This window comes from Malania oleifera, chromosome 11, assembly GCF_029873635.1.
Source record: "Malania oleifera isolate guangnan ecotype guangnan chromosome 11, ASM2987363v1, whole genome shotgun sequence".
Lineage (NCBI taxonomy): Eukaryota > Viridiplantae > Streptophyta > Magnoliopsida > Santalales > Ximeniaceae > Malania > Malania oleifera.
This window is the reverse complement of record NC_080427.1, coordinates 85,021,174-85,165,352: the sequence shown is the minus strand read 5'-3', so window position 1 is coordinate 85,165,352 and position 144,179 is coordinate 85,021,174. Positions and strand designations below refer to the sequence as shown.

General features: G+C 37.9%; 1 protein-coding gene across 1 annotated transcript; it reads left to right on the top strand.

Annotated features, from left to right (window-relative positions):
• Window positions 1–68,532: 68,532 nt before the first annotated feature.
• LOC131168033 (BAG family molecular chaperone regulator 4-like) lies at window positions 68,533–107,586 on the top strand. The gene is made up of 4 exons (XM_058127196.1): window positions 68,533–68,937; window positions 87,746–88,002; window positions 88,075–88,221; window positions 107,020–107,586. The coding sequence occupies exons 1-4, from the start codon at window positions 68,739–68,741 to the stop codon at window positions 107,215–107,217; spliced, it is 801 nt and encodes a 266-aa protein (XP_057983179.1). The 5' UTR covers window positions 68,533–68,738; the 3' UTR covers window positions 107,218–107,586.
• Window positions 107,587–144,179: the final 36,593 nt, after the last annotated feature.

Genomic DNA, 144,179 nt, shown 5'->3' with positions numbered 1-144,179 from the left:
GATGCGGAACACGCTGGGAACGTGGTGATAGGTACCATGTTATTTCTTTCAAATAGAGCTGTTGTTTTATTTGATTCCGGGGCAACCCATTCGTTCATATCTGCTAGATTTGTAAAATTGTGTGGGGTTGAAACCCAACTTTTGGATGAATGTTTGGCTTTGGCTACGCCGACTGGGAGTATAACGATTTGTAGTAAGGTGTCAGGAAACTGCCCAGTTGTGATTTAGGAGTGACTACTACCAGCAAATCTTATAGTATACGACATGTCGGGTTTCGACGTCATACTAGGAATGGATTGGTTATTCTCTAGTTATGCGGTGATAGATTGTCGGAAGAAGGTAGTAGTGTTCAAACCTCCTGGGAAGCAGGAGTATGAGTTTGTGGGATCGTGTGTGCATTCAACGCCACAGATTTTATCGTCATTACAGGAGAAGGGGTTACTCTTGGATGGTTTTCAAGGGTACCTAGCTTGTGTGAAGGAACCACCACGGGATGAGTTGAGACTCAAGGATATTCGGGTAGCCAGTGAGTTCCTGGATGTGTTTCCAGATGATTTGCCCGGTTTACCTCCAGATTATGAGGTGGAGTTTGGGATAGAGTTGCTGCCCGGTAAGGCACCAATCTCTTAAGCTCCGTACCGGATGGCTCTAGCAGAACTTCAGGAGTTGAAGGAGCAGTTGCAAGAATTACTGGACAAGGGATTCATTCGACCTAGAGTTTCGCCTTGGGGAGCTCCAGTACTATTTGTAAAGAAAAAAGACGAGTCGATACGGATGTGCATTGATTACCGTGAGATCAACAAAGTGACGGTGAAGAACTGTTACCCTTTGCCTCGTATATATGATCTCTTTGACCAGTTGCAGGAGACGCAGGTCTTTTCGAAGATCGATTTGTGGTCTGGATATCATCAAGTGAGGGTTAGAGCGGATGATGTAGCGAAAACTGCTTTCCAAACCAGATACGGCCACTATGAGTTCTTAGTCATGCCGTTTGGATTAACCAATGCGCCGGCAGTGTTCATGGATCTGATGAATAAGGTATTTCATGAGTACCTAGATCAGTTCGTAGTGGTGTTCATCGACGATATTCTGGTATATTCGAAGAGTTCGGAAGAGCATGAGTACCATCTAAGGTTGGTACTACAGATCCTGCTAGAGAAGAAATTGTATGCTACGCTGAAAAAGTGTGAGTTTTGGCTGAATGAGGTCGCGTTCTTAGGCCATGTGGTGTCTAAGGGCGGTATCTGTGTTGATCCTAGCAAGATCGAAGCTGTGGTTGACTGGGTTAAATCGAAGAGTGTGTAGGAGGTTCAGAGTTTTCTGGGACTGGCGGGTTACTATCATCGGTTCGTGAAGGGATTCTCTAAATTGTCTGAACCTTTGACACGATTGACTAAGAAGGGAGTGAAGTTTGACTGGACTAGTGATTGCAAGCAATGTTTTATTGAGTTGAAACACTGGCTGGTTATTGCTCCAGTGTTGACCATTCCTTCGGGGGATGGGAGTTTTGTGATCTATAGTGACGCGTCCCTAAAAGGTTTGGGATGTGTGCTTATGCAACAGGGTAAGGTGGTAGCTTATGCTTCTCGGAAACTTAAGGAGTATGAGAAGAATTACCCTATGCATGATGTGGAATTGGCTGCTGTAGTTTATGCCCTAAAGATCTAGCGACACTACCTGTACGGTGTTCAGTGTGAGATTTTCACTGACCAAAAAAGTCTCAGGTGCTGAATATGAGGTAGAGGAGGTGGCTAGAGTTGATCAAGGACTACAATTGCACGATTAGTTACCATCTAAGGAAGGCTAATGTGGTAGTTGATGCATTGAGTCAGAAGTTAGAACATACAATAGTATCTATAGTTGTAGCTCAGCATCATGTCAGGCGGGATCTGGAAAGTCTTGGCGTGGAAATGGTGTCCGGTGATCATCACGCTCTCATTGCTAGTTTGGTGATTCAGCCGACCTTGTATGATCGTATTAAAGCCAACCAAATTAATGATGCAGAGTTAGTTGAAATCGTAGAGAAGGTGCAGCAAGGTTTAGCTGCATATTTTAACATCTTTGATAGAGGTGTGTTGAAGTTTGGGACCAGGCTGTGTGTTCCCAATTACGATGAGATCAAAAGGATGATTCTGGAAGAAGCGCATCGTTCTCTGTATACGGTACATTCGGGTAGTATGAAGATGTATCGAGATTTGCGCGAGTCCTTCTGGTGAAGCGGTATGAAAAGGGATATTGCCCGATTTTTGGAGCAGTGTCTGACGTGTCAGTAGGTGAAAGCTGAAGATCAGAGGTCGGCAGGGCCGTTGTAGCCTTTGCTTATTCCGGTGTGGAAGTGGGAGCATATTTCCATGGACTTTGTTACCGGATTACCGACAGCTCTTCACGGGCAGAATGCTATTTGGGTAATTGTGGACAGGTTGACGAAATCTGCTCACTTTGTACCAATAAAGGTTAGCTACCCTTTGAGTAGGCTAGTTGATATGTACGTGCATGAGATTGTGAGAATGCACGGGGTACTGGTGTCCATTGTTTCAGATCGGGATACGAGGTTTACTTCTTGATTTTGGAAGAGCTTGTAGGAAGCATTGGGGACTAAGCTTACTTTCACTACAACGTTCTACCCCCAGACTGATGGACAGTCAGACAGGATGATACAGATCTTGGAGGATATGTTACGGGCTTGTGTATTAGACTTTGATCGTAGTTGGATTCAGTTTCTGCCACTGGTGGAGTTTGCCTATAACAATAGCTTCCAGGCTAGTATAGGGATGGCATCGTTCGAGGCCTTGTATGGTTGGAGGTGTCGATCTCCTTTATATTGGGATAAGGTCAGTGAACGTCAGGTTTTAGGACCTGAACTCGTGCAACAGGTGTCTAAGAAGGTAGGTTTGATTCGAGAGAGGATTAGATCGGCTCAGAGTCGGCAGAAGAGTTACAACGGATGTTCGCCGCCGTGAGTTGGAGGGGGGTAAGGTATTCCTTAGAATCGCTCCAATGAAGGGAGTGATGAAATTTGGAAGAAAGGGCAAGCTGAGCCCGAGGTATATCGGACCATTCAACGTACTTGAGCGAGTGGGTCCAGTAGCTTACAGAGTTGCGTTACCTCCAGCACTTTCGAGGGTCCATGATGTGTTTCACGTATCCATGTTGAGGAGGTACGTGTTGGATCCTTCACATGTTCTTAATTATAATGAGTTGGAAATTGGGGATACTTTAGTGTATGAGGAGATACCTATTCAGGTTTTGGACCGTAAAGTTCAGAAGCTTCATACTAAAGAAATACCGTTGGTGAAGGTATTGTGGCATAACCACGAGGTTGAGGAAGCTTCTTGGGAACTAGAAACGAAAATACATCGGAAGTATCCGCAGTTGTTCTGAGTAGTAATTGGAGAGCAGAGTCGGTATGAGTATGTATGTATGTATGTATGTAATACTCTGTTATCGTATTGTATTAGTGGTTAGCCTCTGGGAGAGTCCTATTGTATTGTAAGCTCCCAAGGCCACGTATGTATGTAACCACGGTATTCCTCCGCCATAAGTGAGGGTATGCATGTATTGTAACGGGGCTACGTATAAATGGCCTCTGTATTCTCTAGAGTATGTATGTATGTATGTATCATGACGGGGTTACGTATAAATGGTCACCGTATTCTCTAGAGTGAGTATGTAGGTATCATAGAAGGATTGCATATAGATAGTCACCGTTTCACTTCAGAGTAAGTATGAAGTAGTATGAATGTGATTGTAAAGAGAGATTGCAAATTTCGAGGACGAAATTTTGTAAGGAGGGGAGGTTGTAAGAATCCGAACCGTGACATGTGGGTTAATTTTGTAAAAGAGAGGTAAAAATGGAATTGTACAGATTTCATCGACGAGGCCATAATTCATCGACGAAGCTAGTGAAGAATTCGTCAACGAAATTCAGAAGCTCGTCAATGAGTGAATGCCGAGAGGTTCAGGAAAAATGGAAATATCTGATTCATCGATGAGGCCACCAATTCGTCGACGAATCTTGTCAAGAATTCGTCGACGAGGATCCCAATTCGTCGACGAATCCTCTCGGGTCAAAGGCTTATAAAAGATATTTTTGGGTTTCTTCTTTGCTAAGTCTTGGAAATCCTCTCTCTCTCTCTAGAATCCGAAGCTCTCTCTCTCTCTCTCCTCGATTGCTTCACTGTTTGTCGCCTGAATAGAAAATCCAAGTTTACTATGAAGATCAGTGAAGGATTCTTTACGTTTCTAGCGGATCAGAATCTCGTTTCGGAGGATTCTGGGTTTCGGGCTAAAATCAAGGTAAGGCTTGGTTTTCATTTCTGATTCGATATATGTGTAGTAGCATGGATTGTAAGTATGTATTGTACTGTAGTTTGTAGATTTCGGAGTCTCGGTTTGTAGTTTTGAGGACCAGAGAGTTCGTAGTTGGATTTCGGGTTAAGGTAAAGGGATTATATTTATATCAGTTCATTTTCGAAATCAGGATCAGTAAGCTTGTAGGCTACGATCATATGTATGTTCTAGCTACTTATTTGGGGAAATCTATCAGGTAAAAATGCGGGATTTTCGGGTTACAGTTTTCGGGAAAATTGGGGATTTCGGGTAACATCTCTACTTTGTTTGGAAAACCGCTTGTCTTGTTTAAACTGTATTACTGAGTTGACCGTAATCCATATTTGCATAAACTGTATACTTGAATTTATAAATGATATGATTTGCCATAAACCAAATAAGTGTGGTATGTTTGTATGTATGTATTTTGTTCTAGATATTTGTGAAACAACTATGTGGCGGCTAATTACCGTACGCTGAAATGTATAGGAACGTGAGTTCCAAAATGATTCCAGGGATTTGTAAAACAGCCAGGTATCGGGTAGTTACCGTGGCGAGAGTGACCGACTCTATATCCGGGGTGTGAAATATCACCAGTATGTTTCGACTAGTCATCGAAGGGTATGTTCTACACCGTTTGTAGCAATGGATTCACTATGGGCCTGAGATCATCGCAATGTAGTTTTACATGTTGTAATGTAATCGGGGTGAGACTGGGTGACCTTGTGTAGTTGCATATGTAGCAATGGATTCACTATTGGGCTTGAGTCATAGATCTTCGTAGTTGCATATGTAGTAATGTAATTGCTGTGAGACTAGGTGACCTTGTGTAGTTGCGTATGTAGCAATGGATTCACTATTGGGCCTTGATCGTCGCAGCGTAGTTGCGTATGTAGCAATGTAATCGCTGTGAGACGAGGTGACCTTGTGTAGTTGCGAAACTGGTGTGACGACATTGACCATATGTATGTATGTTTGTATGTATGTTTTGGGTATCGTATGAACTGGAATGGTTTTTGTAAAAATACTGGAATTGTATGGAAATGTATGAAACTGTATGAATTGTTATAAACTGTATCGTATGTATAGTGTTATGAAGTACGTAAAATGACACTGGTATGCCACACACTGATATAACCTGTTTTCTCCCTTACTGAGAGGTGTCTCACCCCGAATATACACAAATGTTTTTTCAGGTCCTTCTGGTAGCCGTACTTAGCTTCCTAGCATCTGGGAGCGGGGGTGTCTTTAGCTACTACTAGTGCCTGATAGGTACGAGTTTTTGTAACCGGATTGTCGTGATGGATTTTGTAGACGTCCGTAGTATGTATGGTTGTTATAGGGATGTATATCCTTATATGGTATAGACTCTGGTATGTTACTGTTTATGTATAAAAGATCATATTCCGCTGCATATTCTGGATGAGTATGGATGTTTGTATAATTGTATATAGGGTATCCATTTACCCCACGAGGTCGGACCCTCTTTTGTATTGTATCATGTATGTTTTAAATTGATACAGAGACATGTTAGATTACTTAAATTCACCCCTTCTCATTTTTGGGTCGGGGCGTGACATTGGATCATAATGTGAGCCATCTTATTTCAACTTTGTCATTGGTTTTAATTGTGACTTTTTTTTTGTGTTTATTATTATTGTAATTGATCTCTATGGGCCTAAATTTTTTAGTGGACTTTGTGATATTCAACAAAGATCTACACTCTCTTTTTTATGCTAAAATTTTCTTTTGAATAGTTGTTGGTTATATTTGTTGGAAATATAATAGAAGGAAAAATATTTATTAATAAAATTAAGATTAAATAAAACATAAATACTTATTAAAAGTTGAGGCGTGGAAAGACTCGTCCTTAAAGTCTATTTTGTATCTACAAAGGACATTTCTCAACACATGTAATCATTGGACACAACCTCCACGATTACTTAGTGAGTTCGATTTGTGTGCACTCATAAACACCAGAGTTAAAAGAGATGTAGTATCATTTAGTTACCCAATAAAATATAAATCTAAAAACAGTGTAGAACATAAAGTATAACTTCTTGAAATGATGTTGGATCAGAATTTATATAGGTAAAATTAAGTATAACTTTCAGCATCATAAATACGAAATGGTTAAAGTAGTAGTTAATATTCTAAAATATTAAAACTAATATATTAAATTTAATGTATATTTAATTAAAATATAACCGACAACCATTAAACATATATTTTTAAAATTTGAAACACCCAGCATTATTATGGTAATACCAACAATATTTTCTTGTATTATGTTTGGACTTTTTGCTTCATCATTGAATTTTGGTATACCTATGTTTTAATCTAATGGGTTATGGTGAAATCAAGGTTACAACAGTTTAAGATTAGGTAGAGAAAATTTTTGGTGATAATAAATTAATAAATAGATAGCTAATAATGTAATAGCAAATGTTGAGTGGGCAATTTGATTGAGAGCCATGGAAAGCCATAGATTTACTTTGTTTTTATTATTATTATTATTATTATTATTATTATTATTATTATTATTATTATTATTATTATTATTAATGAGATCTTTTGTTTTTATTTTGTTATAATATATGTTATGGAAAAATTTTGGAATATGTTCGGGCTTTATTTTTCTTTTTCATTTGTGTGTGGAAATGTGCATGGGTACATGTTATCATTTTATTATAATTAAAAGCTTATTATTAAATTTTCTAGGCATTGCCATTATAATGTAGGAAGTTTTTACCATGAATATTCAACCAAATATACAAATTATTCCTCCAAATAATTATAAAAAAAAAAAAAAGTTGTATTCCTATCTTACATATAGGAAAGGCAACTCCCCCCCGAAAGCAATCATCGAGACAATTCAATCCCATACTTATAGAATGATGTACAACAAATTTCCAATGCTCTCGGTGTGGAAGGATCCAAATTGGGAAAACCAGTGAGCCGTTTTTTAAGTGTTTGTCAGTGATTATGGCTGCTTTTGCACTTGAAGGCTTGGTTGGCTTAGATATTGTGCTGGCTAATCGTACCATTTTTTCCTGTTGATAGGTTTTATAGAGTTAATGCTTTGTAAAGCCTTTATGGCACTAGGTATGCCCAAGTTCTGATGCATTTCTTGATTTTTCTTGTGGAGACTTGGTCTCCCTCCTCTCGGGTAAAGTCCGGAGTATCTGTACATATCATTTTTGAACAATACATTTATATTTATGATTTAAAAAAAATAAGATTATTTAATTTTTTTTAATCTTTATTTCCCATTCTAAGATATGTTTTGTTTGTTATAACATATTTTAACTTTTTTACTTTTGAAAACAATAAACTTGATTGTTCCTTAATTTTAAATTTGCTTTATGGAAATTGAATTTTTGTATGTTAGGTGTTTTATTTTGTGCTCATTGTTGAAGTGGTCTTACATGTTTGAAGAAATACTTGTGAGAAGATTAGATAAATATCTTTTAGATATTTGTACATATGATGTGTCATTCATTTCTATCATGCTTTTTATTCATATTTTATTTTATACAAATATCTTTTAGAAATAGAATTGCTAACTAATGTCACTTTTTGTTTCAACAAAATGTGTATGTGAAAGTTGTTCATTTAACACATGAAGATTGTTGTATAATAAAATCATAAAAAATAAAAAGTAGAGAAATATTTTATATTTGTTGTTTTTTATATTGGTGTTTTCTTAGGTTAGGTGGTACATTGATTTTATTTTATGATATTGAACCTATTAGTCATTGTTGTATTATATGGGTTGTTAGAGAAGTTCATGTTTTTATTCCTTTTTCTCTTCCTAATTTTTTCTTCTTCTAGTTAAAAAAATTATGCTAGCTTAACTATATGTGCTTGATTTAGCATAGATTGTATTTTGGAAGTGGATTAACCTAGAAATATTGGGCATAGTTACATAGACCTCTATATATCATTGGTCAAATGAAGACTACAAACTATTCTTTTCACATTAGTTGCATAAAGCTATATATGCTAAGATTCTAACTACATCTCCCTTCTAGGTGGCTATAAACCTATATGGATGTTTCAAATATCAACTAATATCATTAACAATCAAATTATTAGTTATTAGAGCAATAATTCTAAAATGGTTGGTTTGATTGGAATTGCTAATGATTCACCTTACATATATAGTTAAATCTAGCATGTTTTTGTTAGCACCGGAGGAGCCCATGGGTGGACTTGATACACATGGGTGAATACCAACTTGACCCAAAATCTTAAGCCTATTGGGTCTTGGGTCCAACCATATATATAAGCACCCATCATCCACTCAAATTTTCCAATGTGGGACAAACTCACAAGTGAAATTCTCAACAATCTCCCCTTCACTTATAAATTCTAATTGCTCCCCCTTGAATGGAAACAGTCTCCTTTATGGGAATAAGCCCAATTCCCCAACAGTTGCTCAAGTAGGCCTTACCACTAGCGCCTTACATGCCTTGGATCGCATTCCACGTGCCTCCTAACTAATCCTACCTCTCACGTCTTGACCCTATTCGGATTCATCCCTAACCTAAATGATCCTTATTGGTTTCGGTCACACACTTAGTCCTCCAACTGTTAGCACGTCAAGAGAATTAGTTTCACGTCTCGACTTTTACGATGTAACTCACCTAGAGTTACGAACCAAACCGTTGGCTCTAATACCACTTGTTAGTACCGGAGGAGCCCATAGGTAGACTTGATACACATGGGTGAACACCAACTTGACCCAAAAGCTTAAGCCTATTGGGTCTTGGGTCCAACCATGTATATAAACACCCATCATCCACTCAAATTTTCCAATATGGGACAAACTCACAAGTGGAATTCTCAACATTTTCATGTTATGCTATCATATACTACTATATTAGTCAAGGCAATTTTGTTTATGTTTCGAATACATGATGTAGGCCAGGACTCACGCAATGCGTTTGCCATTCAAGTGGTAGCATAATGAATACATGACCACATTTTCTATCCTAAAAAGTGAAAGACCGCATTGCACTATGGATATTTATGATTGTTAGTCGTCGTAGCCTAAGAGTATATACGATATGCCCCATAGTGGATATATAATAGAGTCAGAGGGGGGGTGAATGACTCTTTTTTTGGAATGCATATTTCTCTACAAAATAAAATACTTGGCAAGATTGCAAGAAATTATATTACAATATACACAAGATAAAATAAAGAGTGAAGGGTAGAGAAAATCAACACTAGAGATTTAACGTGGTTCGACACCAAACCTACGTCCATGCCTTAGCACCAAGTCAAGGATTCCACAATCCACTATAGACACTTTTTCCCCAGCGGAGCAAGCCTTACAACTCAGATACAAAACCCTACACTTAGGAACAAATCCCTACGTGCTCACAAAGAGCCTTCACTGCAATTCACAAAGAACCTTCACCAAACTAGTCCACAAAGAACCTTAAAAAGAGATGGAAGATTACAAATCGATCAATGCTCCTCAAATGAGCAAATATGAAATACAATTCAAAACTCACACTACTCTCTTAAGGAATGATTCAAACAAGATGAATGAGCAAGAGAGATTAAGCACTTTATGAATGAATGACTAGAATGCAAGTGCAAAGTGCTTGGTTTTGGATTCAAAGATATTTTTCACTAAATGCTTGTAATAAATAATCAAAACCATACTAAACAAATCTATGGAATTGTATTTAAAGCCAAATATCGAAGCTAACCGTTGTTGTATCGTTGGGAATGAATCCCAAGTGAAACTAGCCGTTTTCTAGTTGTTGGTGCTCTATCACCATCCCAAACCATCAACAATTTTTTTTTCGGGCTCTCTAAAACCATCAATGGTTTCCTTCATACGTCGACAATTACCCAAAATTAGAAAAAAATTTATCAACATGAAAGTTGTGGGATTTTTTCTTAACTTTTCATGGACATCAAGATCATCATTTTTGGATTTTTTAGCAAAAGTTATGCCCCAAATACTGAAAGGCATTCACAACTTGAGGCTGCACTACGTTACACGATGATTGATCTTTTTTCCTTGCTAATGAGCCTTTTAAAGACTTAAGATATGCTTGGAAAAAAGTCTATAAAATATATTAAGTTTATTAAAGATTAAAACTTGTCCAAGTGAGTTTCCTTTTGATTATAAGATATCTTGAATTATGAAAACATATTTAAAAGATTGTTTAGATATTTTATATGCTTAATATGTCCTTTATAAAATATTTTTTGACTTTTTTGACACTTTAGGATATAAAACTCATTTAGACACAAATGGGACCAAGTATGAAGATGTTTATAAAACCATGATGTTTGAAAACTTGTCCCTTTGAAAACATGCTTGAGTTTAGGATTGTTTTGACAAACTCTTTAATTTAACTTTGAAAACCATGAATGTTGAGTTTATGATTTTAATGCAATCCTATAAACTCATGTGTCCTTGTATGTCTGTGTACTGCTCAACTCTTACTCAGAAATCATGTAAAAACAAAATGGAAGAGTTACAAAAAGTTCTTACCACACACACAACCCTTATTACAAATAATTCTACAATAAAGCTTCCAGTTGTGCTTGGGTCCTTTCAAGTATGTGTCCATTTGATCTTTCCTTGTTGACATCTACTTGATCCGATCTTTGCCTTCGATTTAGTACTCCATGTACGAGTACATGTACTAAACATGATCTGTAAAGATAGGAAAAATACTAGGAACAAAATATAGGTTAATATTATCAAAACACATTAAACAATGATGGTTAGCCACCAAGGTTAACATTCTCCCCCCTTTTTGATGATGTCTAACCTATTACTATTTTACTTAATCTTTGCATTTGTATTTATATTTATCAAAGCTTATTATGTAAAGATAAGCTAACCTAGAACCACTAATGGGTTGTTATCATCAAAACAATGCAATTAAGCTCATATAGCCTCTAAGGCTAACATTCTCCCCCTTTTTGATGATGACAAACCATTGGTGTTCTCCTATAGGGTAAAATTTAACGCCCCCCCCCCCCCCCCCTTTAATTTATGCATATTCTAGAATGGGACTAAAATATGCTCCCCCTTAGTGTATGCATATCTATAATTTGCTCCCCCTTACTTTCTGCATATAAGGTTTAACTATATTTTTTCATATATATTAGAGCTTTAAACATGCATACCATAAAATAGAAAGTTCATGTAAGATAAAAAAAATAAGCAATTAGAACTTTCAGATTATCTTTAAATTACCACATGCATTCTACCCCACATGCATTTTTCATGCATTTCACTTCTCCCCCTCACATAATACTGTTGGTGTAAGAACCCAAACTGTGATAAATGAGTTTAAATAAATAAGAGAGGGGTAAAATTAGTATTTGAACAGGCTTCATTGATGAAGCCAGAGTTCGTCGACGAAGGCCATGCATCACTCGTTGATGAAGTTCAGAGGCTCGTCAATGAGGAGAAGCCAAGGAGTTTCGGGAAACCGGTGATATCATGATTCGTCAATGAATCCACCGTCTCATCGACGAGAAGACTATAGAGCCTCATTGACGAGGACACCATATCATCGACGAGTTTGCTCGAATCAAAGGGCTATAAAAATCATTTCTCATTGCTTAAGCATTAAGAAAACTAAATCCTATCTCTCCATCTCTCTAGAACTCTCCCTACTCTCTATCTCTCTAGATTTCTTCAATTTTTGTCCCTAGAATCATGAATTTGAAGTTACCACGAGGATCGTAGAAGGATTCTCTACAAGTTCCACTGATTGGAATCCCGTTTCGGAGATTTTTGGGTTTTTGCAAAAAATTGAGGTAAGGCTCGGTTTTCATTTCTAATCCGGTAGTTTAGTAAAGAACAGTGTTGTGAGTATCTTCTGTATTGTGATTTGTAGGTTTTGGAACTCGGTTCACTATTTAGGAGCCTTAGAGTTCGGGAATTGTTATTCGGGGAAAAAGTAAGGGGAATTGTGTTTATATCGATTATTTTTAAAATCGAACTCAGTGGAACTGTGGTCCATGGTCCTGTGTGTTTTGGCTACTCATTTTGGGGGGATCTAAATGGGAAAACTATGGGTTTTTCATGATTACAGTTTTGGGAAAAAGGGGGCGACGGGCTGCATCCCTGGTTTTGTTGAAAACCTATGTATATGTTGATTTATACTGTGTTATAGGGATGGCCGTGCCTTGACTTTTTTAAACTGTATGTGTTTGGAAAACCATGGTATTAGATTATCAAATGGGTGTGGCTTGTTTGGTTATATGAGCATGCATGTATGTGTGATTGGTTAAATGGCTAGTAGGAACGAGGTTCTGAATTTGTTCCAGTTACTAAGAGTGTTCAGCTCTATATCTGAGAGTGTGTGTTTATCGCCTTCCACATAGGCAAGAGTGTCCAGCTCTATATCCGAGGGTGTGAGCCTATACCGGCTAATCACCGAAGGGTGTGGATCCACCAGCTAGTGCTGGTACGATGCCATAGGAGTCTAGGACTAGCTATATGCCGGTGACGCCGTGCTTCGAGGGTTGGCTATGGGCCAACACCGGATTGTCGTGACCGGCTTCGGGTCAAGGGGTGTGATGACACCGGGTAGATTATGGGCATGCGTATGTGTGTGTGTGCGTGTATGCACTGTGTAAAATTAGTACTGGACTACGTTTAACTGCGTGTATGTTGCATCATGATAACACTCGAATGCCACATACCGATATAACCTATGTTCTTCCTTACTGAGAGATGTCTCACCCCTACTCTATGTACATTTTTACAGGTCCTTTGAGTAATTGGAACTAGCATCCTGGTGTAGGGAGCGTAGTGGCCGGTGTACTGCGTTTAGCGCTTAGGTAAGTGCTAGGACTGTATTTTGATGGGTTGCCATTTTGGGATGTGTTGGGCACCCAGTTGTACGTTGTTTGATAGAGCCTGTTTTTGCTCGTGTATAGATTCTGGTATGGTACTACATAAGTATATAGTAAGACCTTATTCCGCTGCGTATGGTCTGTTATGTTTGGATGTGTATAGGGTGCCTAGGAACCCCACGGGGTCGGACCCTCATCCTTTGTACTGTATCTTTGGATGTTTGTATGATACAGGGACAGGTTAGATTATATTTTCACCCTTGGGTCTCATTTTCGGGTTCGGGGCATGACAGTTGGAATTGGTATATTCCCAATCGGAGGGGGTGAATTGGGTACTTAAAAATTCTTCCTAGGTTAAACCAAATTCCACAAGCAGTATCACACAAACTTAGGGTTTTTCTATGTAATCACAAACCCAATCAAATATTCAAACACTAAACATAAATATACAGGTGCAGAAAGTAAATTACGAAAAATAAAACTAACACCAAATATGTTATCGACATTTGGCCTGTAACGCCCCGAACCCATAAACCCAGTCTGGTGTGTTATACCTTAATAATCCGTGTTTCGTGGCACCTCAAACCCACCTGGTGGGACCCGGGTGCCACATAATCCATTCATTTACCTGATACCTGACATTCTATTATCATTTATGTAGGTTGTTAGGTCTTGTAGACTTGGTTAGGCTTAGTTGTGAGTACATACCAGAGTATAGGATGTTGGATATGGGTAGAGTTGGTTGAGGGTTGTTTAGTTGTTGGATTGGGATTTGTCAATGGTATTTCGTGTTTTTCCTAGGATGACAATTCCAGTAAAAGTAGGGCAGATCATTGATGACTTTCATGTCGGTGTGATAGAACAAACTGAGACCTGGCAGGGAGTAGTTGACACGATTAGTGTAGATCATTGTGTTAACTGTACGTATTGTAGAGGTACTGATAGGTTCCTATTGTGATGCAGAATAGAGTCCAAGGATAATGATATGGGAAGTGGCTCTGAGGAGACTGTGAGTGATGAGTCTCTTTCTGTGCCTCGCGGTTTGATGAGGTAAGTGTCACGACCTACTCATTTTCCTATATTTATTTATTTATTTATTTTTATAATATTATAACCAATACCAAACATCTCATATCCCAACTCAGCAAGTCACAATCCACCTGGACTCGTGGGTACCAGGGATACATCAGAACATACAGCAGAAGCCTAAGCAGCAGAAAACGTACAATCATGTGCATTTAAATACCATATATCACAATATTATAATTACAAAACATCCATCATAGGACTACAAATACCAGAGTCACTATCCCACCGTAATTCCATATATACATCCCAAAAATGGAATCTAGGGACAATTCCCACCAAATCTAATTATCCCTACAAAAAGAAACTTACCCTTCGAAAAGGGCAAATATCCAGCACTAGGTCAGCGGGGCTTTTCCCGCTCTCCTATCAGGGGCTCCTGAAAAATTTATAAGATGAAGGGCGAGACACCTCTCAGTAAAGGAAATAAACTAATACCAGTGTGTGGTGACATGAGTAATCTGTGTTCTACATATACTATACATAACATATTCAATACTGTTTTATCAAATCTAGGAAAACATACGTATATCAAAACATGGTAGAACATACTGCATTTCATAAGCATATCTCATCTCATATCATAATAATAATAACATAAAAACATCCCTAGTAGGTTAGCTGAATGTTTTCATGTATTACCCCCAAATGACTGGGTTGTGTGGCCCAAAGGCTGGACCCGACAATGGTTGGCTAACCACTACCAAGTCAATAGTCTAGTCTATAGGTCCAATGGGTCTGCCAGACCTGGTCTATACACCAGGGGCGATAACAGCACACTTCTTAAAAAATAACCACATCGACCATCCATCTCACACCACTCCATACAACGGCGTTAACACAAATATCATGATCACGAAGACCATGGACACATAGCAAAGGTACCGCGCAAGTGCTAGCCTAAACCAAGCCAACCAGGTTCTGATATCATATAACATATATTGAAATTGTGATACATGGATAACTCATATCATTAATTATCAAATCATTTATATCATTTTTCACATATACATATATCATGAAAACCATCAGCCTGTACGCCAGTATTTCACATCTTATCATAGCTCGGCCCGTACGCCGGTAAAACATAGCAAAGCCCGTATGCTGGCAAATCACATCCACATAGCACGGCCCGTACACCAGCAAAACATATCCACATAGCATGGCCCGTATGCCGGCAAAACATATCTACATAGCACGGCCCGTACACAAGCAAAACATATAAAAATCTCGGCCCATATGCCGGTTTTCCATCGTAAAAATCTATATCATAATCACATTTCTAGAAACAGTATCTCATACATTTTATACTCATGCCACACAATAAATATTCCACATATTCAACATACGATCATTTTCACAGTATTTTGCAAATATAGAACATATATATAAATATATATACATTTTCCGTAAATCAAATGCTATATATATATATATATATATATATCTATGCATTTTCCCAAAACAAAACTAACTTAGTTTATCTTTTTACCTGATTTTTGTAAAGCCCCTAAGAAAATCTTTCCTGCACCCGCAAGGTTCCCAACTTAACACCCTGAACATGGAAATTCCCAGTATTAAAGTTTAGTATTTCTAAGCATATAATACTTTCCTCAACTGTCAAAAACTCAAATATTGAGTAGAAAGTTTTTACCCAAAAGCATACAAGTCTAACACCTGAGGGATTCCCTGACCAATACCCTGAAACGGAAAACCCCCAGTATTAAACTTCAGTATTTTCATGCGCACAACATTTATTATAACTAGCGCAAGACCAAATATGGCTTAAAAATCCGTACCTCAACTCTGGGATGATTTCCAACTAGCTTTCACCAACGATTCGCTCCGGCAGATTTGGAGAGAACTTCCCCAGGAGCGTCATGGTGACTTTGGATTGTCGATCTGGCAAAGATCTAACCCGAAATCGATGAAAGAAAGAGAAGGGACCGAAGAGGAGAGAGAGAGAGAGAGAGAAGAAGAAGAATAGCTTAATTAGGAAGTTAAAACCAGATTTTTCATATTTATAGGACAGCGGAATTTGTCGACGAGCCTGTCCTTCGTCGACGAGTCCTTCACAAATTTTGTCAACGAAATCCACTCCTCGTCGATGAAATTTAGTCAGCTCAAAAACCCCTCTTGGTATCTTCTCGTTGACGAGCCCATCCTTTGTAGACGAATTCTCTTAAGCCTTCGTCGACGAATACAGGGGATTCATCGACGAAGCCCTATTGATCCCCTTTTCCATTATTCTTTCCAAAATTCAATGTCGTCAACTGCTTTCTTCTGTTTTCGGTTTCCATTTCCCTTTCTTTATTATTTAAAATTTATTTTAAATTCAGGTCGTTACAGTAGGCGTTACGAGAGATCGGGCGGAGTGTGAGGAGACGCGAGTGCTCTCTTACTGCTGCGGGGTGCACCATTCAGAGGTTCACATGCATGCATCCTCCGACGTTCTCTTGATGACCTGACCCAACGATAGCAAAGGATTGGGTGGAGAAGACTAAGAGGATCTTGGAGGTCCTGCACTGCACGAATAGGCAGCGAGTCTTCTATGCTACCTTGTAGCTATCTAGGGAGGCGGGTCGATGGTGGTCTGCGGTGAGTCTACTGGAGAAGCAAAGAGTCATTCCTGAGGAGATGACATGGAGCCATTTCAAGGAGGTTTTCTTCAATAGATGCTTCCCAGCTTCTGTACATGATGCAAAGGCAGATGAGTTTTCTGCTCTAACTTATGGGAGTATGACGGTGCAGGGATATGCGGCTTGGTACATAGAATTGTCCCGTTTTGCATCGTGTTTTATCTTAAGTGAGTATGAGAAGACTTGGAGGTTCGAGAAGGGTCTGAGGAAGGATATTCACAGATTGGTGGGTATGCTTCAGATCCGCGAGTTCTTGGTGTTGGTAGATAAAGTCACGGTGATTGAGACCGGTATCTGAGAGGATGAGGTGGATTAGGAATCGAGGAAAAGGACAGTACCTTCTGGTTCTCAGTTAGGATCTCATCAAGGATCGTGGAAGAAGAGGAGCAAGGGCTTGGGTTATCGTTAGAATACCGAGCACCAGGGTTCTCAGGGGAGCCACACTAGGGATCATTGTATCAGATGCCACTGATGACACGAGGGTGAGTGCCGGTCTTTCGAAGGTAACTGCTACAACTGTGGCCAGCCAGGTCACATGGTTCGCGACTGTCATGCATCGAGGCGATACGTGCCTGCATCTAGTGCGAACAGAGAAAGCAATCAGATACCTCGGGGAACTGTTTAGATGAATACAACTCCAACTAGAGTATATTCTTTTACTCCAACAGATGCTAAGCATGCAGGGAATGTGGTGACAGGTACCCTATTATTGCTTTCAAGTAAAGCTTCTGTTTTGTTTGATTCGGGTGCAACCCATTCTTTTATATCTGCGAATTTTGTTGAATGGTGTAGGGTTGAGACCCGAGACATGAATGAAGTGTTATTTGTTACTACGCCATCTGTAAAGGTATTTCTCTATAGGAAGATTTTGGTAGATTGGCTAGTGGTAATTTAGAAGAAGTTGCTACTGGCGAATCTTATGGTATACGACATGTCGAGGTTCGATATCATTTTGGGGATGGATTGGTTGTTCTTTAGTTATGTCGTGATCGACTGTCGTAAGAAGGTAGTAGTTTTCAGACCTCCTTAGGAGCAGGAGTATGAATTCGTGGGATCAGGTGTGCGTTTAGCGCCACAGATTCTATCGGCATTGCAGGTGAGGAGGGTACTCTTGGATGAATGTTAGGGGTACCTAACTTGTGTGGAGGAATCGCCGGGGGATGAGTTGAGACTCGAGGATATTCAGGTAGTCAGCGAGTTCCTGGATGTGTTTCCAAATGATTTACCCAGTTTACCTCCAGAGCGAGAGGTGGAGTTTTCTATAGAGTTGCTGCTTGGCAAGGCATCGATCTCTAAAGCTCCATACCGAATGGCTCCAACTAAACTTCGAAAGTTAAAGGAACAGTTGTAGGAATTGCTGGACAGGGGTTTCATTCGACCTAATGTTTCACCTTGGGGAGCTCCAGTACTGTTTGTGAAGAAGAAGGATGGGTCGATGCGGATGTGCATTAATTATCGTGAGATTAACAAGGTAACAGTGAAGAATCGCTATCCTTTACCTTGTATGGATGATCTCTTTGACCAGTTGCAGGGGACGTGGGTCTTTTTGAAGATCGACTTGCGATCAGGGTATCATCAGGTGAAGATTAGAGCAGAGGATGTAGCGAAGATAGCTTTTCGAACCAAATATGGCCACTACGAGTTCTTGGTCATGCCATTTGGGTTGACAAATGCTCCAATAGTGTTCATGAATTTGATGAACAGGGTTTTCCATAAGTACTTGGATCGATTCATGGTGGTATTCATCGACGATATTCTGGTATACTCGAGGTGTTCGGAAGAGCATGAGGACCATATGAGGTTAGTATTACAGACTTTGCGGGAGAAGAAGTTGTATGCTAAATTGAAGAAGTGTGAATTCTGGTTGAGTCAGATTGCATTCTTAGGCCATGTGGTTACTGGTGATGGTATATCTGTTAATCCTAGCAAGATTGAAGCTGTGGTTGAATGGGTAAGGTCGAAGAATCTGCAGGAGGTTCGGAGTTTTCTAGGACTAGCAAGTTATTATCGTCGGTTCATGGAGGGGTTCTCTAAACTGTCTGGGCCTCTAAATCGATTGACTAAGAAGGGGGTGCAGTTTGAGTGGACCAATGATTGCGAGCAGTGCTTTCAGGAGTTGAAGCACCGGCTGGTTACTGCTCCGATTTTGACCATTCCTTCGGGAAATAGTGGATTTGTGACTTATAGCGATGCGTCTTTGAAAGGTCTGGGACGTGTGCTTATGCAGCAAGGTAAGGTAGTAGTGTATGCTTCTTGGCAATTGAAAGAGTATGAGAAGAATTACCCTATGCATGATATAGAGTTAGCTGCTGTTGTATATGCACTGAAGATTTGGCGAAATTGCCACTAGCACTGTTGCCATTGCACTGTTGTATATGCATGTGTTGTATATGCATATTTCTATGAATTTTGTGACCAAATTGCCACTAGCACTGTTGACCTTATAGGTTACGCCCGATTTTGATAATGACAAATACTTTTGTATTTAATAAATATCCAGTTCATGTGCAGGTCTATATTAGTAGATGCATTGATGGCACGTGAAAGCTCAAAGCTTGAAGACAAATTTATGTTCTCAATTGTAATCCTCAGTAGTGAAATTTGTTTGTAATAGTAAATAGGTCTTTGATTTGTAATAAGCTCACACACAACACATACATGGTTTATTTTGTAAGCTCAAACCAAAAGTGACCTTAGAATGACCTTAGGGTCGGTCGACCGACACCAGACTTTTTCAGTGTCTTAATTTTGGACATAAATGACCCTAGGACACACACATTCGCACATATGTTTGTTAGGCACTTGAATAGGGTTTGTATGTTTCAAGATAGGACCGAAATGCACACTTGGTGCACTTTCGGTCGACCGGCCAACTCAATTCATTTTGGCCTGGTCGACCGAACCAGGACTGGGTGAACAGTTGACCAAGGCTCTGGTCGATCGAACTAGGTAGTTCAAAAAGCTTCGGTTGACCGAAACCTCCCTGGGTCAACATTTTGACCATCTGGTTGACCAAACCTTTTTTGTACTCCAACTACCTGGTCGACTGAGGGTCCTCGGGAGAAATCCCAACGGTTTGATCGACCGAACCAGCCAGTTCAAAATGGCCCGGTTGACCGAACCTCTGAAAATTAAAAAATTGCTTTCTCTTGGTCGACCGAGCCATTAGTTCAAAATCCCCCTACTCGACCGAACCAAATGAGACCTGGTCGACCGAAACATTTTTGGTCAACCGGATCTCTCGGGTTGCACCTAAATTTTTACCGCAATTAATATTTTTAAACAGGGTTAAAATGTTTCAAACGTCATTAAACTTTTCTAACAATCCCTAATAGGTCCCCAACGGTCAAAAGTTCTAGTATGTCTATATAGACTCTTTCATTTGGGAGAATTAAGGATCGATTAGCAAAAACAAAAGTCCAAATTTCTTTCTCAAGTAAAAGACTCCCTACTGCTCATACTATTTCCAAATCCACTCAAACTTACCTTCTTACTTTTTGTATTATTTGTAAGTGTATTGAGTGTATTCGTTTAGAGGTTTGCTCTCCTATTTCGTGAGTGCTTGAATCGATTTTTACGAGAGCATAACCTAAGCATTCTTAGGAGGCTTCTGTAATAAGTCTACCCTAAGAAGGCTTGTGGTGAACTTTCGAGTATTGCATTTTCATTGCAATATCTTCGGAAGTTTGTATTTGTTTTTGGTTTGCAAAATATTTTCAAACTCTCTCAAATATCTTGTGGTATTCATATTAACATTGTTGTGAAAAAATATTTGTGTTTGATATACAAATCTTTGTGGCAATATCTATTCAAGTTTATATTATATGTTGAATACAAAGATTGCTTAGCTTTGCAAACGAAGCATATAGACTAGTTGAAATATTTGATACTTGCATAATATCTTTGTTTTAGAATTTTGATTGAGATCACATTGAAATACAAAGATTGCTTGTTGACACTCTCACGTACGGATTACACTGATAGAAAATACCCTTTGAGAGTTGAACTATCTAGACCACATAGAGCTTACATTTTAAATCATTTGTGGTGTTTGTGATTGTGCGCATTTGGGGTACAAATATGCTTTACGAGAAAGCACCCTTTTATTGTACCTTTTGATTATATATCTGAGTGATTCTAGGCGTGGCCTGAGGGGGTGGTAATCCAACTCGATAAGGATTGGAGTAAAGGTTGAGGTCAGCCCTGTGTTAATTTGACCTGGTTTGTATAGGTGCTGCTCCACTCATTTAAGTGAGCAAGTTATTGTGATAATCATTGTGCTGGTTAGCCAAGGCGAGGACGTAGATAGTTGGCCAAACCTCGATAACATATTTGTGTGTCACCCTTCTCTTTACTGCTTTCTGGTGCTTGTGTAATTGACTAAACTACTTTATTTAATTTCTCATATTACTTGCACTAGATTGACCATAGGATTGTGAACATACTGCTGTTAGAAGGAATACCTAGGGGATAGATTTTAAAAATACCAATTCACCTCCCCTCTTGGGATCACGGTAAAGTTAACAAGCACTTCACGGACAGAATGCTATCTGGGTGATCGTGGATAGGTTGACGAAATCTGCTCATTTTATACCGATGAGGGTTGGCTATCCTTTGAGTAGGTTAGCAGATATGTATGTGCATGAGATTGTGAGGATGCACGGGGTACCAATGTCCATTGTCTCAGATCGAGATCTGAGGTTTACTTCTCGATTCTGGACGAGCTTGCAGGAGGCATTAGGTACAAAGCTTACTTTCAGTACAACGTTCCACCCCCAGACTGATGGACAGTTAGAGAGGACGATACAGATCTTGGAGGGTATGTTGCGAGCTTGTGTGTTAGACTTTGGTGGTAGCTGGATACAGTTTATGCCACTAGTAGAGTTCGCGTATAACAACAGCTTCCAAGCTAGTATCGGGATGACACCGTTCGAGGCTTTGTATGGTTGAAGGTGTCAATCTCCTTTGTGTTGGGATGAGGTTGGTGAACGTCAAGTGTTAGGACCTGAACTTGTGCAGTAGGCATCTGAGAAGGTGGGTTTGATCCGGGAGAGGAATAGATCGGCTCAGAGTCGGCAGAAGAGTTAGGCAGATGTTCGCCACCGTGATTTAGAGTTCGAGGTGGGGGGTAAGGTATTTCTACGAATCGCTCCGATGAAAGGGGTGATGAGATTTGGGAGGAAAGGCAAACTAAGCCCGACATATATTAGATCATTCGACATTCTTGAGCGAGTGGGTCCGGTAGCCTTTAGGATAGCACTACCCCCAGAACCCTCGAGGGTCCATGATGTGTTTCATGTGTCTATGTTGAGGAGATACATGCTGGATTCATCACGTGTTATTAGTTATGATGAGTTAGAAATTGGGGATACTTTAGCGTATGAGAAGATACCTATTCAGGTTCTGGACCATAAAGTTTAGAAGCTTTATACCAAAGAGATATCGTTAGTGATGGTATTGTGGTGAAACCACGAGGTTGAGGAAGCTTCTTGGGAACTGGAAACGAAAATACGCCGAAAGTATCTACAGTTATTTTGAGCACTTATATGTTATCCTACTTTGGGTTGGGATAGGTGATTAGTCGTTGGGAGTGTGCATTGTAAACTCTTAAGACAGTTGTATTTGTAACCACGGTATTCCTCTGCCATAAGTGAGTGTATTTATATATCTGTATGATGGGGCTACGCTGTAGTAGTCACCAGTTTTTCTCTGCAGTTACGTGTATACATTTTGTTGTATAAATTTGTGAATGAGAGATGACAAATTTCGAGGATGAAATTTTTGTAAGGAGGGGAGATTATAAGAACCCAAACCGTGATAAATGGGTTTAAATAAATAATAGAGGGGTAAAATTGGTATTTGAACAGGCTTTGTTGATGAAGCCAGAGTTCATCGACGAAGGCCATAGATCTCTCATCGATGAAGTTCAGAGGCTCGTCAACGAGGAGAAGCCGAGGAGTTTTGGGAAACCAGTGATATTAGGATTCGTCAACGAATCCACTGTCTTGTCGATGAGAAGACTATAGAGCCTCGTCGAAGATGACACCATCTCGTCGATGAGTTTGGCCTAGTCAAAGGGCTATAAATATCATTTCTCATTGCTTAACCATTAAGAAAACTAAATCCTATCTCTCCCTCTCTTTAAAACTCTCCCTACTCTCTATCTCTCTAGATTTCTTCGTTGTTTGTCACTGGAATCGTGAATCTGAAGTTACCATAAGGATCGTGAAAGGATTCTCTACAAGTTCTACGGATCAAAATCTCGTTTTGAAGATTTTTGGGTTTCGGAGAAAACTCGAGGTAAGGCTCGATTTTCATTTCTGATCTAGTAGTTTAGTAGAGAACAGTGTTGTGAGTATCTTCTATACTGTGATTTGTAGGTTTTGGAACTCGATTTGCTGTTTAAGAGCCTTAGAGTTCAGGAATTGTTATTTGGGGAAAAGGTATGGGGAATTGTGTTTATATCGGTTATTTTTAAAATCGGACTCGGTGGAACTATAGTCCATGGTCCTGTGTGTTTTAGCTACTCATTTGGGGGGATCTAACGGGGAAAACTATGAGTTTTTCATTATTACAGTTTTGGGAAAAAGGGGGTGAAGGGCTGCATCCCTAGTTTTTTTGAAACCCTATGTGTATGTTGATTTATACTGTGTTATAGGGATGGCCGTACCTTGACTTGTTTAAACTATATGTGTTTGGAAAACCATGATATTAGATTACCAAATGGGTGTGGTTTGTTTGGTTATATGAGCATGCATGTATGTGTGATTGGTTAAATGGCTAGTAGGAACAAGGTTCCGAATTTGTTCCAAGTACTGAGAGTGTTCGACTCTATATCCGAGGGCATGTGTTTATCGCCTGCCACGTAGGCAAGAGTGTCCGACTCTATATCTAAGGGCGTGAGCCTATACCATCTGATCACCGAAGGGTGTGGATCAACCAGTTAGTGCTGGAACGATGCCATGGGAGTCTGGGACTAGCTATGTGCCGGTGGCGCCGTGCTTCGCGGGTTGGGTACGGGCCAACACCGGATTGTCGCGGATCGGCTTCGGGCCGATGGGTGTGACAACACCGGTAGATCGTGGTCGTGCGTATGCGTGTGCGTGCGTGTATGCACTGTGTAAAATTAGTACTGGAGTGCATTTAACTACGTGTATGTTGCATCATGATAACACTTGAATGCCACACACCGATATAACATGTGTTCTTCCTTACTGGGAGGTGTCTCATCCCTACTGTACGTACATTTTTACAGGTCCTTCGAGTAACTGGAACTAGCGTCCTGGTGTAAGGAGCGTAGTGGCCGGTGTACTGCATTTAGCGCTTGGGTAAGTGTTAGGACTGTATTTTGATGAGTTGCCATTTTGGGATGTGTTGGGCACCCAGTTGTACGTTGTATGATAAAGCCTATTTCTGCTCTTATTTAGACTCTGGTATGGTACTGCATATGTATATAGTAAGACCTTATTCCGCTGCAAATGGTCTGTTATGTTTGGATATGTATAGGGTGCCTAGGAACCCCATGGGGTCGGACCTTCATCCTTTGTACTGTATCTTTGGATGTTTGTATGATACAGGGACATGTTAGATTACATTTTCACCCCTAGGTCTCATTTTTGGGTTCGGGGTGTGACAGTTGGAATTGGTACATTCCCAATAGGAGGGGGTGAATTGGGTACTTAAAAATTCTTCCTAGGTTAAACCAAATTTCACAAGTAGTATCACACAAACTTAGGGTCTTTCTATGTAATCACAAACCTAAGCAAATATTCAAACACTAAACATAAACATACAAGTGGAGAAAGTAAATTGCGAAAAATAAAACTAACACCAGATATGTTATCAGTGTTCGGCCTGTAACACCCCAAACCCATAAACCTAGTCCGGTGCGTTACACCTTAATAAACCGTGTTTCGTGGTGCCTCGAACCCGTCTGGTGGGACCCGAGTGCCACGTCATCCATTCATTTACCTGATACCTGACATTCTATTATCATTTACGCGGCAAAAAACATAAATATTATCCTCCAACAATTTAGTACTAGAGCTCTAACTATAACATCCCAAATAATCCATCCATCAACCTACATCTACATATATATATATATATATATATATATATATATATATATATATATATATATATATATATACACATATCTCCAACATCCAGTATTCATAACCATCCATAACTCAGAAAACTTAAAACACAAAACATAAAAACTTAATACAGCTAAAAAATATCATCAAGTTTATACCCTCTCTTTCTAACTCAAAAATACTATAACAACTCCGAGCTCTCCAAGTTCAACCACATGGAGGTCCTGAAAAAGATAAATTTGTATTCGGGTGAGACACATCTCAATAAGGGAAGAAACAATATATTAAATTAGCGTGTGGCCAACATGAGGTTTGTAAATAACATATGTATATGTATTCATCATTTGCAAACATTATCATAATTTCTAAATTCCTTTCCCGAGCCTGATCAAATACATGCAATGTATTTTACCCACAAGAATACCTAAGGATTGGGGTGATTACCCGCCCATACAAGTAGCACCCATCTGCTTTGATACTTTAGGCAACCAATGGTCACAACTGAAGCATATCAGGGCACTTACCTTACTCAGTAAGCCCTCAAGTGAAGAAGTAATCTCATACTCACACAGTTCATACAAAGGTTTACCAGCAAAGGCTCCTAAGAATAAGGAAATTTACCCGCCTATACAAGTAATTTCCCTTTGCCCCAATACGTTATGCAGCCTATTGCTACATCTGATACCTACTAGGGCACTCGCCTTTCTCAACAAGCCCTTGGACGAAGAGTTTGCCCCGCACATATACATACATATCATACTAGCATGAATACTGATACTACAATAATACATTACTCTATTTGTCATTTATTCCGTATTTCTCATATGTTCATGTTCTCAGCTTTGACATTTCGTAGCATTTCACTTTACATGGCTCTTTCCCATTTTACATTGTTCACATTTCATATTTCATTTCCATTTCATTTCTCTTTCATTTCATTCATTTCATTTCATTTCATACATTCGTACTAAAGTTCCTTTTAGTTGTACATCAATTAGTCGTACTACAACTCCTTTTAGTTGTACATCAGTTAGTCGTACTATAGCTCCTTTTAGCTATACATCAATTAGTCCACATAGATATACACTAAATCTGCTACTATAGCTCCCTTTAGCTGTCTTCAGTTAGTCTACAACTCCTTTCAATTGCTCATCATTTACATGGTTACATTAACAATCACATGCAGCATAGTTCATATAACATTTTCATTCTCATTGCATTCCTTGTATAACCTGTATCTCATACATATAACATAATTCAACATAGAATTTCCATTTTACTCATGCCACACAATTTAGCAACAAAATTCATACATTTCCTATAAAATAAGCTAACCTACATTGACATTCATATACTAAAAATATACCTTTAATTTCTTACATAATTATCCTGAAAAATCTTTCACTTTCATCAGTCCATTTTTCACAAATACATATCTAATAAAATATTCCTAGGCTCAGAAATCATAATTTAAATGGTTGGCATTTTTAACCCATAAGAAAACATATACATATATACCTAACATAATCCATTTATCCGTTTAATTCATAAAACATGGTTTAATATATATTCCCCCTTACCTGCTTTTTTGAACTATGCCAACAAGAACCCCAAAATGATGCTTGTGGCACTTACCCGAATCCTAATTCAATAATCCTAGTTTAATTAAATCAACCCTAAATAAAATACTATTTCAACATTTTTCAGACCCATAAATTCCAAATAAATACTAAAACTCTCAAATATAAACAATTTACTTATTTCCCCAAATCACACTCTCGCTTTGGAGTGGTACCTAGGAAACCCAAATTGAAAATTTACTCCGGTCAAAACGACGACGATCGAAACTAGGACCCCATGGTGGTGCCCAATCGTTAATTTAGTTGAAGATCTAAGGAAAAATTGAGTAAAAAGTGAGGGTTTACCTTTCCCCAGGAGTGGTGCCTATGCCGCTCCCACGACAAATCCGCTCCGGTAGAAATGTCAGTGACAGATATAAGAACCCAGCGGTATCTTCGGTTTTACTATCGGTCGAATATTCGTCGAAAACTTTTAGAGAGAGAGAGAGAGAGAGGTGGTCATGGAGGAGTGAGAGTTGTAGGGAGAGAAATGAGAGGCAGTACTAGCGTGAAGCTTATGTAAACAATTGGAAATTGATTTCCAATTCAATTCTTTCATTTGGATTGCTTCCAAAGGAAGCATTCAACCCACTAACCTATATAACAATATTATATCTACTTTAACCTATATTTATTTCATTAATTTAATTTAATAACAATAATTAATTAGTTAATAATATTATTATTTATTTATTTATTTATTTTTTCGGGTCTTTACATTCTCTCATCCTTTAGAAAATTTCGTCTTCGAAATTTTTATTATCCATTAATTTCTTCATTTTAGGAATTCATAACTCAATACATCTCACATATCCCAATATCTATCAAATGAATTCCTACATTTTCCACAATTAAATAACATCATCATAAACATTAAGATCATCATATAAACTGCTCAATCATCTCTAATTAAATTAAATAATTATTATCTTAAATATATAATCTCGTACCTATGCCTCTAGCAGTATCTACAGCAGCCGAAAGCAACGAGTACACTCGTGCTGGACCACCCCTTCCTAGTGGTACTTGTTGTTTTCTCTGATACCATAACTTATGAAATCAACTAACCAACCTCATACTAGACATATTCATATACTCCAATTTAAATATCAAACACCCAACTTGACTACAAACCATTAAATCACATCACCTAAATTATTCTCCTTCAAAGATTTTTTTTTCCTACACAAATCAACCAACCTAACCTTCGAGTTCAAATCCCAAGTTCTAATTTCTCTACTCGGAAACATCACCATCAATGAATTTACCATGATTTTCGGAAGCTAGCTACTTCTTCAGAAAAACACAGAAGACCATCAAGAGATTTCTGCCCCTAAGCTTACGAAACACAATTTAGAAGTCCTAACGGTATCTTAATTTACCCATCCCTATCCTTATCGTAACTCAATATTATACTCTGGTATTAATCCATTCTAAAGTCTGCAGAACCCAAAACCTAATTCTTTGATACCAAAATATAACGCCCCGAACCCATAAACCCGGTCTAGTGCGTTATACCTGAATAAACCGTGCTTCATGGCACCCCAAACCCGCCTGGTGGGACCCGAGTGCCACGTTATCCATTCATTTACCTAATTCCTAACATTCTATTATCATTTCCACAGTGAAAAGCATAAATATAATCCTCCAACAATATAATACCAGAGTTTCTAACTATAACATCCCAAATAATCCATCCATCAACCTGCATCTACATATATATACATATCTCCAACATCTAGTATTCATAGCCATCAATAACTCAAAAAACTTAAAACATAAAACATAAAAACTTAATACAACTCAAAAATATTATCAAGCTTATACCTTCTCTTTCTAACTAAAAAAAAAAAGTACTATAACAGCTCCGAGCACTCTAAGCTCGACCAAATGAAGGTCCTAAAAAAGATTAATTTGTATTCGGGTGAGACACATTTTAATTAGGGAAGAAACAATATATTAAATCAGCGTGTGGCCAACATGAGGTTTGTAAATAACATATGTATATGTATTCATCATTTGCAAATCATTATCATAATTTCTAAATTCCTTTGCTGAGCCTGATCAAACACATGCAAGGTATTTTACCCATGAGAATACCTAAGGATTGGGGTGATTACCTGCCCATACAAGTAGCACCCCTCTGCTCTCATACTTTAGGCAACCAATGGTCACAACTAAAGCATATTAGTAAGCCCTCAGGTGAAGAAATAATCTCGTACTTATACAGTTCATACAAAGGCTTACCAGCAAAGGCTCCCGAGAATAAGGAAATTTACCCACCTATACAAGTAATTTTCCTTTACCCTAATATGTTATGCAGCCACTACTACATCTAATACCTACTAGGGCACTCGCCTTTCTCAACAAGCCCTCGGGCGAAGAGTTTGCCCCGCTCATATGCATACATATCATACTAGCATGAATACTGATACTACAATAATACATTACTCTGTCTATCATTTATTCCGTATTTCTTATCTATTCACGTTCTTAGTTTTGAAATTTCGTAGCATTTCACTTTACATAGCTCTTTCCCATTTTACATTGTTCACACTTCATATTTCATTTCCATTTCATTTCATTATTTTCATTTCATTTCCCTTTCATTTCATTCTTTTCATTTCATTTCATACTTTCGTACTATAACTCCTTTTTTTTTTTTTTTTTAGATAACGCTTCGGGTGTCCACGTCTGTTTTAACGGTCCGCGACTAATCCCGCGCCCCGTGCCAGCCTGCCCCACAGCCCACGGAGACGGTACATCAGTTAGTTGTACTACAATTCCTTTCAGCTATACATTAGTTAATCGTACTACAGCTCCTTTTAGTTGTGCATCAGTTAGTCCACATAGATATGTGCTAAATCTGCTACTACAGCTCCTTTAACTGTCATCAATTAGTCTACAGTTTCTTTCAATTGTTCATCATTTACATGGTTACATTAACAATCACATGCAGAATAGTTTATATAACATTTTCATTCTCATTGCATTCCTTGTATAACTCGTATCTCATACATATAACATAATTCAACATAGAATTTCCATTTTACTCATGCCATACAATTTAACAATAAAATTCATACATTTCCTATAAAATAAGCCAACCTACATTTAACATTCATATACTAAAAATATGCCTTTAATTTCTTACATAATTATCTTGAAAAATATTTCGCTCTTATCAATCCATTTTCACAAATACATATTTGATAAAACAACCCTAGGCTCAGAAATTATAATTTAAACGGTTGGCATTTTTAACCCATAAGAAGACATATACATATATACCTAACATAATCCATTTATCCGTTTAATTCATAAAACCTGATTACATATATATATATTCCCCCTTACCTGCTTTCTTGAATTACGCCAACAGGGACTCCAAAATGATGCCTACGACCCTCACCCAAATCCTGATTCAATAATCATAGTTCAATTAAATCAACCATAAATAAAATACTAGTTCAATATTTCTCAAGCCCATAAATTCCAAATAAATACTTAAACTCTCAAATATAACCAATTTACTTATTTCCCCAAATCACACTCTTACTTTGGAGTGGTGTCTAGGAAACCCAAATTGAAAATTTATTTTGCCCAAAACAATGACGTTTGAGACTAGGATCCTGTGGTGGTGCCCGATCGTCGATTTAGCTGAAAATCTAAGGAGAAATTAAGTAAAAAGTGAGAATTTACCTTTCTCCGGGAGTGGTACCTACGCCGCTCCCACGACAAATCTGTTCCAATAGAAATGTCAGTGACAGAGATAGGAACCCAACAGTATCTTCGATTTTACGATTGGCCGAATATTCATCAGGAAATTTTAGAGAGAGAGAGGTGGTCGTGGAGGAGTGAGAGTTGGAGAGAGAGAAATGAGAGGCAGTACTGGCGTGGAGCTTCTGTAAACAATTGGAAATTGATTTCCAATTCAAGTCTTTCATTTGGATTGCTTGCAAAGGAAGCATCCAACCCACTAACCTATATAACAATATTATATATACTTTAACCTATATATATTATAATAACCTTAATTTCAAATGTCATGGAATGCATTTAATGCATTCCACTTATATTTAATTATGTTATATTATTGCATTATTATCTTACTTTAACCATTATAACATTATATTAATATTATATATATATATATATATATATATATACCCAAATTACTTTATCCTATATATATATGTGTGTGTGTGTGTGTGTATGTACTTGTATATTCATCCTATTATTTATTTCATTAATTCAATTTAATAACAATAATTAATTAGTTAATAATAATATTATTTATTTATTTAGTTTTTTGGGTCTTTACATGACCAATACTGCCTACGTCCCCGCCTCAAGCTTACAAACAAGTGGATTCTACTATGGCTCACTTAACGGGTGGAGCGGCACCTAATACAACACCTTACTAGGATGGTGCACCTAGTTTTCTTAACCGGATTTAAACCAGTCTAGGATTTTTCATAGGTCAAGTATCCCTCTTTCAACCACACATCGGGAATACAACATATATAACAATTTGAGCACAATCAACATGTACAGTTACAGTACTTCTATAATAAGCAGATATGTACTAATGCGCTCAAACAATAACCAATGGACTCACAGATAATAGTATTTATGCTCAGGGGAGATTGGTCAAGTGAAAATATCAACTCACAACAATTTGTGTATATCAATGTGTGTGTGAGTAAGACCTTTGATTTAAGATAATATAATTGACAAATAATCAAAGGAACTTGGGAAACCTAATCATATATTCTCAACAAATATTTTTCAATAAAATACCCAATAAATATTAGGATAAAAGCTTGCAAAAATGTATGTGTGTATATATATATATATATATATATATATATATATGTATATATATATATATATATATATGTATATATATGTATATATATATATCAATAAAAAATATGCAAGCTTTAGATACTTGCAATGAAGATGCAAAATCTTAAGCAAATCTAGAGTTTTTCCAATCAATATTTATCAATATAAAATACTATAGGAAAAACTCTCTAAGCTAACTCTCAAAAATAATTTTCAAAAGATTATGCAAGATGAGAGTTGTATGCTTGAAAATGGATAGAAATATGCACAATACTCAAAAGTTCAAACTCCCTTTCAAGTTGAAATGTATTTACAAAACAAGGAGTATGAATAAATGATTCTCCTCAAGAATAGTTTTTCAAATCAAAGAGTGAGGAGAGTAAGCAAATATATTTTGAAAGATTGAAAGAATTTGTTCAAAATGAGTAGTATGAGCCAACAAGAATTTCAGAGAATTTTATGACTAATGATTTTCGTAATCAATTGATAATTAAACCAAATGAGGGAGTACATATAGACACTCCAAAAAATATAACTGTTCGGGAGTCATTTGGTATTTTTGAGAGTTTTTAAGTGAGGTTAATAAAAATTAACCCTATTTTACCTCGGTAAAAATTAGGCAACTCGAGAGTTTTCAGTTGACCAGATTTGAGGTTCGATCGACTATATCACTAAGTTCAGTCGACCATGGGCAGTTTGAACTAAGGTTTTGGACGACCGTAATAGAGCGATTTTGATCCCTCTGAGGTTCGGTCGACCAGGGCAGGTTCAGTTGACCAAATTCAGAGATACGGTCGACCATGTCATTTTTCAACTAGAAGTTCAATCGATCAGGAATTTGGGAATCAGCCACATGCCAATTCAGTCAACCGTGTAGTTTAAGTTCATTTTAAAAATGGTCAACTGAATAGTCAACCTGTTGACCCTGGTATGTTCGGTCGACCGAGGCTTCTAAGTAGGTTTGGGTTCGGTCGACCGAACACACTTTAAGTGTTCATTTTAGTCTTGATTTTTATCAGAAGTCACCCATGTTCATATGGGTATAACTTTTAAGTTATGGAGGACTTTTCATATGATGTTTAGAGACCTACAGTCAATTTATGGTCATTGAGCTAACCCTAAAAATCCGGTATCAGTTGATCTGCCCTACAGTCATTTGGTTCCCTATTGTTAATCTAGGGTCATGTTGAGCATAAATACCTATTATGCATGTGATGCAATTATTATAGACCAAAAATTATTACAGACCAAATAATGAAACAAAAATATATATACAATTAAAACAAATATCTTCTTGTTTTGCTTTTGACTTTTCATGGTATCAGCTAGGATAATGTGCTTTAAGTCCTTTCTGACTTCCACTTCACTTTCATGTGTGTGATCTGAATGATTAACCTATTCAAGTACTTAGGCACACACATTAGTAACAAAGAGGACACCAAAATATCTTCTCCCCCTTTGATCATCATAAAAAAGAGAGGTACTAATCGTTTTTCTAAAAAAAATTTCTCCCCTTAATATATGTTTCCATGGTGGCGAGGCGAGTGTGTGCTAGAAACATATGCCAAAATATTGTGCTCAACCATAACATTTGAAAAGCCAAGAATGACTTTCTTACAACTCATGAATGATGATTTTAAAGAAAATACCATATGTTTGATCAATCATTCAATGCAAATTTTCCAATTTTTTGTTATGTTTAGCTTTCACTAAAGCTCAATTTAATGAATGGGATATATTATGCTATGCTTAGACATTCTACAACTTAAACTAAGCATATATCATCAACACAAATCATAGCATGCTTTTTGAAAAAAAAAATTCAAAACCTTAGTAATTCACATGAGAAAAATAGGGTTTTTTTTTTTTTTTTTTAAGCTTGAAGCACATGCTATTTCATCCCATTAAGCAATAGCCAATATTTCAAAATGAGGATAATCAATTTTCAAGATAAAAACAATTAAAGCATTGTATTGGTTTTATAATCTGAACATATCAATATTGGCATGATTTTCAAAAAATTCCCAGCAAAATAATTTAAACAAATTAAAATGCAAAAAAATTGGAATTCACTCATTTTGAGCTCAATTCAAAAAAATAAGTATTTCTAATTTATCTCAACATAAATTTACTTCGACAACACTTATTTCATTTCTCCTAGGTTAAATCTATCTAAGTCCTATTTTCTAATCCTAGGTTCTAAGGAAACAAAAATTCCAAAAATCTTGTGTTTCCTTTAGGTACCCATTCTTCCTTGGGTGCAAATGGGTTTTTCTTCACTACTCATTCCATCTTCCTTTCTTTGCCTCTATTTCCTCTATAAGGGCAAAAATATCTTATGTGACCCTTTCTTTCACAATATAAACAAATTTTGTTTTTGTGTGAGGGTCTTGACTTGTTTACACTATTTTTGCTAGATGTGGCATGACCATGTGGTTTGCAAGAGGATTTCAAATTTTTCTTGTAAACGCTATTTCTTTTAACTCCTAAAAACCTTTTGGAGTTCTCTTTTCCTCTTGGGACTTTACCATGATTTTCATTTTTCTTTTTCAAAAGAGTATTTTCTTTCAAGACATTTGCAATTTGATTTTTCAAAATTCCTACTTCTCCTTGAAGAATTTCATGGTCTTTTTGAGCTTTTTTCATAAGCTCCTCATTTTCCCTTTTTAAGGAGTAATTTTCTTATTTCAAGATAAAACAAAGATAAGGTTCTTTTCCTTTGTATTTTGACAATTTTTCCTCCAAGTTTTCTATCTTTACTTGCACCTTTTGAGAATTTGAAACAAATTTCTCATTCTTATTTTTAAAAGAATTATTTTCTTCTATCAATGAGGATTCCCTATGATTTGACAAAGCAAACTTTTTCTCAATATTTTTGTTCCTTCTTTTTACTAAAACTAATTCATCATATAATTTAGCACAATTTTATATTACTTCATCATAAGAAGGTTCATAATCCTCCTCATCCGAACTTACTTCTTATTCGTTAGCCATTAAGCATGGATGTGCTTCTTTCTCATTTTCGCTTATTTCTTCTTTCCTAAGGTGTTGTTTTTCTTCAAGAAATTTTCTAAAGTCTTTTATGAGTGATTCCATATTATCCTTACTATCCTCATCATTTTCTAGCATTTCTTTGAATTTTGGACTAGATGATTTAAAAGCAATACATTTATCCTTCCTAGGCTTTTTAGGATCCAAAGTCATATTTTTATTAAGTTCATAAGTCATAAGTGACCCAATAAGCTTATCAAGTGTGACTTTGGTTAGATCCTTTGCCTCTTCAATGGCGGTGGATTTTGCATGCCATGACTCGGGTAAAGATCGAAGAACTTTTTGAACATTATCCTCCATAGAAAATGTTCTACTGAGTGCTTTCAAGCCATTTGTTATGTGTGTGAATCGTGTAAACATGGAAGCAATTGATTCACCCTCTTCCATTTTGAATAGTTCATATTTTTTAACTAACATATAAATTTTAGATTGTTTGACTTGTGATGTACCTTCATACGTTACTTGGACTTTGTCCCAAATTTCCTTTGTGGTGTCACATCCACAAATGCGGTTGACTCCTCTTCGCAAACAACACAATAAAGGAAATTTTTTATTTTGAAATTGAGTTGTGCTAACCTTGATTCGGCATTAGTCAAATCCTCCATTTGTTTCAGTTCACCTTCTTCATTTTTGAATTCGAAGTTTCCCTTGGTGATCACTCTCCACATTTTGAAATCATAAGATTGTATGAAAATCGTCATACGATTTTTCCATGCCGGGTAGTTGCCCCCATTGAACTGTGGTGGACATTCTACGGATTGTCCTTGGGTGATGGGTGCTTCATTCACATACTCCATGATCTTTACGCTCTGGATTTTACTCCATTAAAAGCAAACGTCCGACTCTGATACTGTAACTACCTGAAAAAAAAATTATAATTATTAAATAATTAGAAAGATAATAAATGGAATAGATAAATAAAGAATAAGGGGAAAAGGGAAAATTTTGGAAAAAGAAAAAAGCAGACCTCGTTGACGAATATCTTGTCTTCGTCGACGAGTGTTCTTTTAGAGATCGTCGATGAAGTTTAGTCCCTTGCCAATGAAGAGATCTTGAGTGAGCAAATTTCGGACTTTAAGTTTTGTCGACAAACACAATATCTCATCGATGAAGTTCCTTCTGTGACTCATCGACAAATTCTATCTTCTCTTTGTTGAATCCAAGTGGCAACAGCGGGTATAAAATGAAGTGAGGTTGCTTCCCTACGAAGAATTCCTTTTCCTTCCTTTCTTTCTCTCTCTAAAACTTTTCCACTCCCTTCTCTCTTCAAATCCGGCTTGGATTTAGTCCGAATCGACAAACGGAGACTGCTATAGTGTTCTAGGGAAGATTCTCTACACATCTAGTAAGGCAAATTTCTAAACTGGACTTTTCGGGAAAACGCTCCAAAGTTGAGGTAAGGGTTAGGCTTCTTAGTTTTGGGGTTTTAAATGTTTATTTGAGGTCTATAGGTTGAAGAAATGCAGAAATAGTAGATTATTTGGGGCTTATCTAATTATACTAGGGTTTTTAATTCAGAGTTTGGGTAACCGCCACAGGCATCTTCTGGGGTTCTTGTTGGCGTAGTTTAAGAAAGACGGCAAGGGGGAATATATATTGAACCAGGTTTTATAAATTTAATGAATAAATGGATTATGTTAGGTGTATATGTATATGTTTTCTTATAGGTTAAAAATACCAACCGTTTAAATTATGATTTATGAGCTTAGGGCTGTTTTATTAGATATGTATATGTAAAAAATGGACTGATGAAAGTGAAAGATTCTTCAGGGTAATTGTGTAAGAAATGAAAGGTATATTTTCAATATATAAATGATAAATGAGGGTAGACTTATTTTACAGAACATGTTTGAAACATATTGCTAAATTGTGTGGCATGAGTAAAATTGAAACTCTATGTTGAATTATATTATATGTATGAGATACAGGTTATACAAGGAATGCAATGTGAATGAAAATGTTATATGGATTATGCTGCATGTGATTGTTAATGTAACCATGTAAATGATAAACAACTGAAAGGAGTTGTAGACTAACTGATGACATCTCAAAGGAGCTATAGTAGCAAATTTAGCGCATATGTATGTGGACTGACTGATGTCCAACTAAAAGGAGTTGTAGTACAAATGCATGAAATGAAATGAAAAGAATGAAATGAAAGGGAAATGAAATGGAAATGAAATATGAAATGTGAAAAATGAAAAATGGGAAAGAGCCACGTAAAGTCAAATGCTACGAAACATCAAAGTTAAGAACATGAACAGATGAGAAATGTATGATAAATGATAGATAGAATAATGTATTATAGTAGTATCAGTATGTATGCTAGTATAACATGGTGCGTGTATGGGTGGGGCAAACTCTTCGCACAAGAGCTTGTTGAGAAAGGCGAGTGTCCTAGTAGGTATCAGATGTAGCAGTAGGCTGCATAATGTATTGGGGCAGAGGGAAATTACTTGTATGGGTGGGTAAACTTCCTTATTCTTGGGAGCCTTTGCTGGTAAACCATTGCACGAACTATGTGAGTACGAGATTACTTCTTCACCTGAGGGCTTACTGAGTAAGGTAAGTGCCCTTATATGCTTCAATTGTGACCATTGGTTGCCTAAAGTATCAGAGCATAGGGGTGCTACTTGTATAGGCAAGTAATCACCCCAATCATTAGGTATTCTTGTGGGTAAAATACTTTACATGTGTTTTGATTAGGCTCAGGAAATGATTTTAGAAATTATGTTAATAATTTGCAAATGATGAATAATATGTTATTTACAAACCTCATGTTCGCCACACGCTAATTTAATATATTGTTTCTTACATTACTAAGATGTGTCTCACTCGAATACAAATTTATCTTTTTCAGGACCTCTACGAGATCGAGCTTAGAGAGCTCGGGATTATTATAGCATTTTTAGGTTATAGAAAGGAAAAGGGTATAAACTTGATGATACTTTTGAAATGTATAAATTTATGTTTTATGTTTTAAGTCTTCTGAGTTGTGAATACTGGAAGTTGTGGATATTATTTTTGGAGATATGTATATATGTGGATCATGTGGAGAAATGGTTTATTTTGGAATGTAGACACACATAGAAAACTCTGGTATTATATTGATTATAGGATTATATTTATGTTTTCTGCTTCGTAAATGATAATAGAATGTCACGTATCAGGTAAATGAATGGATTACGTGGCACCTAGGTCCCACTAGGCGAGTTTGGGGAGCCACGAAGCACAGTTTATTCAGGTATAATGCACCGGACCGGGTTTTCGAGTTTGGAGTGTTAAATTTTGGTATCAGAGCATTAGGTTTTGGGTTCTGCAGACTCTAGAATGGATTAATACTAGAGTATAGGATTGAGTTGCAATAAGGATAGGGATGGGTAGATTAAGATACCATTAGGAATTCTAAGTTTTTTTTCGTAAGCTTAGAGGCAAAAATCCCTTGATGGTCTTCTGTGTTTTTCTGAAGAAGTAGCTAACTACAGAAAATCATGGTAAATCCATTGATGATAATGTTTCCGAGTAGAGAAATTAGAACTTGGGATTTGAACATGAAGGTTAGGTTGTTTGATTTGTGTAGGAAAAAAAAATCTTTGAAGGAGAATAATTTAGGTGATGTGATTTAATGGTTTGTGGTTAAGTTGGGTATTTGATATTTAAATTGGAGTATATGAAAATGTGTGGTATGAGGTTGGTTAGTTGATTTCAGAAATTATAGTATCAGGGAAAACCAGCAAGTAGCTCTAGGTAGAGGTGGACCAACACGAGTATACTCTTTGATCCCGGCTAAAGTAGATATTGCCAAGGTGGCAAGTATGGATTTATGATTAAGATAATAATGATTTAATTTGACTATGGATGATTGAGAAGTTTATATGATGATTTTACTTAATTATAGATGATGTAAAAGTTTACCTAATGATAATATTGAATTGTATGTGATATAGTGGAATGTGGAAATGATTGTTTAGTAAAGAAATTTCGAGGACAAGATTTTCTAAAGGAGGGGAGAATGTAACTGATGGGGATCAACATGCCTTATGTATCCCTTTTACTGATATGATGACACATGGCCGACCTCTCGATGTCCTCTCCTTTGCTAACATGGTGACACGTGGATGACCTCCAGATGTCCACTACTGTTATATCTATTTTGCAGGAACACATGAGATTAATTGAAGATCTTCTACTTCTTTGATGGAAGACTTTTTTATGCGAAGACTTTACTATTGTGTTAATTTATATTTTTCATGAATATGTTATTTCAAGATTATTAGGTGCTTGAAGACCATGCTTGAAGAACCAAGTAAAGTATTGAAGCAAAGTCTAACTCAAAACCTATGTGGGTCCCACATGACTCCAATGGGCCCCACACGATTTTGGCCTCCCTTTTGGAATGTGTTTAAATTTTAAATTTGAATTGTAATAATGCAAGACAACTAAACTTGACTTATGTGCTTATAAGTTGGAGTTCCTTACTTTTTAGTAAGTATTAATTGTGTTAGGTTAATAGTTGTTGAAAGTTGTTGAGAGTTGTTGAAAGTTGTTGAGAGTTGTTGAGTGTTTAGTGTTTTGTCTCCTAGGCTATGCTTATAAATAGCCTTCTTATTACAAGAACAAGAGACATGAAGTTGAAGTTGAATATTGAAGAAGCATCTCTTTGCTTGAGCTTGTAAAGCTTGTTCCTCTCCTTGTGACTGAATAGTGTGAGGCTACGGCGTTCTCTCCGGATATCAAGTGGTGAGAGACCACTAAACTATCCAACGACTCCATCAACCCTTCCTCCATCTAATACTCTCATGGCCCCCATCAACACCTCACGACCAGCATCTTATACACCCACATGACGATCATCATCTACACTTCATTGTTGCGTTCATCTTGTGATTCAAAGCTTGTACGAAGGAACTACGGTGTGATCTAGCTACGTGTAGAACAACGTCATGTCATCCAAACCAATCTCTTGGTAACTTCAGGACTTGTGTTGGAATCCTTTGCTATATTTTTTGAACCCTTGCTAGTAGATTAAAATCGCATCTTTGAATAGCCCATTTGATCCATAGATTGCAATATTGGTACTTGCTAGTTAAAATCAATTGTGTGAATATTAGTTTGCTAACATAGAACTTTTATTCTTGAATCTTTGAAATAACAACTTTTCAGCATATAACTTGATTCCTTTGTGAAAGAACCAATTGGGACTTAATTGCTGGACAAGTCATACACCTTTTTAAAATCCTTGAACATGTGAAATAAAGTATGATTTATTGTGTTTATGTTCAGATAATTAAATTCTTAAATTAAAGTGTTTAAGTGTATGTGCTTATGTGAGGGTTGAATCGTAGGACATAGGTCGACCATTCCCGTCCTACATCAGTTTCGACCCGGAAAAAAATTATAATGATTAAATAATTAGGAAGATAATAAATGGAATAGATAAATAAAGAATAAGGGAAAAGGGGAAAATTTTGGAAAGAAAAAAAAAAAAACCAACCTCGTCGATGAATATCTTGTCTTCGTCGATGAGTGTTCTTCTAGAGATCATCGACAAAGTTCAGTCACTCGTCGATGAAGAGATCTCGAGTGAGCAGATTTCAAATTTTAAGTTTCGTCGACAAACACAATATCTATTTGACAAAGTTCCTTCTGTGACTCGTCGATAATCCTGTCTTCTCATCGATGAATCCATATGGCAACAGCGGGTATAAAATGAAGTGAGGTTGCTTCCCCCTGAAGAATTCATTTTCCTTCGTTTCTTTCTCTCTTTAAAACGTTTCCTCTTCCTTCTCTCTTCAAATCCGACTCAGATTCAGCTTGAAACGACAAACGGAGACAACTACAGTGTTCTAGAGAAGATTTTCTACACATCTAGTAGAGTAGATTTCTAAACTGGGCTTTTCGATAAACGCTCCAAAGTTGAGGTAAGGGTTAGGATTCTTAGTTTTGGGTTTTTAAATGTTTATATGAGGTTTATAGGTTGAGGAAATGCAGAAATAGTAAATTATTTGGGGCTTATCTAATTAAACTAGGGTTTTTTATTAAGGGTTCGGGTGAACGCCACAGGCATCTTCCGGGGTTCCTGTTGGCGTAGTTTAAGAAAACAAGTAAGGGGGAATATATATTAAATCAAGTTTTATGAATTAAAAGGATAAATGGATTATGTTAGGTATATATATATGTTTTCTTATGGGTTAAAAATGCCAACCGTTTAAATTTTGATTTATGAGCTTAGGCCGCTTTATTAGATATGTATATGTAAAAAATGGACTGATGAAAGTGAAAGATTCTTCAGGGTAATTGCGTAAGAAATGAAAGGTATATTTTCAGTATATAAATGATAAATGAGGGTTGACTTATTTTACAGAACATGTTTGAAATATATTGCTAAATTGTGTGGCATAAATAAAATGAAAACTCTATGTTGAATTATGTTATATGTGTGAGATACATGTTATACAAGGAATGCAATGTGAATGAAAATGTTATATGGGTTATGCTACATGTGATTGTTAATGTAACCATGTAAATGATGAATAGTTGAAAGGAGTTGTAGACTAACTAAAGACAGCTAAAAGGAGCGGTAGTAGTAGATTTAGCACATATCTATGTGGACTAATTGATGTACAACTAAAAGGAGTTGTAGTATGAATGCATGAAATGAAATGAAAAGAATGAAATGAAAGGGAAATTAAATGGAAATGAAAATCTGAAATGTGAACAAGGTAAAATGGGAAAGAGCCACGTAAAGTGAAATACTACGAAATGTCAAAGTTAAGAACATGAACAAATGAGAAATGCAGGATAAATAACAGACAGAATAATGTATTACAGTAGTATCAGTATGTATGCTAGTATAACATGGTACGTGTATGGGTGAGGCAAACTCTTTGCCTGAGGACTTGCTGAGAAAGGCGAGTGCCCTAGTAGGTATCAGATGTAGTAGTAGGCTGCATAATGTATTAGGGCAGAGGGAAATTACTTGTATAAGTGGGTAAACTTCCTTATTCTTGGGAGCCCTTGCTGGTAAACCTGAAACGACCTGTTAATAAACTAAAATCCTTTTTTTTTTTCCTAGTTTTAAATCCAATCATTAACCTAAACAACGAAAGGTCAATCATATAAAATAAATCTACACATAATACAATACCAAAGTGTCAATTCATCCCACAATATACAAACATCACTATTCTCTCGAAACTACCCTTACTGATACCAAGGGTTTACAAAACATGCCACCCAAAAATACTCACTCTCAAAAAGGGCAGTACAACTGCCCCTCTACCTGTGAGCCTGCTCCGTTCTCCTAGCTAGTTTACCTGAAAACAATTCAACACTGGGATGAGCCAACGCACAGTAAGACGAAATATGCTATTACTAGTGTGTGGCTATTGAGTTATATTTCTATATAAATAATATGATTTAAAAATAATATCATAGATAACTGAAATTATAAATGCTGGTATAAATAACATATATTAGACTATATAAATTTACTTTTCATAATACTACTACTATTTCTGAAAAATCTACTTATACTTATAATATCTGAGAACATTTCCCTATATGGTTGTATGTCATAATTTAACCCCTCATGACAAGGTTGTGTGGCCCGAAGGCGGGACCTATCCTGGTTGGCCTACCAGGGTAAGTCAACTGAACTCCGATAGTCTGATCGGGCCCCTCAATCCATATCTGATGGAGAGCCTGTCCCGTCGTGGGCACGATTGACCTCATACCACTTACTATCTGAGTAAAGTGCTAGCACTCTGAACTGAATATCTGTAGCTACGGTACCGTGTTCTACTGTCTGATCCATCAGGGTCTGATACTATATAGGTAACTGATATCTGTAATATACTGTTTTTACTGTGCTTTCCAAAACAACCATAACCCCATAGAATTTATCTGAAATTCTAAATAAACTAACTGAAATTTTGATTTCTATATAATTGAACTGCTATCTGAATATCTGTTTATTGGGACATTATGGTACTAATAAACATGCTATTCTGAAATTACTAAAAAAGCATATTTCTGAGTATACTGTACACTGAAAAATTCATCATTCTATAAACATGTAAATATCATGGTATTTATGTTAATAACTATAAACATGCTATTCACAAATTCTATAAATATAGTATTGTTCTGTTATCAACTCAAGCCACACAAATAAATATTACTATTATCAGGTTCTAGAAACTGTAAATATATACATAATCTGAATAATAATTTGATAAAAACATATAGTTAGTACTGAAATCGTAAAAGGGTTTCCTAACATAGCATATTTCCCTTACCTGACTACTGGAAAGCCCCTATGATATATTGGTCCAACACCCGCAGGGCTTCCTACTCAACCCCCTGAAAGCAACATTCACCATAATAGAATATCATTATTTCTTTGTCTCCATCATTTCCTACAACAGTCAGAAGGCCAAAAACTGAATAAAAGGTCGTACCCTGATTCTGGGAAGAAATTCAACTCCATCCCACCGACGATCCGCCCCAGTAAACTTGGAGAGAACTTCGCCAGGAGCATCGTGGTGGCCTCAGATCGTCGATCCAGTGACTGACGGGGCTGAAATCGAAGAGAGATGGAGGAGAGACCGTAGGAGAGAGAGAGATAGAGGAAGAATTTCTTCGAATTTCTCCGATTAAACCATGTTTAGGGCTATTTATACTGCGGCCTTCGTCAATGAGCCACATCATCTCGCCAACGAATCTAATAGTCAATTCGTCAACGAACTCTCCCCTTCGTCGACGAAATTCAGAATCACCCAAAACATTCTCTCGGTATTTTTTCATCGACGAAACATGCCCTTGTCGATGAGACCCTTTTATAATCATCGACGAGGCCATTAGAAAATTCCTTTCCATTTCCATTCCTCCTTATTATTTAAATACCATTATTCTTCGGGTCGTTACATTCTCCCCTCCTTATAAAATTTGGTCCTCAAAATTTATTATTCATATAATTCCTCCTTCTTATAAGGAAAAAAGGTCTACTTATTTTATTACCTGCCCTCACTTATGACGGAGGAATACCATGGTTACATGGGTAGTTTTGGGAGACTACAACTATAAAAGAAAATTCCCCCAAAACTAAAATACTACCTATCCTATACACTACATTACAATTCCACTGTGTTCAACAAAATAAAATTACTACTATTCTAATCTATACATCACCAATGTGTTCACTAAATAAGTGGGGATATTTATGTCTGATCTCATCTTCAAGCTCCCAAGAGACTTCCTCTATCGCGTGATTCATCCACAAGATTTTCACTAATGGAATTCTTTTGTTGCGCAATACCTGCTTTTTTCTATCTAGGATCCATACCGGAGCTTCTTCGTATGCTAGATCACCACTAAGTTCCAATTCTACATAGCTAATGATATGGGAAGGATCTGGGACATATTTCCCTAACATAGAAACATGAAACACATCGTAAATCCTGAATAGAGATGGCGGTAAAGCTAGCCAATAGGCCACTGACCCAATTTTCTCGAGTATCTCAAATGGGCCAATGAACATAAGGCTCAATTTACCCTTCTTCCCAAACCTCATGATCCCCTTCAATGGTGCAATTTTCATAAATGCATGATCACCCACTTTAAATTCCAGTTCCCAGCGACGAGTATCCGCGTAGCTCTTCTGTCGACTCTGTGCTGCACTGATTCTATCTCGAATGAGTCAAACTTTATCGCATGCCTGCTAAACCATCTCTGGACCCAAAATTCACCTTTCACTAACTTCATCCCAAAAAAGAGGAGATCGGCATCTTCTACCATATAAAGTCTCATATGGTGCTATGCCGATGCTAGCCTGATAACTGTTATTATAGGCAAATTCAACTAGCGGCAAAAATTGAGTCCAGCTACCCCCAAAATTCAGTACACATGCTCGCAACATATCTTCAAGTATCTGAATCGTTCTCTCTGTCTGGACGTCTATTTGATGATCAAAAGCAATGTTGAATGCTAGCTGAGTCCCCAATGCCTCCTGCAAGCTCCTCTAGAACTACGATGTAAAATGTGGATCATGGTCCGAGACTATGGATACTGGCACTTCATGGGGTCGAACAATCTCTTGTATGTAAATATCCACTAACCTATTCATAGGGTAGCTAACTTTAGTGTGCAGAAAATGAGCTGTCTTTGTCAGCCTATCAACAATTACTTAGATGACATTCTGACCATGTGGCTCTAGCGGTAACCCAGTAACAAAATCCATGGACACGTGGTCCCACTTCCACTCAGGAATGAAAAGTGGTAGCAACTAACTAGCCGACCTCTCGTGCTCAGCTTTAACCTACTGGCACGTCAAACACTGCTGCACAAATTCTGCTATTTCCCTCTTCATGCCACTCAACTAGAAATACTCCCGCATATCCTTATACATTTTCGAACTACTAGAATAAACAGTGTATAGAGATCCGTGTGCCTCTTCTATAATTTTTCTCTTAATGCTATCATCCACAGGCATGCACAATCTGGTGCGAAATCTGAGAGCCCCATCATCGGAAATGCTGAATTCCTCTCCCTGACCATCTGGAACTCTGGCTATCACCTACACTAATTCAGGATCATTTCTTTAAGCAGCTTTAATTCTTTCATACAATGCAGGTTGTACAACCAGACTAGCAATAAACGCTTGAGGATCATCTTCAACTATTTCCACACTAAGCCTTTCCAAGTCCATCTGAATTGGATGCTGAACTACTGCTACTAGCTGTGTTGTATCCTCTAATTTATGGCTCAAAGCATTAGCCACCACATTCGCTTTACCTGGGTGGTAGCTGATGGTACAGTGGTAATCCTTGATGAGTTCTAACCACCTTCTCTAGCACATATTCAACTATTTTTGTGTGAAGAAATAATTTAGACTCTTGTGATCAGAAAATATCTCACACCTCTCACCATATAAGTAATGTCTCTAGATCTTCAGTGTATGTACAACTGCAGCCAATTCCAAATCGTGAGTAGGGTAATTCTTTTCATATTCTTTTAACTGCCTGGACGCATACGCTACCACCCTACCATGCTGCATCAGTACACAACCGAGCCCTTTCAAAGACGCATTACTGTAAATCACATACCTATCACCTCCTGATGGAATTTTTAGAACTGGTGCAGTGACAAGCCGCTATTTTAATTCTTGAAAATTCTGCTCACATTTTTCATCCCATACAAATCTAAAATTTTTCCTAGTTAAACGTGTGAGAGGTCCTAATAAAACTGAAAACCCTTCAACAAATTAACGGTAATAACCTGCCAACCCTAAGAAACTCCTAACTTCTTGCACATTCCTCAGCCTGACCCAATTCACCACCGCATCAATCTTGCTGAGATCTACTAAAATACCATATTCTGAGATCACGTGGCCCAAAAATGCAACCTTCTCAAGCCAGAACTCACACTTACTAAACTTGGCATAAAGCTTCTCCTCCCTGAGTGTCTATAGTACCTGCCTCAAATGCACCTCATGATCCTCGAAATTCTTCGAGTACACTAGTATATCATCAACAAAAACCATTACAAACTAATCTAGATATTGGTGAAATACCCTATTCATCAAGTTCGTGAAAACAGTTGGGGCATTCGTCAGGCCAAAAGGCATAACGAGAAATTCATAGTGCCCATACCTAGTCCTGAAGGTTGTCTTTGCAACGTCCTCTGCCTTTACTCTCACTTGATGATACCCTGATTTGAGGTCAATCTTGGAATATATCTATGTACCCTGGAGCTGATCAAACAAATCGTCTATATGGGGTAGAGGATATTTATTCTTGTTAGTAACCTTGTAGATTTCTCTGTAATCAATAGACATCCTCAAAGACCCGTCTTTCTTCTTTACAAACAACATTGGAGCTCCCCATGACGATACACTGGGTCGTATAAACCTCTTGTTCAGCAAGTCCTACAACTGCTCCTTTAATTCTCCCAATTTAGATGGAGCTATACGGTAGGGAACCTTAGAGATCAGTGCTGTCCCTGGAGGCAAATCTATAGGAAAATCCACCTCGCGTTTAGGAGGCAATCCTAGTAGTTCCTCGGGAAAAACATCTGGAAATTCTCGCACGATTGGGGTACTATCGAGCTTCGATTCATTTTCTAACACTTCCTTTACAAATGCCACGAATCCCTGACTTCCGTCCCGGAGTAATCTGCTTGCCTACACGGCTGACACCAGCTGCAGTGGAGCACATACCCGTGAACCAATGAATTTGAATTCCTGCTCACCAAAGGGTCTGAAAATTACTTCTTTCTGACAACAATCAATGCTAGCATAATTAGCAATCAACCAGTCCATACCCAGTATTACATCAAACCCACATATATCAAATACAATCAAATATGTTGGTAGTACTCTCCCCTGAATTTCTATTGGAGGGCTTCTAAGTACCCTTTGACATCTCATCACTGATCCTAATGGTGTAGCTACTAACAATGCTATATCTAACAATTGGGTCTCACTTCCAGATAATTTAACGCAAGATGCAGAGACAAAGGAATGAGTGGCACCTGATTCAAATAGAACAATAACTGGATATGATAAAATAGTAAATGTACATGTCACTACATCCGTGGTAGCCTCAGCATCACCCGGCATCAGAGCGTAAACACACACTGGGGCTACATTCCTCTGCTGTCCTCCATGAGGTGCCTAATATCCTTCCCTAGCTACCTGATGTCCTCTCCGATAGGGCCTGAGAGCTAGAACCTGGTCTTATGACCCTGGGTATGCACGTGTCATATGGCTGGGTCTCCCACAACGGTAACGTACACCTCTCCCTACCAGGCACTCCCCAGAATGACATCTCTCGCATGTCTGACACACTGGAAAGGTCTGTATACCCTGGTATTCCTGAGGTCCTACCATCTGCCTCTTATATCCTTTATCATGGCCTCCTCTCCATGGACCCCTATTGGAGCCCGCCTGGTAACTCTGAGGCGCCAGCCTTTTCCTCTGACTCTGAGCTGCTAAACCCTTCTAAATACCACTCTCAATGATTGCAACTCTGTCTACAACCTTCATAAATTTCTGAGCTCTGAAGCCAATCACCTGCTCAAACAAGTTCTACCTTAATCCCTCTTCAAACTTCATTTCTCTTCATCAGGTGCTAGATGCAGAGCAAAACGTGACAACTCTATAAATCAAGTTGCATACTGGGTTACGGTCATTTGCCCCTATACCAGATGCATAAACTTTATTGCCTTCGCCATCCGAACGACAAAAGGAAAATATCGCTCGAAGAACGGCTCATTGAATCGATCCCAAGTCACTGGCACTAAAACGGGCCTCTGCTCTTCTATCAGTCGCGCTGATCTCCACCAACGCTTCGCCTCCTCTATTAGTTTAAACGCTACAAATACCACCTTTTGTTCATCCGTATATGGAAGCATAGCCAGCATCTCTTCGATATCCTGTACCTGATTCTCAGCTACAATTGAGTCATCTCCTCGAGCAAAAGATGGGGGCTTCATCCGCATAAACTACTTGATCGAATAGCCACGCTCCCTAGAGCTCCTGGCCATCTCAGCCATCACCTGCTGGGTGACGCTACGTTGTACTACATCGGTATCACCACCTATGCTAGAAGGTCCTGGTCTGTCTCCTCTAGTATTTGTGCCACTGCTTCCCGGGTCCATCCTGAAAAACAAGAACACACTTAAGAACCTTATCTCTTGCACATACCTAATCCATTTTATTCTACTCAATTCCTATATTTATAATTAACTACCCTCCCTAATCTTGACTCAAAATCCAGTTCTACCACCTAAACACATGACCCGACGATATTTTACTATGGTTTTCCTGAAATCGTCACCCCGGGAAAAACATAGAAACAACCACGGAAAATTCTGTACCCATACCACAAAACAAACCTCAAATTCTTCCCTATACTCTGATATTGCTTCTGCTACATTCTAAAGTCCACAGAACCTAGCAACCTAGGCTCTGATACCAAATTGAAATGACCTGCTAATAAAATAAAATATTTTTTTCCTAGTTTTAAATCCAATCATTAACCTAAAAAGCGAAAGACCAATCATATAAAATAAATCCACACATAATACAATACTAGAGCGTCAATTCATCCCACAATATACAAACATCACTGTTCTCTCGAAACTACCCTTAATGATACTAAGGGTTTACAAAACATAACACCCAAAAATACTCACTCTCAAAAAGGGCAGTACAACCACCCCTCTACCTACGAGCCTGCTCCACTCGCCTAGCTGGTTCACCTGAAAACAATTCAACACTGGGATGAGCCAACGCTCAGTAAAACGAAATATGCTATTACTAGTGTGTGACTATTAAGTTATATTTCTATATAAACAATCTGATTTAAAAATAATATCATGGATAACTGGAATTGTAAATGTTGGTATATATAACATATATTAGACTATATAAATTTACTTTTCATAATACTACTACTATTTCTAAAAAATCTACTTATACTTATAATATCTGAGAAACTTTCCCTGGATGGATGTATGTCATGATTTAACCCCTCATGACAAGGTTGTGCGGCCCAAAGGCGAGACCTATCCTGGTTGGCCTACCAGCGTAAGTCAATTGAACTTCGACAGTCTAATCGACCCCCTCAATCCATATCTGATGGAGAGCCTATCCCAACGTGGGCACGATCAACCTCATACCACTTACTATCTGAGTAAAGTGGTTGCACTTTGAACTTAATATCTGTAACTACGGTACCATGCTCTGTTGTCTTATCCGTCGAGGTCTAATACTATATAGGTAACTGATATCTGCAATATACTGTTTTTACTGTGGTTTTTAAAACAACCATAAACCCATAGAATTTATCTGAAATTCTAAATAAACGGATTGAAATTTTGATTTCTGTATAACTGAACTGCTATCTGAATATCTGTTTATTGGGGCGTTATGGTACAGATAAACGTGTTATTCTGAAATTACTGAAAATGCGTATTTCTGAGTATACTGTACACTGAAAAATTCATCATTCTATAAACATGCAAATATCATGGTATTTATGTTAATTACTATAAACATGATATTCACAAATTCTATAAATATAGTGTTGTTCTGTTATCAACTCAAGCCACACAAATAAATATTAATATTATCAAGTTCTAGAAACTATAAATAAATAAATAAATATATATAATATATATATATATATATATAATCTGAATAATAATTTGATAAAAACATATAGTTAGTATTGAGATCATAAAAAGGTTTCCTAGTATAGCATATTTCCCTTACCTGACTACTGGAAAGCCCCTATGGTATACTGGTCCAACACCCGCAGGGCTTCCTACTCAACCCCCTAAAAACAACATTCACTAGAACATAATATCATTATTTCTTTGTCTCCATCATTTCCTACAACTGCTAGAAGACCAAAAACTGAATAAAAGGCCTTACCCTGATTCTGGGAAGAAATTCAACTCAATCCCACCGATGATCCGCTCTAGTAAACTTGGAAAGAATTTTTCCAGGAGCGTCGTGGTGGCCTCAGATCGTCGATCCGGTGACTGACGGGGCCAAAATCAAAGAGAGATGGAGGAGAGACCATAGGAGAGAGAGAGAGAGAGGAAGAATTTCATCGAATTTCTGCGACTAAACCAAGTTTAGGGCTATTTATACTACGGCCTTCATCGATGATCCACATCATCTCGTCGATGAGTCTAATAGGCAATTCGTTGACGAACTCTCCCCTTCATCGACGAAATTCAGAATCGCCCAAAATATTCTCTCAGTATTTTCTCATCGACGAAACATGCCCTCGTCAACAAGACCCTCTTATACCATCGTTGGCGAATCCCCTGTGTTCGTCGACGAGGCCATTAGAAAATTCCTTGGGTTATTATATCCAAAATGCAATTCGCATTTATCGACGAAGTTTGCTGCCTCCTTCTGTTTCTACTTCCATTTCCCTTCTTCCTTATTATTTAAATAGCATTATTCTTCAGGTCATTACAAAACCATTGTAAGAACTGTGTGAGTACGAGATTACTTCTTCACCTGAGGGCTTACTGAGTAAGGTAAGTGCCCTGATATGCTTCAGTTGTGACCATTGGTTGCCTAAAGTATCAGAGGAAAGGGGTGCTACTTGTATAAGTGGGTAATCACCCCAATCCTTAAGTAATCTCATGGGTAAAATGCCTTGCATGTGTTTTGATTAGGCTCGGGAAATGATTTCAAAAATTATTTTTATGATTTGCAAATGATGAATAATATATTATTTAAAAACCTCATGATGACCACACGCTGATTTAATATATTGTTTCTTCCCTTACTGAGATGTATCTCACCCGAATGCAAATTTATCTTTTTCAAGACCTCCACGGGATCGAGTTTAGAGAGCTTGGAATTATTATAGCATTTTTGGGTTATAGAAAGGAAAAGGGTATAAACTTGATAATACTTTTAGGATGTATAAATTTATGTTTTATGTTTTATGTCTTTTGAGTTGTGAATACTAGAAGTTGTGGATATTGCTTTTGGAGATATGTATATATGCGGATAAAGTGGAGAAATGGTTTATTTTGAAATATAGACAGATGTAGAAAATTCTAGTATTATATTGGTTGGAGGATTATTTTTATGTTTTCCGCTGCGTAAATGATAAAAGAATGTCGCATTTCAAGTAAATGAATGGATTACGTGGCACCTGAGTCCCACTAGGCGGGTTCGAGGCACCACGAAGCACGGTTTATTCAGGTATAACACACTGGACCAAGTTTTCGGGTTCAGGGCATTACAGATACCACTTGTTAGTTGTCATAGTCCGAGAGTATATACGATATGCCCCATAACAAATATACAATAGAGTCAGAGAGGGGGGGGGTGAATCACTCTTTTCGCGGAATGTGTATTTCTCTATAAAATAAAATACTTGGTAAGATTGCAAGCAATTATATCACAATATACACAAAATAAATCATGCACAAGATAAAATAAAGAGTGATGGGTAGAGAAAATCAACACAGGAGATTTAACGTGGTTTGGCACCAAGCCTACGTCCACGCCCTAGCACCAAGCCAAGGATTCCACAATCCACTGTAGACGCTCCTTCCCTAGTGGGGCAAGCCTTACAACTCGGGTACAAAATCCTACACTTGGGAACAAATCCCTATGCGCTCACAAAGAGCCTTCACTTCGATTCACAAAGAACCTTCCCCAAACCGATTCACAAAGAACCTTACAAAGAGATGGAAGATTACAAATCGATCAATGTTCCTCAAATGAGCAAATATGAAATACAATTCAAACCTCACACTACTCTTTTAAGGATAATTCAAACAAGATGAATGAGCAAGACAGATTGAGCACATTGTGAATGAATGACTAGAATGCAAGTGCAAAGTGCTTGGTTTTGGATTCAAAGGTATTTTTCACTAAATGCTTGTAATAAATAATAAAAACCATAATAAACAAGTCTATGGGCTTTTATTTATAGCCAAAAACTGATGCTAACCGTTATTGGACCATTGGGAGTGAATCCCAAGTGAAACTAGCTGTTTTCTAGCCGTTGGTATTCTGTCACCGTCCCAAACCGTCAACAAATTTTTTTGGGCCCTTTGAAACTGTCAATGGTTTCCTTCATACGTCGATAATTACCCAAAATCAGAAAAAGTCATCAACATGAAAGTGTTGGGATTTTTTCTTAGCTTTTTCATAGACACCAAGATAATCATTTTTGACCTTTTCTAGAAAAAGTTATGCCCCAAATACTGAAAGGTGTTTAGGACTCGAGACTACACTACATTAGACGATGATTGATCGTTTTTCCTTGCTAATGAGCCTTTTAAAGACTTAAGACATACTTGGACAAAAGTCTATAAAAGATATTAAATTTATTAAAGATTAAACCTTGTCCAAGTGAGTTTCCCCTTGATTATAAGATATCTTGAATTATGAAAATATATTTGAAAGATCGTTTAGATATCTTATATGCTTAATATGTCATTTATAAAATATTTTTTTTACTTTCTTAACACTTTACAATATAAAGCTCATTAGGACACAAATGGGACCAAGTATGAAGATGTTTATAAAACCATGATGTTTGAAAATTTGCCCCTTTGAAAACATGCTTGAGTTTAGGATTGTTTTGACAAACTCTTTAATTTAACTTTGAAAACCATGAATGTTAAGTTTGTGATTTTAGTGCAATCCTATAAACTCATGTGTCTTAGTATGCATGTACATTGCTCAACTCTTGCTTAGAAATCATGTAAAAACAAAATGCAAGGGTTACAAAAAGTTTCTACCACACACACCGCCCTTATTACAAATAATTCTACAATTAAGCTTCTGATTGTGCTAGGGTCCTTCCAAGTAGGTGTCCATTTGATCTTTCCTTCTTGACACCTACTCAATCTGATCTTTGCCTTCGATCCACTACTTCATGTATGATTACATGTACTAAATATGATTTATAATGATAGAAAAACACTAGGAACAACATATAAGTTAATATCATCAAAAGACATTAAACAATGATGGTGCAGCCACCAAGGCTAATAATGATCATATTGGTTGCTAAAATTCAAAAACTACGTTCATTATTACCTTATTGCAAAAACAATTCACATCAATTCAAAAATTGAACCAAAATTGGAACTACATCCAAGCATTCCTTCAAGGTTGATTTATGACCTACTTTAGTAGTTACATGAATATCCATTAAGCAGGGAGTCCAACCTCACAACATATGTAATGTTTTTGTTGTGTATAGGATAAAAATGCCCACCCTCAATGAAAGTATAAATAACATTTTTCTATTTATACATATGAAATGTAGTTTCCTTTGCTAGGAAGCCCATTTCATTGCAAACATTGATCTATAAGTATAACCTACAATAAATCCTGGAATGTGGGGTTCAATTTCTTGATTATTGCATTTAAGATTTTTCATCTTCAAATATGAGCTTTCTTGGCTCCCTTCCCTTCAACTTTCATGTCTCTTTAATGGAATTCAATTACTACACGGTTTTTTGTTTTTTATAAACAAGAAAATAAATAAATGATACTTGATATTATGACTTACTTAAGCTTTTAAGAATTATGCTTATCTTTTTTTTTTTTTTGGATTAGTAAACTTTTAAGCCAATAAACTTGTTATCTAATATTACATTAGTTTGAACCATAAAAGTTGTAGAAATTAGAGCTTTCCATAAGTTCCTAGGGGATAATTTAACTTGGTTAAAGTTTTTAAATGTAGAAAATGGTAAGATACTTTGTTCTGCAATATCACAATTTTGTGTGGTGTACAAAACAGCAACTGATATTCGAAGTTTACCATTTTTGTTCATAGAAACTATTTAACTTTGTTTCAAGTTCATTTTTTTCAAAATTACTGTATTTGGAATTTCGGATCTTGGATTTGGATTTGGGTGCATTTGGACAAATTTCAATACAACTTTATATTACATCTTATCCAAATCCAATACAACTCCAAACCCAAAACCTATCCAAACATATAGTAAATGTAAAAAATAGCTATCTTATTTGATTAATGATATTGGATTGATATAAACAATTAAAGGGCAACAATTCCAATTTTAGTGAGAGATTTTTGTAATTTTTTAAATTGTGGTTAGCTTATACAAATTATTTGCATGTTTTCTTTCTCTTATCATTTTGTTCAATATCCCATTTGTCTTTTTTGTGGCATTTTGGCTTATCAGTGTCCTAAAAACTCCTATAAGCAAGTTTTGTATGCTATATTTTTCTAATTGCCTTGTTTTCTAGATTAAGAATTACCCCTTTAAATAACTAATGATGTTTGAACTATTTTTTAATGTCAGACTTTGCCTTCATTTCCCAACTTCACTAAAAATTTCAACTCTTCTTGCCATGTTTGCCTCATGATTATAAGTAGATAGTGCAAAGCTTGTGGTGGTTGTCAAGATACAATATTGTCTTTGTTAATCATTGCTTTGTTTTTTTTTTTTTATTACATAGGAACTCCAGCCACCGACAAACCCTTCAGACCCCCTGGTGCGGCACCAAACCTACGGATCAACGTCCTCCCCCTAGGTCTCGCTGATCAGGTAAAGTCCGAAATGCGGACACAGCTTCCGTGCATCAGTTAGATGTTTGGCCAACCCGACCCCAGGGACACATCTCCATTACCATCCACGATCCCCGCTGGCTCATAGAAAACTCTCATCATCCACGATCCTCGCTTACTCACAGAGCGAACTCTCACCATCCATGGTCCCTGCTAGCTCACAGAATAAATTCTCACCATCCACAGGTACCGCTAGTTTCGTGAGTGTATATACCTAGAATTGAACCCCTGATGCTCCTTCTTACGTGCTGATGTCTTTCCACCGTGCCATTGCTTTGTTGATCATAGATTATTACAACTACCTCAACTTAGACTTGTTGGATAGCAGTAACATTCTGAACTCTACAATGTTGTATGTTATTACATTTAGTTTGTGTTCATTGATTACAATTTGGTCTTAAACTTATTAGTCAAGAAATTTTTAGAAGTTTCCATATAGTTACCTTAGCTTATTAGGGCCATGGGCATGTTGTTGTGGAAAGCAATTTTTATTTTTTTCATTTTTAAATTTAGTAAATCATTAAAGTACCAATACATTTTTTTAATATAAAACATTTTTAAAAACATATTTTATTGCTAAGTTTTTCATAAAAATGTCAAAAAAATATTTAAAAAATAAAGTGACAATTTTGTAACATTATTCAAAATCATAACTAGAAAAATCTCATTAAGTTGTTTTCTTTTTTTCTTTTCCTATGTTATTGTAAGATGGCAACAGAAAGTCTTGGGCAGTCATGTTTTGTTCTGAGTTTACCATCCATTTCCTTCATTTCAGTTTGGTATATATATAGTCGTTTGAAGGGATTTGTTATAGAAATTAATGCATATTTGTGTTTGAGGTTTGGTACAATAGTTTGGTTTGAAATTCAATTAGTTTAATACATTATAATTGAACATTTGGAAATAAGTTGCTAAAATTGATGCTATCTGCAACTTTGGAATTTGGATTTTAGAGAATAAGTTGATTAATGTTATTTTAATTTTCTTTCATGCCACTTTGGATTTGTATTCATGATAGTTTCGATAAAATTCTAGACAATTGTACCTTACTCTTTGTTTAAACCTCCAAAGTTTCAAACATGATATGCAAATTAATAAATATTGAAGCAGTTTTAATTTAATTCATGATTTGGAAAAATATGCAAGAAAACACCAAAAATATGTAGGCATAGTGTATAATTCCCACTTCGACCAAAATTAGAAAGCAAATTCCTCCTAAAGCAAATACTACTGTAGACACCCTAATTTTTACCAGGTTGTTGTAATTCTGAAAAAAAAGGCCATGAATCAAAATTTGGAAGTTCAAGATTGTTCATTCTTAAATGATCGTTCCTAAATGGATAGGAGTACAATTGATTTACTTAGTCATGTTCCTAAGTGTCCCTAACCTGATTTTTCAAAATCATGTTATTTAAGTGAGGCTAGGAATTTTCAAACTCACTGCCTTGGCAAAATTGGTTGAATGATTGAAAGGTTCTTGAATTCTTAATTCTTATTTTGGGCCCTAAGTTAAATAAGGTTGCAATTGATTTACCCACCTTTGTTAGTTCTTTAATACCGGTTAACCAGGTCCTGGGGTTTAAGTGGTGGGCAAAATGTGGTCCAAGCATGCATAAAGAAATTGAAATATTTTATTAAATGGGCACGGACCCAAGTCACAAGATGCTGAAATACAAAGAGATACTGAAATACAGGGTACCGAGAATGCTAAAATACAGTATAGGGAATGCTAAAATGCAGTACATGAAATACTAAAATACAAAGCAAATACAGGGAAATAAAATCATATCAAAATCTCCAAACGAGCTTGCCAAGCATATTCTGAAAGCATCTCAGGGGTCCTATTCACCAAAATTGGAAAGAAAAATTAAAGAAGTTAGAGTTGTTAAATAAAATTCAAAAGAAATTAAGCATGTGCACAATAGGATTACCTTGGTTAAGGAAACAAATTCCCAAGAGATATTACAGAAAATATTTGAAATATTCCCTCCTCAGACTTGCTGCTGAATCTCCATTAATTGGAGACTCAGCCCAATCGCAAGAATTGAGGAACAAATTTCTGTGGGAAGGAAAGCAAGTGTAGAGACCCGAAAAATTGAAATAATAAGGAAATAAAGAAAAGAAAGAATTTGGTTTGGTGTAGACCAAACCGTCGACGGTTTGGTGGGGGCGTAGAAAACCGTCAATGGTTTTGTGTTACTACGGCCGGTTAAGGGTAAAACAATGAAAAAAGTTAGGTTAAAAAGCCAAACTATCAACGGTTTTCGGAGAAACCATCGACAATATTGTTCGGGGACAACTTGTATATAAAGGGGACTTAAAGTTCATTTTGAGAGAAATTAAATTGTTTCTCTCTCTCTCTCTCTCTTTCTCTTTAGCTGCGGGATTCCTCTCTCTCTCTCTCTCTCTCTCTCTCTCTCTTCATTTTCTTCCCCAAATCTCGCCTAAATCGACAATCGGACACCACTACAGGGTTCTAGGGTCAATCCTCGTCAATTTAATCAGAGCATAATTGTGTTTTGAGGATCCTGTGCACCACTCCAAAGCTGAGGTAAAGGATTTGATTATGTTATTGTCATAAGGTTTAATTGGTTAACGGAGTGTGTGGGCCTAGGCATGTTAGATAATTATAATTTTGGGGTTGAGCTGATTAAACTTAGGCATGTGAATATAGGGATTTGTGTGAATGCTACGGGCGTCAATTCAGGGTATTTACAAGCATGTTCTCAGTAAAAAGGTAAGGGGAATAAGTTATGCTAGTTATTTTTAGAAATTTTTACCGGCTAAAGTATAATATATGATTATGGGATTTAAATATATGATTTTTCTTGATGTTACAGGATATGAAATTATAGGTATGGAAATTTAAGATTTTTCATATGTTATACATATTCGGGAAAATTCAGATGTTGGGGCTTTAGGAAAAACCCTATAGATGATATATTATTTTCATATAGCAGAAAATATAGTTTTCCCATATAGTAGTAAAATATAGTTTTTCCCATGCAGATTATAGTATTATGAGCATCACTCAAATTGTAATGGCATAAGAAATATTAGTTTTAGTACAGAGTTTTAATATAGAATTTTATACAGCTTTTACGGAACCATGATATTACAGTTATTACAAGACCATGATATTACAGTTATTACAAAATCATGGTATTTTAGTTTATACAGATTCATGGTAAAACAGTAATATATAGGAATAGTATTATACAGTATTAGAACCCTAATGGACCAGAACAGAACACAGAGCACGGTACCGTAGCTAATTCAGTAAAGATAATGCAACCACACATCTCAAATAGAGTGCGGTATTGGCAGTCGATTACGCCTCAGAGGAGAGTAAAGGAGCTCCTTGGCAGTTCGGATCAGGTTGAGTAGGTCAATCGTACTACAGACAGATCATAGTTTGACTTAACTTGGTAGGCCAACCATGGTTAAGTCCAGTCCATAGGCCACACAACCCGATCATACGGGGTTAATTCATGATTACAATTATCCATCTAGGGAAGTTTTCACAGTTATATATACGTAGATTTATAGAAACAGAAACTATATATTATAGCTAAAAGTAAGATCAAAAAGAAAACATGTATTTTAAATGGCATAGGTGTGAGTTATGATATGTATTTACATTCAATTGCTAACTCAGTTACACTTTAATTAATAGTTATGTTATTTGTGTAAAAGCTCATCTACAACACATTGGTGATAACTTATCCCGTCTTACTGAGAGGTGTCTCACCTTAATAAATATCTCAACATTTCAGGACCATGAGGGGATCGAGCTTAACACTCCAAGACAGGACTTAGATAGTGTTAGTAAGTGCTAGTGAGACCTTTTATATATATAGTGATGTTTTTGATACATTTGGGGTTGTAATGTAAGTAAGATATTTGAAGAGTAACCTATGTAATTATGATGGCATTAGTACTCTGGTATTGTATCTGGGATGTTATATGTATTTTCCTTTCGCTACATGGTTGGATTTATAGGATGGACAGGTTAGCCCGGTACCCATTTCGGGTTTAGGATATTATGGTATGGTATCGAAGACTAGAAAAAAAATTGTAGTAATTTGGGGTCATTACAATTTCGTATCAAAGCCTAGGTTGCTAGGTTTTGTAGACTTTAGCAAACAGCGGATAATAATACAAGAGTATAGGAATAAGTCTTGATAAGGGTAAATTAGGAATTTAGTAAGCCATCATTGCAGGTTAAAGAGGAATTTGAGGTTTCGTCTCACAGCCTGGAGACAAGAACTCCGTGGTTGTTTTTGTGATTTTTCTGAAATGAAGATTTCAGGAAAGCTGTAGTAAACTATCGGCGAGTTTGTTTGTAAATCGTATGATTGAATCTTAAATTGGGATCATGGATGTCATATAGTTGGATGTATGAGGATATTTGTGGTTCTTAGCTAGACATATGCACTAATTGTGATACGATAAAGGAATCTAAGATTTTTTTTGTTCTATTTTTATGATCGACCTGAGGAATAGCAATACAAATGCTGGTGGTGGTAACGATGCGGGACCTTCTAGTATGGGTGGTAGTGATTCTGACTAGGTGCTACATAGTGGGGCACAACAAGTTATGGCAGAAATAGCACGAAATTCCAAGGAACATGGCTGCCCACTAGCTGATCAGAGCTACACGATCAAGTAGTTTACTCGTATGAACCCTCCGATTTTCTTAGGGAGAGCTGACCCCGTAGTTACTGAAAACTAGATACTGGAAATTGAGAAAATACTGACGATACTGCACTACACTGATGAATAAAGAGTTCTCTATGCCACGGTCAAGTTGACGGGTGAGGCCGAGAGGTGGTGGACAGCTATGAAATTACTGGAGGAGCAGAGGCTGATACAAGTAGCCATGACCTAGAGCCGATTTAAGGAAATTTTCTTTGATCGATACTTCCCCTCCACCATCAAAGAAGCTAAGGTGGAGGAGTTCCTGAATATGTCTCAGGGGCACCTAACGGTTCAACAGTACGCAACAAAGTTTGTTGAGCTGTCTCACTCTACCCTATACATCATACTAGACAAGGCTAAGAAAGCAAGAAAGTTTAAGCAAGACCTAAGACAAGAGATTTATGAACAGGTGGCAATGTTGTAGGTGCAGGACTTCTTAGAATTGGTGGATAAACCCACCGTAGCAGAGGCAAGCCAACAAAGAGGCATAGAGGGGTAGAGTTAAAGAAATAGGCCCACGCCTACTGGGTTTCAGGTTGGTTCTAGCCAAGGTCCGAGTAGGAGAAACAGTGGGGGATAGAGATAGGAGATAGGAAGGCGGGTGTATCAAGGGAATCAGACCTACCCTATTTATCCTAGATGTGATAGGAGGCACATGGGGGAATGCCATGTGGGAGAGAATGTCTGCTATCGGTGTGGGAGACCCAGACTATAGAGACCTAGAAAATTTAATTAATGAAATTAATAAAAGAAGAGAAATGAAAGAGAAGGGAAAAAGGAAAAGGGGGATCAACAGGGATTCGTTGACGAACCCAGAGTCTTCGTCAAAGAATGTCCCTATAGGTCTCGTAGACGAAGTACACGTGTCTCGTCGATGAGAAGATACCGAGAGTCAGGGAATTTTATGGAATTTCAAGTTCGTCGGCGAACTAGCCTCCTCATCGACGCAGTGCCTTCATGGGTTCGTCGACGAATCACTTGAACTCATCGATGAACACCAGCTTATAAATATGTAAACCCTCATTTTTAGCATGATTTTCTCTCTTCTCTTGCTCTCTCTCTCTCTCTCTCTCTCTCTCTAAACCTACAATTTCCCCCCCCCCCTCTCTCTCTCTCTCTCTTCGATTTCGGCTTCGTTATAGCCCGGATTGACGATCGGGAACTGCCACGAGGTTCGTGGGGAGATTCTCTACAACTTAGTCGGAACATATTTTCAATTTGGAGTTCTAGGGCACCATACCAAAATCAGGGTAAGTAAGTTATTTTAGGGTTTAATGGGCTATTTGAAGTATTCAAAACCTATGAAGTATTAAATAAGAATTATTTGGGGGGATGAGTTGATTAATTTGGGGAAAAATGAGATTTTTAGGATTTTGAGTTTTGGATGCCGCAGGAGTAGGATTTGGGCTTTTAACGGACCTCTCAGTAAGTTAGGTAAGGGGAATAAATTATAACAATATTTCAGAAATTATGGGTTGAATGAATATGTGAAAATGGTGATATAATATTTTTAACTGTATATATTATGATATGAATAACATACGAAACTACATGGCATATGAGTTATACTGAGAATATGTTTGAAACTGGGTTGTGTGAACTGTGTGATGAGTTATGGGAATATGAAGTAAACTTATATTGAAATGTTTTGTGTAGAAAAGAATTTAAAAGAAACCCAGCGATGTTTTGGGATTTGAAAGTTATGAAATGGTGAATTATGTTTTATTGAAAAATGTTGAAATATGCGAAATGTGAAATATACTATTATGAGAATGGAATCTGTATTGAAAAGATGAGAAAGAAACATAAAATGTTGAGAACATTGAAATGTGATATATACCATTATGAGATGAGATATGAATATTGAAATGTGAATATGAAAATATGAATATTGCAATGTGATTACTGCAATATGAAATGTGAATATGAAAATATGAATATTCTAATGTGAATACTGCAATATGAAATGTGAATATCGAAATATGAATATTGCAATGTGAATACTGTAATGTGAATACTGGAATATGAATATTGCTATGTGAATACTGTAATGGAATACTGGAAATGTGAATATTGCAATGAGAATACTGCAATGTGAATACTGAAATGTGAATATGAAATATGAATAATGTAAATGTGAAAATGAGAACCCTGATGGAGGAATTGTGATAGAAAGCATGGAACCGATGCTAGCGGATGATAAGTGCAACCACACGGTCTCGTGGAGAGTGTGGCGTGGCAGTCGAATGAGCCAGTGAGAAGGGTAGTTTTGCCCCCTGGAGTCCGGACCAGGGTTAGGCAGGTTATTTGTACTACAGATGATTATATATGGATTGTTTATTTTGATCTAACCAGGTGGGCCAACCGCGGTTTAAATCCAACCTTTGGGCTGCACAACCTCGACCATGGGGGGAAGCATGGTGTGGAGAATATCCTTAGGGCAGCCATGAGTTACAGACGTGGATGTATTGGTTACCGAGGACACTCATATGCAAGATGATGAAATGGAAATGAAAGAGAAAAGAAAGAGTGTGAGTTTAATAACATAAATAAATGAGGCGAAGTAAAACTCTCCACCTGAGGGCTTACTGAGTAAGGTGAGTGCCCTGATAAGTATTAGTTGTAGCCATACCTGAGTTAATCAAGCAAGGTTACAAACGATATCAGAGCTACATGTATGGGCATGTAATCTTCGCTATCCTCGGGAACTTTCACTGTTAAATATGGGTTGCATGTGAAACAATTGAAAATGGAAGTAAAGCTTATAAAAGCTTGTGTTTTATATCTATATGATTATGAATTTAAATGGTATATTTTTCCTCAAATGGTATTATCACTGAATGAGAATATTATGATATAATGACACTCTTATTTCCATACACTATAAATAATTTATTCCGTCTTACTAAGATGTGTCTCACCCAAATATCTAAATATTTCAGGGAACCGTGATAGGCCAGGAGATAGAACTCCGAGGTAGAGGGGAGCTGATACCTTGATAGACAGGGTGAGTGGTTTGAGCTAGGGATGTGTAAATCTCCTAGAGTTTTAATTGATTTTTGGGAATGTGTTAGATATGTATAAATATGTGGATGTTTAGTACTCTAGGTATTTGTATTCTGTATGGTTTATAAATAATGACTTCCGCTCTTAGGGATGTTTATATGACTGTTTACCCGGCACCCACTCGAGTCGGGTTATGTTTGAATGGTATCATATATTTTGATGTGGCCAATGTGTGATTAATATTTAATATTTATTATTTATTGGAGTTTTAAAAAAATGCTATGAAAATCGGGGCGTCCAACGAACACATTGCGTGGGTATGTCATAGGCCATTGAATAATGCACCAGCTTCTAGACAATTTCGGGGGAACAATCAAGCACCTCAAGGAAATCAGCAGAGGAACACTGCCTCGGTGCGGGTCTATGCTTTGACATCGAGAGACGCTGAGGTGACAGGGGATGTCGTGATAGGTATTTTATTATTTTATCGTATAAAACCATTGTTTTATTTGATTCAAGGGCAACTCACTCCTTTATAACCCGGGATTTTAACAAGTTATGTGGAATAGAAACTCAATCATTAGATGTCAGTTTATGAGTGGTTACATCAACCAAGACCATAGTGTTGTGTAGAAAGGTACTCAAAGATTTTCCAGTCAGTATTTAGGGGAGGTCTTTGCTAGCTAACTTGGTAGTTCTAGACATGCATGGTTTTGAGGTAATTATGGGAATGGACTAGCTAACTGCCCACTATGCCAGTATTGACTACTATTAGAAAGAGGTAGTATTCCGACCTCTAGGAGAGCAGGAGTACAGATTTATGGGGACATGTGTGCGCACCCCACCACAAATATTATTAGCTATTTAGGCGAGGAGGTTGCTTATGGAGGGATGCCAAGGGTACCTGGCCTATGTAAAGGAAGCGTCGGAAAGGGAATTAAAGTTGAAAGATATCCTGATAGCGAGGGATTTTCCTGACGTGTTTCCAGAAGATTTGCCAAGACTGCCTCCTAATCATGAGGTAGAGTTTGTTATTAACCTATCACCAGGAACAACGCCAATTTCTAAAGCACTGTACAGAATGGCGCCTACAAAATTAAAAAAGTTGAAAGAACAGCTGCAAGAATTGTTAGACAATGGGTTTATCATGCCCAGCATGTCACCCTGGGGAGCGCTGGTATTGTTTTTGAAAAAGAAGGATGGGTCGATGAGAGTGTGTATCGACTACAGAGAGATATATAAAGTGACAATTAAGAAAAAATCTTGTTTCCCTGCATTAATAATTTGTTTGACCAGCTTTAGGGGACATAGACTTTCTCGAAGATTGATCTATGATCTAGGTACCATCAAGTAAAGGTCAGAATGGAGGATGTTGACCATATAGGTCATGCCTGGTTTTGATTATGACAAATACTCATTGTGTCTAATGGGTGTTTGAGGCTTTGTACAGGAACTAAAATTGTCAAGATCAAGATGGACACAAAGCAAGTGAAGCTTGAAGACCCCATTTCTTATGTTATAATATATTTCATTCATGTAAAGGGTCTGTAATAGTAAATTAGGGTCTTTGGTTTGTAATAAGCACACTCATCACATGCATGTTCTATTACGTAAGCTCAAACTAAAAATAACTAAAAATGACCTTAGAAAGACCTTAGGGTTTAACCTTTGGTCGACCGACATCGAATTCTTTCAGTGTCTTCAAATTGGACCTTAAGAGACCTTAAAACACTCACCCTTGCACTCATATATGTTAGGCACATTGAATAGGGTGTTTGTGAATCAAAACAATACCAAAATGCACACTTTGTGCACTTTCGGTCGACCGACCTATGCAGTTCATTCTGCCCTGGTTGACCGAATCCGGTCTGGGTCAACATTTTGACCTCAACCCGGTCGACCGAACCATTATAATTTAATTACCCCTGATCGACCGAAACCTCCCGAGGTCAACATTTTGACCACCTAGTTGACCGAGCCCAAATTGCATTGCAACTGTCTGGTCGACCGAGGGTCCTCAGGAGAAATACCAATTGTCTGGTTAACCGAATCACTCAGTTCAAATCAGCCTGGTCGACCGAACCTCAGTAAAACTAAAAAATCACCTCAGACATGCACTTCCGATCGACCGAGCCATATAAACTTCGGTCGACCGAAATGGTTCTGGTCGACCGGGTCTCTCCGGTTGCCCTAAATTTTTTACCGTGGTTAACTTTTTATAACAGGGTTAAATTAATTAAAATGCCATTAATCTTTTCTAATAATACCAGCCTTGTCCCCAACGGTCATAATTAATGGGGTGTCTATATATACCCCTTCATTTGGGAAAATTAGTAACAAGATTAGCATACAAAATCCAAAAATTTTCTCTCAAGCAAAACTCACACTACTATTTCTACTCTCTCTAAAACCACTCAAACTTACCTTCTTCAATTCTCTATATCATCTGTAAGTGTATTAAGTGTTGGTATTAAGAGGTTTGCTCTCTCATTTGTTGAGTGTTTGAATCGATTTTTACGAGAGCATAACCTAAGTATTATTAGGAGGCTTTGCTTATAAGCCTATCCTAAGAAGACTTGTGTTGAACTTATAAGTGTTGCATTCTCGTTGCAATAACTTAGGAAGTTTGTATTTGTTTTGAGTTGCAAAATGTTTTCAAAACCTACTCAAATATCTTGTGGGATTTACATTGATATACTTGTGAAAAGATATTTGTCTTAGTGATATTGGTCTTTGTTGCAATATTTATTCAAATATATATCATTTTGCTGAATACAAAGATTACATATATCTTACAAACCAAGCATATACACTATTTATGTGATTAATATATTCTGCACTTTGGAATATTTGAAACTTGAGTGATATCTTTGTTTGAGTACCTTGATTGAGAACATCTTGAAATACAAAGATTGTTTGTTGACACTCTCACGTACTCATTACACTCATAGAAAATACATTTGAGAGTTGAACTATTTAGACCACACTAAGCTTGTGTATTAAATCATTTGTGGTGTATGTGATTGAATGCATTTGGGTACATATATGCTTTACGTGAAAGCATTTTTCTGTTGTACCATTTGATTGTAAATCTGAGTGATTCTAGGCATGGCCTGAGGGGGCGGTAATCCAGCCCGGTAAGGATTGGTGTAAAGGTTGAGGTCAGCCCTGTGCTAATTGACTTAGTTTGTATAGGTGTCACTCCACCCGTTTAAGTGAGCAAGTTATAATGGTAATCCTTGTGCTTGTTAGTCAAGGCGGGGACGTAGGCAATTGGCCAAACCTTGATAACATTCCTGTTTGTCACTCTTACTTTACTGCTTTCTAGTGCATGTGTGATTGATTAAATTGATTTATTTACTTTCTGGTATACGTTTACATTGCTTGCACTAGATTGTCCATAGGGTTGTGAATATATTGGTGTTAGGAGATTAACCTAGGGCTTAAAGTTTAAAAAATACCAATTCACCCCCCCTCTTAGGATCACGGTAAAGCTAACAATTGGTATTAGAGCCACGTAGCATAGACTAGCTATTATTTTGCAAAAAAGATCACTTATGGCTCATAGCTCTGTGACCCCTTTCCCTAAGGAACCATCTTCTACACGACCTCCTGTTTTCAGTGGTGTTAATTACACCTTTTGGAAACAGAAGATGCACATCAACCTTCAGAATACTGATTGGAAGGTGCGGAGGATTGTCTCTAAGGGAAACTACGTCCCTATGAAAATTGAGGGTGCAACTAGGGTTCCTAAGACTGAGGATGAGTATGATGATGATGACATAAAATTTGTTAGTCTTAATGCCACTGCCATGAATATTTTATACTGTAGTCTTGATGTGAATGAATTTAATAGAATTATGGCATGTTCCACTACAAAAGAAATAATGGATAAGTTAGAGGTCATATATGAGGGTACTAGGGATGTAAAGGACAGTGGGATAGATATGTTGACCAGTGAGTATGAGACATTTAGAATGAATGTAGGTGAGTCCATTCAGAGCATGTACAGAAGATTCACACACATCATAAACTCACTGCATGCATTAGGAAAGACCTATCTCACATATGAGATGATTAGGAAGATCCTTAGAGGCTTACCTCCTGTTTGGCCATTGCTGAGGGTAAAGACCTTAAGGCCATGACCTTAGATGAATTGATAAGTTTCTTGATTACTTATGAATTTTCCATAAATGAAAGACTTAATGAGCATAATAGGGTTAAGAAAGTGACTACACTGAAAGCATCTAATAACACATCTAGTGAGTGCAGTGAGTCTGACACTGATGATGAAATGGCCATGCTAACCAGAAAGTTTAGCAGATTTTTTAGTAAGAACAAGAAGCCATTTAAAAAATATAGAGATTCTATTAATGAGAAGGGAGAGTCCAGAAAAAGAAAAGAAAAATCAAATGCTCCTACGAGCTATAATTGCAACAAGGTGGGGCACATCAAACCCAACTGCCTACTACTGAAAAAAGAGGCTAAGAAAAAGAAGAAAATCATAAAGGGTAGGATTTCATGGGACAAATTCAGCAGCAGCAACTCATATTCAGATTATAGTGACACAGAGGTCGCTAATCTGTGCTTGGTGGCACACGAGGATGAGGTATTGTCTTCTAGTTCATTATCTTTCTATTATTCATTTGATGATTGTGATTCTGACTGCATGCCTACATTTAGAGAATTACAGTTTGAATATATTTGCGTTTCAAAATTGTTAGGTAAAATGACCAAAGAAAATAATGATTTGAAAAAGAAATGTGAAAATTGGTCAAAATTATTTAATATGGCAAAAACCTCTCATGCCTCTATTTTAAAAGAAAAAAGATGCTACTATTATTGAGCTTGAGAGGAAATTGGAGGATAGCTCCAAAATCATTTTTAAATTCACCAAGAGCAAACGCAACTTTGAAAAACTACTTGGTGCTCAAAGAAACTCCTTAAGTAAAGAGGGTCTTGGTTTTAATGGTGTTGAAAATGTTAGACAACTAGATCTTTACTTAGGACATTTTACACGTGAGTCAAAGTCTCATATTCCTCCTAAAGAACCTAAGTGTAGATTAAAATGCTTTAAATGTAAACAAATTGGTTATATTCAGTTTGATTGTCCACTTAGGAATAAACATGCTAGAATTAGGAAAGTATGAGTAATTAAGGGAGATCCTGCCACTAACCCTCGTGGACCCAACAAAATTTGGGGACCAACATCAGTTACTTAACTTATTCTACAGGTATGCCTAAGATCATCCTCCCCCAAGGATCGATGGTACTTAGATAGTGGATGCTCATGGCACATGATCAGCAACAAGGGAAAATTCACTTCAATTGTTCCCAAGAATGGAGGCTATGTGACATTAGGCGACAATGCCAAATGACGCATCATCGGGGTAGGTAAGGTTGGTAAGGATTCCTCTTTTACTATTGATAATGTTTTGTTGGTTGATGGACTGAAGCATAATCTACTTAGCTTAAGTCAATTGTGTGACTATCTCTCCAAAATTCTTCTATACACATGAACTTCAGAAGAATGGTGATATATATGTTCAGCAGATCATATCAATTGATAATCTAGCAGATTTGTTCACCAAAACTTTGCCTACTATAATATTCAAAAAACTGGTTCATCTCATCGAAATGAAGCATCTTAAAGATCTTAACAGAATGAGTTAATGTATGGGTGACATCCAAGGGGGAATGTTATGAAATAAAGTGGATGTCCCCCATGTCAACCACGAACCTGTCCCATATATCTGCACTAATTTATGACCCTATGAACTTATTCCATATGTCTGTACTAGTTCATGTCCCTATGAACCTATCCCATATGTCTGCACTAATTATGTCCCTATGTGAACCTGCCCCACATGTTTGCATTAATAAAGTTAGTATTAGCTTATTTGTGAAGATTATAAATACCTCCTCCCACATAGCCAATGTAAGAAGAAAAGAAGAGAAAATAAAGGAAAAGAGTAAGAAAGAAGTAGGAAGAAAGATGAGAGATATAAAAGAAATAGGAATAGATATTTTGTATAAAATGAAATCCATATCATATTATAATTCCTCCAAAAATAGTGAAGTTTTGATTCAATCCACTCATAAAGTAGATATATCCGAACTACGAAAATTTTTATCTCGTCTTATTTAATTTTCCTATTTATTTTCTACAACTTTTATAACATATTGAAATCAATTCTAATTTTAATTTTTTTTTTTTACGAAAAAAACTCCCGTTTATACTTTCTTGCGATATTTTCAAATTCCAAGGATCAGTAACCCATCATCAGCCCACCAAGGGCCCTTTCCTCTTTATCTTCCCCCTTTTCTCATGAATTCATCACCAATTTCGATCAGCTTTGAACTTTCTCGTTCGGGTGCTTTTGATTTTTTTTGTTTTTGGGTTGAGTGAGGATGCGAAGCCTGAATCCTGACAGCGGCAACAGTGAAGAGATCGTGTGGGAGGTGAGACCTGGTGGGATGCTCGTGCAGAAGAGAGATGATAATGGTGATAATGGCTGCAGCTGTTGGGTTGGTGGTCAGATGATCACGATCAATATCTCTCATGACTCTTCTCAGATTGAGGTTCATGTCCCTTCGCAATCGACTTTTGGTATTATCTTCCTTTTGCTTTCCTTTTCTGAGTTTTTTTCTTTCTTAATTTTTTTTATTTCACTCCTGCTTATTGTGGAAATATGGAGAGGAAAGAGGGAGAAAATGCTGATGAATTGAAGTTATTTTTGTCGATTTTCTCGCTGAAAGACCTGCTACAAGAAGAAGTACAACAACTGCTGCAATCACAGCCCCGCAAAGCAGACAAAATAGAGGAATATTTGGAGGCCTGATCCAACTTCATGGCCGAATTTTTACTTAAAGTTCTATTAGACAATCTTTGAAATATCATTCAATTGCGTCCTGGTACGAAATGGGGAAAGCATTTGCTTAAGTATGAGGGAAACCACCCTTTCCAATTCTTTTATTTCATAATGTGATAAATTAACTAGACCAAGCTAGTCTCATTTCCAAGCAGAGAGATGTTTTTAGGCACCACTTCCCTGAGGCCCAATCCCCCTTCAGACTTAAGCGTCCTGTTCGTATCCCAGCTGAGAAGATGGTCTCCTTTACCCTCCCTAACTCCTGACCATAAAAAATCCCGCATAATCCTTTTTAGAGCCTCCACCAGCCTCTGGAATTTTGAAAAGAGAGAACATAACTGGGAATGTTAGACAGAGCCACATTGAAAGATTAATGTGATCTCCTAAGGATAAATAAGAACTTGTCCAATCTTGCAACCTGCTACCTGCTCTCTACACCACTGGTTCCCAAAATGAGGTGTAATTAGGGTTGCCTCTATGGGGAGACCTAGTTATGTCAGGCCACTCCAAGCTAATTAGCCAAGCCTTCTAACTTAGACCTTCTTAAATTGATAACTACTACTGTGCTCGTGGACATGTTTATCTTAATGCTCCAAATATTCTCGAAAATTTTTAGTAAAGTAAGAGTCTTACAAAATTTTACAGCATTATCTTTGAGAAACAGAATAGTGTCATAAGCAAATTGGAGGTGGGACACTACAATCTCCTCGCTACCTACCTTGAGGCTCTGGATAACATTAAGGCCCTGAGCATGGTTAATCATCTTATTCAACACATCCACATTAAGAATTAAGAGAAATGGGGAGAGAGGGTCTCCTTGCCTCAAACCCTGTGAGGCCTGAAAGCACTCCCTAGGTTAGCCATTCACAATAAGTGATAGTCACTGTGGACAGGAAACCTTTAATCCGCCTCCTTTTAATCCCACCAAAACCCATTTTTCTTCTAGAAAAATAAAAAATTTAATTAATAGATTAAGAATATAAAAAAAGGCGAATAAGACATCTCCCTACAGAAAATCTAGGACAAACAATAAAGAAAATACAAAAAAACAGCATTAGAAAGAAGAAGAAACAAACAAAAAATTAAAGTGAAAGAAAAGAAATAGCTATTAAATTCGGATGAAAATGAATATTAACATTGAAGAGGAGAAAAATGATAACCTAGCAGTGGTTCAAACTAAGAAAACAACTAACAACTATGGGATGACTAAAATGGAAATATAATTTTTAAATCTAGAATGATAAGGAAGAGAATATGATGAAATATTAATAATGAATTGCGATGAAAAGGATGGCCTAGTTAGGGCTAAGAAAATTAATTGTTCAAAATTAAATTAAAAATTAGATTGAAAGAAGAAATAGTGAATGATAATTCCCTTGTAGGTCATTTCATATTCTAAATCCATGAACTCGTGGTCCATATGGGAGCTTTCACCCTAGAAAACACACTATTTTTGTTTCATGAAATCTCATGAGAATTTCACTACTTTAGGACCGTTCAATCATTGATCTTTTGGGTTTTGATGTAATCACAAAGCAAATGATCTCTAAAGTAAGCCATAAAATGGGTAGCTCTTGGTGTCCTAGTGTTAGACCCTTGAATACCTTGACATCGCCAAGGGATGCGATGTTGTTAACTCATGTGGCAAGGCAACGATACGAGATGGCCTATCATGGGTTATCTTGACATTCAGTGAAGCAGTAAGTAGTAAATGGTTCAAAAGGCAAGGTATGGATTATCTAAGGCAGTCCTAAATAATGAAAAAATATGCAGATAGTGAAAGGACGATGTTCAGTTTTAGGAAGGGGACATGGTACTTTTGAAATTAACTCCTCAGACATGGAAGAACATTAATAGCAAGACAATGCATAGTGGTTTGATTCCTAAATATGATGATCAATTTGAAATTCGAAAGAAAGTGGAGAAATGTGAAGTCTGGGGTTCAAACCTTGCCGCCTGCAGCGTACATCCGCGATTTACCTTCTACGTGTTGGCTGAGGGCACGACTGGTGTAGGCGTGGGATTAGTCTGACGTGTATGCCCAGGAAACCCGGTGTATCCAAAGGTGGAGAATGTTTCTTACCGATTGAAACTATTAGATAGATATTGAGGGGTAGAGTAAGAGGAATTCTGTTGGCAAAGTGGAGGTATTTGTTAGAAGCAAAAGTTACATGGGAAAGGGTCGTGACTCTATGGAAGTTTGAGAAGCAGATAAGGGGACTATGTTGATAGCCTTCCAACAAGGACGTTGGTGTCTTCTGGTGGGGTGGTTTGTCAGACACGTGATGACCTTGACATTGCCCATTCATGTGGTATTATTAGTTCATATGCGAAGATAATAGTACGAGATGGCTTGTCATAGGTTATCTTGACGTTCAGTTGACATTTGATGAATTGACAATTTATGTTGCTAAGGAGGGAGCACACAGATGCTAAGTTGCCTATTCGGCATGGTTAGAGATGGATATTATTGGGGCCATGGTCTTTAACAAGGTTACTACAATGGTTAGATGGTTAACTTATGTATATGTCAAGTGCCTCATTGACATATGGTGCTTGCTTGTGTATGGATAAGTCATGGTTAAGGGGAAACCTTGCATGGCACATGGTATTGACTCGTAGGTTATGTGCAGTGTCCAACAAAGGATGCAGTTGTGACATGTTGATTAGGCAAGGTGATTATTTGATAGTTTCTTTGTAGGGGTTATTAGTGCAGAGTTTTGGTTTATCTTGAAGTTCTAAAGGCTTCTAGACCATCGCCATTGTCATCAACATAGGCTAGCGAGACCCCCAATTCTCATCCATTACAAGTTTCCATTGGAAAGAGTTCGATACAAGTAAGGGGTTTTTCATCATACCTATGTGAGGAGGGTGTTTGATAGTGGTCGCACTACTTTGCCCCTCTCCTAAACCTGAAAGGTTCGAGTTCAGTTATATAACTTATTAACTATAGTGCTTAGTGTGTGCAAGAGAAATCATTGTCTAATATACATGCTATTAACACAATGGAACATATTATATAACTCATATAAACATGTACAAGGTTATTCAAATTACACAAAGAAAAGCACACAAAAATAAGGTGCCAACACAAAAGAAGCAACTCGACTCTCAAGTTTCCCTAGTAGAGTTGCCAATGTGTTGACGAACTTGAAGCCATATTGTGTTCGAGGTGTTTATGAGGATGTCGACGCTTCCAAATAAGAGAAATAGAAGAAATGTGGAAAATAAGGTGTTCTTCTTTATATTGGAGGTTCAAGAAAGGCGTAAGGTTGGGAGATAGTGCTGCTTCTTCTTGCTACTAAAAAAATCTGAATGGAATGAAAGCTATAGATATTGTTAGTGGAAATTGGCTGTCAATGACGTTGTAGTGTTTGCTTGCTTTTTGCAACTCCATCAAAAATTCTTAATCTCCACAACTGCTGATCTCTCCCACTACTCAATCCTTGACATTGGATCTTTGACGATGCTGGATCTCATCTGATTGTTAGCTGGGATTGTCTTCCCACTATTCGGTGACGAATTTTGAGTTGCTGCTGTGCCAAGATCCTATTCTTCTTCGCTGACACTACCTAGCTCCAAGAACAACCGCCTTTCTGTAAATCTTCACCAACACCACCCGTTCCATTTAGGAAAATCCAAGTTGTTGTACAGATTCCTCGCATGAATTTTTTGGAGGTCAAAATTATGTGTGGTGTGCGAGGATGTTGACTATCAAATTGTGGATTTTTCAACTGATGAGGTACTGTGTGTTTACCAAGATTCATGATCTTTGACTCTTGGCTGCTCTTGGGGATTTTGGCTTAGTTGTGTTGTTCTAATGTTCTTGGTTATTGGGCTTCTTGTGTCCTGTTGATCTTTTGGTGGTTTCGGCTTTGTGGGTGCTGTTGTTTAGGAGTTCTAGGGAATCTTGTTCAATATTATTTGGTAATATGTTGATCACTTTGTGTGATTTGTTCATTTGAAATACTTTGTTTCTTATGAATGTACTTCTTGGTGTGCGGACGTAGCACGTTAAAGGCTTGATAAAATGCCAAATAGAGATGCATTTCATGGAATGCCATGTTAAGTGGCATATGCAATGAGGTTTCTTTGAGGTGGTTCGTTGCCTGTTGGATATTATGCTTGAAAGAAATGTGGAGTCTTGAATTTTACTATCTTGTTATATGTGGGTGTAGGTTTGCATGAAGAAGCAATAAATTTTATGGGATGAGAAATGTTGTTTATTCGATATTCTTGAATTTGAATCTTGAATTTAGATTGAAGAATTCTTGCAATCCCTTGCTGCTTCAATATTCTTTGATTGATTTTCGTTAGCAGCATCAAATTTTCAGAACCAAAGGGTACTTACTATAGTATTTTTAGTTGGTAATTACCTTTTTAGTTTCAGCCACCGGTGAGATCTTCTCCCTAGTTGTTATTTCTTTTCTTATTATCGTTGTTATAGATTGTGTTTATGATTTGTAGGCTTAATATATACATGTTTGTGTTTTTTGTGTTTTCCATTTGCAAATCTTGGAGTATACAAAATTTATCTAAAAGTACCATTTTACAGTTTTTATGTCTAGCTTGGGTTTACACCCAAAATCGTATGCTTTAGATTTTTTATTTTTTTTAAATGCATTCTGTTGTTTGTGTGGTTTCTACAAGTTGTAGGGTGTGATTTAGAAAATTATCTATATGATATAAGTTTGCAAAAAAAAAAAAAAGGGAACAACTCAAACGTGTACTTTGCTTATGTTACATAAATTATCTTTGTACACATAGCTGGTCCTAAGCCCGGATAAAGGAGTAGGGTTGTATTAGGTAGCTGATAGCTAGCGTAAAACTTTGTCAAATCTTATAATCATGAATTCTTACCAAATTCACCTAATTCAAGGGAATAGATCAGGTTAGTATAGAAGGGAGAGGGCTAATAAGTTAGCACAAGAAACTAAGATTAGATTAGCAACTTGGAATGATGTAGGGTGGTTCTAAGTAGTCCTAGTCATACGATTGATCCTCTTTGTAGCACGCACACAATATCACAATCTATGGGAAGAATTGAATCTACCAATCATGAACATCACAAACATATTCTAATGATTACAAGTTGTTGAGATTTTGAAAACGTATATGATTTGGTTAGAAACCCTTAGTTGATCATTTCATTAAAGTAATCAAGTTCACTTAAAAGATGTTATATTAAAAGTTTGAGATCACAAGTCCTAGTATACAAATCAAATATCCCTAAGCATGGTACTAGCAAACATGTTCATGCTGAAAATCTAGGACGATTCAAAGCGAATGAACAAGGTATTTCAATCAAGTATTTGGGTAGAGTTTCAAGGCTTACAAGGTACCTTTAAGGGCTATCTTAGATGGTCACCAACAAGGAATTGAAACGAGCTTACCAAAGATTCGGAATGACAAACACCTAGACACATGAGTACTCGATTCACACCATGAACAAGCTGTTGATCCTTCAGAATCTTGAGACAATAATGAGGCTTGAGGAAGGTTGTGACTGTGGGCTATGAAAGAAGAGTGGGCGTGTAGTGTTGATGATGACGTTGAGGTTGTTGTGGTCTCTCACCACCCAATTTCCGGGGAGACGGAATGTAGTTTCACACTACTCAGTCACAAGGAGAGGAACAAGATTTACAAGTCTAAGTAAAGGCTTCTTTTTAATTGATAATGCAATTGATCTTTACAATACAAGTGATGACATATTTATAGCCTTACATGAGCATGCACATGACTTTTTAAGAGATTTAAATAAAAAGTAAAATAAAGAAGGCATGACACTTTGACTTGCAGGTTGTCATCCTCTTAACTTCTAAGAGTAGCTTCAATTGCTGCAACTAAGTCTTCAATTGCATAAAGTCTTTGATTGTTGCAACTAAAGTCTTCAATTGCATAAAGTCTGTAATTGCTGCAACTAAAAATTCAATTGCATAAAGTATGTAATTGCTGCAACTAAAGTTCAATTGCATAAAATATGCATTTGCTACAGCTAAAATCTTCAATTGCATAAAGTCTGTAATTGCTGCAACTAAGGTTTCAGTTGCATAAAGTCTGTAATTGCTACAACTAAAGTCTTCAATTGCATAAACTTTGCAACTGCAGCAACTAAGTTCAAATCTAATGGTGGACTTCGGGTGGTCGTCCACGTGTCACAATATCCGTGAAAGATACTCGAGGTGCATGTTGATCCGCATTAGCTCTCCTTGACCGAAACAAATTCTCCTCTGGAGAATAAAGTTGAAAGTACTCGGTATATAGCTCCGAGTTGAGACGAAGGATATCATCTTTGAGAATCCAATTGCTTTCTGATAGTGGCTTCCTTTTCCATTTGACCAGAAACTTTTGGTATGTTCCAGTTTGTGTGTTTGTTGTCTTAACATCCAGAATGCCTTCAATTTGTTCAAGTTTCTTTGGCATGACTAATGGTGGTGCTAAAGGTAAATTTGGCTTTTCTGGTGCAACTGGAGTTATGAATGGAGTAGGTTCATCTGCAGGATTAGTAGGGCTAGGTTCTGCAAAAGAATTAGCTTCGAGAAAAGGTGTTAGATCTTCAACATTAATTACATTGCTTATCCGAAATCATAAGCATAGTAGTTAAAAGCGCGCCTCCTAGGCACAAGGCGCAGTGAAGCGAAGAGGCTTGCGCCTCAAACCAGGTGAGGCGAGGCGACCTGTAAGAGGCGACGCTAGGCGAGACGAGGCGCACTGGGGCGACAGGCGCAGTGAGTCGCGCCTTGTGAATATTTAGTCATTTAAAGTAGAGAAATAGCCACAGCTAGACCCCGTAGTCCTCATTCGACTCAAACGAACATAGCCCCTAGCCCCTCTCAGCCCTTCGAAGCCCTTCGTGAGTTAGTTTTGCAGATTCGAACCAGCAGGAGCCTTCGCGACCCTTCGAACCAGCAACGTGAGCTCGTCTGCGAGCCTTCGAACCAGCCGGAAGCCTTCGCTACTTCATCTTCGAGCTTCGAACCAGGATCGTGAGTTTGTCTTCGACATTTTGAAGAAGCACGACCCTTCGCGACTTTGTTTCCAACCAACAGGAGCCCTCGCGAGTTCTTCTTCTTCTTCTTCTTCCTGCTGCCTGCTTGCTGCGTGCTGCGTGCTGCTGACTGTTGCGTGCTGCCTGCTGCTTCTCTTTTTCTTCTTCTTTATATGTAAGCTTATAAATTAAATATTTTCTTTAATTAATCTAAGCTTATAAATTATAACTAATACATAATATTTATTTTATTTACTGAAATTTACCTACTGTTTTTAAATTTGTAATATTTAGTTTAATTAATGAAAGTTTATAAATTATAACTAATACATAATATTTTTTCTTTTTATTGAAATTTGGCTACTTTTTTTCCTCTTCTTCTTTATCTGTAATTACTAATTAAATATTTAGTTTAATTAATGCAAGTTTATAAATTATAACTAATACATAATATTTATTCTTTTTACTGAAATTTAGCTACTTTTTTTTAATTTGTAATATTTAGTTTAATTAATGTGAGTTTATAAATTATAATTAATACATAATATTTATTTTTTTTATTGAAATTTAGCTACTATTTTTTGATTTGTACTCTTTTCTTTTGATGATGAACTATGTTGAATTGTTGATGCTTTTGGGCTAAATTTTCAATTTTGTAATTGAATTTTTTGGCATTTTAAATTCTAATATTACTAGATATTCATATGTTCATATATCAATTACCCTAAATCGACATTTTACACCATTTTAATAATTGTGCGCCTCACCTTCATGAGGCGCGCGCCTTCGCCTCGCGCCTTGGCTTCAAAGACCCTTTGCGCCTCGGCTCGCCTCGCGCCTCTAACTACTATGATCATAAGGAATATCTAACATATAAGCATTAGAACTCATTTTATTAAGAACTTTGAATGGCCCCATCTTTTTGGCACAAAGCTTTCTTACTTTTCCTGAAGGAATCCGTTCAGGGCGAATTTGAACCATAACCATATCACCTTCTGAAAATTCTTGCAACCTGCAATGTACATTAGTAATAAATTTATAATGCTCATTGCTTAAATTAATTTTCATTCTTATCTGAGAGTGTAAATCATGTATGTGCTTTGCAAATCTATCAGCTTGCTCACTCACTCTAGACTTGGGTGGTAATGGAATGAGATCTATAGGCTTTCTAGGACTATATCTTGTAACAACTTGAAATGGGTTAAGTCCTATGGTCCTATTCACTGAACTATTGAATGCAAACTTGGCTAGAGGAAGGCATAAGTCCCAAGCTGTGATGTTCTCACCTACCAAACATTTCAATAGGTTCCCAAGGCTCTGATTTACCACTTCAGTCTGGCCATCATTTTGTGGGTTATATGCACTAGAAAATTTGAGCTTGGTACCGAGTAATGCCCATAAGGTTTTCCAGAAGTAGCTCACAAATTTCACATCCCTATCAGAAACAATGGTTTTGGGAAGACCATGAAGTCTCACTATTTCCTTGAAAAATATAGTGGTAATCCTGTAGGCATCATGTGTTTTATTGCAGGGAATAACATGTGACTTTTTTGAAAATTTGTCCACAACAACAAACACTAAATCATTTCCCTTGGCAGTCCTGGGGAGACCTAACACAAAGTCCATACTGATATCCTGCCATGGGATGTGTGGCACGGGCAAAGGGGTATACAATCTTGAGTTCTGTTTCCTACCCTTTGTTGTTTGACAAGTACGACATTTTGAAACAATCCTAGCAACATCTCTCTTCAGACTAGGCCAGTAGAACCTATCCTCAGTCATAACTATGGTCTTATCTCTACCGAAATGACCTGCAGCACCTCTAGCATGTAATATTCCCAAATCAGCTAGTGACGTAGAGATGTGGATGGGATACACAATCTACCTCCTCTAAAAAGAAATCCATCATGAATCACCAAGTCTGGGTGAGGTCTAGGAATTTCCTGCTGCAAATCAGAAAAGGTATCATAGAAGTCTTTATATTGGGAGTACTGTTGCTTGATGCTATCGAAGCCAACAACTTTCACCTGAAGAGTTCGTATGGTGGCTACTACTCGGCTTAAAGCATCAGCAGCCTTGTTCTCAACACCAGCTTGGTGTTTGAGTACAAAGGTGTATTGCTGTATGTATTCTACCCATTTCGTGTGTCTGTGCCCAAGCTTCTTTTGAGTATGTGAATACCTAAGGGCTTGGTGGTCTAAATACAAGACAAACTCCTGAGGAAGGAGGTAGTCTCTCCAGTGTCGCAGTGACTGTACTACAGCATAAAATTCCTTGTCATAGGTAGAATATTGCTGTTTTGCCTCATTTAACTTCTCACTAAAGAAGGCTATGGGGTGTCCCTCCTGACTAAGTACTCCTCCAATGCCTACACCTGAGGCATCACATGCAACCTCAAATAATATCTGGAAATCAGGGAGGTGTAGCAATGGTGCCTTAGTCATAAAATCTTTTATATCAAGAAAGGCTTTTTGTTGCAGATTTTGACCATGTAAATACTCCTTTCTTGAGGCAGTTTGCAATGGGGGCCATGATCGTGCTAAAGTTCCTGATGAACCTCCTATAGACTGTGGCTAACCCATGAAAACTCCTTGCATCATGTATGTTTCGGGGAGTAGGCCAATCTCTAATGGCTTTGACCTTATCAGGGTCAACATAAACGCTATGCTCAGACACAACAAAACCAAGGAAGATGACGTGTGTAGTCATGAAAGTACACTTCTTTAAATTGGCATACAACTTTTGCTCCCTCAAAACCTCAAACACTCTCCTCAAATGGACAAGGTGCTCCTTCCTAGTTTAGCTGTAGATCAATATATCATCAAAGTAAACTACAAGGAAGTGTCCAATGAAGGGCCTTAATATCTGAGTCATAACTCTCATGAAAGTGCTCGGTGCATTAGTTAGCCTAAATGACATGACTAACCATTCATATAACCCATCCTTTGTCTTGAAGGCAGTTTTCTACTCATCTCTTGGTCTGATCCTAATCTGATGGTATCCACTTTTAAAGTCTATCTTTGAAAAAATCTTGGATCCTACCATCTGATCAAGCATATCATCTAGTCTAGGTATGGGAAACCTATACTTGACGGTGATCTTGTTGATTGCTTTACTATTGATGCACATCCTCCAAGTGCCATCTTTCTTGGGAGTGAGGAGAGCAGGGCAGGCACATGGACTCATGCTTTCTTGAATAAAACCCTTTTCCCTAAGTTCATTCACTTGTTTCATCAACTGCTCATGTTCTCTTGAGTTCATTCTATAATGTGGTAAATTAGGCAGAGATGAACTAGGAACAAGATCAATGACATGTTGAATGTCTCTTATGGGAGGTAACTCACTCGGTGGCTCAGAGATGACATCCTCAAACTCGGAAAGTATGGGTGATACTTCCAGTGTTGTTTCATGCTCAGGAAGAGGCGCCTCAGTCTCCCTTGTAACAACCACATACACTACCTGTGTATCTCGACTCTCCTGCTCAAACTAATTTTTATTCATGATATTCAATGATTTTCCACTAGTTTTTGTATTTTCCTTCTTCTTTTTCTCACCTTTAAGCTCTAGTGGACTCAAAACAATTCTCTTGCCTTTACACCTAAAGGAAAAAGTGTTGGCATGACCATTATGTGAGACATCCAAATCATACAACCAAGGTCGTCCTAACAGAATATGGGCAACATCCATGGGAAAGTCATCACACCAAATCTCGTCCTCATAATCACCAATCTTAATGGGGACTAGGCATCTATGGCTGACGGGCATGGTAGTAGTATCAACCCAAGCTACCTTATATGGTTGTTGGTGTGGCTCAACTTTCAATCTCGACTTCTCAGCTGCGGATTTAGGCACAACATTCATACAACTACCACCATCTATGATCATCTTGCAACTTTTACTCCCACACTTGATGTAAGTATGAAAAATAGGAGTGTGACACCATTCCTCTTGATCCTTGGGAATGATCATAAAGCGTCTTATCACACTCAAATGGGCACTCTCATCCGGCTTACTTGACAACTCATCCTCAGTAGGTACAACTTTAGGAACATATACTTGATCCTCGTCAGGCTCGTCCTCACCATCTTCCTTATCAAGTGCCAAGTTCCTAGTGTGACATTGTTTGGCAAAGTGTCCTTGTTTATGGCACTTGAAACACACTGAATTGCTAGAACTCTAGCGAGAGGTTCCAGTCATGGGTGCTTTTCTCTTGTCCATAGGTTGTTGGACTGTGGGATTGCTCCCTCGAGAGGTGACTTGACCTGCTTGCACTGGTCGGGACTTGTCATAACTTTGTACCTTTCGAGAGTATGGTTCATTTGAAGAGGCACCAAACCGTTTTCCCGTGGGCCCTTTGTTCATTTGCTAAAAGTCATGACCTAAATTATAGGTCTGTTCAAGGGAATTAATGTGATGGGGAAACAATTCTCTCCTTAATTCAGGCTTTAATCCTATGCGAAATTGGGAGATTTGCCGACTAACAGTCTCATAGACACCACATCGTATAGACAACTCATCTAATTGACTCATGTATTCTGACATGGTCATGCTACCCTGACGCAAACTGTAGAGCTGATCCATAAGGTGCTCCCTATAGTTAAGGGGTACATACTTCTCCCTCAACCTATCCTTCATTAGGTCCCAATGCTTAATGGGCCTATGATCTAACCTCGCCTTTTGTCTCTCGACATTCAACCAATGGTGATATGAACCAACAAGCTCTGATTGCACAGGATGATCTGCACATGCCAGGCGGACCCATCATAAGAGCTAGAGCCAAGAAAGTCAAGAAGGCTACGCAAGGACTAATTAAGAAGTTGCTTGAGCAAGAGTCAATGAGGGCCATGAACACTAAAGAAAAAGACTTTCTTGAAGAGCCTAAGATGGTAAATTGTCTAAAGACTTGTGAAGCTGGAACCTTAAGCCAATAATGGCTGTTTGGGGAATTTTTATGGGCTAAATAGTGGGCCAATTGTGTCAATTAAGCATGGCATGTGACTTGCACATGTTTCAAGGTAGCACCTTTGATAAGTTCGGTAAAAGTTCAATGAAGAACTTGAAGAGAAATAAACCTCACTTGAAATTGTATTCAGCCAAAAAAATATTCCTTTTTAATACAACAGAGAGTTGGCTACTTATAGAAGATAAAAGAAACCCATGACATCAGTTCGGCCAATAAAGATAGGCTATGACATCAATCTGGCCAATAAAATAGCTTGACATAACCTTAAGCATGCTATGTCATTTAATGAAACATGTGCAAGTCACATGCCATGTGCCATGTCATTTAATGAATCATGAGTAAGTCACATGCCAAGCTTAATTGACACAATTGGTCCACTATTTAGCCCATAAAATTCCCCCAAACAACGCTTATTGGCTTAAGGTTCCAACTTCACACGTCTTTAGACAATTTACCATCTTAGGCTCTTCAAGAAAGTCATTTTCTTTAGTGTCCATGGCCCTCATTGACTCTTGCTCAGGCAACTTCTCAATTAGTTCTTGCGTAGCCTCCTTAACCTTCTTGACTCTAGCTCTTGTGATGGGTCCGCTTGGCATGTGCAGATCATCTTGTGCAATCGGAGCTTGTTGGTTCATATCAAATGGAGCTTGGCTTGCCCTGTCAACCAGGGCCAGCTCTTCATTAAGGCCATTGAGGTGCTTGCCTTGGGGCTCCCAAATTTTTTTTTAATATAATAATGTTAACATTATTTATAGCTACTAGCTACCGTGTCAATACTCAGTACCTTTGCACACAATAAAGCCTATGCGCCTATATGTATATATAGATTATAGACCCGCACATGGCCTCTCTCCCTCTCTCTCTCTCTCTCTCTCCAGCCCCTGGGATTTAATTTAACTGTTCATTTCTCAATTCGTTATCCCATCCCCATGCATGCATTCACCATTTTCCATCTCTGTTAGTTTCATGGAATTCACGTGTTTGGTGGGTGGAGTGCACATGCAATGCAGCTAAAATTACTTGATGTACTTAGAAAAATTAAATTTAAATAAAAATAAAAATTAAACAAAATATTAAGGGTCCCTAATTAAATCATTCGCCTAGGGTCCCATATTGGGAAGAGCCGCTCCTACTGTCAACCTCATCTTTGCAAACTTGACCTGATGAGGGTCAGTCATCCTATGCTAGTCAAAATAGGAATCCATCTTAGTCAACCAATCTTGGAAGACTTTAGGGTCCATCTGTCCATCATAGGTGGGGGCCTCTATCTTTGCTTGCCTCATCACATCCTCGTAAGGATCACGATGGTCCCTACGATAAAGTCTCCTACCTAAGTCATCAATGTCATAGTTCTCATCACCACAATGTTGGGCATAGGGCTCATTATGTGGGGGTCTCCTAACAAAGTCATCTCGACTTTGTGGAGGAAGAGGAGGTCTTTCTCTAGGAGGCATAGGTGGCTCTCTAGGTTGTTCTTCATCATTGCCTCGCTCAAGGGGCGGCTCTAAATTGTCTTGGGGTGGTTTACGAACCAGTTGGACTTCCAACCTATATAGTCTTTCGCAGGTCTCAACTAGCTCTTGATTCAAGTCACGAACTTGATCTTGAAGCTCATCTATTGAGGCATCTCTCTCAACATCAGTCCTGCAACCTCGGTAAGGATTCTCGGCTCGGATAGACATCCTAGGGGTTGGGGAAGGACTCGGCCAACACTAGGGCAGCCCTTTGGAATGGTGTTTGGTCACACAAAGTAGGGTCAAATGTGAATCTAACCTAGGCTCTGATACCAATATGATGTAGGATGGTTCTAAGTAGCCCTAGTCCTACGATTGACCCTCTTTGTAGCATACACACAATATCACAATCGATCGGAAGAATTGAATCAACCAAGCATGAACATCACAAACATATTCTAATGATCACAACTTGTTGAGATTTTGATAACGTATATGATTTGTTTAGAAACCCTTAGTTGATCATTTCATTCAAGTAATCAAGTTCACTTAAAAAATGTTATATTAAAAGTCTGAGATCACAAGTCCTAGCATACAAATCAAATATCCCTATGCATGGTACTAGCAAGCATGTTCATGTCGAAAATCTAGGAAGATTCAAAAAGAATGAACAAGGTATTTCAATCAAATATTTGGGTAGAGTTTCAAGGCTTACAAGGTACCTTTAAGGGCTGTCTTAGATGGTCACAAGGAATTGAAACGAGCTTACCAAAGATTCGAAATGACAAACACCTAGACACACGAGTACTCGATTCACACCACGAACAAGCTGTTTATCCTTCGGAATCTTTAGGCAAAAATGAGGCTTGAGGAAGATTGTGACTATGGGCTATGAAAGAAGAGTGGGCGTGTAGTGTTGATGATGACGTTGAGGTTGTTGTGGTCTCTCACCACCCAATCTCCGGAGAGACGGAATGTAGTCTCACACTACTCATTCACAAGGAGAAGAACAAGATTCACAAGTCTAAGCAAGGGCTTCTTTTTAATTGATAATGCAATTGATCTTTACAATACAAGTGATGACATATTTGTAGCCTTACATGAGCGCATGACTTGCACATGACTTCTTAAGAGATTTAAATAAAAAGTAAAATAAAGAAGGCAAGACACTTTTGACTTGCAAGTTGTCATCCTCTTAACTTCCAAGAGTAGCTTCAATGGTTGCAACTAAGTCTTCAATTGCATAAAATCTTTAATTGCTACAACTAGAGTCTTCAATTGCATAAAGTCTGTAATTGCTGCAACTAAATCTTCAGTTGTATAAAGTCTGTAACTGTAGCAACTAAAGTCTTCAATTGCATAAAGTCCGCAATAGCTGCAGCTAAAATCTTCAATTGCATAAAGTGTATAATTGTTGCAACTAAATTTTCAGTTGCATAAAGTCTGTAATTGCTGCAACTAAAAGTCTTCAATTGTATAAACGCTGCAATTGCAGCAACTAAAGTTCACATCTAATGGTGGACTTCAGGTGGTCGTCCACATGTCACAATATCCATGAAAGATACTCGAGGTGCATGTTGATCCCCATCATGGAATATAGGGACTCTCACAGGCTAAGAGTATGGAAATAGTGGAAATAATGTTTAGAAAGAAAATTAACCTAATTTTCCCTCGAGAGATGAAATGGCTAGGGGAGGAAGTTAGAGAAATTAAAAAAAAATAGGATTTAAATTTAAACTTTGGTATACTGGTAAAGAGAAACAAAAAAAATAGGGTGGGAATTATCATAGACAAAGATCTAAAGGATAATGTAGTAGATGTTAAAAGAATAGGAAATAAGGTCATTAAAATTAGGATAGCTTTAGGTCTGGAGATAGTGAACGTCATTAATGCTTATGCTCCCCAAATAGGTCTAGTAGAAAATCTTAAAAGACAATTTTAAAAATATATGGATAGTATTTTACAAGGGATATCAATATTTAAAAAGACATTCATAGGAGCTAATTTGAATAGGCACATTGGAAAGGATAATATAAACTATGAGAGGATACATGGAGGTCATGGATATGGAGCTAAAAATGAGGTTGGTGATATAATCTTAGATTTTGGCATGTCTTATGATTTGGTTATATTGAATACTTGCTTTATAAAAAGAGAAAAAAACTTAATAACTTTCAAAAGTGGGCATAATAAGAGCCAAATATATTTCTTCTTAACTAGGAATGGGGATCGTCTATCTTGTAAGAATTGTAAAGTTATCTTACGTAAAAGTTTGGATACACAAGATATAGTACTGGTATTAGATATACATATTAAAAAATGGAAGAGGAAGAATAACATAAGTCAACACAAGAGGACTACGTGCTGGAACTTGAAGAGAGATAATATAGTAAAATTCAAAGATAAAATGATCAAAGAGTGTGATTGAACAGTGTTAGATTACCACTTTACCTAAAAGCTTAAGCTATAAGGTTGTGGGCCAATAATGTATATCAAGTTTTAACACTTCCCCGCACGTGCAACCCGACAACACATGGAGAGATAAACACACGATAAACAACACCCATTATAGGGAGGACAATGATTTTTTTTAAACACCATAGAATAAATGCGGGCAACAAGACTAGAACCTAGGACCTCCTGGTAACCAGCTTTGATACCATGTTAGATTACCACTTTACCTGAAAGCTTAAGCTGTTAGGTTGTGGTCCAACAATGTATATCAAGCTATAACAAATAGTAGCGGGTAAAGTAGATGCAAATATTGTTTGGAATTAAATTGCTAATTCTATCATAAGGCTAGCAAAAGAGGTTTAGGTGAATCTAAAGGAAGATACTCGAGTAGTGAAGAAAGTTGGTGGTGGGATAAAGAAGTCCAAAAAGCTGTTAAGACTAAAAGAAATTGGTATAAAATATGGAAAAATTGTAGAAATATATAAAATATTGAAAAATATAAAGAGGTGAGAAAAAAATGCAAAAAAAGATTATTAGTGAAGCTAAACAAATGATACTTTATATACTAGACTAGATACAAAAGAAGGAGAAAAAAACATTTATGAACTTGCTAAAGTGAGAGAGAAAATATAAAGATTTAGGTGATGTAAAAAGTATAAAGGATGAGAATGATAATAACTTGATTAGAGAAGAGCGAAGAAACTTTGAAAAGTTGTTTAATGAAAACCAAAATGAAAGATTGAACTTCGAAGCGACATTAAAAGATAAAGTAAGGTGGATGAGTGGTATAACATTAAAAGATAAAGTAATAAATGAGCATATGCACAATAATTTAGGCATAGTATTGGTTGAAGATAAGATAAGGGAGGGATAGTTTATATGGTTTGGGCATTTGAAACGCAGGCCTAGTAGAGCACTTGTGATGAGGAGTGAGTGAGTTATTGTTTTTGGCATGAAAAGGGGTAGGGGACTAAAATAACGTGGAATGAGGTAGTGAGGAAGGATTTAATAGCCCTTAATCTAATAGAAGAAAATGGCCTCAAATTGGTGAATTGAACCTCCTTTTTTTTCTCTTCCTTTTTTTTTTTTTTTTTCCTCTCTCAATAATTTCCTTTCATATATATATATATTTGTTTCTCTTTTTGGAATGTTGGTACTATTCAGGGAGAGTTGGTGTGGGATATGAGGAAAGGGGGTAAATATGGGTGTGTAGGGAGGAGATTTGGGCAAAACTCAAGGTCTAACCAGAGTAAGTTGGGCAAAATAGGTGCTGCTAGCAAGAAAAAGTAAAAAAAAAAAAAAAAAAAAAACCAATGCTAAGCATGTGCATGATGCCTGCCATGCACCATTATTATTTTAAATAAAAAACGTGCAGGCGCTTGAAGTGCATGTGCGCATGTCATGGCCATGCTTAGGCATGTGCACCCCACGTGTTGCACATGCGGCCGCATGCATGCATGTCAAGGGCACATGCACTGTACACGTGGCACGTAACAAGCAAGCATCCGTGTTGCTTTTGCTCACATGCGTGTGCTGCATGCATAGTGTGTGTGACATGTCTTTTATTTATTTATTTTTAGATTTTATGTTTTTGTTTGGAAGAAAACATTTATTTATGTACAAGAAAAAAACCTAAAAATTCAAAATAAAGTCCACGAAAGCTAGAAAATATTGAGAAGAAAAACCCTAATTAAATAGGGAATTTATTGGTTTTCTGTGCAATGATTTAAAGACCGTCTCAGGCTTCCATGGACCCCTCTAAAGCATCAGCAAGGGAGAAAAAATATTGGAAAACCCTCAGTGAGATCAGCTACTGATTAAGATGGCCATTGACAAAAGGTGGTTATTGGAAGTTGTTTTTTGAGGATAAATTTTAGGTAGTTATTTCCTGCAAGTTCTGAAGGAAGAGGGGGGATGCTTGGAAGGGAGTATCTCCATCAAATCAAGTTGTCTTCTCTATCATATAAGGGTAGGAGAGCTTAGGTTGCTAATAAGTGGTGAATTTCTTATTCATGTGTCTTTCAAGTTAATTCAGAGTTCAGAGATGAGGAGGTGCGGATCACTTGTTTTTGGATTACTTTTGATGCAAGTTTGTGTTCATATTGGAATGATTTTATCCATATTAGTGATTTTCATTTACAAGCTCTTACTTTTAATTCATTTCATGTTGCCGTTTCGATGTTATCTGGGAGGGTTTTGCTGTCATCATTCTGCATTGTTGATGTAAAATGTTTCCAAAATTATGTTGTTCTGTTTCTGGTTTTACTATGTTGTGCATAATAATCGTTTATGCTTCACGTCTTCGATTCAAGGATTGTGGTTATTTAATGGAAAAACTAAACCATTTGTAAGGGAATTGAAGTGGCTTTTTGCTCTTTAAACTTTGATTGTTTTTAGGGAGAGTTCTCTCACATTAGTTTTTCCTATATTTGTTTTTCTAAGTGAAAGAATTTGAATTTGTCTTAATTATGTTATTTAGTGCCTGGGTTCATGATTTCTACTTGATCTTGGGTTTTTTTTTTTCTTTATGGTGTCTTAGATGGAAAACTTCAAAAGTTTCATATTGAGTGCGTTACTGTTAGGTAGTTCTGGCCAAATAAGATTTATGTGCTATATTGGGCCTTAAACTTATTAAAATTTGAAATTGATCTTTCTTTGTTTTCAATTTTTTTTTTTTTAAATTAAAGGGGATTTGAAAAAAATTATTGCCAACCAAATTGGTTTGGATCCAAAAGATCAAAGACTTCTGTTTAGGGGAAAAGAGATGGAGGATGAGGAGTGTTTACACATGGTGGGCGTGAAGAATATGTCAAAAGTGTTGCTGTTGGAGAACCCTGCAAATAAAGAGAGGAAGCTTGAAGAGATGAGAAGAAACCATGAGATATCAAATGCCTGCAAAGCAATTGCTGATATAAGAGCAGAGGTTGATAAGCTGTCTGAAAAGGTAGATCTATCTTTTCCTGTATAACAGTTTACCCTGGAAGATTGGGGCTAAATCAGCTTGTTTCTTGTCTAGGTAGCTGTTGTAGAATCCATGGTTTTTGGTGGTACCAAGGTTGCAGACAAGGAATTTGTTGTCTTGACAGAATTGCTGATGATGCAGTTGCTGAAATTGGACAGCATTGAGGCTGAAGGAGAAGCGAAAGTGCAGCGAAGGAGTGAGGTTAGTATAAATGATATTGGGGTTGTTTATTCTTGTGGCAGATGTTTTGAGTAGTTTGATTGATAGGGCTGTTTTGAGAGGCTCAGTACAGGGACTCCTGATGGGCAAATATATTATTGTTTCTCTGCAATTTGTCAATTATTCCATCATGGTTTTAAATAGCAGTAGCAAGTAGTCATGGTCTGCCCCTTGTCCAGCTGTCCTTTTAGGTATAGTCCAACAGTAATGGGTATAGGGGGAAGTGGAGTAACAGATGTTATGTAGTAGGAAGTGGGGTGTAACAGCCATGATTTTTTTTTTTCAAGCGCACACAGCCTCATCTACATTGATATATTTGCATCCTCTAAGCTCTTAACCTTAAGAAAAAATTTAGTGTATTTTGGATCCTCTAGTTCATCTTACTAACATAGTTTAGTAAGGGACTAAGGGCAATGAAATTTACATTGGCTTTGAACAGATATTCACAAAAAATAATATATATATATATATATATATTATTGTTAAAAAGATAAGACGTACAATAAATTAACCAAGTTCTATTATTTTATTAGTTAAAGTGATAAAAATCTAATATGTTTTGACCAACAAGCTATATATTGTAACACTATAGCCTAAGTTTTAAAAAAATTATAAAATTATACTAAAATTTATCATTAAATAACTAAATTATTGACAACTTGAACACGTCACACTGGAAAAGAAATTAATGTTAAGTCGAATAATATAGAAAAGAAATATCAAATTACTAATGTTATCAAAATAAATATATATATCTTTTAACAAAATAGCATTGGTAACAAATTCTTAATTAATGCATATCTTATGAATATTAAAAAGGGCAAAGACACTCACCTTCCCTGAGGTTTGGCAAAAAGATAAAGACCTCCCCTGAGGTTTCAAAAATATTATAGACTTTCTTTGATGTTTTATAAATGCCACAAACCTCTCTTGAGGTTTGCTAAAAAGACGCAAACTTCCCCTAAAAAAACTTGTCTTTTTGCAAAATACAAGGGTAGGTTTGTGTCTTTTAGGGAGGTCCTGGAAATTTTAAAACCTTAGGGGAGGTCTCTAGAATTTTTGAAATCTCAAGGGAGAGTCATTGTCTTTTTGTCAAATTTCAGGGGAGGTTAATGTCTTTGTCCTATTAAAAAAATAAAAAAAATTGTATAATTATCGTTCCCATTATAATCTTCCCCCCAACCCCCCTCTCTTGGCATAGCTTATTGAAGATTGATAAAAAGTTTAAAAATAAACCTCAGCGTACACACATTAGCAGCCATTTCCAGCTATGGTTCCCTTCCTAGGCAGGTTCGTACATGTTACTTACCTATCCAACAATAAAATTATTTCTTTTAAATTTTAGTGAAAATGAAAATGTTATGGAAAATAAAAATGTCAGTGGAAAACAAGAATTGAAATCAAGAAGAAAAAGAACCCACATGTCAAGGGAAGTCCTCTAGAAGTTCCATAATGGCTGTAACTGCTGTTAACGGTAGTGAGGCATAACGGCTGCTGCTGTAATTTTTATTCTCTATTTTTGCAGTGCATAACCATGATCTTAAATTTCCGCTCCTCTCCCCCCCTCGAAATCAAAATGGCAGTCAATTTCTGTCTTACAAATTTACTGTTGAAATTTCCAATTAGCAAAATTCGTTTAGACTTTAACTATGGAATGGAATTTCCTTGAAATTTAGTTTTGAGATTCAAAACCCGAATTGAACTTTATCTTTGTTCTCATTGAAACTAAAAATTATTGCACAATGGATATGGATAGCTTTCAGAAATTTAAAATTATATGAAAAGCTAAACATAGATTTTGATTACAACATTTATTTGACCACTTACATCTAAATTATCAGTATTTGTATAATAAGTTATATTTAATTTATTTATGAATGTAATTTAATATTAAATGAATATGCTTAAAAATCATTATTATATTGCATTTTTATACACTACATGCCTATCTTTGATGTATTTTATTTATGATGTTTTAGTTTTAGTTTTAAATCTTTCATTACTATACCTATTAATAGTTTCTAAAGTTTTATAAAAGAATTCCATGCTTTAGTGCATATTTCCACCATTTTTTTTGAAATCAAAATAAAAATTGACATTGACATTGACATTGAATTTTTTCATCAAAATTTTTGTACTTTTGAATCCTTGAAATTTTGGGTGAAATCAAAATTAAGACCATGTTTATGATAGTATCTAGAACCCAAAAACCATTAGTGTCACATGACGGTCTTATATGCTTTTTGAGTGTCTGAAGGTTGATGATTAATATGAGTAAGAGTTGTTTAGCTACAACTAATTTGAGTCCAAATGTAATTTTAGGTTTTTCTGCTTTTGTGGGTTGTGAGGTTTTGCAGTGGCCCTTAATTGACGTAGGGGTTCCTTTGGGTGGTAAACCTGTTTTGTTGCTTTACCTTCTTCTTGTTAAGATTTCAAGTGATTTCAAGTGTTTGGAAGGGTTCCATTCGTATTAGGGCTGACATAGTTTAATTTGTTGCCATAAATTGAGTCTTCAACATAAATGGTCATTTTGGATAGGCAAATGTCTTCCATTTTGAGTTGTCGTGATCGATAGTATTATATTTTTTGCTGAGTTATGGTCAATTTATTGTAGTGAGATAAGGATAACATTACTGCAACTATGAATTTGTATGGTTTTTGTGGTCTTTTTATTTAGTTTAGGTTTCAGGGGATTGTTGAGAATGACTTTATTCAATGGCTGGCACGAATTGTCACTAACATTTTTAATCTGTTTAAGGACATGTAATTATTGCATATCAAAAAGGAAAAAGGAAATAAAAAAAAAAATGAAGGCATGCAGGTGTCCCCTTTGAAGTTAGTGAATTTTTAATTTAAAATTTCAGTTTTAACTTGTTTGAGTGTGTTTTGTAGTGTTTCTCTTTCTTGTCTTTTCAACTTATCGTTTTCCCCCATCTATTTTTTGTTCTTTCTTGCTTTTAATTTTCCAGCATTGATAATAGAACCCAAAATTACACCACTAAATTAATCCTTGAAGATTCTAAATATCACCTCACTCTTTTGACAAGAAAATTCTCCTAATAGAACCCAAAATTACACCACTAAATTAATCCTTGAAGATTCTAAATATCACCCGACTCTTTTGACAAGCAAATTCTCCTTATTTTATTGTGGGGATTGCAAAAAATTGGTTTGGCTCCTTTGCTATGCAGGGGACAGAGCAAAGGTGAGTACACAACTCTTCTTGCGCCATGTTGTGGTGCATATTCGCCCCTCTAAAACAATGCTGTTTTGCTAGTTTCATAATAACATAATATTTCACCCTGTTAGGTTTATCCCAAATATGTTCTAATATCAGAGAAATAAACTTCCATTACTTGAGAAATTTGATTAAAAAAACTATTGGGACTTCATTTCTTAACTGGTGTACACAATCTGCTAAAAAGGAGTTGCATCTTGTCAATGGTCACACTAATTTATGGAGGTGTTGTGTGTCTTTGTGTGCGGCGGAATGGTAAGGTTGAGGTTGAATCCTTGGAAGTAATTGAAACCTATGGAGTGAAAAGAGAAAATAACATACAAAAATGCCTCCAAACAAACACAGGGAGAGGGAATGGAATGCAAAGACCATAAATAGTACAATTGGCCCAAGGCATGGATTGACAAAGCATAGTAGCAAACTATAGCATAAACCACAGTTGCCACCACAGTTCCAGAGCTCCACGCTGGAGTCTATAGAAAACAATGTTGGCACAAAACATGTAATTTCACAAATTTTAAAGGCCCTTGGAAACATTACTTTAATTATTTAATGTGGGACATTGCTCTTGCAACCATTCTTGCAGGATAACAAAAACATTGGTGCTGTCATGACATATATAGTCCTTATGTGATTCCTCAAAAATGAGTGCCTTTTGTCACATTGTGTATTTACTTCGTACTGCTACTTTTTGCCGAAGCAGTCTCAATTTTCAGCCCTTGATGCATTCTTACTACGCCATATTTGGTCTGCAGAATGGAATGTGGTGGGAATGGAATGGAATGAAAAATTAAATGAACAACATGCACACATACAGAAAGGAAATGACATTGGATTCCACTGCATTCCTACATGCTAAACATATAATTAGTGTATTCATCAATGTCACTGTTTTTGATTCTTATGCATTTTAAACCTAATCTGCAAGGGTGTTTGGTCCTTTAATGCATTGTTCTTGCATACAAACAATATAGGGGCAGAGCATGTAATATTTGCTACATTTAATGGAAGCATTGATACTGCATTGCTAGAGATGAGGAATTGACCGATCACGCACACACACACACACACATAATTGGTTGCTTTGCTCAGCACTCATAGGATTCCACCAACACACTCCTGTGTGAAGCACTGCATGTAACATAGGCTTAGCTACAACTCCCTTGGAAACATCATTGGAATTATTGAATGGGGACAATGCTCTGGCAGCTATTTTTAAGGGATGACATTTCTCCAATTGTGATAGATATAGTCCTTTGTGATTCCCCAACAAGATGAGGATGACTTTTTGTCACATGGCCTATTACCTTGGATCTACTACTTTTATTTGATCAATGTTTATGTAACACCCATTGTTGGCCCCCACTCCATTGGGGGTCTGGGGAGGGTGAGCACAGACTCAAAGGCAAGGGTGTTGCATCCAAACCTGAAGGTCAGAGGTGCAAATCACAGAAACAGTCCAAGCATGGAGGTAAGACCATGTACATTGTGTACCCTCTATTATTTGATCAATGCATAATTGTCTCCAATACATTTATGATGAATGTATGCTATAACTCTGTTATGTTTTTACATTGTGTGGCATGCTATTTTAGTTTGGCATCAAAGATTTATGCCCTCTTTGCTGAATGTCCATAGTTTTAACAAACATGTGCTGTCCTTTAAATTTGATGTTTTCTTGCTTGATTCTAATGCCTTAGTTCAACTAAATGATCAGATGAGTACAATTAAAAAAGCTGTGACCTTTTTATATGCACCACATTAGACACCGTTGCAGCTACAATTCTAGTAAGCATTTCCACTGAAACAGTTTGTGTTCATGTATCTAGTTCAATTATGGCTCTTCATAATTCTCTTGTGATTAACTTGGAACCATAAAAGTAGAACAGCTACAATGTTGAATTTAATGCAATTAACATTGGGAACATGAGTATGGTGAAATCTAGGAAGTGCTCTCTTTGAAAATTGTCTCATTATTCCCAAACAATTTGAGGATATGATTAAAAGGTGGATTCTACTTCCAGCCAAAATGGAGTCACATTAACATCAACTATCAACTCACATGGTTGATGAAAGGTTAAAAGTGGCAATGATTATACTTAACCACGATTGTACTCAAATGTGTTTATCATGTTGGGGGGAATTTGAACATATATAAGATTTTCCTTGTGATTATTATGATATGGGAGCATACTTTAGTTAGTTGTAGTAATAACCATAAATAATGTAACTAGTGTTTTTGTGGTGAACATGTTCAAGTTTTTGGAAGCATTTATTTTAGCGAGTAACATTGGCATTTTTGTTGGGGATGTGACTCATATTTTGAGCGGAAGCGCATGCACCGGGGAAAACTACATGAAGCAAGGAGTAAGAGCATTAGAGGAGTCTGCAGGCAGGGGGATAACCGTCAACGGTTTGTGCTTTAACCGTCAATGGTTTCAGGAAGAATGTAGAGGTGTTTCTTGCTGCTCCAAGCCGTTGATGGTTTGGCCAAATCGTCGATGGTTTCAGTCGGCGCAAGTTATGTATTTTCAAATCGGAGGCTAGTAGATTGGGTTAATCGGAGGGATTTCCTTCGGGAATTGCTACAAGGATTGTTTAGATAGGATCTAAGGTTCCAGAAAATCGTAGCAGCAACAAGCATGCGATTTAGGTGGAGTTAGAGACTCAGGGCAGACATGCAGGGAGTCCTAGCCTAAGAGACCAACTAGCGGTGCAGGTGGAGTCAGAAACTCAGGGTGGAGATGACACAGGGAGTTCTAGTTCGGATGACCAGTAGCCGCATCAGAGCATAGTTGTAGACAAACCTAGATGCGTTGTTAGGCCACCCCTTAGGTACGGTTTTGATGATTGGGTGCTTATGCGCTTGTCACTAGTAGCGGGGATCTTGCTACCTTTCAGAAGGCCATGCACAATCAGGAGAAGGGTAACTGAATAGGCGCTATAGTGGAGGAGATGAAGTCATTGCATAAAAACCAGTCGTGGGACTTGGTGGAGCTTCTAGCTGAGACGCGGGCGATTGGATGCAAGTGGGTATATAGGAAGAAGGAAGCAGTTTCAGAAAAAGAAAGAGAGAAGTACAAGGCTTGCTTGGTAGGGAAGGGGTACTTGCAGAGGAAGGGAGTAGATTATGATGAAATCTTCTCCCCTGTGGTCAGGCACACTTCCATCAAGGTAGTGTTGGGACTGGTGGCGCAACATGATATGCATCTCAAGTAGATAGACGTAAAGACAACATTCCTCCATGTTGACCTGGAGGAGTTGATTTATATGACACAGCCAAAAGGGTTTAGTCAACCTGGACATGAGCACTTAGTTTGCAAACTAAAGAAGTCACTATACGGGCTAAAGCAGTCTCTGAGACAGTGGTACAAGAGGTTTGATGCTTATATGACCCATATTGGCTACAGGAGGTGTGAGTACGATTGTTGCATCTATGTGAGGAAACTTGTGGATGAGTCTATCATTTTTCTGCTACTGTATGTTGACGACATGCTAATTGCTATTAAAGACATGATTGAGGTAAATCGGTTGAAAACTCTGTTGGGAAAGGAGTTCGACATGAAAAGGTGCAACCAAGAGAATACTTAGCTTGGAGATTCGCAGGGACAAAACTACAGGGAGACTATGGTTATCTCAGGGCGGCTATGTGGAGAAGGTGTTGGAGAGGTTTAGCATGACTAATGCTAAGCCGGTGAGCACGCATTTGGTAAGTCATTTCAAGCTATCTACCGCCCAATGCCCAAGTATGGATGATGAGGTCTGTGATACATCGAGGGTCCCCTATGCTAGCGCTGCGGGGTGTCTGATGTATGCCATGGTGTGTACGAGGCCAAACTTGGCACATGCTGTCAGCGTGGTGAGCAAGTTCTTTTTGAATCCGAGTCGATAGCACTGGGATGCTGTGAAGTGGATTCTCAGGTATTTGAGGGGTACTACTAGATATGGCATAGTATTTAGTGCACAACAGAGTGATCCATCGGTAGTAGGGTATGTGGATGTTGATTATGCAGGAGACCTGAATGACAGGAGTTCTACCATGGGGTACATATTTACTCTTGTGGGAGGACCTATTTGTTGGAGGTCTATGGTGCAGTTGCTCGTGGCATTGTCTACTACTGAGTCGAAGTACATGGCAGTGGTTAAGGTTGCCAAGGAAATGTTGTGGCTTACGGGGTTGGTCAGAGAGTTGGGTGTCTAGTAAGGTGGAGTTTGGCTGCAGTGTGATAGTCAGAGTGCCATCTACTTGGTGAAGAATCATGCGTACCATGCGAGGATGAAGCACATTGATGTGCGGTATCACAGGGTTAGGGAACTTATTGCTTCAGGGAAACTTCTCCTTGAAAAGGTTCATACGCATGACAATGTGGTTAGGGAACTTATTGCTTCAGGGAAACTTCTCCTTGAAAAGGTTCATACGTATGACAATGTGGCTGATATGCTGACAAAACCGGTCACAATGGACAAGGTCAAGCATTTCGTGGACTTGATCAACGTATCCAAGTGCTAGATGGGAGACGAGCCCAAATCTACTATCCCTGGTGGAGCAGCAGTTGTGCTTTCGGATTTCCCAAGTGATGAATATTCTCCAAGGTATATATTGTTAGGGATGTGGCTCATATTTTGAGTGGAAGCGTGTGCATCGGGGAAAGCTACGTGAAGCAAGGAGTAAGAGCATAAGAGGAGTCTGTAGGTAGGGGGATAACCATCGATGGTTTGGGTTGACGGTTTCAGGTAGAATGCAGAGCTGTTTCTTTCTGCTCCAAACCATTGAAGGTTTTGCTAAACCGTCGACGGTTTTAGTTGACGCAAGTTACGTATTTTCAAATCGGGGGTCAGTAGATTGGGCTAGTCGGAGGGATTTCGTCCGGGGATTGCTATAGGGATTGTTTAGATAGGATCTAAGGTTCCTATACGTTTAGGCTTCACATATAATCAATGATTTGTAACCCTATTATAAGCTTTGACATTGTTCATAGTGAAAATGAAGTTGTTGCTCCCGTGGACGTAGGAAAATTGCCGAACCACGTAAATCTTGTGTTTTTTGGTTGTGTTCTTATTCTTATCATTACTGAGTGTTTGCTTCTTGAGTATATTTCATCATCGAGTGATTGCATTGGTGTTTGTTGATTCATTCGTGTGTGATTGTGTGCTTCCGCTGCATATCTGAGACGAACATCAACAATTTTTTGTGGAGGATATTTTGTTTTGCCATAATAATGTGGTGCAACATGGTTCATGCTAGTATAGTGATGAAGAAGCAGGCGTTGCAAGCACTTCATCTCCCAAATTGTGGAGTAAGGTGGTGATGGACGGAAAGATAGGTGAAAGTTGCTCAGGTAGTCCACAATTAGAAAAAAATTGTCTTTGGTGCAGGGCTAATCTATGATTGAAGGAATCGTGGTTGCCTATATTAGATTATAACACCACTCGATTAGAGGGGAACGTCCATAAAGTACAGGGAACTAGGGTTTTGGTGATTGTTTCTAAGCTCGCAGAGGTGGCTAGAGTTTCGATAAGGGTTGACGAGGAGGCTACAAGGTCTAGGCCTAGTTTTCTGGTACTCATCTTGGATTTGGGCTAGGCTTGCAAGAAAGGTGGTGCTTTTTTTTTTTTTTCTAACAAAGTTGGGCCATATAATAGAACATACCAAGTGTTTTGACAAGAATATACGAGCCTTTCTTTGGATTCAAAAGAAGGCTCTTATAAATAGGGGCTTTCACAATTGGGCCTTGTATCTAAAATGGCCCACTACAAGGATGTGGGTGAGCAGACCCTTCCCTTGTGCCGCAATGTTTTTGAACAAGCCCACATTCCTAGCCAAAATTTACATATAGGAGAGAGGTGGGTATTAAGCAAGATGGTAGCAAAATACAAAATCCCTCTCCAACTTTCCAAACTAAGCATAGAATGGATCAATATTTAGAGCGTAAACGGGATGATTTTAACTTGGTTCTAAAAATGATTTGTGATGAAAATAATGATAATAATATAAATGTCAGGTTTGGCTTTTGAATTTGTTTCGTAGAGGGATTAGAGGCTTTTGTCGCCAATATTAATAAAAATGAGTTGAATCAGGTTGGAAATCTCGTGTTTCAAGATTTAAATTTGAAAAATATAAGGTTCCTAAGGTGTATGCTCATTTGAAAGTTGTGTTGATGGGTGCGGAAACAAGGAAATTATATAAAGCAAAGAGAAAGCAATTTGATGAGATAAGGCCAAACATTATAAGAAGGGATTATGAAGGAGAGTGAGGGTTGTGGAAGATACACTTGCTAAGATGAAGGATATAGCAAGTGATAGAGTTAGAAAAGGAAACGAGGCCACCATATATATATATATATATATATATATATATATTTTCCTTCCTTACATTGGGTAACCGTATACTATAGCTCCTAAAGCTTTGGAGTTTGTGAGTACACACAAACTCGAGCCTAGCTGAATAATCCTGGAGGTCATGCGCTTTGACTATTTGCCAATAAATTTTCTTCGTAAGCACGAAATCGATTTTAAAGACAATGGTCCTACCATGCCTTAGCTTCTTAATTATTATTTCACTAATTTAATTTAGTTATTATTTTAATTATTTCACTAATTTAATTTAGTTATTATTTTTATTATATCTTAATTTCTTACAATCTTAAAATCGATATGGCTGCCTTTAATTCTACATTTGAGTAACTACTAGCTAATCTTACCTATGTGAAAATCTTTTGATCAGACCAATTACAAGTGTTGAAAAGCAAAAAATTATTTTTCCTTGAAATTGCTATCAATGGTCTATGTTTTAGAATAACCCTAGCCTCAACCAAAAGAAAATAATAACTACATCATATTAAAGTGGAAGGAAGATAATGAGAGGGGCAAGAACTACATTCGCAATACTTTGGTGAATGAGTTTTATGATGTTTACTGTAAATATGAAACTGCCAAGGAAATATGGGAAATCTTCAACAAGAACTACGTCATTGAAGATGCTAGAACCATGAAATTTGCTTGCACCAAATTCCTGTGCTATGAGGTGATCGATGAAAAAAATAATAGATCTTCAAATTCGAGAATTTCAAAAATTGTTGCAGGATATGCTAGCAGACGGAATAGAAGTACTTGACATGTTTCAGACAACTTCCCTAATTGATAAATTGCCACCATCCTAGAATGAGACCAAGTGAACTTTTGATGTACAAGAAGGATATGAACTTAGAACAATTTATCGTTTACCTTAGGATAGAAGAGGCTAATAAAAAAATGGCGGTTCAGGATAATGATGTAATGGGAAAGGCAAACTTGGTGAAAGATGACCAGGCGAGATCTAGTGGAAACTTCACAAAGTTGGGAAACAAGTTTTTTTTTTTTTTTGGGGGGGGGGGGCACTATGAGAATATAAGGTTAAAGGCCAGAGGAAACAATCAAACCAACAACCGACTACACGACCGAATCAACAACCGAGGAGACGATTGGAATAGCAACCATTTTGACAATCGACTGATAAACAAATTTTTCACTATAAAGAAGACACGAGGTAACTATTATGTTTGTGGTAAACCTGGACGTCATACACCTTAATGTAGGTTTCACCAAAGAGGTGTAATAATTGCCCTAGGCTAAAATAGTAGAAGATGAGGTGATCGCTGTTATGGTATTTAAGGTGAATCTTGTGGAAAATCCACGTGACTGGGTAGTGGAAATCGGTGCCACCAAACATATATGCAAAAGGTTGATAGGGAATCCTCACCTGTGCTAGGAAAAGGGTATTGTGAAATGTGAACCTTAAGCTCACCTTTGAAAAAACTTGAAGATTGACTGACGTACATCATATTCCAGATATAAGGAGAAACTTGATTTTTGGATCCATTCTTAATAAGGTTGGTATCAAATTGGTTTTTGAGCCAGACAAATTGATCTTGACTCGTAATGATAACTTCCTGGGTAAAAGGTTACTATAATAATGGACTGTTTGTGTTGACTGTTATTAATAGTATGAATCAAAATGCTAGTTCTGAATTAATTCTTTAGATCTTTGGCATGGTAGATTAGGACATATAAACTTTGCTTCTATTAAAAGAATGAGGAATCTAGGTCTAATAGCAAACTTAGCTAACTCTAACAAAGAAAAATGTAAAATTTGTGTAGAAGCTAAATTTACTAAAAAAAAACCTTTTAAACTTGTGGCAACTAGAAGTACACAATTATTAGAACTCATCCATAGTGATTTAGGAGATTTTAAAAGCTAAATGAGTAGAGGTGGTAAAAAATATTACATAACCTTTGTTGGTGACTTCTCAAGATATATACTAGTTTATTTATTTAAATTAAAAGATGAAGCTAAAGATGCTTTTATTAAGTTTAAAATAGAAGTGAAAAATCAAAAAGATAGGAAAATTAAAAGATTAAGAACTGATCGAGGGGGAGAATACAAATCAAGATTTCTAAGCGAATTTTGCAAACAAAATTGGATAATACATGAAGTAACAACTCATACACCTAAACAGAATGGTATAGCTAAAAGGAAAAATAGAACATTGAAAGATATGATGAATGTAATGTTAGTAAGTTTAGTTTTGGGGTTGGGGTTGGGGTTGGGGGTGGGGGGGTGTGGGGGAGGGTGAGCTATTCTATATTCTAATCACATATCAATGGATTACCACTTGAGAAAAGTGTAAAAACACCTTACGAATTAAGGAATGACTATAAACCCAACTTAAAATATTTGAAAGTGTGGGGCTGTTTAGTTAAAGTAGGTTTGCAAGAAGTAAAGGAAAATTGGTCCTAAAACTAGTGATAGTGTATTTATAGGATATACTCAAAATAGTGCTGCATATGGATTCGTAATTATTAGATATGATAATAATGTGCTAGAATTGAATACAATAAAAAAAGCACGAGATGCATAATTTTTGAAAACATTTTACCTTTGAAACATAAAGAAGAAATAGTAGATAAAACATCTTGTGGAAAAGAAATTGTTGACAACAATGTAAAAGAATCTTGAACCTAGGAAAAGTAAAAGAAGTAGAAAGGAGACAACTTTTGAATCAAATTTTGTGGCGAATTTTCAAGTTGAAGACGAATCACTTACATATCAACAAACTATAACTTCACTAGATGCTATGTTTTGTAAAGAAGCAATTGAAGATGAATTTAGAATGTCTAAAAGTAACTAACACATGGGATCTTGTAGATTTACCTCCTGGACATAAAATAATAGGGTGTAAATGGGTATTCAAAAAGAAGTTGAGACTAGATGGTTGTATTGAGAAGTTTAAAGTTAGATTAGTAGCCAAAGGGTATAACAAAAGAGAAGGAGAAAATGTTTTTGATACTTATTCGCCAGTTACAAAGGTCACAACTATTAGAGTTTTAATTGTCGTAGTTTCTATATATAACCTACATATACACTAGATGGATGTAAAAATTGTGTTCTTGAAAGCAGATGTAGAAGAAGAAATTTGTATGGAACAATCTGAAGGTTATAAGGTAGATGGTGCTAAGCATAAAGTTTGTAAATTAGTTAGATCTTTGTATGGACTTGAACAAACACCTTTACAATGACATGAAACGTTTGATATCATTCTTATAAGTGATGGATATAAAATTAATGAATAAAATAAATGTTTATACAACAAATTTGATGGTAATAGTGGTGTAATAATATATTTCTAATGTTGATGGTATGTTAATAGTTGGCACCGGTTTAGAAATTGTTGACCCAACTAAATTGTTTCTTGTAAGTCGAGGTGTGATCCTAAGAGGGGTTGAATTGGGTATTTTAAAAGATTATGCGGAAGCTCGATCAATTTTTAATATGATTTTCACACGCAATCTAACTATTTTAATAACAACAGTATTCTCAACAAATAATTATATCAATATAGATATCCTTAAATATGAAATTCTTAGCAGATAAAAATCAATCCTTAAATATGAAAGAGTTTATGCAATGATTTCAATATGTAATCAAACTACACAATAATAATAAAATTCACAGCAGATCAAAATCAATGTCAATATATAAAAATATGAAAGAGTCAAGGTCAAGAGTGACACCAGATTTTTTACAAGGTGTAGCGATCCGTGCCTACGTCCTTGCCTCAAGCAACCTGCTTTGAGGATTCACTATACCCTCTTTCAATAGGTGGAGAAACCTCTCTCCTTCAGGAGGCGAAGAAGCCTCTCAAGAGAAAATACCCTTTCGCTTGTCAACGACTCAATCACAGAATCGTCAGAATACGAAGAAGTGATCAAAACTGAGTTGTATAAGGTAACTCTTTGAATAAAGTGAATACGTACACAAATAACGCAGAATACACTCTCAGAAGATGATTGCAACGAAGCTCGAAGAGTTTAGCTAAGGTTTTGTGGTTTTTTGAAAAACAATAAGCTTGAAAAGACGAACACAGAAAAGCTTTGAGCAAGAACTATGCTAATCTCAATTGATATTCTATAATCAGTATAATCAGTTGTCTAAAACACGTTTAGGCTTAGCTATTTATATCATTTTTTGAATTATAGCCGTTGTGTGTGTTTTAATGACTTAATATTTGGAAATCTTAGAGATTTTCTGCCATTTTGAAACTTATCGCGAGCGCTTCGGTTGACTGAATTGAATGTTCGGTTGCCCGAACCAATTAAATCAGGAATTTCAAAACTAGAAGTAGCCATTCGGTCGGTTGAACTCTAAGGTTCGGTCGCCCGTATTGAACCATTCGGTCGATTGAACCTTGAGGTTCGGACGCCCGAACCAGCTGCGTTTGAAATTTGAACATGGCAGTAGCCATTCGGTCGACTGAACCTTGAGGTTCAGTCGCCTGAACTACCTGATACCAGACTAGTGTTTAGACTATGCATTCGGTCGACTGAGCACTTGCCTCAGGCGCTCAAACTTCTTGAAATACAAATTTCTTTATATTTTTCATTCCAAAATGATTTTAGTCTTTTGAATTAACTTTTGACCTTTTAAAAATATTTTCTAAGTATTTTAAAGTACCTAAGGTCCAGCTAAGTTACCTAAGAGCTTCGTTACATAAATCAACTGAGGTGTACTTACATGAATCCTAATTTGCAATACATAAACAAATAATTCAAGTCTTCATGTCTTTAAGCTTGAACTTATACAAGCTTTATGTCAATAGCCATCTGTCATTGTTTTGTATGCTTCATGACTTTCCATTTTGCGTCTATCATTGTGCTCTAAGATCTAAATACCTGTATACACACTTAATGGCACAATTAGATGCTTTGGTTTGTCATTATCAAAACGAGATTAAGCCTTGTTAGGCTAATATTTCTTGCCTCAAAATTTGAAATGAAAGACTTAGGGCAAGCAGATGTAATTCTAGGTATAAAAGTTATACGTGAGTATAATGACATTTGTTTATCCCAGTTGCATTATGTGGAAAAATTTTTGAAAAATTTTAATCATATTGATTGCACACTTGTTAGAACTCCATATGTTGCTAGTTTACAATTAAAGAAAAATAAAGGTGATCTTGTTGCTAAGGTTGAGTATGCTCGAATAGTGGGTTTTTTAATGCATTTAATGAATTATACATGTTTAGATATTGACTTTGCAGTATCTAGACTTAGTAGATACAATCATAATCCTGGGCATGACCATTGGATAACATTGAAAAGGATGTTGAAATATTTTAAGGGTACTATAAATTATGGACAATTTATTGTGAATTCTCTACAGTTGTAGAAGCATTTTTTATTTTTTATTTTTTATTTTTTATGTTAATTGGATATCAGACATAAGTGATATCAAGTCTACGAGTGGTTATGTTTTTACTTTAGCTGGTGTTGTTGTTTCTTGGAAATCCCAAAAATAGACATGCATAGCAAAGTCCACTATGGAGGTAGAGTTTGTAGCTTTGGAGGAAACCAGCTAATGAGGCTGATTTGGTTAAGGAATATGTTGGCAGATATTCCTTTCTGGGTTAAATCGGTACCACCTCTGTCCATACGTTGTGATTGCCTAGTGGCAATAGCTCGAGCAAATAATAAGACCCATAATGGCAAGAGTAGGCATATACTTGGAGTGATCACTTTGAGTTGTATGAGATCAAAGAAAAATTTATCAGACCTTTTGACAAAGGGATTAGCTAGAAAGCTACTAATGATGACAACTCAGTCTATGTGATTGGAGATCCTATGAATTAGGTTCAATGAGTAATAACAAGTCATTGAGTAAGTTTGTTGAACATTTTTTTATTTTTTATTTTTTATTTTTATGTTTTGCTCATCCTTATGGTGTTGGAATAGTGTAACTACAACGATTATTAGGATGAGTTTATTTCTTAATAAATCCATAGCCTTTTTGTTAGGTGGTGTGTTTAATTGTAGTTACACACTTGATGGGTTCAGCTGTATGAGTGTAGAAGTGGGGCCGCTTCTTATGAATGTTTAGTGGACTATAACTTTCTAAGGCATTCATGAAAATTCAGGTATGATGCATGACCTATTTGTACCAACCCACATGCCTACATGAGCTTTGTATTAGAAATGTCATGTAAGTTGTGTGTTTATAGAGTTACACTATAAGAGGTTGGATCAAGATTATAAATTCACCAAGTTCTTGTAGCTTATAGCACACATTTTCTAAGTGCAATTCAAATCGAAAGGTATTGTCTCCCTTTGCCTGACTTTTCATGGTTACCCAACCTTTTTGTTTTACTTTTGTTTTTTTTTCCCCCATAATTTGAAGCATATGGGGGATTGTTGGAGATATTTCAAATTCTAGTAGTTTTTTTTTTCTTTATTTTGTGAATTATTGGCAGTAGTTTTTTCTTGCTGTTATTTCCAGCTATTTTTATTTTGTTTAGTTTCCTCCAACAGCTAGATATTAATGGTGGTATTTGAACGGTCAAATACCATTAATCTGCTGCAATAACTAGTTGACAGTTACTCCTCTTCGCAGCCTATTGAAAGGCTACCTCCAACCCTTTCCAAAACACAACTAAAGAAACATCTCTTCCCTTCCTTACATATTCTCTCCATCATCCATTATAAATTTTTAGTAGATAACTTGTTTTATTCTTTTTTTTTTCTTTTCCTTCTATCATCTTATCCTTGTTTTTTATTTTTTTCCCTTCCTCTACATTGGGTAAATGTATACTATAGCTCCTAAAGTCTTAAGAGTTTGTGAGTGCACACAAACCCGAGCTTAGCTGAGTAATCCTAGAGACCGTGCATGTTGTGACTATTTGCACCGAGAGAATTCAACATAGGCACGAAATCGGTTTTAAGGACAGTAGTCTTACCACGCTGCAGCTTCTCTATTATGATTGTCTCACTAATTTAATTTAGTTATTATTTATTATTTTTATTACATCTTATTTCTTACAAGGCTCTCTTGTTCAATCTCTGACGTCCTCATCATAATGATCTCTCTAGTACACATCCGATGTGTGACTGTGATAGACACTCCCGTTTGATCTCTGATGTCCTTGCCAGGGTGGCTTACACCTCTGTGTAGGATCCACTCACATGATAGTACCCCCAGCGTGGATCCACTCATGTGATTGTACCTCTAGGGTGGCTTTCATATCGAATGTAAAGGTCTTGAGCCTAGCGCTGGTAAGTTGTTGTCTGCTTTGGTCCTTTGACCTCATGGATTTGTCTTATAAAAGGTGCATGAATTTGTTGTATAAAAGGTGCCTCACATAGTTGGAGCCCAAACCATCCTTATAAGCCCAAGATCTCCCTAGAACACATCCGATGTGGGACTGTCACACTTCAACGCAATGACCTAGTCCACCCTTCCACTTTTCGTTGCACCTGGGTGGTATGAGTGCAATGCATCACTTGTAGGAATGCCCCATCGAATATTCGGTGAGGATTCATATCATAGTGATATGAAAAAGTTTACGCTGGCTGCGAGCTACCTAATACAACTGTCCTTTACTCGAACGTGAGTGTGTGTGAAATGATTAGAACATTAAGTGCATCACAAGTGGAGTTGTAATGTTTTATTAGGTATTATAATTTGTTATTGCTAATTAAAAAATAATAATGATGAATTGAATTAATGATTGACACATATTTTTAGACAACCAAACAGTACATATGACTTTCAACACTTCTCTACTTTAACAATTTACATAATCACTCATCAAGTTAAGCACTTCTTTCATTTCAACACTTCTCGATAAGTGGTTCCAATCAATCCCTATGGTAGGCCCCCATCCTAAGTATCAGGATACCTCTTATGGAGAATTTTTGTTTGCCATTAGGAATTAAAGGTTATCTTCTATTTGTTGGACACATTTTGTGTTCTCTAGATGTGTGATGCTTTAACAAATTTTCCATTCAAGAATGATGGTAAAAAAATCACTCAAACTTTCCTTATTAAGCAATTAGGTTGAGCTTGACTTGATTGTTCTATGGCTCTAAACAAGCTTCTTAGGAGTTTAGTCTCAAGAAGTTTTTCGATTACATTGAGGATCTATTCTTGGCTATTAGCATCATGATTCTAGATTGTTTAATTTGAAAAAAATAAAAATAAAAATAAAAATGCGCCCTTAGGCCATAAGGCTCCCCGCTCTGTGAGGGTGAGAGGAGGATCGTCCTAGTGTACATAACCTTACTCTTGCTTTTATGTAGAGGGACTATTTCCTTGAACTCGAACTCATGACTTATCAGTCACAAAGGAACAACCTTACTGTTGATTCAAGGCCCGCCCTTACCTAAACTTTTATGCAAGGAGGTTGTTTCCTAGAACTCTAATCTGTGACCAACTGTTTACAAAGGAGCAACCTGACCATTTGATCAAAGGCCCGCCCTCTTCTAGATTGCTTAGTTAGGAAGTTAGGTTGGTAAATTCCACTTGACTTAATGTTTCTTAAATTGCAGTAATTGTAATTGATAATTTGATTGCAATGCCTTTGTTGGGATTCGACAAATATATCCATTTTTTCAAGAACAAGCAATTAGTTTCATTCCTACCTGACTACCCTCTTTATCTTCTTGTCATATCATAGATTGCATTGACAGGAAGAACTTACATGCTATTTATTTGTGTTTATATTCAATTTCTGGCAGGATCCTTTAGTCTGCTTTGTTGAAATTTGTATTTTGATGGTTATGAATGCCATGAAATGTTCGGATACAGTGTATGGTATTTGTGAATTATGTGATTTATCTTCTGCAAATGGCCTTATTTTGTCTTTTCCTGTGTGCTGGATCTGTATGGATACATTTTATTGTAAGAATTGTTCAGTTGTGGATCTAAAAGGGCCACTATCTGATGCCTGTTCAATTAAGTGTGATTCTCGGATGGGAGGTTTGGAGATATTCCTAACCCCAAATATTTTTGCACAAGTTACTGCTCTCTGAAGTTGAATGAACCTGCGCTGTTGAAATCTAGGCCCATCTCTTTCTACCACCACATCGCGTTGCTTTCTGCAATAAAACATTTTATTCCTGCTATATAAAATTCACCGATCAGTATTTTAAGCTATTTCGAATTTTTTTTTTTTGGCTGTGTGGTTGTGCATGTTGCCAATGAAGAGTGCAACAACTCATAAATTCCTGAACAGGTGAATCGTGTCCAGAGCTTTGTTGACACAGTGGACATGCTGAAGGCAAGAAATTCCAACCCATTTAGCAATGAGAAAAACGTTGTGTTAGTAAAAACTGAATGGGAGACATTTGAGACTGGAGCGGGAAGCTTGGTTGCACCACCCCCTATGTCATCTTCTACAGAAGTAACTCAGCACTGGGAGCTGTTTGACTAGATAGATAAACAACTCCTAACGCAATAAATAAATTATGAAGTCCCCAGAAGTGGTGATGTTTTTACATTGGTGTGTTATTAGTTTGAATTTTTTGTGTTTTGTTGATAGCTCAAATATTATTTGTTTTTAACTTTTTAGGCCAATTGAGAGAGATTTTTCAAGAACTCATATTGCCAGTGACTCTAAGGTTGTAACTTATTCTTGAAGGCTGAGGCAACATGTAGGCTCTGGGCTTTTATGGGATATTAGGGAACCTCATTTTAATGATGTTAACATTTGCATGTGTCTTTATTGGGTGATACAGTGGCAGATGATTAATTTTGGCCTCTCGTAGATATTTGAATATACTTTGGTTATGAATTTGTTTTGGAATGTGTTTCCATGGTGTTGCAGATATATGATGGTGAATGTATCAATGCTGGCTACTCTTGCGTGAACTTTTCTGTCTGATAAAGGTTTATTTTTCTAAATGATGTGATGGTCAGAACAAATTTTCCCATGGTGCCCATATTATGGGGTTGGAAGATGGGAGAAATCCTACTGTGGTATGGCGAGAGCACAGTGGCCAAAACTTCACTCATTTTCAAACCCTAATTTGGAAACATAAAATTCATGAACAAATATATTATTATTATTTAAAAAAAAAACTAACTCTATGTTTGGTTCGTAAAAATGGAATGGAATCGAGAGAAAAGAATCAAATTTCTTACTTCATTTTATCATGTTTTCCATTCAAAATTTCATTCCATTCCATCTCACAAGGTTGAGGGTAGGGGAAAAAAGAGGTGGAGAATGAGTGCATACCTTTTCCAACCCTCATTTATGGCACTGTTTGGTGTCAAATTTTGCACTAATTCCAACAGGCCTTGAAGCTTCTAGTAGATTATGGCCATCTATTATTGTCATATGATCAAGAAACATGCAGTGGCAGCTTAGCCCAACTCTAGTAAGGTTCACCTGGTCTTCATTGAATGAATATGATTGTCGTAAGAGTTTCATCGACCCGTCCTAGTGTTTATCAACCCATCTTTCAATCCTGCGACATTGCTTTATCTCTATGCAACATATACAATCCTAAAGAGTAACATAAAACTATCTTCCTAAATTTTTAGAAGTCATGGGAAGCAGAAGAATAATTATGCGACTTGATCAGTGACTTTGACCCTACATTCTATAAAGTCATGAAGGAACATGTAGACACTTGAAGGCCCTAATGTTGTTATGCGGGATGTTGGGCATAGTTGAGTCATGCCTTTACAATCATTCCTAAAGGAGCTACTATATCTTGCTATTAAAGCCTAAAGCCATGGTTGATTAGGTCCTTTGCAAATATAGGGAGGTAGTCTTGCAGCTCCCTTCATAAACATCTGCATGTTGATTTAATAAAGATGTTAGCAAATCTAATGAGCAATGTGCAGTAAGACAAGGAGACTTTGAAGGCCTTTAAACACCAACTCAGTAATATAGCCATGGAGGTATAAAACTTGGATTTTGAGAAAGAATGCTCTACACTCGTTGCAACTTTCCACCACTCTTGTAAATTATTGTTGTCATTATGTATGAAGCCTTCAGAATAGGTTGCTTATGATACAAAAGTACACAAACTTCGTTGAGATGATCACAACCAAAAGAGAGAAGGACCTACAATGGAAGGAAGTAAATGAACTTGAAAAAATCATTTTGTTAGTAAGGAATCCAAATGACACCTAGAGGAGACTGGAGCTTGAGTATCTTTGGCTCCTTAGAGAGGAATCACCACTATACTCCTTTTAACACTTCTTGTAGTGACATCTTAATGTAAATCAGAGACAAAGTATGTGAAGTCACCTTAACATTTGTAGACCCCATTTGGCATGAGAAAATAAGAGGCAATCAAGAAGAAGAAAAGAAATTTTGCATTGATATTTTTAGTTCAATACAAAAGTAGGTTAAAATGACAATATAAAACTAATAAAAAATATTAGATAACCTTAAGGAGAGCCTGTTAGTTTTTAGTTAATCTTGAGGTTTCTATTCTTGATCCACATCATCCAACTTATGGGGATCAGCATAATCTTGAATTCCTCATCATTGGCACTTTTATCACCATAACTTTTCAAGCATATCTCCTTTAGATCTATGTTAGGAAATTTCATGAGTACTTACTACTTGGATTAGGGTGTAATCCATGTCTGCATCCTCAATCTTATAGGAATTTTTGAAGTCCTCAATGTCTTTATGATAGGCCCTCTCTCCAATTGAGCTGCTTATTGTTTGATTTTCAAGGTATCAATTTGCATTCCCAACCCAATATCTTTATGTTGTAAAGTGTTTACCTTCATTTTTTATTCTTCTTGTTGGAATTGTACCAAATCAAGCTTCCTACGCAAATCCGTAAATGAAGAAAGGATGACATGAACAACGCAACAAAATAAGCAACAAAAATTCTATAGAAAAAAGTTAGTAGAAAAGCAATAGAAATTGAAAAAAAAAAAAAAACAAACAAGGAAGAAGAAGAAAATTATTTTGTGGGTCTAGAACGAGTAAGAACACCAAACACTTGATGAGCTCAATCTTGTTTTAAGTGAAACTCTTGTGTATTTGCTTCCTTGTGAGCATTTTCTTGATGTACTTTTGCTCTAACTCAACTTGCTTCATAACTTCCTTTGCTCCAGCCTCAGCACCACATAGCTTCTTATTTAATGCCATAACTAGGGAATTAGCCTCTGCCAAGTGATTATGACATTCTTAGCTCAAGATACATTTTCCTTCAAAGAGAATATAACTTTTGCTTTACCTAGTTATGTGCATTCACATGGGTTAGCATTGTATGCATGTGGTTAGGGATCTTAAGCTTATTTTTTGCACACTAACAAACACAAAGAAGGTTAAACAAAGGAGAAATTACAAGAACTTAAAATCTTAGAAAGGATTGATTGAACAAAGTGATGGATAATCTAACCAAATTGAACTTTGATTCATGGTTTTTCTAATGTTTCAATATCACTCAATGGGAGAATCCCTTTAAAGATGATCTTTGCATTCCCTTCATACATCACCACCCACCCTCCTATTTTGATCCACTTGGGAATGTGAGTTAGGTCAAGCAGAAAAGGATGTTAATGATAACTAAGAGCCATGGAGGCAATCAAAAGTTTACTTTAAGGAACCACAATATGTTCCTTCATTTTTTGCTTTCTCAAATAAGTAGAAAGGATTTTTTGGGTTTGCCTTCCCAAATGTCTATCTTGGAGGTAATCTTAATTGTTGCTTCCTTAGTTGTATTTAGTACAATGGCCATTATAAAGCTTAGGGTTGAACATAGTTGTGAAAATGAATGAGCACATTACTATAATATGAATTAAAAAAAAAAAGTTTAGCATTCAAACAAAGTGAAAAACACATCAACCACTCATTATACAAAAGAGAAAAAAAAAAAAAACTAGCATTGAAACAAAGTGAAAAACACATCAACCACTCGTTATACAAAAAAAAGAAAAAGAAAAAAAAGAAAGTAACACATTGGTTGGGGGATCAAGCTAGAAAAGACTCAGCATTCACTTCTTTGATTTTCCAAATATCAATTTCAATGGTAGAAATGTACGGAGTTAAGGAGTTTCAAGGTTGCCCCACCACAATCTACTCCTTAACGTTTGTTCATCTTTTGATTGAACTTGGAGTCTTAGGAAGAATACTCCTACTTTCCTAGCACATAAGTAATACCTCCCTTGCTCAATTAGTTGTTTCTTAACCCAATAACAACAACAACAACAACAACAACAACAACAATAATAATAATAATAATAATAATAATAATAATAATAATAATAAGTAAGGAAGATGAAGGAGGAGATTGTTCAAATTCAAAAGATATTTTCCAAGGAATTGAATATGATCTTGTTATAGAAAAAGATGGTTGGGCTATTTGAAAATTTTCTATGGATTCAACATTTGAGAACCTATTATTTCTTTGAAACCTAATACCCAAATATCCTGTATCATAGCCAATAAATCCTCCAAAATTCTATTTGGCATTTCAATTCCCCTGTAATATCTTCTATCTTGTATTCTTGTAAAATATTTGTGATAAATAAAAGTTTTTCTTACATTCCTTTCTCTTGGAAATGGGCAATAATCATCTGGTTACTGGAGTTGTCTCTTTGAAGAAATAAAACTAGTGACTGTTTCGGTGGAGGAGCGAGAGACTGTAGTTTGTTTCTTAGTGCGCCAGAAAATTGGACTAATGCCCAGCTGAATGAAAAAACCATTGGTGGAGTGACGAGTAAGGGGACAACTAGCCCAATCTGAATCAGAATAGGTTGAGACTTGAAGAGTATTGGAAGTAGGAAAAAATACACCTTGGCCTGGAGATGCCTTAATGTATCGAAGAACACGTATAGCAGCATCATAATGTGGTTGTCTAGGCTGGTGTATAAATTGACTGAGAATGTTGACTGGAAATACAATGTCGGGACAAGTGATGGTGAGATATATCAAACATCCGACGAGTCGCCGAAACGAGCTTGGATTGAAGATAAGGTCAACATCAGTATTATTGAGCTTGAGATTTTGTTCCATGGGAAAGTGTGCAGGACGAACACCAAGATGACTGCTATCAGTAAGGATGTCAAGAGCATATTTCTATTGATTAAGAAATATGCCAGTGGGAGAACGAGCAACTTCGAGGTGAAGTAAAAGACTGACCCCAAGAGTAGGTGAAGAGAGAGTGATCGGCTTGAGATTAGGTGAAACCCTCAGCAAGTAAAATAGAAGATAATTTAGAGAACCAATTGTGAGAGGCTTGCTTAAGGCCATAAAGTGATTTTTGAAGACGACAAACACGAGTCTCCCCCTATTTGCAATAATCCGGTGGAGGGGTCATATAAATCTCCTCATCAAGGTCACCGTGGAGAAAAGCGTTGTTGACGTCCAATTGAAGGAGATGCCAATTTCGAGCTGCAGCCACTATAAGAACACACCTAACAGTAACGAGTTTAGCAATAGGAGCAAAAGTGTCATGATAATCCAAACCTTCTACCTGATTGTAGCCCTTGGCCATCAAGAGAGCTTTGTGTCGCTTTATGGATCCATTAGCCTGAATTTTTATTTTGAACACCCACTTACAACTAATTGATTTTTTTCCAGGTGGAAGGTGTTGAAGAACCCATGTATGATTGGTTTCTAAAGCTTGAATTTCAGAAGCCATGGCATCATGCCAATGTGGGTGTAACACAGCTTGAAAATATGAGGTGGGTTCGGGATGTTGGGACATAACAGAAAGAAAAGCCAAATGTTGATGAGAAAAACAATGATAAGATAAAAAAAGAGGAGAGACAATGAACCGTACCTGAGGAAGATTTTGAAACTTGTGAAGCCGTAGAGGACTTTGGTAAAATAGGGCATAGATAATCATCCAAGTAAGAGGGATGGGTGATAGCTCGTTTGGGCAATGAAGAGGTGGGTGGAGGGGAAGGTGGGGAAGGGGGTGAGGGTGAGGGTGTCGGTGAAGAGGCCAAGGGAGAAGGAGGGAGAGATGAGGGGCTAGGATTAGGTATGGTTGGTTGGGTAGGTAAAGAGAAGGAAAGGTGTATATCAGGAACAAAAATAGGAAGGACTGGAGAAGGTGTAGGGGTTGGAGATATGAGATGATAAAGAAAAACATTTTATTCAAAAGTGACATCACGGAAGATGAATTTTTTTTTTTTTCAAGATCGTATACATGATAAGCCTTATGATGAGCATGATAACCCAAGAAAACACATTGAAGAGTATAGGGAGAGAATTTATCACAATGTTGGGGAGTGGTTTGGGCATAGCACAAGCACCCAAACAGTCGCAAGTGTGTATATGATGCTGGTTTCTGAAAAAGAAGTTCATAAGAGGACTTATTATTGAGACTGGGTGAAGGAGTGTGGTTAGTTAAATAAGTGGCTGTGAGGATGCAATCACCCTAAAAAGAGATGGGAAGATTAACTTGAAAACGTAAACACCGAGCCACATTAAGAAGATGACGATGTTTACTCTCAGCAATAGCATTTTGTTGAGGTGTATCTACACATGTGCGCTCATGAAAAATGTTGTGATTATGGAGAAAGGTTTGAAGTGGAGTAAATAGAAATTCTTTACCATTATCAATGCGCCGTGCTTAACAGTGCAATTGAATTGATTTTTAACCATGGCGTAAAAATTCTTAAGGCAAGTGAAAGTTTCAAATTTCATGCGCAAAAGATAAATCCATGTAGAACACGAGTAATCATCCATGATTGTTAAAAAATAATGTGCACTAGAAAGTGAAGTTGTAGGATAACCACCCCATATATCACAATAAATCCAATTAAAACAACATGTGCTCTTATGTGTATTAAAAGAAAAAGGTAAACAAGTGTGCTTTGCTCTAGCACAAACATCACAAGGCAAATGAGAAGAAGAAATATTTAAGGTTTTCGGAATACATGAAATGGAAGGTTGACCAAGAAGTCAATGCCAAAGAGAAGTGTCAGGAACACACTGAGAGTGGAAAATTGAGGCGGAGGGAGGTTTATAGTGGTAAAGCCCATCTCGTACTTCACACGTTCCAATCAGCCTCCTCGTTGATAGGTCCTGAAAAATACAAAAGGTAGGAAAAAATATAGCAACACAATTAAGATTAGTGGTAAGTTTGCTGATGGACAATAAATTAAATTTAAATGAAGGCACATAAAGAACATTATAAAGAGAGAAATTAGGAGAAAACCACATAGTGCCAGTATGAGTTATAGGAACAATGTCACCATTTGGAAGCTTAATGGGGCATGACTGGTTAAGAAGTTTAATATTATCAAGAGAAGACAAATTGGAAGTCATATGATCGGAGGCACGTGAATCAACAATCCATTTAGTATTAGAAAAAGAAGTAAAATGACAAGAGGCAAGGTCACTAGCAAAATTGGCAGAGTTGGTGTTCAGGGGTGATAAAAGATCCAAGAGTTGATGATATTGTTTGCTGGTGAGAGCAAGGATAGAAATCTCAGAAGAGGTTGAAGAACCTATGATAGTATTTGCAGCCATTGAAGAACCAGATGCTTCCATAAAATCAGATAGTTCAGATAAATAAAATCGTCGAATCGGGTCAAAGCCAATCTTTGTGACGACCAAAAAATAAACCTTCGATTTAGTAATCTTGCTGTAAGAACTTGTAACTGAGGGATGAGAGAAAGCCAGAGTCTGGAGAGATAGAGTGAATGATGATGAGTGCTGGTGAAGAGGACTGTTGTTGAGAACACGTGAGCACCGTAGACGATGAGAGAACTAAGAGAAAAGAGAGGATTGTCGCTGTTGCTGCTTTCGCCAGCGATGAAGAAGATAACTGCTGAGAAACTGAGAGAGCACCGAGCACACGCCAGAGAAATACAACGAGTGCCTGTGATTGATACTTAGATATATGGCCGGAGAAGACTGCTGCTCGCCTCGTCCTAAAAAATTGCCAGACGATTGAGACACGAACCGAGAATGTTGGAGAAGACGCCAAAACAGAGAAGACCTAGATGGCCAGGACTGCAAAACAACAAAAAAAAAATAAAAAAAAATAAAGGGGGCCAGAGAAGCCGGAGAACTAAGAGAACGCTAGACTGAGTGAGAGAGCTGCCCAAACACAAGTAGAGAGGAATGCCGACGACGACGGTATGAGAGAACACCGAGAACGAAGACTGAACGCCGAACTAAGAAAAATCACTAGAGCAAACAATCAGAATGAAGTAGAGATGCTGCTAAAAAAAAAAATAGAGGGAGGAGAAGAAAAAATGCCGAGAGAAACAGTCGAGAATCTGCTACACTGATTGCTGTTTCGTCGGATTGAGTGAGATGGCTGAAGCGAGAAAGGAAAACTCTCACCGTTGGTGTGATGGTGCAGAACTACAACATATGGAACCGAACCTACTGAAAAGAACTGAACGACCCAGCATGTGCTCACCTGCGAGAGAAAAACAATGGTGCAGAACTCTGAGAAATTCTGTAGAACAATGGAATAGTCGTGAGCAACTAACGATGAGCTGACGGAACGGTCGTGAGCAACCAAATGATGGTGCAGAATTCTGAGAAGGAGATGCTGCTAGAGGAACAAAAGAGCGTCGGAACAATGAGCTGCCAGAGCAAGGTCGAGCGGGAGGCTGAGCGTGCGTTCAGAAACGGTGGGCGATGGCGGCAAGGAATTTTAGGGAAAAGAAAGAAAATTAGGTTTTGAACTTGGCTCTGATACCATGTTAAAATTTAGAGAAAAATAATTTTCTCAATTGATACACGTATATTACAAGGATTACAAGGTTATATATATACATGAGAGAATTGAAAAAATGGAAAGTGTATATGTAGACACCCCAATTTTAACCACGCCATTCTGAGGAGACCTCTTGTCAAACCTTCCCTACTGTTTGTGGGCCCCACACAACTTTGTAGGTCCCACGCTGCTTGTGGACCCCACACATATAGCTCCCACAATGTTTGTGGGCTCCACATATATCCATTGGGCCCTACATGGTTTGTGGGCCCCACATCTTTGGTATGCTGACTCGGATTCCTACATCCGGTGCACATTACCTCTTTTAGTACGCTAGCTCGGATCCTAATATCCGGTGCATGCTAGCCTGAGTTCCTATAACCCTTACACGGCTCGTGGACCCTACATGACTTGTGGGCCCCATATATACCCATTGGGCCCCATATCTTTGGTACGCTAGCTCGGATTCCTACATCTGGTGCACGTTACCTCTTTTGGTACGCGAGCTCGGATTCCTACATCTGGTGCACATTATCTCTTTTGGTCCGCTAGCTCGGATTCATATATCCAGTGCACGTTACCCCTTTTGGTATGCTAGTTCGGATTCCTATATCCGGTGCACGTTACCCCTTTGGTACGCTAGCTCGGATTCCTATATCCGGTGCATGCTGGATTGGGTTCCCATAACCCTCACATGGCTCGTGGATTCCACGCTGCTCGTGGACCCCACATGGTGCGTGGGCCTCACACATCCCCTTTGGGCTTTGTACGACTTCTAAGACCCCCGTATTATTATTATTATTATTATTATTATTATTATTATTATTATTATTATTATTATTATTATTATTATTTATCTAATTTGTCAAATGCAAGCATGCTTTGTTCCCCCCTATCATCACTCACCACATGCTTTGTTCTTCTCCTTATCATTTCATCCCATGCTATATTCCTTTCATCATCACTCACCACATGCTTTGTTCCCCTCTTTATCATTCATTCCATACTATATTCCCTTCATCATTCTTCACCCCATGCTTTGTTCCCCCATCATCACTAACCCTATGTTTTGTTCCTCTCTTTATCATTTCATCCCATGCTATATTCCTCCCATCATCACTCACCACATGCTTTGTTCCCTTCTTTATCATTCATCCCATGCTATATTCCCTTAATCATTCTTCACCCCATGTTTTGTTCCCCCATCATCACTCACCCCATGCTTTGTTCCCCCTCTTTATCACTCATCCCATGCTATATTCCCTCCATCATTTTTCACCACATGCTTTGTTTCTCCTATAATTACTCCCCTATGTCTTCTTTCCCATGCTTACCCCAAACTAAGTCTATAAATAGCTTTCTCATTCTGAGCACAAAGGAGGAGTTTTTTCTTGATGGTAGGAGAAGATTTCGAATATTGAAGTCTTATATTGTGAGTTTGTGAAGTTTTGTTTTTTTTTTCTTTATGGATAAGCAATGAGGTTACGTTTCATTCTCTTAGAAGATCAAGCGGACAACCGATCCTGTTTCCTACCGGGTTAGGTCACCCTATCTGAAGAAATTGCTCCGTAGTGCCTCGAGTTAGAACTCATGAACCACCTTCAGGAAGACGCTGTAGACTAACCCCTGTAGATTCACAGACAGGAAAGGAAGACTAGAGGAAAGGAAGACGAGAGGTAAAACTAATGGACTTTCTCTTCCTATGTTACATCTCTGCCCCCTTTCTCGAACCGGCTTCTGTCGATTTATTTGATTTTATTTCGGTTTTTATTTTAAATAACTTCCTTTTAATCCATAAAAAAACATAAAAAAAAATTTCATGAAAGATACAAAAATTCAGAAATTCTTAAACAAATTCAAAAATTTTTAAGGCTTTGAAACTTGTTTACATTTGAAAATTTTTGAAGAAAATCCAAGAAAGTTTCCAACGTGTTTTGCAAAGGTTAGATTTGTTTCCTTACATTAAAAAATTTTAAAAATACGTTTTAAAGTCATATCTTTAAAACTATGACTTTCATGGCTGTTGCCTCAAATTCTGTTGTATTCGAAAGAACATTGGAAAATCCCAAAAAATCAATGGTTTCGACCAAGACCTTAAACTGGTTTTCCCCCAAATCGGTCAACATTTACTGGTTCACCATTCTTGGACCGGTTCACCCCGATTTTCTCCATTTCGCTTGTATGCTATTATTATATCCAGAAAATTCATAAAAATCACAAAATTTTCAAAAATCCCAAAAATATTTTCACATTTTGATTTCAACTGATTTTATTTATGTTATTTTGAAAGTTCAAGAAAAATCAAAAAAATCACAAAAATCATTTTCACAGTTAGGAAAAATCACAAAATTATCTTTTTAGGCACAGAAAATCATTTCAATCCCGAACAAATTTAAAAAACCTCCCGGAATAGTATTTTTCCTACTTATAAAAACCTATAGATTTCAAAACCCTCGGGAGCATATTTTGTATCCTATTTTCGATTTTCCTTCCCGATGATTGCAACCAAGGGCATTGACTCTTCGGAGTATTGGATTGCCCGGGTTCTGAGGGAATACCTAGGAGGTATTTGCTTTCTTTTGATTTTTGAAAGGGAGTAGTTTTGAAAGGCTTATCAAGTTTATTTTAGGAATAATTTTTGATTAATCTGGTATCGTTTGTAAGAACGGGCACATAGGCGGTGCTAATACCTTCCCCTCACGTAACCATACTCCCGGACCCGACTCTGGTGACGCAGACCGATTCTACCCCTAATGGGGTAGCATTCAAATCTTCTAACCACACTTCAAAAGGTTAGTGGCGACTCCTTCACACATGTTTTCCACAGAAAATCACATTTTCGGAATACACATTCATTTTTCCCAATTCGCAAGCCGAACCCATTTTTAACCAGAGATTGGTTCTCCAGGCCAGGTCCGGGACGTCGCGACAGCTTGGTGACTTCGCTGGGGATACAACTTGAGAGTTGAGCCAGTGATTTATTGAGAATTATCCCGATCTCAAATTTAAATAAGCCTCCCTGATTACTCTCTTTCATTTTTGTACAAGTTGATAACTCGGTTGCATATGCATGAATAATTGTGAATGCCTCGCTTGCTTTGGTACTTGAATAAGCATGTGATTAGTTCCTTTTGTTTTGGCTAAGATCAGTTGTATTTTGAATAAGCATGTTGCTTTATTTCCTTCGTTGTTTTGTTAAGCGTGTGTTTAATTTTGAATAATGGATGGACGAGGGGTAGAAGGTGTAGGTTGAAATCATTAAACTCACACACCTTCACAACTCTACCTGGGATTTCCCTTGCTAGGATTAGAAAGGAGTGTAATAGTGCCAGTTCCCATGTGCATGGCTTATGGGGACCCGCGAACCATTCTGTTAAGTGCAAGCTTTGTCTGGACCTCTGTGAGGGAGGATAGAGTTTCAATCTGGGCACCTTTTTCAATAGGGATTAAAGCTTAACTACACTTGATTGACCATAATCCCTTGCCTAGGATAGAGCTACAGAGAACCCTGTGTACATACTTACCCTGGGGTTGGGACAGGAGTTACATCTTTCTCCACATGTCATAACCCATATCTTTTGTACATATGTTTTAAATTGTGTTGTGTACATCCCGCATCCATTTTAGGCATTTGTATCACTTGGCCAATCTTTTGGAAAAAGCTCGATTCATTTTTGGAAAGTCAAAATTTATTTCCAAAATACCCTACCAAGGGGAAAACAGATTATTCTCAAGATCATCAATGAGTGTGGTTTTTCCCGAAACCTTGGCGAAATGTTTGTTTAGGTTGTATTACATGCATACATGAATGCATGTTCTCCTCCGATGTGCCAGTAATCACGTTCCGATTTCTTGTAAAATCAGGCCGAATCAAAGGTCGGAACTCCAAGATTGAGCCCACTTCTACCCACCCTTACGATACCAGAGGCAAAGCAAAAATCATGGCGGAACACATAGAAAATCGGGTCTTGGGCATAGAGCAAGGACAAAAGGAAGTAGGCAATCAGATGAAAAGAATGTTAGACCTACTGCTAAACAAAGGAAAGACAGTCCAGGAACAGAATCATGAAGAAGAAACAGATCTTATCCATCTACCAAGCTTCACGCCGATTCATGGGCAGTTGTCAGGACCGCCACCATTTACCTCGGAGAGAGCACTTCCTGGTGTGCCCCTCTTTGTTCCACCAGTGACGACTCCAGAAATAGGAATGTCTTCATCAATAGTTGTGGGAACAATCAAGACTACCATAGAATACAGTTGCAAAGAGCTTGAAGAGCGGTTAAGGGCTATAGAAGGGACCCAAACCTCAAATATCACCAAACCCTCAGATTATTGCTTGGTGCCCAATGTTGTACTCCCTCCAAAGTTTAAAATGCTAGACTTTGAGAAGTTTGATGGGACTATATGCCCCCGGACCCACATGCGCCTGTTTTTCCAATTAATGCCGCTTATGCTGACAATGAGAAATTAATGATGCATTGCTTACGGAGCAGTCTTACGGGAGTAGCGGCTAGGTGGTATGTCCAACAGGATAGGGCCCGAGTCCGCACATGGGGAGATTTGGCAGATGCTTTTAAGACACAATACCACCATGTTCTGGAAAATGGCTCCTGATAGGATGACTCTCTTTGAGATGGAGAAGAAACCCACAGAGACCTTTAGAGATTACACCTATAAATGGAGGGATGCGTCGATCCAAGTGACCCCCCGGTAGGCGACCGGGAAGCTATCATGATGTTCATAAATACATTGAAAGACCCCTACAGCGGGCATCTTCGGGGAGCACTCCCCATGACTTCATGGACATCGTGGCCGCGGGAAGTAGGATTGAAGCTGACATCAGGGCAGGCCTGGTCAAAGACAATGAGACTAATCCAGGCAAGAAGTGGATTAACAAGAAAGGCAAAAAATCCCACATGATTTAAGGGCGTTATTACCAAGGCAACCGGAATAGGGGATGAGGAGAAATTTTGCTACCAAGCCCACTATTAATCAAGTGGCGCATGCAGGCACCAGACCTATGCTCGCTCAGCAAAATGTTCAAATACAGGGAAGGGGTCCTAATAGGATCGAGCCAATTCCCATGTCCTATTAGGAATTGTTCCCCCAATTTCTTGAAAGGGGCCTCATCTCGGTCATCCCCGGAATAGCTATACGACATCCCCTGCCACAGTGGTATGATCCGGACGCTTGCTGCGCATATCATTCCAATTCACCGGGCCACACCATTGACCAATGTTGGACATTCAAGCACAAGGTACAATCACTGAGGGACGCCAGTTCTTTGACTTTTGATGATAAATAATCGGGAAAGGAAATGATTAGCATGCTAGAAGTAGCCGAAGCCGGAGTATCAACCATAGAACCAGGACTAGCTTGAGTGGAGGGGTTTTCCATTTTACAGTAGTGGAGAATTGACAGACTGCTGACTATCCAATCCATTTCATATGGTGTTTTTGTCTTCTTTATTTCTCTATTTCCATTTTCTCTTTGTAATTCTGTGACATTTTTGTCTCAGAGAATTTCATCTCCATTAATGAAATGAAGCTATGCATTTTCGTATATCATTTGCATCACAAGTTCAATTGCAAAATTTTGTTTGCTCATGTTTTTATGTGGAATAGGGAAAGTAACATTGGCAGCATTCACGCCAAGGAAGAGATTTTGAATTTGAAAATCTAGCTCGAAGGTGGAAGAGGAGGAGGGTGGAATAATTGTCCTTACCCCATTGAATTCGAGTGTTATGAAGGAGTATTTTACTCTCGAAGGAACTTGACAAAAGGACTGTGTTGTTCCCAACAATTTCATGTCAGTTCATTACTCCCGTTTTGATCAAATGACAGATGGCCATCTTTGGCTGACCAATCCTCCTAAAATGAACCCAAATGTGGATTTATCATTTGCTAACCCGTTTGATCTTGAATGTTAAGTCATTCTCTTCAAAAGTCATTTTCCAAAAACTTAACTGGGTTTGGGGTTTCAAATGTCTGACAGATCATATGAGACAACAATGGGTTATCCAAAGTGACGGCAGACCATTTTTTGGCTACTAAGAAAAGAAAAGAGAAAAACCCATTGCAAGCCCTCTTGAGCCTAAAAGAGTTCAATTCTTGATCAACCCGTCAAAAAACCACACCTTACATTGGGGTAGACTAAAAAAGATCTCACCCCACACTGGGGCAGTTTGAAAAAAATTAGTCCCAATTGAGCCTCCAATGAATATGATGCTCGAAAATACTCCATAAAAGGAAAAGAAAAGAAGAAGAAAATGCAAAAAAAGAAAGGAAATGAAAAGGGGCATGCTTAAGATGTGATCTTTGACCAAAGATTACCCTTTCAAATAAGAAAACTTTGAGTCGTATTGTCCCTTTTTTCTTCTCTAACCAATACCTTAAGCCTACATTATGGTCCAAAGGAAAGACCTGACCATATTGGTACACACATTGTTTCAAAATGATTTTTCAGACTCAATGTTGAGTCTGAACTACGTAATGTTCTGATCCTGAAAAGGTACGTAGGCAGCTTGTTTAAAAGGACAAGTTCGGTCAAATTTTTCCAAAAATATCTCGCCACAAACTGGGGCAAAAAATATCATTTAAGGAATGAGATTTTTGAGCTTCAGTTTCCACTTTTTTTTTGAGAGCCTAAATCCCTAAGCCTACGTTTCGTCCCGAGTCTTAAAGACTATCTCGAGATCAAAACATGGGTCAGACTGGCTAAACTAGGAATAACCGTCAAACAAAAATTTTTTTTTTGGGTCAGTAGTAAAAGGAGACAAAAGAGGAGAAGTGTCCCTCGATAAAACAGGGGCAATCGAAAAAGGGAGAGAATAAGTTATTCATCCTGATAGACTGGCATTAGTATCACATGACTTTTGAATGCTGGCATAAAAATTTTTATTTTCAAAAAGCATGAACATGATAAAACACCTATTTTGTGCATCTGATCTCTTGATTTAGCAAATTGATGTCCTAAATGCATGAACCTTCATCCTTTGAAAAAGAGACTCCCTTTCTCACTCTTCGAAAGCTCCAAAATATGGAATGGATAGTCAAAGAAGGTATCCTACAAGGAATCACCAAGAAGGTCCCTATTAAAAGAATGCCAAGTGAACAGAATCAACCATAGATGAACATGATTGGGGCAAACTCCGTGTTGAACTCCTAGTTGGAAGCAGTGGCCAAGAATAGTTGCAAACAAATGTAACTAGGGAAGATTTCATGTTGAGCTGTTGTGAATCAGCTCTTGTGCTTTTCATATCAAAATAGAATTTGAAAGTAATACCAAGATCAGTGACAAGTAACCGGGGTAGATCTCGGGTTGAGTCTCATTTGAGCCAGATTCAGAGGCGCTTACATCATATTGGAGTCCGAACACATGGCAAAACTCAGAAATTGGGTCGCTGATTACAGGCGCATTGGAAAAAGAAACTTCATATCATCATGCATTTCATTACACAGAAAAGGAAAATGCATACATGATTCTGCATCATAGGTAGCAATGTGCATACATATGGATACATATCCTTGTATTCTAGAATCAAAAGTAGCTGCATGCATACATATAGCAACAAAGCATCATTCATTCATACTTGTCTTATAAGCTTTTGAATATCCTTGTTGCATCCTTGACTAAGTAATTCTTGAAACCGAGGCAGTTGACCTAAGCACAAATCGACATACTTTGAAACTGGGGCAACTGACCCTAGGCATAGATTGATATGCTTTGAAACCAAAACAGTTGACCCAGAAGAAGATTAACTCATTTGTTTTAACACCTGAGCAATGCTTGAGATTTTCGAGATCCTACACTCGAATGATCATTTTGACTCATAGAATCCTACATTTGAGGAGTCCTCGAGATCCTACACTCAAGCAATCAATAGGCTCTCAGAATCCTACATCCGAGGAGTCCTCGAGATCCTACAATCAATAGAGTCTCAAAATCCTACATCTGAGAAGTCCTCGAGATCTTACACTCAAGCAATCAGCAGACTTTCAGAATCCTACATCTAAGAAGTCCTCGAGATCTTACACTCGAGCACTCAATAGACTCTTAGAATCCTACATCTAAGAAGTCCTTGAGATCCTACACTCGAGTAATCGACTCTCGGAATCCTACATTTGAGAAGCTCTCAAGATCCTACACTCGAGCACTCAATAGACTCTTAGAAATCCTACATCTAAGAAGCCATCGAGATCCTACACTCGAGCAGTCGACTCTTAGAATCTTACATTTAAGAAGTTCTCGAGATCCCACACTCAAGACGTCAGCATACTTTTAGAAACCTACACTTGAGGAGTTCTCGAGAACTTACACTCGAGCAATCAGTAGATTTTCAGAATCCTACATCTGAGAAGTCCTCAAGATTCTACACTTGAGTAGTCTTCGGGATCATACACCCGAATTTTCATCAAACTCTTAAGATTTTACACTTGAGTAGTCTTCGGATTCCTACACCCGAATTATCTTCCTATTTCTATAATCCTACACCCAAGCATTCATCTTTAAAACAGTATCTTACCTAACTTTCCTCAGCCAAACAATCATCTTCCAAAAAACTCTTAGGATCTTACGCCTAAACACTCGTCACCCAAAAGATCTTGGGAATTTATACCCGATTGATCATCCCCAGTGGAACAACCATTTTTTAGGAATTTGGGACCCTACACCTGAATGCTCGCTTTTTCGAAAGATCTTGTGACCCTACCGATCATCCCTAGTGGAGCAACCTTTTTAGGACCTAGAACCCCGCACTTAAATGCTCTTGGCCCAAGAGATCTCAGAATTTAACTCTCGATTGATCATCCCTAGTGGAGTAACTTTGAGCTCTACACCTAAGGAAATTTTCCAGAAGAATTTCAGGGTGTTGCACCCGATTGATCACCCCCAGTAGGGTAACCACTTTCCAAAATACTGACCTTCCAAAAGATCTCGGGACCTGGCGTCCGATTGATCATCCCCATTGGAGCAATTTTTGTAGGACTTAGAACCCTACACATGAGCTTATTCTTCAAAAAGGATCTCAGGATTTCTTTTCCGATTAATCATCCCTAGTGGGACAACTATGCTTCAAAAAAAAAAATAAAATCTCAAAGTAGTTGTTTTTCCAACACAAGATTTCCTACCTAAAAGTTTTGGCTTGGGTCATTAAACCCGCCTTGGCTCAGATTATCACATCCATAGCCAACCATCATAGAGGTTTTGGGTCGTTGTACCCCCATGGCCCAAATTTCTACATCCACAGCAAGCCATTCAAAGGAAATTATAGCTTGGGTCGGTGTATCAGCAATATGTTGTCATCATTTAAAAGAAAACCACCCAAATTTTATTAATCACCCTCACTTATGGTAGAGGAATACCATGGTTACATTTATGGTTCTGGGAGATTACAAAAACTAAACCAAAACTCTCATAAAACCAAAAAAAAAAGAAAAAGAAAAAAAAAAGAGGAGGGGGGGGGGGGGTGTACATTTACACGTCTCGTATGGCAACATAAACACATAACATCACGGCTCTTCATGCCTCTCCACTTTCCTTTTCAGGCTGAGAAACGAGAAGTCTGACCTTTTCCATGCACTATGGTTTTGAGCCGTTTATGCTCCCGTTGGATGTCCTCTCGGCTTTTCTCCAACTCGACTATTTTAGGCCTGAGGTCGTTGGAGTAAACGGCCACCATTCTTCTTAAATCCTCGACCTCCGTTTCAGCATCTTATTTTCTTGCCTTAAGTCCCTCATTTTCTATTGTTCCTCTTGGTATTTCCGTCGTAAGAGGTAGACTTCATTTCCGAGGAGGGTTGTGATTTTGTTCTGTTTCTGCAAACGACAGGCTAAGTGAGATGTCGAGGTCATTGCTTGGGTACTATGACAGAGTGCCTGGGTAGCTACACTGGCATCATACATCATGGCTAGTATTGTCTCATTCCTCAGCATTTCATTTTGAAACTGAGGAAAGAGTTAGAAGGAGCCAAGAACACTAGGACGAGATGGCACCTCCGAGGCCACATTCAAATCAGGAACCTGTTTGGAAGATGAAGCCCCTGCCATGAGAAATTATTGAGGGTTTTAAGAAATTTGAAAAGGTTAAGGCGCAATTTCCATAACAAAGGGTGACCAAAAATGGGTTGCAGTCACACGTGGAGTTTGCCTGTAGTGTTTAAGTGTGAGAGGAGGTGTGTTTAAATAGAACAAAAAGGATTGCCCTGCTGTATATGTCTTAAAGTGTGTGACTGACAGAGGGAAGAGAGAGTTGACGTGCATCGAGAAGCCCCCAAGAATTGTGAGCAAGGATAAGCTGTGAGAGTCATGAAATCCCCTCAACTGTTAGTGGAGGATTATGTTCACAAATCCCGAGACAGATTTTGAAAGACATGAAGCCGTCATAATATCTAAACCCGAGAAAAAAGAAAAAGAAATAAAAAAAGGGGCACATTTATTCTTGGGGCCCACTTTAAAATAACCCGAGGCCAATTGTTTTGCACAAATCCCAACTATTTAAATAAACCCGGGCCTTATTTTTTAAAGGGAAAGTGGGCCGACCTGTTTTAAAAATGACATGGGCCCTATTTTTTTCTGAAGTGGGCCGACCCATTTTAAAACTCAATCCAAGCCCATTTTTCGAAATCAAGCTCAAGCCCGATTCACTTAAGCTCATTCTCATAAGTCCCAAAGTCCACAAATGACCTAGACACGTGATAGAGCCAATGTGGCTTGCTTGGGGTTCCTCGAATTCACTCGACTCACCCGGGTTGACTTGCACGAGTCAACCCTGGATTGACTCACACACTCGGTAGGTTGACTCGCATGAGTTAACCCTGATACTCACTCACCGAGTCGAAGATGAGTTGACTCGTCTTCAACCTCACCAACCAACCTGAAACCCTAATCCCTGAAACCAAAGCCTGACATCAACACCCTTCATATCATCACAAATATCACTCACACCCCCATTCAAATCACACACATACCAGATCTAAAAAGGAGAAAAATTGAAAAAAAAAAAATCAAATAAAGGGAGAACAAGGGGTACTTAGCTTTTTAAACTTCCTGGATCTTCTCGGGTGACTCCTTGAAACGCCTTCGGCCAACCGGTTGTTCATCATCGTTCAAGCAAACCTTGTGCAGTTTCGAACACACTTGTGTGTTCGGTAGCTCGTTGACAACCAAGGAATGAGGAGGATGGGAGCTTTACTAATATGAGAAGGAAAATAGGTGGTCTGAGAGTCGAGTTTCGAAGGGGGTTTGTTTGAGAGATAGGGACGGAGAGACTGAAAGAGAAGAACAGAGAGACTGAAAGAGAAGAATAGAGGAGATCAAGAGAAGAACAGAGAGGGTGAGAGAAGAGAGAGAGAGAGAGCATTCGAGAGAATGAGACATGGAAAAATGAACAAAATGAAAAAAATTGGGTTTAAGTGTCTAAAGCCCTGGAGTCACAAGATTCGACCATGTGGCATTCCATTATTCGTTTGATCGAAGAAAGTATGTGGCTCCCCTGTGTCCGTTTGTTTCTATTCCCCATCAAAGGCCCAGATTAGTACTCTGGATAATCGTCTAATCCTCGCAGATCAGCAACGGTCAAGATCTCCTCGTTCAAGAAGAAGCCATCATGAGTGTCTGCACGCCAAGTGACACATGGCAAGTGCGTGGCCCTCGTAATTAATGCGCATAGAAGCCCGTGAGCCATCTCCACTAGCCATTGGATCATCCCTCCATTGGATGGATAAGATCATGCCACGATGGGAGATTTGTGCGGGTCAAATCCCTATGGATCCCTATAGTGCACCAACGGTCTAGATCACTCCACATTAGCACATTAGCATCAAAAGTCTACGACCCCTCCTCAACCGCACGATTTGTGTTTTCTTGGGACGGTTTCGATTGCTCCACGTTGGCAATCTGAGTACCACTTGCTGCTCACCGTCCGATGTGTATTTTCTCAGGACGGTAAGGATCTCTCCATGTTAGCAATCCAAGCGTGCCTCACCTCCACCGTTGAATCCCTCTTTTCCAGCGACAATTTGGATTGAGCCACGTCATCGATCCACACCCGTATACACCCACCAATCGGGCCACTAACACATGGCTTATTTTCCCCAACACACGAAGAGTTCTGCGTGGCCACCCTGATCACCATTGGTTTTGTGTTCTTTAAGGACGGTCAGGATTGTGCCATGCCTATATCTGTCACATTTGACCAGCCACTTGGCCACTAACACGTGGCACGCCCTCCTACACACGGTCATATGCTACGTAATCTCTTTTGAGCCATTCAATCTATGTTTCCCATGACAGACCAGATCATGCCACGTCTTCGATTCGAGTCACCCTCCATCTCCCCTTTTTCTGGTTGGCACATAACCTTACTCAGAAGACGACACGTGGTCAGTTGTATGGCTTGACTAAAATAAGTGTATGGATAACATAGGAGAGTTCCTACTGTTACCCCATAGCAACAAGACCTATAAAGAGGGGCAGCTGTAGACACCCCAATTTTAACCAGGTCTTTTCGAGGAGACCTCATGTCAAACCTTCCACTTTGTTTGTGGACCCCACACATCTTTGTAGGTCCCACGTTGCTTGTGGACCCCACACATATAGGTCCCACGATGCTTGTGGGTCCAACATCTTTGGTACGCTAGCTCGGATTCCTACATCCGGTGCACGTTACCTCTTTTAGTACACTAGCTTGGATCCTTATATCTGGTGCATGCTAGCCTGGGTTCCTATAACCCTTACACGGCTCGTGGACCCCACATGGCTTGTGGGCCCCACATATACCCATTGGGCTTCACATGGTTTGTGGGTCCCACATATTTGGTATGCTAGTTCGGATTCCTACATCCGGGGCACATTGGCTTTTTTGGTACGCTAGCTCGGATTCCTACATCTGGTGCACGTTATCCCTTTTGGTACGCTAACTCGAATTTATACATCCGGTGTACGTTACCCCTTTTGGTACGCTAGCTCGGATTCCTACATCTGGTGCACGTTGCCCCTTTGGTACGCTAGCTCGGATTCCTATATCCGGTGCATGCTGGCTCGGGTTCCCATAACCCTCACATGGCTTGTGGATCCCACATGGTGCGTGGGCCCCACACATCTCTGTTGGGCTCCGTACGACTTCTAAGACCCCTGTATTATTATTATTATTATTATTATTATTATTATTATTATTATTATTATTATTTATCTAATTTTTCAAATGCAAGCATGCTTTGTTCCCCCCTTCATCACTCACCACATGCTTTGTTCCCCTCCTTATTGTTTCATTCCATGCTATATTCCTTTCATCATCACTCACCACATGCTTTGTTCTCCTCTTTATCATTTATCCCATACTATTCCCTTCATCATTCTTCACCCCATGCTTTGTTCCCCCATCATCACTCACCCCATGTTTTGTTCCCTTCTTTATCATTTCATCCCATGCTATATTCCTCCCATCATCACTCACCACATGCTTTGTTCCCTTCTTTATCATTCCCTTCATCATTCTTCACCCTATGTTTTGTTCCCCTATCATCACTCACATCATGTTTTGTTCCCCCTCTTTATCACTCATCCCATGCTATATTCCCTCCATCATTTTCCACCACATGCTTTGTTTCCCCCATAATTACTCCCCTATGTCTTCTTTCCCATGCTTACCCCAAACTAAGTCTATAAATAGCCTTCTCATTTTAAGCACAAAGGAAGAGGTTTTTCTTGATGGTAGGGGAAGATTTCGAATATTGAAGTCTTATATTGTGAGTTTGTGAAGTTTTGTTTTTTGTTTTTTTTTCTTTGTAGATAAGGAGTAAGGTTACGTTTCATTCTCTTAGAAGATCAAGCGGACAACCGATCCTGTTTCCTACCGGGTTGGGTCACCCTATCTGAAGAAAGAACTTCGTAGTGCCTCGAGTTAGAACTCATGAACCATCCTTGGGAAGACGCTGTAGAATAACCCCTGCAGATTCACAGATAGGAAAGGAAGACCAGAGGAGAGGAAAACGAGAGGTAAAACTAATGGACTTTCTCTTCCTATGTTACATCTCCGCCCCCTTTCCCGAACCGGCTTCTACCGGTTTATTTGATTTTATTTCAGTTTTTATTTTAAATAACTTCCTTTTAATCCATAAAAAAAAATTCATAAAAGACAAAAATTTAGAAAAATTCTCAAAAAAATTTAAAAATTTTTAAGGCTTTGAAACTTGTTTACATTTGAAAATTTTTGAAGAAAATCCAAGAAAGTTTCCAACGTGTTTTGCAAAGGTTAGATTTGTTTCCTTACATTCAAAAATTTCAAAAATACGTTTTAAAGTCATATCTTTAAAACTATGACTTTTATGGTTGTTGCCTCAAATTCTATTGTATTCGGAAGAACATTGGAAAACCCCGAAAAATCAATGGTCTTGACCAAGACCTTAAACTGATTTTCCCCCAAACCAGTTAACGTTTGACCAATTCATCATTCTCGAACCGGTTTACCCCGATTTTCTCCATTTTGCTTGTATACTATTATTATATCCAGAAAATTAACAAAAATCACAAAATTTTCAAAAATCCCAAAAATATTTTCACATTTTGATATCAACTGATTTTATTTGTGTTATTTTGAAAGTTTAGGAAAAATCACAAAAATCACAAAAATCATTTTCACACTTAGGAAAAATCACAAAAATATCTTTTTAGGCACAGAAAATCATTTCAATCCTGAAGAAATTAAAAACCTCCCGAAATAGTATTTTTCCTACTTAGAAAAACCTATAGATTTCAAAACCCTTGAGAGCGTATTTTGTATCCTATTTTTGATTTTCCTTCCCGATGATTGCAACCAAGGGCGTTGATTCTTCAGAGTATTGGATTGCCCCGGTTATGAGGAAATACCTATAAGGTATTTTTATTCTTTTGATTTTTGAAAGGGAGGAGTTTTGAAAGGCTTATCAAGTTTATTTCAGGGATAATTTTTTATTAATCTAGTACCGTTCGTAAGAACGGACGCGTAGGGGGTGCTAATACCTTCCCCTCGCGTAACCGTACTCCCGAGCCCAACTCTGGTAACGCAGACCGATTCTACCCCTAACGGGGTAGCAATCAAGTGTTCTAATCACACTTCAAAAGGTTAGTGGTGACTCTTTCACACATGTTTTCTATGGAAAATCACATTTTCAAAATACACATTCATTTTTCCTAGTTCGCAAGCCGAACCCATTTTTAATCAGAGATTGGTTCTCTAGGCCGGGTCTGGGACGTCGCGACAGTATATTTCTCTAAATGGAAAGTTTATATTTCTCTAATATAAATGATATGTTTCAAGCATACTTTTATTTTTCATGTTGATTGTGCTTATGAGTTATTATTATTAATTTTAATAATTATAGCTCTAATCATATCTACGCTATCTCTTTAACTTATAAAAAAAAATTCAAGTTTATTATTGTTATCAGTAGTAGTAGTAGTAGTAAAATCCAATAAAATCAACAAAAAGAAGAGGACCTAATAGTGAAAAAAATTCATTCTTAAATTTGATGGTTCTACAAAGCAAAAATTAGAATAAAATCTAGTAGTATCCACCACAGTAGTAAGATTGTACTACAACTGATAATGAAAAGAATTCATTCTTAAATCTGATGGATAAAGTTGTTATTCAAAAATGGTTATGTGAAGTAGAAATTAGAATAAAATCAAGCTTTCAAAGAAGTTTATAGCCCTAATTGACACAGGGGCTGATCTCAATCGCACCACCACCACTACTACTAAAAAGAATTCATTCTTAAATCTGATGGATAAAATTGTTATTCAAAAATGGTTATGTGAAGTAGAAATTAGAATAAATTCAAGCTTTTTAAAAAAGTTTATAACCCTAATTGACACAGGAGCTGATCTCAATTGCACCAAGGAAGTTTTAATCCCTACAAAGTATTTTGAGAAAACCACAGAAACTTTGTATGGAGCAAATAAGAAAAAGCTTCAAATAAATTACAAAATTCCCTTGGTAAGAGTTCGTAACCAAGAAGTTTGTTTTAAAACAAGCTTTATATTAGTTAAAATAATTATACACTTGGTTATCCTAGGATTACCATTTCTCTATCTTCTTACTCCATTTCACATTACAAATGAAGTAATTTTAACAAATTATACTAGAAAAGAAATATTGTTCAAATTTTATCTACAACCAATTGAAAGACAATTAAATCTTCTAAAAAACAAAACCCATAAGCAATGAAAAGCAAATAAATTTTATTATTCAAGAAAAAGAAAACCAATTAAATTTTCTAAAAGAAGATTTAAGCTATGAAAAATCAAAAGATGTCTAGAAGATAAAGAAATCGAAAGAGGAACAATGTGAAAAACCCAAAAAACCAAAATAAAAAAATCAAAAAACAAAAAAAATACAAAATCAAAAGGCAAAGGAAGATGTTTTATATGCAGAGATAAAGACCACTATGCAAACAAATGCAAATTTAAACAAGAAGTTAATAATTTAGAAATTGATAAAGATGTAAAAATAAAATTTTTAGTCTCATCGATAATCTTCAAGAATCATCATCCTCAGAATAATCCTCAAAACTTTCTAATGGAAAATTATTGGCAATAATTTCAAATTTCTCTGATGATTCTCAATCCTTTTAAGAAGAATCAGAATGTTGTGGCAAAACAAATTAATGTCTTAGACAAAGAAGATTACAAATTATTTCTAGAAATGATAGATAGAAGTGAAGATCCAATACAAAAAAGAGGGTTTCTAAAAAAGTTAAAACAAATAAGAGAACAAGAAATAACTCGGTAAAAAAAAAAAAAAAAAAAACTACAGTTTCAAATAAAATTGAAAACTTTGCAAATCTATTGCTCAAATCAAGAATTCTAAGCTTTGATGAAGAGGTCTTGGAAAGATTTAAGACAAAACCTAGAAAAACTACTATTCAAGACTTACAAAAGGAAATAAATGACATCAAAGGAGAAATCAAAATTCTTATGCAAATTACTCAAGATCTGCTAGAACAAATATTCAAAAACCAAGAATATAAACAAAATCTTTCTGAATCAGAATCAGTGAATGAAAGAAAAATGATAAAATTTAAATTCTGATAATGAAAAAATTGGATAAAGTTGTTATGCAAAATTGATTCTGTGAAGTAGAAATAAGAATAAAATCAAAATTTTCAAAGAAGTTTATAGCCTTAATTGACATAGGGGTTGATCTCAATTGTATCAGGGAAGGTTTAATCCCTAAAAATACATAAACTTTTAGCGGAGCAAATAAGCAAAAGTTTCAAATAAATTACAAAATCCCCTTGGCAAGAGTTTGTAATCAAGGAGTATGTTTTAAAATAAATTTATATTAGTTAAAATGATTAAACACCCAGTATTCCTAGGATTACTATTTCTCTATCTTCTTACTCCATTTCAAATTACAAATGAAGGAATTTTAACAAATTACGCTCGCAAAGAAATATTGTTCAAAGTTTATCTATAACCAATTGAAAAGCAATTAAATCTTCTAAAAAAAAAAATCTATTAGCAATGAAAAGCAAATAAATTTAATTATTCAAGAAAAGAAAACAAAAAACCAATAAAAAAAAATAGAAAACCTAAAAAAAAATATAAAAAATCAAAAGGCAAAGGAAAATGTTATATTTGTGGAGATAAAGACCACGATGCAAACAAATGCAAATTTAAACAAGTTAATAATTTAGAAATTGATCAAGATCCAAGAAATAAAATTTTTAGTCTCATAGATAATCTTCAAGAATCATCATCCACAAAATTATCCTCAAGACTTTCTGATGGAGAATTATTGGCAATAATTTCAAATTCCTGATGATTCCCAATCCTCTTCAGAAGATTCATAAGTGGCAAAGAATTATATTTTTGCCAAAAAATATAAACAAATTAATGTCTTAGAGAAATAATATTACAAATTATATCTAAAAATGATAGGCAATATTGAAGATCTAATACAAAAAGGAGTGCAATTGAAAAAATTAAAACAAATAAGAGAACAAGAAATAAGCCCAAACAAAATTGAAATTTCAAATAGAATTGAAAATTTTGACAATCACCCACTCAAATAAAGAATTCTATGCTTTGAAGAAGAGGTCTTGGAAAGATTAAGGCAAAACCTAGAAAAACTACTATTCAAGGCTTACAAAAGGAAATAAATGACATCAAAAAAGAAATCCAAACAAAGTCTATTTCCAACACAACCACAAGTTTATGAAGTCGATACAATGGATGTAAAACTTTTCAAATAATCAAAGAAAAACTAAATAAAGAGTTTTTTTCTAAGAAAATTGAATCTTTTAAGAATTTTTTTTTTTTGAAAAATTCTCTAAAAAGAAAATTGAAGAATGTAAGCAAAGATGGATTTCTGAAATGGAAAAACATGAATATATATATATATATATATATATATATATATATATATATATATATGATGTGGCCAAAATATATCAGTTAAAGGAAGTCAACGTCTAATCATCACTCCCCAAGTCAGACCTCTTAGCGAGAGCAATCAATGCCAACCCAATAAAGAGGAGGAGAGATCCACGCCGGCACCATAAAGGGCTAGAGTGATACTCGCAGGAACTTTATGACCCGGGAGCAATTCACACCTTTGCGCCATAAAGACAATCCAACCTAAGGGTTAACTCTAGTTCCTATAAGAAGGGACACCGGGAAGAGGCCAAGGTAAGTTAATTGACACCCACTCTTACTATTGCATTTAGCCTCTCTAAAGCATTTCGCTTACTTAGGCATTAAAGCGATCCCTCGGAGTACACCCCGGGTCCTCCAAGCCTTTCTTTTTACTCTTTTCAGGTCAACGAAAGTCAAAAGAGCATCCATGCTGATTTTATCCTGCAACAGTTGGTGCTGTCTGTGGGAACTTGCTTCTGAGAGGTGATCATCTTGCTCTAGACCTCCGACATTCAAATAATGCCGACAACACGCAGTTCTAGCTCTAGTCCTGCTTCCAGAAAGGAGTCGCCCTAGTCTATTCACTCCATACCCGCACAACCATCAGGGGTCACCAGGGAAGAATTCCTTACTTTCCAAAAGAAAATGGAGGATATGTTCAACTTGCTCTTGCATCAAAAGGGTCAGGAAGGGCATGCCCCCCATCAACACCAGGTGAGCCTCGACGCAACCAAACAAGCTGATAAGCCGAAGGAGAGCGAGGATAAAACCTGCCCCACCAAGAAGGCAAAAGACACGAATAGCGTAGGTGTCAACCAACAAAAATCCACGGAGTTGGAAGAAATGATCAAGAAAATAGACCAAATAGAGAAGATGATGAAAGAAGGCAAGACCAACCCCTTCTATGGGGAAGCATCTCTAAGATCCTCAGAGCCGCTGTTTACCAAAGAAGTGATGAAAGTTCCACTACCGAGTAAATTCAAGATTCCCACTTTTGAAAGATACGAAGGTCTCTCTGATCCAATCGACCATTTGGACACCTTCAGAGTGTTAATGCAGTTACAAGGCGCTCCTGATGCCATCATGTGCCGAGATTTTGCAAAAACCCTTAAAGGTAGTGTCAGGGATTGGTACCGAACCCTGCGGCCTAGATCGATTGGCTCCTTCTCGGAGATGGAACACTTGTTCACCAGCCACTTCCTCAGTAGTCGGAGAATTGTCAAAACATTAGTGGTCTAGGGAGAGGGGGAGACGCTAAAAAAATTCATGCATCGCTTCGACACCGTGACCTTGGAGATCTGCAACCTAGACATGGGGGTGACTTTGGGAGCTCTGACCACAACCCTTTAGCCCAAAAAATTCCTCTACTCTCTGGAGAAGAAGCCGCCAGCTGATATGGGAGAATTGATGGCCCGAGCGTACAAGTACATCAACTTGGAAGAAATAATGGACACTAGGGGAAGTCGTATCGAGCTAAAAAGGAAAGGTAATAGTCGGGAGGCGGGAGAACCCTCTAGATCCACGAGGAGATAGGAGACCAGTACACTTCTCACCAACTCTAAGGCAAGAGGGCAGCTCATTAAGTTCTCTACCTATACACCTCTAAACGCAACGCGGTCTAATGTGCTGATGCATATAAGGAAGAAGGACTATGTGTCGTGGCCCGAACCTATGCGAACCCCATCATATAAATGGAACATGCCTAAGTTCTGTCAATTCCATAGGGATCACGGGCACGATACAGAGGAATGTATTCAGCTAAAGAACAAGATTGAGGCCTTGATCAAAAGGGGATACCTGTCGAGATTCATAAAGAAGGAAGATCGGAAAAGGGAGCCTCGCAAGCAAAAGAGGCCCAACGGGGACGAGAAAGAAGAACAGATCATAGAGGAAATCATGGTGATCTTTGGAGGATCCGCTAGTGGCGGAGATAGCAGAGGTGCTTGCAAAAGATATGCTAAGCAGATACTCTCGACGGAGAAGGGGGGACCGAGTAGCAAAAGAAATAAACAAGATGAGGTTATCACCTTTGACAGCAGAGACGAGGAAGGAGTGCAACAACCACACGATGACACGCTGGTATCTCCCTAATGGTGGCAAACTACATAGTAAGACATGTAGTGATAGATAATGGGAGCTCGACCAATGTTGTGTTCTAGTCGATCCTCGAAGGAATGAAGATCGGCAAGGAACGACTCAAACCAATTTCAACCCCCCTAGTCGGTTTTGATGGGGACGTGGTTCATCCCATGGGAACGATCATACTACCGATAACAATGGGGACTACTCCATAACAAGTTACTTCCCTAACGGACTTCTTGGTGGTCGACTGCCCATCAGTGTACAACATCATCCTGGGACGGCCCTTGCTTAACGCGGTCCAAGATGTAACATCAACATACCACCTCAAAATTAAATTTCCTACTTCGTACAGGGTTGGGGTGGTCAAGGGAGACCAAGCGGCAGCTCGAAACTGTTACGTAATGGCCCTAAAAGGGAAAACGGAAGCCCGTGAGACCTTAACAGTTGAAGACTTGGAAGTAAGGGAGGAATACCCTCAAATCAGCATAGTGGATGAAAACATCACGCGCGTACCCCTAAAAGGTAACCAAGAGAGGTGCATACAAATAGGGAGTCACCTACTAGACACCTTGAGATCATAACTAAGCAAATTGTTGGGCGAATTTGCAGACGTGTTTGCTTGGTCAGCTGAGGATATGCCGGGTATTGACCCGACAATCATAGAGCACAGGTTGCAGGTTCACCCAAACCACTGACCTGTGAAATAGAAGAAAATGAGCTTCACGATGGAGGGAATCAAAGTATTTGATGAAGAGGTGACAAAGGTAGTGCAAGCCAAGTTCGTCAAGGAGGTTAACTATCCAGAGTAGTTAAGCAATGTGGTCCTTGTAAGGAAGCCAAATGGAAAATGGCATACTTGCATTGATTTCACAGACCTGAATAAAGCATGCTCGAAGGATAGCTTTCCCCTTCCACGAATTGATCAGCTCGTAGATTCCACCACTGGTTCTGAACTTCTCAGCTTCATGGATGCCTAGTCGAGATACAATCAAATCCCAATGCATGAAGCTGACGAAGAGAAGACATCCTTTATCACTGAGAGAGGACTATACTATTACCGAGTAATGCCCTTCAGGCTAAATAATGCAGGGGCCACCTATCAGAGATTGGTAAACAAGATATTTAAAGACCATCTTGGAAAACCGATGGAGGCATACATAGACGACATGTTGGTGAAAAGTTTGAAAGTGGGGGGGGGGGCACTACAAAAATCTGAGGGAGACATTTGAACTGTTACGTAGGTATCAAATGAAACTAAACCCTTCGAAGTGAGTGCTTGGTGTTTCTGTAGGGAAGTTTCTTGGGTTTATGGTGACGAACAGAGGTATAGAAGCCAACTTGGATAAAATAAGGGCGCTACTAGAAATGGAGGCCCCATAGATGAAGAGGGAGATCCAAATCTTGATAGGAAGGATAGTCTCTCTTAGCAGGTTTGTCTCCTGTTTAGGGGACAAAAGCCTACCCTTCTTCAAGGCGCTAAGGAAGAAAGGAGGATTTGAATGGGGGGAGGAGCAGAATAAGGCCTTCAAATAGCTCAAACAGTATCTTGACTCCCCACCTTTATTAACAAAGGAGAAAATGGGAGAAGACCTTTACTTATATATAGCTTCGATGACAAATGTTGTCAGCTTGGTCCTGGTCTGAGAAGCAGGCAGGCAGCATAGACCAATATACTACACTAGTAAGGTGCTGAGTGGAGCCGAAAAGAATTACAGTACGATTGAAAAGGCAACTTTCTCCATAATTTGTGCCACACGAAAGCTAAGGCCCTACTTTTAGGCCTACAAGGTAATTGTGCCGACCAACCTACCAATGAGGTAGATTCTTCAGTGGCCGAAGAGTTCGGGGAGGATGATGCAGTGGTCCATCGAATTGGGTGAGTTCGACGTACAATACCTACCAAGGCCTGCTGTGAAGGCCCAGGTGCTAGCCTACTTCATAGCTGAAAGACCCCCTGAGATAGCAGGATAGTTAGACGTATGGACACTGCACATTGACGGGTCCTCTAACGCAGCCGGAGGAGGAGCCAGGTTTATCCTGACAACACCAGATGGTACAGAGACTCTTTACGCATTAAAATTGGAGTTCTTGATGATAAACAATGACACTGAGCATGAAGCTTTGTTAGCGGGACTACGCCTGGCAGAAGCACTAGGGGTAGCGCAGATTAAGGTATCAAGTGACTCTTAGTTGGTGGTAGAGTAGGTGAGAGGAGAATTTGAGGCTAGGTATCAAAAAATGAAGAAGTATCTAGCTAAGGCTCGAGAATATGCTAAAACATTCATTCAGTTCGACATAGAAAGCGTGCCAAAATCCAAGAACACCAAGGCTTATGCGCTCGCGAAACTAGCCTCAGCCACCCTCTCGGAATGAAGAGATGCTATTTACCCAGAGCAAGTCAGAAAACCCTTATATAAGGAGGGCAGTGTCAACCTTCTGGACTCTAAAATCAATGAAGGTGATTGGAGGGCGCCCCTGATGCAATACCTCCGCGAGGGATCCTTACCAGAGGACAATAAGGAATCTCTAAAGATGAGGAGGAAGGCGACGCGGTACACACTCGTAAACCAGGAGCTATACAAACGATCTCTAATGTTGCCATATATTTGGTGTCTGTGTAATAAAGAAGGAGAGTACATACTAAGGGAAATCCACGAAGGGGTATGTGGAAATCATCTAGCTAGCAAGGCTCTAGCTCACAAGGCTTTGCGACAAAGATTTTACTGGCCCACAATGAGGAAAGACGAGCTCGAGTTTGTCAAATGGTGTGATAGATGCCAGTGGTGCGAGGGAGTACCTCATGTGCCGTCCAATCCTCTCTCCTCTCTAACCAGTCCTTGTCCCTTCGCCCAGTGGGGACTAGACATCTTGGGACCCCTACCTCTAGCCACCGGCCAAAGGAAGTTCTTGTTGGTGGCAATTGATTACTTCACTAAGTGGGTAGAGGTGGAAGCCTTGGCCCACATAACCGAGCGAAATGTCACATGATTCATGTGGACATTGGTAGTTTGTCAGTTCGGAATCCCATTAGCCATAGTCACTTATCACAGAAGATAGTTCAACAACGAGCGATTCAAAAAATTCTGCTCGGACCTGTCTATTAAGCTCTTGTTTGCTTTAGTAGTGCACCCCCAAAGTAATGGACAGGTGGAGAACATGAATCAAACGATACTATATAGCTTAAAGACACAGCTCAACTCTGCACAAGGTAGGTCGGTAGAAGAACTCCCCTCTATCATCTGGGCATACCACACTACCCGACGAGCAGCCACAGGGGAAACCCCGTTTATGTTCGCATTTGGTGTGAAAGCCGTCATCCCCGCATAAGTGGGGATCCCCTCTTGGTGAAGGCAAAACTTTGATGAGCAAAACAATAGTGAAGAGCTTAGGGCTGAGATAGACTCGCTAGAAGAGTGACAGGAGTAGGCGAGCATAATAATCGCAGCATACCAACAAAGGGTGGCGATGTACTACAATGCCCACGTAAGAGTGTGGAATTTCCAACTCGGAGGCCTGGTCCTCAGGATGGCACGCAACAGCCCACTAGAACCAGAGCCGCATAAGCTAAAACCGACTTGGGAGGGACCATACCGAATCACAACGGAAATAAAATCGGGGACATACAAATTAGAGGATTTAAAGGGAAAAAAAGGTTAAAAATACGTGGAACTCTGATATGCTAATAAAATATTACTCGTGAGCATTTCATGTACTAGTAGAACTCCCAATACAAGAGTTGTAACGTAAATAAACTCAAAATGCATTACATCATATTAAATAAAGCTACAGATGAAATTATTTTAGCAAATCAGCTTGCCTTGATCCCCTCTTTAGCTTCCTCTTCCTCCGCTTCGTCCTCCTCGTCCATCACCTCCACGGAGTTGGGACTCTCACGATCATACCCGTGTGAACACACGCTATCCAAGGGGAGGTCAGGATGCATAGTCCTCACCTGCTCTCGACACCTCCTGAATCCTACTCGATAAGTTTTGGTGGTGTCCATGAAAAACCGCGAAGAGTCGTTATATTCCCTTACTGCAGCTCGGGCGACATTAGCAACAGCAACAGGTACCTCCTCCCTATGGATCCGTTTGATTTCTGCCTGAAGGGCCTACTCACGGATCTCAGCATCACGAAGTTCATTTTGGGCGACAACATATTTTTCCCGGGCATCCAAGGTCTGCCAGTACATCTTGACAACCTTCTCTTCTTGTGCCAAGGCTATCGTTGCAAGCTGAGAAAGGGGATAACAGGTTAGCAAAACTCCAAGGAGAAAATGAAGAGTGCAGTCAAAAAGCATGAATTAAACAGATACTTGGTAGAAAGTGTGCCGGATCTTTGCCGAAAGGACGTCAGGTAGAGAACACTGGGCCTGCACAAAATCTTCCACATGGACTGCCTGGTGCAGCGCGGAGGCAGAACGGGTCGGCACATGGAAAATTGCCTCATTATAAACCATAGGGACTAGGGGATGCACTATTGCAACGTTCTCCGCAGCAGGAGCCTCATTGTCACCTATAGTGGGCGCTTCCCTCGGAGATGATTCTCCTTCGAGCTCCCTTCTTTTATTCTTACTTCTGCTCACCCTTTGCCTTTTGGCTTCCCCCTCATAAGAGATTCATACTTGTTGAAATCCATATCTGCAAAGGTAGAAGAGGGGATAAGAATACTAAGAACAGTGGAAATATTTGGACATATCTATATACATAAATCAAAGCAAGGTAAGACTTGGGGAAACGGGGTTGATCCCCCACTACACAATGACTCGTTCCTTGAGCAGCTCCTCGTGAGGGACTATCCCCTACTGACAAAGGGCTCATAACTCTTTCAAGATGGTCTGCTTGTCGGAAGAGAGCCTTAAAAGAATATGATGCACCCGAGCTAGAAGAGAAAAAAGAAACAAGTAAGCAATGTGGTATCCTACACACAACCCTTGCATATGCAATAAATAAATAAAGGGGAGAGAGCATCACCATCAAGAAGAGCAGACCAAACATAAGAGCCCGTATAATTCAACTCCCCAAACGCAAAGAAGTACTGGTACTTCCAATTGTGCATGATAGAACTGCCCGGAGTAAAGAGTTTATAACCGGACAAAGAGTTGAAATAGTATAGTTCCTTCTCTACAGAGTGTGTCTGCATCTAGAAGCAACTCTGAAAGAGAGGCATCGTAGGCTAATAACCTTGTATGAGCAGGAGAACGACAAAGCACACAAGAGAAAGGAAGGAGTTCGGGACAAGCTATGAGGGGGCTATGTGGTAAAAATGTAGTACGTCAAAAATAAAAGACGAAAAATAAATTCTAAGACCTAAATCCCGGTAGTTTGTGTACAAGTAGAGCTCGCTAGGGCTTAGATCAAGGTCCGATTTTGACCTACTGGGCAGCCTAATAGTAATGTTCGGGGGAATAGCAAAAAAGTACCGAACATTTTGTATGTTGGAGGAAGACAGGCACATCAAGCGCTCCTCACTGTGGCCAGAGCCCTCGCTCGGAGCGAGGAAGATTCCATCACAAAATCGGAATGTGGAACAAATGACACGAAGAATCTATGCAAATAGATCAAAGAGGTGAGCCTCCCAAAAAAACAAGGAAGATAAGGTGCCAAAAAAGATCAAACAGATAGACTTTGCATAAAAACAAGAAAGACATTATACAAAAACGGATCAAACAGGCACAATTCTAACAAGAATAGTGAAGAACATGAAGAGCAAAACAAACATACAATTCAACACAAAAGTGGAGAAAAACAACTAAGGAAAGGGGCTGAAGGAGAGCGTACCTAGCAAAAAGAAAGAACCCTTTGGGTGAGATGAGAAGTGAATGAAGGAGCCCACACCTTTATAGAGAAAAAACTACAAGGATCCCCGAGGGAGTTGGAATCTCGAGAAGGCTCGGCTGCAGAAAAGAGATATGTGTCTCGAGGGAAAAGATATGAAAAATCCCTGTACATACGCTGACATGGTGCTAATACCAAGAATTCGCAACTTCCCCAAGTAACAGATGATTTAACATGCATTCATTACCTTTTTTCAGGAAGGAAGATGTTGCGAAAAGACTGCAATGTTGCATCGAAAAAAGCATTAGATTGACACCCTATAAATGAGCACAACTCATTGGGCAGGGGAGGCCCGATCGAAGGTTGTCAGACTGACACCCCCATAAATGAGCACAGCTCATCAAGAAAGTAAGGCCCAACTGACGAGTACGACCTATGAAGCCATGTAACCGCCCAATAAATGAGCACGACTCATTAGGAAAAATAGGCCTAACTGATGAGCACGACTCATGAGGCCACCAACATTTTAGCAAATGAGCATGGCTCATTAAGCAGAACATACCTATTTGGCGAGCACTACTCGTGAGGCCAACAATAGCCCGACAAGTGAGTATAACTCATTAAGTGGAACAGGCACAACTGACAAGAACGACTCGTGAGGCCACAAAGACCAACAAAATGAGCACAACTTATTAGACAGATAAGGCAAAAATGCCCTAGAGAGCAACTCGGCAAAAAGCCTCGAAGCAACAGCTCGGCAAAAATTGCCCCACAGAGCAGCTCTGCGAAACCTGCTCAGCGAAAGGCCTTGGAGTAGTAGCTTGGCAAAAATGGCTTCTGAGGATAGTTCGGTAAAAATCCTCAAAGCAACAGCTCAGCAAAAATTGCCCCATAGAGCAGCTCGGTGAAACCTACTCGGCAAAAAGCCTCACAGCAGTAGCTCGGTAAAAATGGCTCCTGAGGGTAGTTCAGAAAAAAGCCTCGAAGCAATAGCTCGGTAAAAGTTGCCCTATATAGCGGCTTGGCAAAACCTGCTCAGCAAAAAGTCGTGGAGCAACAGTTTAAAAAAAATTTCCCCATAGAGCGATTCGGTAAAACCTGCTCAGCAAAAAGCCGTGGAGCAACACCTCGGCAGAACTGCTCCATAGAGCAGCTCGGCAGAACCTACTCGGAGCAGCAGCTCGGCAAAAATGGCTCCTGAGGGTAGTTCAGCAAAAAGCCTCAAAGCAATAGCTCAACAGAATTGCTTTGTAAAGCAGCTCGGCAAAAAACTTCGGAGTAGCAACTCGGTAGAATTGCTCCATAGAGCAACTCGACAGAACTTGCTCGACAAAAAGTCTCGAAGCAACAGCTCGACAAAAATTGCCCCATAGAGCAGCTCGGCAAAACCTACTCAGCAAAAAGCCATGGAGCAACAGCTCGGCAAAAATTGCCCCTGAAAGTGGCTCGGCAAAAATTGCTCAGCAAAAAGCTGTGGAGCAACAGCTCGGCAAAAATGGCTCTTGAGGGTAGTTCGGAAAAAAGCCTTGAAGTAACAACTTGGCAGAATTGCTCCATAGAGCAGCTCGGCAGAACCTGCTTGGCAAAAAACCTCAGAGCAACAGCTCGGCAGAATTGCTCTATAGAGCAGCTAAGCAGAACTTGCTAAGAAAAAAGCCTCAAAGCAATAGCTAGGTAGAACTGCTCCATAGAGCAGCTTAGAAAAAACCCTCGAAGCAACAACTCGACAAAATTGCTCAGTAGAGTAACTTGGCAGAACCTACTCGGCAAAAAACCTCAGAGCAATAGCTCGGCAAAATTGCTCCATAGAGTAGCTCGGCAGAACCTGCTCGACAAAAAGCCTTGAAGCAACAGCTTGGAAGAACTGCTCCATAGAGCAGCTCGACAAAACTTGCTCGTCAAAAAAATTTGAAGCAACAGTTCGAAAAAACTGCTCCATAGTGTAGTTCGGCAAAGAACTGTTCGGAAAAAATGCCCTAATCAACAGCTCGGCGTAAGCAACACGTTACTCCGGCTCAGATCAAATTCTGTCGAACCTTGTGGGCGGCCCGAATCAACCATCTCCTCTCTGATAGACTCGGGACTACCACATCACTCCTACCCCAGCTCAGCAAGCCACTCGCAGCCTACTGTCTGCTCGGGTCGGCCCAACCAGGTTGGAGTTAACCAACCGAGCAATAAAAACTTCCAATATATATATATAAGAAGAACTGCTAGCATCTAAAGAGGATACGACAACTTTCAAAATTCCTCTTGGAAATTTGAAACTATAGGGGGACAACTGATGTGGCCAAAATATATCAGTTAACGGAAGTCAACGTCTAATCATCACTCCCCAAGTCAGACCTCTTAGCGAGAGCAATCAACGCCAACCCAATAAAGAGGAGGAGAGATCCACGCTGGCGCCATAAAGGGCCAGAGTGATACCCGTGGGAACTTTATGACTTGGGAGCAATTCACACCTCTGTTCCATGAA

Bases quoted from the DNA above. Each gene is read 5' to 3' on its own strand.
- LOC131168033 (XM_058127196.1), top strand. From the start codon at position 68,739: ATGCGAAGCCTGAATCCTGACAGCGGCAACAGTGAAGAGATCGTGTGG. The intron at 68,938-87,745 runs GTATTATCTTCC...TTTAAATTAAAG, and splicing joins CCCTTCGCAATCGACTTTTG to GGGATTTGAAAAAAATTATT. The intron at 88,003-88,074 runs GTAGATCTATCT...TTTCTTGTCTAG, and splicing joins TTGATAAGCTGTCTGAAAAG to GTAGCTGTTGTAGAATCCAT.